A 107582-nucleotide genomic window follows, 5' to 3' on the forward strand; every position below is an offset into this window, starting at 1 on the left:
TTGAAAATAAAAGATTTTGCTCGTCATGTAACTTTTCCTTGTAAGAAAATTATGGCACACATTGCCCATCTGGCAGTGCTTAGATTTAGAGCAGCAATGTAATGTTTGCAAGAGTTTTATAAGCTTCTGTCGGGATCAAATTTGAAAGTAATTAAACACAGATGGGTTACAAAATGAAGGGAAACCTACAGTGGGTACGGAAAGTTTTCAGACCCCCTTAAATTTTTCACTCTTTGTTATAGTGCAGCCATTTGTTAAAATCATGTAAATTCATTTTTCCTCATTAATGTACACACAGCACCCCATGTTGACAGAAAAAAACAGAATTGTTGAAATATTTGCTGATTTATTAAAAAAGAAAAACTGAAATATCACAGCCATAAGTATTCAGACCCTCTGCTGTGACACTCATATATTTAACTCAGGTGCTGTCCATTTCTTCTGGTCATCCTTAAAATGGTTAGGTGTAGGTTTGGAGTCCAGCTGTGTTTGATTATACTGATTGGACTTCATTAGGAAAGCCACACACCTGTCTATATAAGACCATGCAGCTCACAGTGCATGTCACAGCAAATGAGAATCATGAGGTCAAAGGAACTGCCTGAAGAGCTCAGAGACAGAATTGTGGCAAGGCACAGATCTGGCCATGGTTACAAAAAAAAATTCTGCTGCACTTAAGGTTCCTAAGAGCACAGTGCCTTCCATAATCCTGAAATGGAAGAGGTTTGGGACGATCAGGACCCTTCCTAGAGTTGGCCGTCCAGCCAAACTGAGTAATTAGTTGTCATGAGTGCTTTGCAGGGTTGACGTGTTGGAGTCTAGCAGCTGCATCATCCTAATTACGCCTGACTACTCTTAAGACCCTGTGGGACTCCAATTTGTCGCTCTATGTCGAGTTCGTAGCCTAGCTACCTTGTCCACCTTTTGCTTCCCGAAGACCTCGTCATTTTATCTCAAACCCATTCTTGGTCTTTGTCCCCAGTCTGCCATCAATCACAGCCTTCATGACGTCGCCCACGTCGGCTGCAGCTGATGGTAGAATGTAAAAAAAATAACTGTAGTTTCCTAACGCCCGATCTTATTTTAAATTAGTAGAGTTAGGATATGCTTCCATTCCTCTTTTGCTGTGGCTCAACTCAACATTTAGATAACCTTTATGAGAGTTCATGGCTTAGTCACAGACTTTCCAAAAAGTGTTATATTTATCTTTCATAAATGTGGGAATTTAATTGCACTGAAATGTACCAAACAGTGAACTTTATGTTGCCTGGCCGCGAGCTCAGCAACCCTAAACTTCTGATCCTATAATCACCCCTGATCTCCACAATTGAGTACTCCATAGTTCTGAGTCTTAAGTATCTATATAGAGTACAGTACCTACGAGTCATTATACCTCACAGTTCTGAGGTTCAGGGTTTAAATCTTGACTCCAGGCCCCCAAGTGTGAAGTTTGCCTGTCCATGAAGTTTGCCTTTTTCTGGGTAGGACTACTTTGGTTTCCTCCTACATTCCCAAAACATACCTTACTTAAACTGAAGACTCCAATTTGTTCATGAGTGTGAATGGAACGTGAGTGTGATTGACTCTGTGTCCATATGTGCTGTGTGACTGCCTGGTGGCCAGTTCAGGGTGAACCAAAGTCAGCATGGATAGTTCCAGGTCTAAGGAGGACAAGCAGTATCGAACATAGATGTACATATACAAGCATGTAGTTTTAATACAAAACCCAAACATATCTAAAGTTTGTGCTTTCTAATATGGACCACATTATTAGGTAAACCTGCAGACGTTAAATAGACCCAATACAACTATAGAATAATAAAGGCCTTATTTATATAAGACTGTCATAGAGATGAATTAAACAATATACAGATGTGTTCAATATTCATTTCTAATATGCTGACTGAATGAATCCATGGATGGCGTTTTAGAGGTTTTGATTGGAGACTCACGCCTGTAGATGGCAACCATACCTCATCAACTATTTCTTCACACGCGCGCGCGCACAGGCTTTGTGCGTTAATGCCATTGATCCCTGATAATTGACGACCGCTGTGTGATTTAAATGACCAGATGGACGCGCAGGCAAAGCGGTCCAAGTTAAAGTGGTCCCTGGGCGAGGCGCACACTTCCAGTCTGCTTGTCCGGCTCACGTAACTCCCCACGCGCGCTTCCAAAAGCCGTGCTCGTGGTTGCGCGCACACGCCCCCCTCCCCTTCCCTCCCCAAATGTGGCCACATTTGTCCTGTCCCAGCCGTGATGCTTGCAGTGGGGATTTTGCGAGGTTTTCCCCTCCCTTCCGAACCTTGCTCTGCTCCCATCAGCAATGCCTTCAAGAGTTCATTGTCACATTTGTCTGCTAAACCAGTAAAGTGCGGGGGTGATTAGAGGAAACGGACAAAACCTAAATACTCCAATTTTTGTTCGTGTGTATGTGGGTTTGCGCATGTATCGTCTTTTTTTCCCCCCCCAACGAGGAACCTGCCAGTGGGAGTCCGTTTTGGGCTTGACTGGGTAACAAGAGCGCCATCACAGACTCGATGCCCCCCACACCATCATCTGAAACTCTGCAGGATCTCTTCCCCCCCCCCCCCCCCCCCACCCCCCCCCCCTCTTAGTCCAGATCGGAATATCTTCAGGTCGTCGTCCCGCTGACAGTGCTGGTGCCGATCCATAGACGGGCTCATCACCATTCAAGGGAACGAGTGGGGTGGCGTGCATCGTAGATTCACGCAACTCCCCCCCCCCCCCCCCCCCCTCCCACACACACCCGCCAATGTTTGGCATTTTTCACAGGCGAGCATTCTGACTTGTGATCGAGAGGGAGACTCGGACTGCCGCAGCTCCCCCCAAAAAAAGCTTCTCTCACATGGAGATTTGCGCCTCGTTCGCACTGCACAGCTTCCAAAACGGGGACCAGGGCCCTGCCGGTTTTCCCCTCAACGCTCCCACTTTGTATTCACTCGATAAAATGCGTAAGTATTTGATTGCATTCTCTGAGATTCACCCCACGTCCGGTGTGTTCCGCACGGATCGTGTCATGTCTCCGGTTGCAATGCGGAAAACGGGGCACTTCAACCTAATACTTGAATGTATGGTAATATACTTCTTCTTTTTTTTTTTTTTTTTTTTTTTGGGACGCCTTGCTACGTCCATTTTCATCCCCGTGTGCTTTTATGATATCTGCCGCATCCGCTAGTGCGTGCGTATGCGTGCATGTGTACGTGTATGTGAATGTGTGTCGTTCGGACGTATAGATTATGCTCGCTGTAGATACAATGTAGATATGATCGGTGCGGTGGGGAGCTATGCAACAAATTGCTGGTTTGAGCGCTTGCTGGAGGCAGTACGGACGTGTGAGACTCCTTGTTGCCAACAGGACATCAGTGCTCGAAGAGACGTACGTCATATGGTAATTCAAATTCTGTTCAGGTATTCTCAGCATACACGTTTGCAGCACAAAAAAAAAAAAAAAAAATAGCGCAGGGTTTTGGCCAGACGCGAAAGCGCTCTGGAACTGGAGTGTGACATCTTGTAAAAGCTTAAAATCAAGCTTTATTTTCACTGAATCTACACGTGCAAACCTGTGTGCACAGTATTTCTTTTGCCCCCCTATGTATCCTGTTTTCCCCCAGCATGCCGTCTCGATGTGGTGGTGCAACTCAAGCAGAAATGAAGCTCCCATCTTTCTTAACACTCCAACACAGGGTGGATGTTAGAAATACTCAGCGTTAGTTGGGCCAATCGGCTTAAAGAATGGATAGGAACAATTTGTCAGTAAGAAACAAAATACTGAAAAGGCTTGTTTGTAGGTTGGTGTGAAGGGGCTTCATTAGGAATAAACATCACACAATAAACCTGCACGACTTTGTCCTCAAGTGTACACTTCTGAATCCACAGCCTGCGCATTAAGTCTACGATCCAGAAAACAATGTGCATTCCACGTACTCTACACATTTACACAATACAGGAGCTGCTCGGTTTATGACAGTTTCAAACCTACGGTGGCAACGAAACCCAAATTAGTAGGCAAATCAGAACGTGGCGTACTCTATCACTAACCTACGCTAACACAATAGCGAAGTCATAAAAGTAGTAAATATTAGTATGAAAAACACTTCCACACCATACATAAAAAAACCCAATTAATTAAAAAGCATTACAGCAGTAAGTGAGTGTGCCTTTTTGTGTCACGCCATGACATATTCTCACGCTGCTGCTATCGCAACGGCATTCAATGTACAGTACTCCAATATCTTCGAGGCTTCATTCACCGGATCACATTCTCATTCTCCCAATGATACCATGGAGAGAAATTAAGATAATTTACACACTGATGACACAGCATCAGGGGAAACAGGGGCTTTTGTATGTCTATATGACTGAGGATGACGCCAGCCAGCCATGTCCATTACTAGATGTCCTCTACCCATCATATTTTCCGATTATTTTCGATGTTCGTCCAGCAACGGGATATCAGTCGTAATCGACATTTTAACATTTTGACCAAGAAAAAGGGATGACATACTCTTTTTATACATAAATTTAAACTGGCTCATTTGGCTTCAGAAATGAAGACTGAAAAAGTCAGAAATTAATCAGATAGAATTTTAGCACATAAACAAATTTTTTTCATTTAGTAATATAAGTAAATATAATTTGGCATCTCGATAGTGAAATAATAATGTGCTTTACTGTTTATTTTTTTGTAAAACAATACATAGGAAAATTATCATCATTTCGGCATTCAAAGCATTACTTGCAAATAAAAGAGTGTCAGGCATCCGTTGTATACTGTCAAACAAATAGCTGGCTTCCTTATTGAGTAACTGTACTTAAGAGGAGCAAAATATTAGAATTATTTCTCTGTACATTGAAGTGCGGTTTTATATCGCTGCAGCTTACAACTACATTAATAAACATATCGTTAAAATAATATTGAGGTGTTACAATTAATTGATTAATCGACAACTAATAGATCATCAAATTAATCAACTTTTTTGATAATCAAATCATTGTTGAGAGCCATTGTTTAACTTTGTCCAAATCCTCTGATTTCAGCCCCTCAACAGTAAATATTCTCTGATTTCTGTCATCCTTCATGAAAACAGACTGATTACCTTTTGCGTTTCAAGGTCAGAGGTTTTCTTGATAACTCGAAAACCCCTTTACAAACCACTTCTCCTATTTCAAAGGGATTATACAGCAGATACACAGCAGTTAAATCGATAAATATGATGCAGAATGCGCCTTCTGCTTTTTGCATCCAGCGCCTTCCGGTCTTCGGCTCTATCCAGCGCTGTGACGTAACACGAGCCAAACAGCCTGTTCATTCGACGTTGTGTGCTATTGTTCCATGCTGTTGTTCCCGTCCTTGTATGATTTAACAATGTCACGATGGTTTATTGAGTGGCATTTGGTCGTACAAATGGTTCAAGGCAGTGGCAAGAGTTTTTTTTTTATGGCTTTCCAAGTGAAAAAAGAATACGTTACCAGTGGATAGCCAAAGTCACTCGACAGGGGAAGAAACGTGGTCAGCTATGGGTGCCTAGCAAGCATTCCAAACTGTGCCGATCACTTTGAACCGGCATGTTTTGAGAAAGACTTAGCAGAAAGCATTGGATACAGAGGTAGAGGCTGAAACCAGCTGCGGTACCAACTATTTTTCCTACGGTCATCGGGACCTCAACCGCCAGCAAGAGAACTAAATCTCGCAGCCGTCTCGGTGCTGCGGCAAAGCGGTGCAGACAAGAGGTGAGGATTTCCTTGTATATACCTACGACACTATTATGGTTTCTATGCACTGGGCAGTAGGAAAAAAAAGACCCACGCAATACGTTTTAGTACTATCGTCTGTACGTTTGCCTAGATGACAAGCCAACAGACACAGCAAAGATTTTCTGTGCGGCATGTTATAACGCTACTCGAGGCACACAATATTTAGGAATACTGCATACTATGTAAAAGCTTGTGCCGTGTCACTGAAACATATTAATATATAATACGTATAGTCGTGCTAAAAAATATTGGCACCCCTAGGGTGCCATTATTTCAAGCCATGACTGTATAAAAAGACATGCCTTTGACATACCGTCACATGGAGCCAGTGGCCACTCTCCTTTTCTGTTGTACAGCTGCTACTTGGCTGCTCGTCTTCGTCACTGTCAGGTTCCGACCTCCTGATCGACTCAAACATGTACGGTTTGACGATGCCAAGTTCAGTTAGGTGCTCCTGTACGTCGAAATCCTCCTCCTCCTCCTATTCCAACACGTTGCTCGCCATTGCGTATAGAGTGTAGTGCGCTGTGTTTGTCAATTGCAACGTCACTTCTGGTAGCCCTTGTGGTGGATAGAGTAACCACACCGCGGTGTCTTGAGCTTCGGGGATGTTCGGGGAGGACTCAATATGCGCCATAAAAACAACATTGTTAGCTAAACAATGGTTGAAAACTTGCTGGAAGTTATGTGCATGTATTACATAACATATAAACAATGCAAATATCAATTTTAACTGACCCCATAACATCTTTGTCATCTGACCTTTACTCAAAATAAGACATTTTCGAACATCATTCCACTTTGGAAAACAATGAACATTTTTCTTTAGTGTCTGACATGTTATGGACCAAACCAATAACTCAATCATAATCAATTCATGGGAAAAATAATAGTCAGTTTAGTCTATTATGGAAATAATCATTATTTGCAGTTGTAATATGAATAGCGTGCAATTGACATGTCGATGAGCTGGAGCAGCCTCAGAAGTGTATATCAAACTAGTAGCCCTTCACATTGATCAGTACCCAAAAAGTAGCTCACAATTGCAAAAAGGTTGGTGATTAAAACATCCCTCCCTCTCATGTCATATTTCTCAATCTTTCTTCATTTGGTTTTGTTCAATCATTAAACAATACAAGATACAAGCGGATACAAACGGCCGAAATGAGTTTCCTCCGCATGGTGTCCGGGCTCTCCCTTAGAGATATGGTGAGAAGCTCGGTCATCCGGGAGGATCTCAGAGTAAAGCCGCTGCTCATTCACATTGAGAGGAGCCAGATGAGGTGGCTGTGGCATCTGATTCGGATGCCTCCCGGACGCCTCCCTGGTGGGGTGTTCCGGGCACGTACCACCGCGAGGAGACCCCGGGGACGACCCAGGACACGCTGGAGAGACTACATCTTTCGGCTGGCCTGGGAACGCCTCGGGATCCCCCCGGAAGAGATGGATGAAGTTGCTGGCGAGAGGGAAGTCTGGGCGTCCTTGCTAAAGCTACTGCCCCCGCGACCCGACCTCGGATAAGCGGTAGAAAATGGATGGATGGATGGATTAAACAATACCAAATAAACAACAATAATCCTAAATAGTAATCAGAAAAACATATTTTAAAATAAAATAATGCAAAATAATGTTGTATTTGTTCCTTCAATTAATTGATGGAATAATCGACAGACCAATCAATTCTAAAAATATTTGATAGTGATCAATATACTGCTAACATTGCCAATGAATTCTTATTTATTTCTTATTGTTGTATTCATTATTATCACTGTCATTTTCAGTAATTCATTGAAGGGGTGGGGCATAGGCTAATGCCACACAGAATTTTGGTAATTGGACATTGTAGGTTTTGGCATTTACCTACCCGTTAAGGGATCGAAAAGCTGCAAAGCACGGCAGGACCAGTGACTACATCAGCTTTGACAGAATTCACCATGGGAAACAAGGTCCTGGGCAAAACTATATCTCTTCATGCATGGCATGCATGAAGTCAACCACTGACTCACCTCGATGAAAAGTGACTCATTCAGTATCCAAAGCTTTTCCTTCCCTAGTTTTTGTTCTTGCACAACCCACTGGGTAGAAAGGCAAAAAATGACGTCTAATCGTGGCTTGATGGGACACAGTTCCTCTTTTGCTTGAAAAATTTCTGGTGACGGGTTGTCCTCTTAAACTTAGACATTTATGGTGAACTCAACAATAGAGTAAAGCGCTATTTATATATTCCCTAGTGATTGTGTCTGTCTACCATTGTTCTCTGTCATCATTGCCACCCACCTAATCCACATTCTTCAATCATCCAACATTATAGGTTGAATGCTGCAAATTGCAGCAGCAGCAGCAAAATGAAACACAACAGTCTGCCTTTTATTGAACCCATAGGTTCCTTGTTCGAACCACAGGAAATAAAATAATGAGAGGGGCCGTACCCAACCTTTTTTTTTTTTTTTTTTTAAACACAACACTAAGCATGGTGGGATGCTAATCACTGAGCAATTTCAAGGACCACTGGTACTAGGGAAAATAAGTGTTTCCTCTTGTCTTCTCAAATAACCTGCAAGGTGAATTCTGATCCTTAATTATCAGTAGCTTGGAGTGATGTACATGGCATTTTACTGTAGATGAGACGACATTAGAAAATGTATGTTGTGTGGGTTTTTACATATATACTATTGGATTAAAAATCATTTTTAGTTTTTAATTATCTGACTTCAATATACTTTATATCACCGTTACAGGTATTTAGAAAGGATATAAAGGTCTTCACATCCCTGTTCAAAGGACAGGTTTTTGTGATATATAATAAATAATAGACCGAGTAAATAATTTAAAAAAAACCTTCCCACCATTAATCTGACCTATAACATATATATATGGGAGATTGTTGTCACATGTACTAAACATCCAGTGCTTGCCAGAAATTCCTGCAGTTCCTACAATGTTGCTGTCGCTTGGCAGCCTCCCTGACCAGTTTTCATCTCGTTTTATCATTAAGTTTGGATGGCTGTCCAGCTCTCTGTAATGTCACTATTGTGCTGTATTATCTCCACTTGATGATTACTCTCTTCCATGGTAGTATATTTATAGTATAGTATATTTATCTGCCTTAGAAATTCTTTGGTACCCTTCTCCTGACTGATACATTTAAGAAATGAGATCCCTCTGCTATGGAAGCTCTCTACAAACCATGGCTTGTGCTGTAAGATGTGGCGACTAAAATGTCAGGAAAAACATACTAGAACAGCCACATTTTATTTGGGGTTAATCTAAAAACCTGGAGGTGGGGTTCGAAGGTGATTGCCTGGTGGCCGGGCCTGCACCCATGGGGCCCGGCCGGGCACAGCCATAAAGGGTAACATGGGTCCACCTTCCCATGGGCTCACCCCCTGTGGGAGGGGCCATAGGGGTCAGGTGCAGTGTGAGCTGGGTGGTGGCAGAAGGGAGGGACCTTGGCGATCAGATCCCCGTCTACAGAAGCTGGCTAAGGCGATGTGGAACATCACCTCTCTGGCAGGGAAGGAGCCCGAGCTGGTGTGTGAGGTTGAGAAGTTCCGACTACATATAGTCGGACTCGCCTCCACACACAGCTTGGGCTCTGGTACCAGTCCTCTCGAGAGCGGTTGGACTTTCTTCCACTCTGGAGTTGCCCAAGGTGAGAGGTGCTGAGTAGGTGTGGGTATACTTATTGCCCCCCGGCTTGGTGCCTGTTCATTAGGGTTCACCCCGGTGGATAAGAGGGTAGCCTCCCTTCGCCTTCGAGTGGGGGGGACGGGTCCTGACTGTTATTTGTGGCGATACATCAAACAGCAGTTCAGAGTACCCACCCTTTTGGAGTCTTTGGAGGGGGTCTGGAGAGTGCTGCCGCTGGGGACTTCATTGTTCTGCTGGGGGACTTCAAGGCTCACGTGGGCAATGACAGTGAGACCTGGAAGAACGTGATTGGGAGGAACGCTGGCAGTAAGTCGGATTAGTTTCCGGTGAGGGTTGTAGTCCACCAATGCTGCCAATGTCACCGATTCTGTTCATAACTTTTATGGACAGAATTTCTAGGCGCAGCTGATGTGTAGAGGGGATCCGGTTTGGTGGCCTCAGTATTGCATCTCTGCTTTTTGCAGAAGATGTGGTTCTGTTGGCTTCATCAAGACGTGATCTCAAACTCTCACTGGAGTGGTTAGCAGCTGAGTATGAAGCAGTTGGGATGAAAATCAGCACCTCCAAATCTGAGACCAAGGTCCTCAGTCGGAAAAGGGTGGTGTGCCCTCTCCAGGTCAGGGATGAGAACCTGCCCCCTGTCTTGTTCACGAGCTACTGCCTCCGCGACCCGACCTCGGCTCGGCGGATGAAAATTGATGGATGGTTCATCTAAAATTCTAATTCTAATTGTAAATGGTGTCATGTGTGTACTGACTCCAATTTAACAATTTGAACAATTCTGAACACAGCCACATCACCAGTTATAAGAGGGTATTCACACTTGTACAACCACAGTATCCAAGTTGTTTCGTTTCTCTTCCCCTCGTGAAAAAATATATATATTTTTTAATTCAATTGAGTTATACAGGTTGTAGGTAACACTAATGGTTAAAAAAAATGGTTATCCATTTGTCTCATTTTTGTACATCACAAAAAGCTGGCATATGAGGTGGTGTGTCTTGATTTATATATATTTTATTTTACACAAACAAAAAAAACATGTAAAAACATATGTCAGGCTGGTTGGCCATCACCAGTTTGTCAGTCTGCATCTGGAAGTCCTACAGGATCTTTCCCTGGTTGTTTTCAACCACCTTCTGTGGCGTCTGCTTAGTGTTTTTGTTTTTCTTAATCAGAAATACATCTTTGTTCATCCATCTATGTCAGTGTTATTTAGTGATAGGCAGAACAATTAAATGTTCTTCCATTCCATACATACATACATACACACACACCTACAATTACATCTTAATTTATTATGAATTAATCCATCTATCCATTTTCTGTCCCACTTATCCTCACTCGGGTCGACTAAATTTCAACCTCTCAACAACTAAAAATTCATTTTCTAAACACCCTGCTGCATCTCGCTTTTGATGGCAGCATCTTTGTAGGCTTTGCATTATAAAATGGCAGTTTTGTTTCCTCCGTTGTTATTGTCATATTGGCCGTCTGCATCTTTTTTTCTGTGATATTAAGATTGGTGATAGGAGTGGTGATAATTGATGTCTGCGGCTCTGTCCGAATAAAGTGGAAAGACACCATCCCTCCAGGCATGTGTGTTTTAACCCTTTTAAAACCACGGGGATCACTGGTGACACCGCGGCGGATGTGTATTTCAAATTACCGTAACTCCTCGCTACTTCGAGCAATTTTAATCATTCAATAGACAAAAAAAAAGACCTGGTGTTTTAATAAATACATCTATTATTATGGTGCTAAAAGGGTTAAGTAATACAAAAAAGTGTGTATTTGTGTATGAAGCTATAAGGTATGTTTCTGGGTGACATAGATAAGTGAGTGGGATGCAATTTGAGTTTAGCTTGACTTGAAGCCAACTCTTCTTTGAGCAACAATTCCTTGAAACTTTCCACCAGTGCTTATGAACGTGTTTTTCTCAAGTCGAGAGACACTCCATTTCGATGATTTGGGCTGCTTTGGTAAGAAATACAGTAAATCCAATATATTTCAGCCTGGAGAGACTTAGTGTACAATGTTGCATATTAAGTTACGTCTTTGTGCACCAGAAAGGGGATTATTCAGCGAATCCTGCTCTGTGTCATTCGTGAGTAGGCATTTCCAAACCAACTAATGTTGATGTGGTGATGACTAGAAAAGGCGGTTCCCTTGACTGTTCATTCACTGTACAAACCAGTGTGTCTTACTTAGAGTGGCACTGTTAATGTCATGATGACACATCCGCTGCTTTGACTGAAGGCCTCTCAGTCCTTTTTTTCTCTCTCTCATCACAAGTAAGGGCCTGTGATAGGAAGGCTACGGTCAGGCTTTTAGGTACACTGATGCTTGTGCCTCTTCAGCAGCCAACCACTTTTTGTGAATGCTTTAACTAGAGTCCTTGACAAATTCACTACAATTATACATTTTGGCAATAAGGCTCAAGTCAACTGATTATAAGCATGCATGGACTGTTTTCTGAAGTATAGCTGAATGCCACACACTACTACTCTGAACAATGCACAATCGCAACAAAATGTTCTGCTGTGAAGGCAATTATACAGCGGGTACGGAAAGTAGTCAGACCCCCTTAAATTTTTATATTGTAGCCATTTGCTAAAATCATTTAAGTATTTCTTTTCCACGGTAATGTACACACGCGACACGGTGATCGACTGGTTAGAGCGTCTACCTCACAGTTCTGAGGACCGGGGTTCAATCCCCGGCCCCGCCTGTGTGGAGTTCACACGTACTCCCCGTGACTGCGTGCGGTTTCCTCCCACATCCCAAAAACATGCATGGTAGGTTGATTGACAACTCTAAATTGCCTGTAGGTGTGAATGTGAGTGCAAATGGTTGTTTGTTTGTATGTGCTCTGCAATTGGCTGGCAACCAGTTCAGGGTGTACCCCGCCTTCTGCCCGATGATAGCTGGGATAGGCTCCAGCATGCCCGCGACCCTTGTGAGGAGAAGCGGCTCAGAAAATGGATGGATAGATAATGTACACACAGCACCCCGTATTAACAGAAAAAAAACAGAATTGTTGAAATTTTTGCAGATTTATTAAAGAAAACTGAAATATCACACAGCGCTAAGTATTCACACCCTTTGCTCAGTATTTAGTAGATGCACCCTTTTGAGCTAATACAGCCATGAGTCTTTTTGGGAATTGTGCAACACGTTTTTCACACCTGGATTTGGGGATCATCTGCCATTCCTCCTTGCAGATCCTCTACAGTTCTTGTCAGGTTGGATGGTGAACGTTTTCAGGTCTTTCCAGAGATTCTCAATTGGGTTTAAGTCAGGGCTCTGGCTGGGCAATTCAAAAACAGTCACAGAGTTGTTCTGAAACCACTCCTTCTGTATTTTAGCTGTGCGCTTGGGGTCATTGTCTTGTTGGAAGGTGAACCTTCCGCCCAGTCTAAGGTCCTGTGCACTCTGGAGAAGGTTTTCGTCCAGGATATTCCTGTACTTGGCCGCATTCATCTTTTCTTCGATTGCAACCAGTCGTCCTGTCCCTGCAGCTGAAAAACACACACACAGCATGATGCTGCCACCACCATGCTTCACTGTTGGGATTTTATTCGACAGGTGATGAGCAGTGCCTGGTTTATCCTCACATGCCACTTAGAATTAAGGCCAACAATTTCTATCTTGGTCTCATCAGAACAGAGACTCTTCTTTCTCACCATCTTGGAGTCTTTCAGGTGTTTTTTAGCTAACACCATGCGGGCTTTCATGTGTCTTGCACTAAGGAGAGGTTTCCGTCGGGCCACTCTGCCATAACTCTTTCTCCCATCTCCCGACTGCATGTCAGTAGCTCTTTGGGTTCTTCTTTACCTCTCTCACTAAGGCTCTTCTCCCCCATTTGCTCAGTTTGCCCGGACGGCCAGCTCTAGGAAGGGTTCTGATCGTCCCAAACCTCTTCCATTTCAGGATTATGGAGGCCACTGTGCTCTTAGGAACCTTAAGTGCAGCATAATTTTTTTTTTTTTTAACCTTGCCCAGATCTGTGCCTTGCCACAATTCTGTCTCTGAGCTTTTCAGTCAGTTCCTATGATCTCATGATTCTCATTTGCTCTGACATGCACTGTGAGCTGTAAGGTCTTATATAGACAGCGGTGTGGCTTTCCTAATCAAGTCCAATCAGCATAATCAAACACAGCTGGAGTCCAATGAAAGTGTAGAACCATTTTAAGGATGATCAGAAGAAAAGGACAGCACCCGAGTTAAATATATGAGTGTCACAGCAAAGGGTCTGAATACTTACGGCTGTGTGATATTTAAGTTTTTCTTTTTTTAATAAATCAGCAAAAATGCTAACAATTCCCACTGTATGATGTATGTCAGAGTCAGCTGTAAAGTTAAAATCAATCGTACAGTTAACAGTTACTGGTTTAAAAATTTGCTTCAAAAATAGTTAATAATCAGATGTAGTTATGATAAGATTCATCCATCCATTTTCAACACCGCTTATCCTGGTTAGGGTCCCTCGACGCTGGAGCCTATCCCAGCTGACTTCGGGCGAAAGGCGGACTACACCCTGAACTGGTCGCCAGTCAGTCGCAGGGCACATATGGACGCAGACAACCATTCGCACTCACATTCTGAACCCACGCTGCCTGCACCAAAGTCAGGCGAGTGTACCACTACACCATCAGTGACTTGATAAGATTTAAGTACAAAATAAATACAGACCCTTTTAGAGAAATATAAAAAAGTATGTGTCAGGAGTGTAGGAGACCTTGACTGGAATTATATTTGGCATTATTTGGCAAAAGGGCTTCATGATTTACAGTAAACATTTACTTTTATTGAATTTTTTCACTCGTTGCATAACATGCAATTTCACATTGAAACTCATTTTAAATTTCATGGTTCTTTATTTGAAAAATGTCCTAAATATATGCTGTGAAATGTACTATTGATTTACTGTGCACCAACATAAAGATTATCAAGAAACCAGAAAATACATTAGAGGCAATGAAAATGTATTCTTCGAAGTTAACTTTCCATACTTCAGTATTCTTGGAAATAAGACCTTGTTCCCACATGGCTACTTTAAGGTGGAATTCAGAGCTCTCGGATATGGATTCAAAAAACAAGTTGCAGCTGAAGAGGGTCAAAGCATGGAAAGCACTCAAGCAGCTTGTTGATATCTATTCACCAATACAGTCAATAGGTCCTTGGCCATTTAATAAATGTTTGGAACACATTCAGAAAGTAGGCAGTGAAGTGTGGAATTCACACAGCAGGAGAGGTTTGGAAAGTTTGAGGATTATTTCATTTATGCCCACATCAAAGAAACATAAGGGAGACAATTTTACAGTGTCTTACGCTTGTTCCAAATCTTTGACGAGTGGTTAGTAAGTCTGCCTCACAGTTCTGAGATTTGAGGTTTGAATATCTGCTTCCTGTGTGGGGTTTGCATGTTTTCCTTGAGCTTGCATGGCTTTTCTCCGGGTACTCCGGCTTCCTCCCAGATTTCAAAATTATTAATAATAATGAGTCAGCTGGGATGAACTCCAGCACGCCCGCGACCCTAGTAAGGATAAGCGGTACAGAAAATGGATGAATAATAATTGTAGACTCCAAATTGGCCTTATGCGACCAGTCCATGGTATATACCTCATCTCGCCCAAAGTCATTTTTTTCAGAAGCGCATTTGTGAGGGTACACACTAATTTTGGACGAGAAGGCCTTGCTTTCCGCTCTAACTCATCCAAAAGTGTTCTATAGGGTTTAGGTCAGGATTGTGCAGGCCAGTCAAGTTCATCCACATCAAACTCTCTCATCCATGCCTTTATTAACCTTAATTTGTGCACAGCCACAAAGTTGGAAATGTTCAACGTATTAACCCCTGAAATCCACTGAAATGAACCATGAATGCTTTAGAATACCAAGAGATTTTGTACAGTCGGACAGTTAGGGCATTACCACTTCCTGTTCCAACATGTCTGTGCAGCAGTGCACAAATCAAGGTCCATAAAGACATGGATGAGAGAATTTGGTATGCATGAACTTGACTAGCCTACACAGAGTCCTGCCCTCAACCCGAGAACACCTTTGGGATGAAGTAGAGCGGAGACTGAGAGCCAGGCCTTCTCATCCAACATCAGTGTGTGACCTCAAAGATATGCTCCAGGAAGAATGGGCAAAAAATCCCATAAACTCACTCCTAAACTTTGCAGAAAGCCTTCCCAAAGGAGTTGAGGCTGCTACAGCTGCAAAGGGTAGACCATATGGATTTAGACTGGGATATCACTTAAAATCGTACATGAGTCAAGGCAGGTGAGCGAATACTTTTGGCAATATAGTATATATGTCATGTACTGTCATTTGTGTCCAGGGACAGTGCCAGGGATTTTGGACCCTATGAAAAGAAATCTTACCAGGAAGCCCCCACCCCAACACCTGGCCACTCAGGGCAGTGGAACATTTTGATACTGTTTTACATAACACATAACACGCATTTTAATGATGTTTTTGACTATTCCCATAATTGTGAAAATAAAAATACGACAGTTACTTTGTGGACTAAGCACTGAAAATATAATGTATTATATTCTAATAATAGTAATAGTTTTATTCTTAAATTTTTTTTTTTCTCATTAATAATCAGTGTTCACCTCATTCCTCATTGGATACTTGGGCTTGTTCAGGTGGGGCGGGGGGACTGACAGACAGACAGCTGCTTTTCTTCTTGACATGTCTGTTCACAACATGCGTCATTTTTGACTGACTGAAGACGAGCAGAGGAGCTTTCTAACAAATACCCTGCATTGATTATTTAACTAAAACAACAGTGGAACATATAAATCTAGAGTTTTCTCCAGATATATGGACAATATGGGAAGAATAGTGTGATAGCTTATAAAGAATGAACAATGTTAGGAAAACACAACAGGTTACAGGTTTTCCACCACGTGAACGACTAACAGATCCATTTTTCCAATGGATAAAAATGGGTGACATATAGTAGTGTCAAGCTGTCTCTTCTTTCTCCTGGCTTCTTTTCTTTTCTTTCTTGACTCGTCCACTTTTGTGGCATTGTGGCGTCTCCGCCTTCACTCGCTGTCAGTGAAAAATGTGCACTTTGCAGGGTGGAGCAGGTAGACAGAATCATTTTTGCGAAAATAGAGAAGGGTAGATGTTTTGCGATATTTCCAAAACAAATACACGTAGTGCATTGTAAATAAAAAATGCAGTTGCTGTAATTGTACGAGTATTACAGAGTGTCATATTATTTTGTCAGGATTATAATTTTATGCGGGGTCTCTCTGGGCCCCTGTCAATCATGGGCCCTTAGAATCCCTCTCCTGTTTCTCCCATTTTCAGCGCCCCTGTTTGTGTCTGCCTAAAATTTTGGCATTGCAGCCTAAAGGAACTCTACTTGGAACTTGAGAAACATACAAAAGGCTTTCTCGTCTGTGTTTACAAAATGTAATGCTCTGTGGAATGAAACCAGAAGGTCGACCACAGCACGTGAAAGCGAATTGCAGTTTGTCCGAGCCAATCAGACCCATTTGAGCTCTCTGTTCCTCACTGTAGAAAGGGTTGTGGGCAATGAAAAGCAGGAGGGAGAAAACAATCCTCAATGTATTCACAACAAAGATGTAATTTGGCAGAAATCAAATTGTTTTTGCGGACTGAAACAGATTTTACCATTGCTGATAAATGTGGCTAAATCCACCTATTGAAGTTCAATGTAATCAGTTATCTGGTAATGCCGGAAATTTTTTAAATTTAAATTTTTTGACAATTGTGCAAAAAAAGATGCAGACTCCTTTAGCACTTAGAGCAGTTCGAATGACTAATATTGCAATAGTCCGGTGCAATGACCATTGTGCAAAGGGCGCCGAGACTTCAAGCGAGTAGTGCGATAATCTGGGACAATGTAGATTGTGCAAATGTTGCAGATACTCCTCAGTCAGTGTGCAAATGGAGCAGATGCTACTTTGGCATGAGTGGCCAGTATTGGTCAACAACAGATATGCAAATAGTGCAGCGTGGCGAGACTACTACAGTGAGTGCACGAGTAATATATCATTGGCCCGACAGAAATGTGACAACAAACTCAAGACAAAAAAATTGGCAGCATGTTGCAATGGAATTATAGGTTAGGTGTTTAAGGAGTTGATTGCAAGAGGGAAGAAGCTGTTGGAATGTCTGCTAGTTCTCGTTTGCATTGATCGGTAGCGCCTACCTGAGGTAAGGAACTGGAAGAGCTGGTCACCGGGATGTGGAGGGTCCGAGAGGATTTTGCACGCTCTTGTCTTAGTTCTGGCAGGGTGCAAGTCCTCAAGGGTGGGTTTAACTTGATGTGCACCCATGGGCGATATAAGCGAGCAACAGCAACAACTTGTATCTTCATTGTAGCCGACTAGTCACTAGCCACAAAGCCGAAAGTGAAAATTCTTGATGCACAGGGGAGGGAATTTGGACTAATAATGATTTGAGAGGCGGCACGGTGGACGACTGGTTAGCACATCTGCCTCACAGATGACTGAGGACTGGGGTTCAAATCCCAGCCCTGCCTGTGTGGAGTTTGCATGTTCTCCCCGTGCCTGCGTGGGTTTTCTCCGGGTACTCCGGTTTCCTCCCACATCCCAAAAACATGCGTGGTAGGTTGATTGAAGACTAAATTGCCCGTAGGTGTGAATGTGAGTGCGAATGGTTGTTTGTTTATATGTGCCCTGCGATTGGCTGGCGACCAGTTCAGGGTGTACCCCGCCTCCCGCCCGCAGAAAGCTGGAATAGGCTCTAGCACGCCCGCGACCCAAGTGAGGATAAGCGGAATGATTTGAAAGTCTCAACTAGGAATTTCCAATCTATGAGTTAGCAGTTGTTACTTTATAATGGCAGCACACTTCAAAAAATATAGAAAACAAATTATAAATAGTACTTTTAATGACTGCTTATAATTTTTACATTTCGTAATTACAACAACATATAGCATACATTATATACACAAATATTATATATATATATATATATATATATTTCACAATTTTGAATATATATATATATATATATATATATTTCACAATTTTGAATATATATATATATATATATATATTTCACAATTTTGAAATATATAAAATAAATATAGAAATATAGATAAATAAATATATGAAATATAGAAATATATATATTTTATATATATATATATATATATATATATATATATATATATATATATACACACACACACACACAGACACACGTTAATAATTTATGTAAATACATACATTAATATGAAACGCAAATGAGGTAATTGGCATGTTTCTCACATGGCCCATTTGGAAAGTAAATTGCTCAACCGTGATCGAGACGAGTGATTCCCAACCATTGTGCCGGGGCACATTAGTGTGCCGTGAGCTCTCTTCGGGTGTGCCGTGGGAAATTATAAAATTTTATTTAGTTGCTCAAAAAAGTATTTATTTACAAGAAATAATGTATCTTTGTTCATCCATTTATGCCAGTGAGGCATAGTGACAGACAGAACACATAAATGGTCTTCTATTAGATGGCAGGAAGTACATACAGTAATTGATATATCCACTTTTTGTGACATTTTTGTTTGTTGGTGTGCCGTGAGATTTTTCAGTTGTAAAATATGGGCCTTGGCTCCAGAAAGTTTGGAAATCACTGATCTAGACAATGCATTCTCATTAGAATTTAGTCGGAAATGTAAGAGTACTGAACTTGAACCTTACTTTTTTCGAGCGGCATGAGTGTTACTGCATTTGTGTAAGCTCTGCACACACAAACAACCAGTGACACTTTCCATTTTCCATACCACTTCTCCTCACTTGGGTCGTGGGCGAGCTGGGGCCTATCCGAGCTGACTCTGGGCGAAAGGCGGGGTCCCAGTCGTCAGTCAATCGCAGGACACATACAATTCACACTCTCATTCATACCTATGGGCAATTGAGAGTTTACAATGAACCTACCATGCAGGTTTTGGGGATGTAGGAAGAAACCGGAGTACTCTGAGAAAACCCACTCAGGCATAGGGAGAACATGCCAACTCCACAGAGGTGAGGCCAGATTTTAACCCGGGTCCTCAGAACTGTGAGGCAGATGTGCTAACACATCTTTCACCATGCCGCCATTGTATTTTTATACATATATATATATTTTCATTCAATTCAGTAAAAATAAATAAAAATATGAAAGTTTTTGAAGCCACAACAACAACAACAACTATCAGCTCTCGTACAAATCCCTATTAAATTAAGTTGGGAACAGACCCTATAGTGAATATTCCAAGAAAGTTGTCTCTCCATATCTTTTCTCTTAGTATGATCTGAAGTACGGTAAGTCTGAATACTAACTCTTACTTTAACTTACTTTACTAAACTTAACATGCTTGTCAATGTGAGGCTAAAAAGTGACCCCACCTTCATGACACCAAAATTCCGAGGTTGAATCCAAAGTTACCTCATTAATTCTCAAATCTTTCTGCATGATACAAACCCTAGGATAACAAAAGATCTGAAAGAAACGCCAGAAACTAAAAGGCAGCACACAACAAAAGATAGGTGGCAGTCGGGGAGCCAACTGGCTGGGAAATAAAAGTGAACACGGGTGGGGGGAACAAGGACTGCCAAGCAGCACACAGGTACAAATTATCAACAGGTAGCAGTAATCAACCTGGTATCCAACAAGAGAATGGTCATATGATAAAAGACGATGAAAGTTAGAAGCCACTAGTCACAAATCAAAATAACAGATGTACCCATCCTCACAAGGGTCGCGGGAGTGCTGGAGCCTATCCCAGCTGTCTTCGGGCAGGAGGCGTGGTACACCCTGAACTGGTCGCCAGCCAATCGCAGGGCACACATAAACAAACAACCATTCGCACTCACATTCACACCTACAGGCAATTTAGTGTCTTCAATGAACCTACCATGCATGTTTTTGGGATGTGGGAAGAAACCGGAGTACCCGGAGAAAACCCACCCAGGCACGGGGAGAACATGCAAACTTCACATAGGCGGGGCCGGGTACTGAACCCCGGTCCTCAGAACTGAGAGGCAGACGCTCTAACCAGTCGCCCACTGTGCCGCCCAGATGTACCCTATATAACCAAATATAATCCCTTGTCTAAAACAAACAGATTAGTTAAAATGGTGTGGGGGTTGAAGATGAGTCATCTTTAATCAACGGTCTTACTGATCAACCATATCAATTTCCACAGGGAACTATTGTGCATTCAAAATCAAAATAAAAAACTGAAAGGGTATTAATCTTACACAACCAAACCACAGAAAGAACAATAACCATTTGCTACAATAAGTCAGAACTCTGACCAGATCATCACTTCAAACTGCACAATCAAGACCAACGTCCAGCAAAGTCAGCCTTTTTATTTTCATTTGATGTGTCAAGTTTGAACCCAGTTGAGGTGAAAGCGATTCATTGGAAGGGCTTTTCCTCAAAGCTCCAGCAAATCACATTGTCTGCTATCAGCCTCAAATTTACTCTGCCTTACTGAGATATTCCCTCAGAGAATTTGGGATAATAGCTGAAGTGATGACTGTCATGATGAGACCTTCAATATTATTCAATGCCACTCCTCCCGCTTTTATTTTGTGCCTTCCTCTGTCTTAGCTTCCCTGCTAGTATTCCAGTTCTCACATAACTATTATACATGTTATCTCGAGAAAGTTAATTTAAAGAAGAGGTCATTAATGACAGTGTGCTATTTGTATTTAGTGGCATACAGCATGGCCATTCATGTTGTGTTGCAGCATATTACAATGAAGGCAGTAACTGAATCACTCTAAGAAAACTACTGTACAGTATGCTAACTGAGATATTAATGCTTTGCACCAATTGTAGCTGGCAGAGTGCAAAATATTGTCTTATTTGGCAGAAATAGAACTTCAGTAACAGGCCCCAAGTCAAACAGTACTGAACCAAAAAGGGAATCTTATATGCCTGACAAGATTGCCTCAATAGTGTGTGGCTCTACATTGCCTCTCCTACGTTTCCCGCCTTTTATGACAACAGCTTTCTTCAAACTAGTGTTTTCTGTGACTGAACAAGGTTGTTAGAACATGTTGTTCCCTTGTTGCCATGTACTAATACATTATTGGTGAAACTCGTTGCTGTTTGCCACAAAAGGATTTTGTCAAAACCAGAAATAAGTCCTCTGTGATCCAATTCGTTTTGTCTTGTATCATCAATAATGGAGAAAAGTGGCTTTTTTTGTGGTGAGATGTTTTAGGCTACATTCTCCTGTGTGCGTAAGTCAGAAAAGACGTGCAGCTGTCCACTTTTCTGGCTGCGAGCATTCTTCTGTCCACTCAAATCTGTCATTTACACACCCTCGAGCCAGATACACACCTTAAAATATGGCCGTTCCCTGTCAGATCTACAGTAGCCCTGCGAAAATGTTACACACGTTCTCCCGTGGACTTAAAGCACTGTACCTCTTCTGCACTCCAGAAGCTGTAGAAAGTCCAGCGTCTCGTGAAGGTTAAACGTCATATTGCATGTTTGATTCAGTTAACTGTCCGCCGACACGTTATGATGAATCCCATTCTAGGAGTGCCCATGTTTTTACTCGCTGGGGGTCCTGCACTATTGTTTTTTGTTTTTATCAAATCTTATTTTTATACATACCCCAAACTGCTTCTGCGAACAGTTTTGTCCTTCTTTCATATGCCAGGAACGATTTTACATTTCATTAATAGGATGTTTAAAATAAAGTATTATTTCCCCTCTACGATTGGCCGGCGACCAGTTCAGGGTGCACCCCGACTCTCGCCCGAAGATAGCTGGGATAGGCTCCAGCACGCCCGTGACACTAGTGAGGATAAGCGGAACGGAAGATGAATGAATGAATATTATTTCCCCTTTAAATCATCAGAATTTCAAAATGTAAGTCAACAGCACGTGCTTTGAAATACGGATTAGTGTTCGGATTAATAACTGCTGACACTTTCCAAACACGGTAGTATCAGTATTTTAAAGAACACAGTCGCGTTAAAGCAGTTTGCACTGCAGTAAATAAAGAATTGAAGCCCTCATCTTTAGTTTGAAAATTGTTGGCATGGGCAGTTGTGTGTCAATAAGAATAAAACAAGTTCACAATTAATCTTTCAATGCCCAATTTATCTTTCAATGCCTAAGAATCTATAAACAGAATTCCAGCTTTCTGTGTTCACCACCATATACAGTACATGTTTATCTATTTTAATATTATTTACATTTTCTGTATGAAAACGTGAGCATCACGGTGTTCCAGGGAACATGTCTGCCTCACAGTTCTAAGTTTTGGTGTTTGAATCTTGGCCCTTTCTCCCGGTACTCTGGCTTTACTCCCACATCCCCAAAACACGCATGTGATCTTAAATCAAGACTAAATTGTGCATAGCTGTGATCAGTGTGGATGAATGGGTGTCCCTCTGTGCCCTGCGACTTGCTGGTGACCACTTCATAGTGTACCCCGCAACTTGCCCAAAAAGGCGCCAGCTGACCCTTAACCGTAATGAGGACAAGCGCGATAGAAAATGGATGCATGTATGTGGAGGCGTGAAAGATTATACCTCATTCTATGCAGATTTTGATACACAAGTTATCGTTTCTTTTGCTCTTCATATGCCAGTGGTAAATCCTCCAGTCTTAATTATTTCTTACACTGCTTACATTTGTTACACTCAGTAAACATTGTGCATTTCACTCTAATGGCTCCGTGGATGCACCGCTTAAGTTGAATTTTGAAAGGCCTTCTAAATAACACCTGTTGTTTGGACTTTAATTATCCAAGCAGGGAATAACAGTACAAACTCTGGGGGAGTCCCTGATCTTTATGTCATTTAAACCATGGTAATGAAAATGAACATCATTACTGGTTTGTTAAGAACAGTAGCTCTGCTTGACTAACCTACTGTAGCTACTGTGCAATCTTTTTGGATTTCTTTCCAGTAAGCACTGTCTGCTGATTGAATATGTATGAATCATTGTCCAAAATACTGTACACTTACATACTGTACATACATCTTGAACGCTGTGTCCGATCATAAAGTTATAATTCATAGTTTTTGTTTAGAGCAATGTGTAGTCATATATCCGTATCTGGATCCTAATGTTAATTAGAATAGTGTCTCTGTCCTTCAGCGCTTTGTTACTGTTTTAGAAAATACTGTATTTTAATTGGCTTGACTTTTTTAGTTTCTGACCATGCTTTTGTCAGGTAACAAATGCAAGTTTTTCAATGTTTATTGCTAATTACTACAGTGGCTTGAAAATTTATTACATCTGTAGGCGTTGCTTGTGAGCGAAAAATAAAATTGTACCGATTAAAGCGAACATGAGAATTTGCATTGACTTTTAATGGAGACAGTGGGTCTTTGACACGAAGAGAAATGCAGAAAAAAAACAATGAACTTGAGCTAAAAAGCAAATTGAGCAAATTTGGACACTGGTGGGCCAGGATGAACTAAACATGACAGGTTTTGTCACTCGTCTAGTGATTATTTATAGACTGTGTTTTATTAACCATAATATAACTTTGCAAAGTGATGCTTCTTGTTATGTTGGAAAAAATCCTTCTGTGGTAGCTCTGGAGCTCCACAATTCATTATTGCTCACACTGTTTGTCTTGTAATATGTCAATCAGATTTTGGTGCGAGAGAATTATGGTTGTCACAAAGAAAACAGTGTTTTTCAATGCATACCTGTGTTGATGTGAAATGCAGAAAAAAGAGACAAAGCAGGCGAGGGAAGATACGCTTAACTATCCTGGGTGACAAAAGTCGTCATATTCACACTTTCTTTTTTTTTTTTTTATGGACGATTTGTTCCAACACCAACATTATACCCAGGCTGTCTGTGATTGGCTAAATAAAGCAGAGAAAATGTTGCAGCAGAGCACAGCTGACAACGGACTGTGTGTGTCTACTGTTGATTACGGCGAGAGCCTGTCGTTCCATTTATTTCATATTCATGAGCCAAATGGTGCACGTTGTAATATTCATGAACAAATTAGACGTTCAAAATACCATTGTGAGTCGGGTTGTATGCAGAATACATTGGGTTTACAAGTAGTTTCTTGAAACCCAATTTTCCTGGCTTAACATCCATCCATTTTCTATAACAATTGTCCTCGATAGGCTCACAGGTGAGCTGGAGCCAATCGCAGCTGGACTGGTCGACAGCCAATCGCAGGGCCTGGTTTAAAATGTGCCTTAAATGTTTCTTCCCATAACTGATCTCTTTTGTTATAAGTTAGCGAAGCCTAATAAGTGCTTTTATTTACAATGACATATGGGGCTCTATTTTTGCAGACAACACATCTGCGGCGGACCGCAAATACCGGCGTATTCTGATTTTTGTGTAAGCACAAGCCCCGATGCGCGTGTTTGCCAATTTGGAAGACTGGTCTGTGCCAAGCTGGGTGTTCTGTGGCAGCAAGGGTGTGTCCTTGGAGATGTGCCAGGTGGAGTGACATTTGGTAGCAGAAAGTTAGTAAAAATATACGCCGGCTCAGACCACGTCTAAATACTGCTGAAAGGTAGACTGCTGGTCTAACACAATTTTGGTGACATAGGCAGACAGATACTCAGGTCTGCTGACATATTTAAGTCACCAGTGGTTATCACTAGCTCATTCTGTATTGACAGTAAAAAGGGCACCCACTCACATTGTCTGTTGCCACACCGGTCAAGAGCAGTAAGCAGTAAGCTCCATTAATGCACGTATCGCAGCGATTACGCATTGTCCTCTTCTGCACAGAGATGTCTCTGTGAAGACGGTCGTTGCACCACATTTAAAAGGAATGAGAGCCACTTTGATTGGTGAAGATTGAGCATGGCTATTAAAAACACACCCACAGTGGCGCAGCCCGCCCACTCTCATATCCGCCGGGCTGCGCTGGTCTACCAACACCAGTCTCACATGCCCCTGGCCCACAGTTGGGCCTCCCACGACCGGTCACAGTCTTCATAAGGGAGTGCCCTTCCTTAAGCTTTCATTATTTGAAATAACTTGAACAGTTGATTCAAGGCAATTTTAAATGAAAATGTATTAAAATATATTAAGTCCATTCGTTGTCCTTTCCCAAGAAGACAAACAAACTAAAGAGCCTTGTCAACTACTGGCCCTCTTCTTTTTACTTTTTTGTACTTTGTTGTGAGCTGCATGTAATGACAGTTCACTGGTTTTCCCAGAGACGTGTTTGTTCGTTCATTCTTAAAAGCGGTCAGACGAGAGGAAAAACAAGTGTGTCCAATCAAACTGAGCTCTTGTTTCAAAGAACCCTTTAGATCTCACCAAATAACACATTTAAAAGCTACAATTGAGGTGAGGAGTGTGGTCACCTTTTGAGCCCTGAAGCTCATCTATCTTGTTTGAGCACTACAAGCAGGTCCCATCAGTCACCTACAGTTTACATCTGCCTGCATTGTGATCATGCATGATTTTTGTCCACGGCAATATCTATGTGAGGTCAACAGAGAGATGGCAAAATACACAGTACATACTTTCAAATGAATTATGATAGCACATGCAAATTAACATCAGAATCAATCAACAATCAAATTAATATTCACCTTATTTATATTCAGCAAAGCCACATCGACAGTACTTTTGAGACTGCAGTGCAGTTGTTCAATCCCTGTAATGGTGTAGATTTAATAGTCCATTTTGCCCATTAGATGATAAAAGTGTTTTATAACCTAGTGGGTCTCATCTATTAATCCTCTAATCGAATAGATCACAGTTCCTCTCGACCGAAATATAACAACTTTGATGTACTGTATATTTCTCTGAAAATGAACCCAATAAATGTGTCTCCCCTGAGAAATGTAAAAGTCAAAACAAAAGCGAGTAATATTGAATGTTGTAGAAGTGTCATAAAAAAACATGCTCAAACGTAAACCTAAAAATGACATTAATGTTAAATTGATGTACTGTAGATACTGAGTCAGTATCCCTGTAGCCATTGTGGTTTTAGTTGTTATACTGCAGTGGTTGCTTTCCACAGAGTTAATTCGTTTCAGCATGCATGCCTAGCTGCAGTTTTGCCTGTAAGCATTATTACAGGCAGGCCAATAAGCATTATTTTGATATCAGTAATTATTTGTCAAGAAATTTAAAGTTCAGTCAGTGAATGATTGCTATCTCTCTGTATCGATCTTTGTTTCTGAATACCAAAAGACTGTGAGTTAGTGACCTCTGTTTTAAACGATGTTGCAACAATCGAGTGAGCCAGAGTGAGCTGTTTAGCTCTAGCACACTAGCTTGTTAGCTTGCAAGCTAGCAAGCGTAATAAGTAGTTAACTTTCCCTAAAATGTCCCAGTTGTTTGCATCTATGGAGCCAAAGCCATTCCGCCAGCACCTCGCTGCTTCGTGAGCAGTGCGTCGGGTGTTACCACAACAATGAAAAGTTATCGAGTCCGGAGAAAAACTCTTGTGTCCATTGTATTTATGAATACAATCCATGTCTGTGCATGTATGATCTTAGACCAGCTGACAAGGAATAAGACAAATAGTCTTTGTTCTACTACAAGTTTTGGAAGTGTTCAGTTTATTCAAACTACAATGAAGAAACCTCAAGAGAGAAAAATATTTCCTTCATCTCCCTTCACCTCAAACCTACTCTGTTTGGGTACATGATGACGATCCATTTTACTCTTGTTCCTCTCCGGCCACAGTTGTTTGTTTTTCACCGACTTCAGTCAAAGTTTTGACACTTATAGATCATCACACAGGCCATATGTCACACAGTGACTCCAATGAGCAAAAAGCACACTGTATGTACCATTATGGTTGCATTATACTGTCGTTGTCACGAAAAAAAAAAAGACAAGTCACATACTCGACAATTAAGAGACACTCCGCAGCTCGCAGCGCTAACGTTATGTTAGTGAAGTAGACAAACGTTAAGCTCACTGATTTGCGCTAACTTCAACTCTGTCTCTCGGGTCCCGCGACGCAGCATCACACTCGGCGGAGAGAAAGGTCCGAGGTTACAACAAACGGGTGCTCGCCTTTCATTTCACTATGAAATGCTACCACACTTTCGCCATTTGTCTTTTTTCTCTCTCTCTTCTCAATACAGCGTCGCGTCTTGCAACGGCTGTCTTCCTGCCCCTCAATCGAACGCTTCACGTCCGCGTCCACGCATCGGTGACTGTAAGCGCGTTGTGTCCCATACGCCACTGCCTGCCTCCGTCTTCGCGACCATCTCCGCGGTAAACCGATTTGCAGTTTTGCTGTTCAATGTGTTTTCTGATGTGCAAAATGTGAATTTTGACCCGCAAAATGCGATTTGACATCGCTTAATTCGAGCCTTGCACACATACGTAGGTAAGCAATGTTATGCGTCAGTGGACGTTTTGCATCCCTGATAATTTTTGTGCATCTAGGACGCGGGATGCACATAAAACAAGATCCCTGTGTGCGTGTAGGTGTGTGTGTGTGTATACACACATACCCACTATGTGTGTATACACACATAGTGGGTACGGAAAGTTTTCAGACCCACTTAAATTCTTCACTCTTTGTTATATTGCAGGCGGCACGGTGACCGACTGGTTAGAGCGTCTGCCTCACAGCTCTGAGGAGCGGGGTTCAATCCCCGGCCCCGCCTGTGTGGAGTTTGCATGTTCTCCCCGTGCCTGCGTGGGTTTTCTCCGGGCACTGCGGTTTCTTCTCACATCCCAAAAACATGCATTCATTGGATGTTATATTGCAGGCATTTGTTAAAATGATTTAAGTTCATTTTTTTCCTCATTAATGTACACACAGCACCCCATATTGACAGAAAAAAAACTGTTGAAATTTGTGCTGATTTATTAAAAAAGAAAAACTGAAATATCACACAGCAATAAAAATTCTGACCGTTTGCTGTGACACTCGTATATTTAACTCGGATGCTATCCATTTCTTCTGATCATCCTTGAGATGGTTCGACACCTTCATTGGAGTCCAGCTGTGTTTGATTATACTGATTGGACTTGTTTAGGAAAGCCACACACCTGTCTATATAAGACCTTACAGTGCAGTCAGAGCAAATGAGAATCATGAGGTCAAAGGAACTGCCTGAAGAGCTCAGAGAAAGAATTTTGGCAAGGTACAGATCTGGCCAAGGTTACAAAAAACATTCTGCTGCACTTAAGGTTCCTAAGAGCACAGTGGTCTCCATAATCCTGACATGGAAGACGTTGACATGGAACCAAATTGAGCATCTCTGGAAAGACCTGAAAATGGCTGCCCACCACCGTTCACCATCCAACCTGACAGAACTGGAGAGGATCCGCAAGGAGGAATGGCAGAGGATCCCCAAATCCAGGTGTGAAAAACTTGTTGCATCGTTCCCAAAAAGACTCGTGGCTATATTAGCTCAAAAGGGTGCTTCTACTAAATACTGAGCAATGGGTCTGAATACTTATGGCTGTGTGATATTTCCGTTTTTCTTTTTTAATAAATCTGCAGGCGGCACGGTCGAGGACTGGTTGGCACATCAGCCTCACAGTTCTGAGGACCGGGGTTCAATCCCTGGCCCCGCCTGTGTGGAGTTTGCATGTTCTCCCCATGCCTGCGTGGGTTTTCTCCGGATACTCCGGTTTCCTCCCACATCCCAAAAACATGCATGGTCGGTTAATTGAAGACTCTAAATTGCCCGTAGGTGTGAATGTGAGTGCGAATGGTTGTTTGTTTATATGTGCCCTGCGATTGGCTGGAGACCAGTTCAGGGTGTACCCCGCCTCTCGCCCGAAGATAGCTGGGATAGGCTCCAGCACGCCCGCGACCCTAGTGAGGAGAAGCGGAACGGAAGATGAAGAATGAATAAATCTGCAAAAGTTTCAACAATTCATTTTTTTTTTGTCAATATGGGGTGCTGTGTGTACATTAATGTGGAGAAGATGAACTTAAATGATTTTAGCAAATGGCTGCAATATAAAAAAGTGAAAAATGTAAGGGGGTCTGAATACTTTCCGTACCCACTGTATATATACAGTATATACACAGTGGCGGCACAGTGGACGACTGGTTAGCATATATGCCTCACAGTTCTGAGGACCAGGGTTCAAATCCCGGCCCCGCCTGTGTGGAGTTTGCATGTTCTCGCCGTGCCTGCGTGGTTTTTCTCCGGGCACTCCGGTTTCCTCCTACATCCCAAAAACATACGTGGTAGGTTGATTTAAGACTCTAAATTGCCCGTAGGTGTGAATGTGAGTGCAAATGGTTGTTTGTTTGTATGTGCCCTACTATTGGCTGGCAACCAGTTCAGGGTGTACCCCGCCTCCTGCCCTAAGATAGCTGGGATAGGCTCCAGCACTCCTCGCGGCCCTAGTGAGGATAAGCGGCTCAGAAAATGGATGGATGGATATTTTTTTTAGTCTCAGTGCTTGCAAAGAAGTTGCCATTAGGCCTAGTATCACCAGGGCCATTTGACAAAGCTCTACTGCATTTGCATTGACACACCTGTATTGGACTTCTTCCAAACCAGCCACCTTAACAACTCATGATGAACAGAAATGCACCTCCCCCTCCCCAACCTCGCTCTACAGAGAAAAAAATCTCATTGGGTCGACTCTTAAACTGTCGAAGTTTTAGGAGTTCTACAGGCATGCATTCGAGTGTGTTGGCACAATACTTCTACTGGCCAACATCAATAAAATCCTTCACATATGATAATTTAGTATCACACATCTTCATGGCTTGACTACAGAATTTAAAGTTTAACTATAGTTTAGTATGACAGAACAGAACTCAATGTGTCATGACGTTAAATACAGTTTCAACCTGCAGCTATACCCTGATAATTAAATGTGCAATGAAAGACGTTGATTTAATTTGCATCTGACAAAGTCGTTGTTTCAGTTTCATTTTGTAATTAATTTCTGACCTGAAGGTCTGAAATATTTTTTTAATGCTGCCTTTTTGGCAAATAGTCATGTGATATTCACAAGTTTAAACAACAATATTAACAACCATTAATGTGTCCCGGCGGCACGGTGGCCGACTGGTTAGAGCGTCAGCCTCACAGTTCTGAGGACCGGGGTTCAAACCCCGGCCCCGCCTGTGTGGAGTTTGCATGTTCTCCCCGTGCCTGCGTGGGTTTGCTCCGGGCACTCCGGTTTCCTCCCACATCCCAAAAACATGCATTCATTGGAGACTCTAAATTGCCCATAGGTGTGACTGTGAGTGCGAAAGGTTGTTTGTTTGTATGTGCCCTGCGATTGGCTGGCAACCAATTTAGGGTGTGTACCCCGCCTCCTGCCCGATGATAGCTGGGATAGGCTCCAGCACGCCCGCTGGATAATGTGTGTCCATTCAGGGTAGTCAAATGTTAATGCTCCTTTACTGTATATCGAACACGGAACTTAATGAATGTAGAGGGCTGCACACTGACGAACACCCCAAGCAGTGCTCAGTGCCTTGCTTGACAGCACCTCAGTTGTGCTCAGGAAGCAAACTAGCAGCTCTCCAGTGACCAGTCCCAATTTCCATACTTGGGTCCACAGTGGGACTTGATCCGAACACTGTCTGCTCAACAACCAATTGTTCGTAATCTGAGCTACTGCCGCTGTTGTGGAGATTGTACTGACCTTGTGTTGTGATTGAGTGTTGTAACTTGGAACAGAAAAACACTGTGCCACTGACAGTCACAAATAAGCCACACAATGAATAAAATATAATGCATCAACAGATTGTCTGTGACACAATGCAATATTTTAATTAGAGTTAGACTTTATCTGAACTGGTGCTGTATGATTTGCCGGTTTCATTCTACATGATCTGGTTTATGGCCGAAGAAACAGGCCCACCTCATGATCCATTTCGTGCACATAATGCGACTGAGATGGTGATACTCCATTAGTCTTCATTAAGCTATTGCTTAGGCTGAATATGACCTCTTCTGGTTGAAGGTATAAGAAAACACTCTACAAGGTAGCGTCTTATTCAGAGTAACAACTTCAGCGTATCTTAATAGAAGTGGCAATCAGAAACCTTATTGAGAGCTTGCAGATTGCTTAATATATTGAGGTACATTTTGCTGACTGATGCAAGGTGTATCCTTTTCAGCTTTCTATTCAATGCCATCTGTACACCTAATCTAATTTGATATATACGATGTATGCAATTTGCAGCCATTGTAAGGACATGTCAGCCTCTGTTAAAATCTACGAATCAGCATTCTGTAGCATTTTCTCTCCTCTCATATTAGCTGTTCATTTGGATTGGCTGAGTTAGTTCACTGTTGTTTCTCAACTCAAACTAAGACTGTGAGTTCTGCCAGTGTTGTTTTGATAACAGTTGAGGTTTGTGAAATAAATTAAAATGTTCTTAATTCTTAAAGTACAAATGTAACTGTAGTAAATGTGTATGGTATTTTATGCATGGACATCTTTGAAATATTTTTTGACATGTATTTACTTTCATGTCCCAAAGAAAGATGTTTAATTTAATTTAATTTAATAAGTAGAAATTGTGATCTCCATTTCCTCTACTTTTTCATATGATGCGTTTGGTCAATTCTTACAAGTTACACTAAGGAAATGACCAGTGGAGACACTACCTTGATATAAGGTGACTGTTTGCTCAAGCAGTATTTTTCCTTTCACAAAGTCTTCACTGCAGACATCCTTAGGGAACCTTGAAAGTAGGCTTTACACGATCAGGATCACCGATCAGTGAATTAAAAAAAAAAACGATAACTGCTCCGATCACAAGATGGAGCAATGTGTCTCTTTAAATGACATGTTCATTTACTTAATTGCTAAAAAAATATATTTACAAGAATTATATATTTGTTAATCTATATAGACCAGTAAAGGCATAGTGACAGACAGAACAAATAAATGCTCTTCTATTAGATGGCAGGAAGTACACACAGTTATTAATGCATCCACCTTTAGTGACATGTTTGTTTGTTGGTGTGCCATGAGATTTTTCAATTGTAACATGTGCCTTGGCTCCATAAAGGTTGGAAATCACTGCTCTAGTCAGGTCATGTATTCTAATAATTCAGGTCAAACCAAGATTACAACATGACAGAAATAATGGGTGCTAACTTACTGAAATTAAATTACTTTATTACTTCACACACATCGGAACTTTAGAGCATGATTCGACAGAACGCCGGTACAACCGTTAGTGCTAGCACTAGCTTGCTAGGCTACATTGTAAGTGTTTGAGTTGACAAGATAAAGCCCAGTGATCATAAAAAACGGGATGCGGTGGTATCGGAATACAAGATTTTATTGCAGTAGTCTGACATAGTGCAATCGTGAAAGAGCAAATTTGTCTTGTCGTCTGATCCGGGCATTGCGTCTGTCTCAGATGTGTTGTCTGCCCCACACCGCCGACATTTTTTTTTTTATAACTTTATTGGTGGTCAGATATTTATAGTACTATGTCAAAAGACACGCGACAAGGCTAAAAATAAACTACCTTTTGGATTCAAATATACTGTACACAATGGCGACGCGGAGTAAATGTCTTTTGCGGATTGGCGAATTATGACATTAAACCGATCAGCATAAAATGCTAATTATCGGCCGATACCGATCAGGCCGATAAGATCCGTGTAAAGTCTACTTGAAAGACACACTCTGATTTTCTACACAGGTTACTGCTTGTCCCCTCGTATCATTGACATCACAGCAAATAGGAAAACAAATGCAACGACGAGAACAATGTGTTGCAACAACGAGAACAGTGTGTGAGTTAAATGTAATATGAAATGTCCTCTGCACCCTATCCTTAGTCTCCTAACTGTGGGTTAACAAAAGGTGTTTGGCATTTGCAAGGCTCTGAAGATTGATGCGCCATTGCAGACACCAGCATGTTAGCGTGTCGCAGCCATTTAGAGGATTGCTCGTGTAATGCCATCTGTATTCAGGGGCTGAGCATCCACTTTTACAGCAGGGCAGAGAAAGAGAGACAGAGAGAGAGAGAGAGAGAGAGATGATAGACGGCAGCCAAAATCTGTCGCTTCCCCTTTATCATCCTTTCAGTCATCTGCCAGTCACTTTCATCCATTTAGTATCATGCCACAAGCCTGTAAATGTTAATTGAGGAAACAATTCACTATGACAGGAAATCTGTAAGATAAAATCCTTTGTTAACATCTGGCACAAACTCTATCATACACATTTGCCTGAGGTATGAAAAAACAGATCCATAAAAATAGATGGGTTGAGCTGTGTAATACAGTAATATATCTATCCATACTCAATGCAGTGTATTGTTTAATTGTACATACATTTAGTGGCACTGGTTGAAACTCGGGGTGGTCCCGATCCGTTCTTTAAAATCTGATTGGTCCGTTGTCGGCAAAAAGAGTATCAGAATATATCGGACTGGATCTAAAATCTCTGATTTTACCAGTCTTATACAAGCAGTCCATTCCATGCAACGCTCCAGCACTTCTCTCCAGCAGTGCCCGGATGGCATGCAGAGCCCACATGATCAGAACAACAGGTTGCTAAGGTGCTACCATAGTAGCAAGGAGTAAGAGTGAATGTTGCTTGCTTTATGTCGTTTATTGGCACTCCAGTTGAAGTTTAATGTAAAACTGACCACACATAACAAAAGAATTACACCAATTTAATTTTCAAATACATCACAGACTTTGTTAGAGACTGTTCACAAAAATCGATTGACAAGCTAACAAAAATTAGCATCGAACAAGCGGCACTTGTATCTCTCTCAAAATAATGAATATTGGAATAGAAATGCTCTATAAACACATACAAACAGGCAATATGGAAATTACTAACTCTGCATATATTCTTCAAACTCAATAAAAAAACGAGTTGTAATAACAATATTCGATCGTGACAACTTCTACTTTTTTTATTACTGCAAGTGTTTACATCATTGCGTGTATCACACTGCCCCTCAAAGGCCAAGAAGTGCACAGTCGGAAGGGCGATCCCAACAAAGCACACAGAGACAGCTAAGCACCTCGAGCTTAGCACATTTTGAGAAAGCAAATGTTGTTCCCACCATATATTGACAGTAAAAAAATTAACTGAATTGAACTTGAATTGTTATTTTGTACTTTAAAAGTATAATTTGGATTCTTTTTTGTAAGGTTATTTTTCATGGTCTTCCAATTTATATATATTTTTTATTTAATCTATTCAATTGTAGAATATGCTTATGTTTAAGTTAAGCAGTGCTGATGTATATTCTTTGTCATTATTGGTTTTATTGAAGTTATTTTTCAGCAATTTCTAATATATTTTTTTATTTTATTCAATTTAGTACATTTATGTTTAAAGTCACTTTACGTAACCCATTTTTTAATAATAAATGCGTCAGTTTTTCTCTTACCTACTTTTGCTGATTAATGTTCTCTGTTTGAGTAATATCACTTGATCAAGTCTTTTCTAACTTTCCATACTACACAATAAGTAAAGTATACTGTATGTATATTGCTTATATCGGATCGGATCAATATCGGTATAGGCCAAAACTCAAGGCGGCAATCTCGGTATCGCAATGGAAGTGAAAAAGTCGGATCGGGACATCCCTCGTTGAAACCATTTCATCTAACTGCCAGCTACTTAGCATTTGTTATTTCTTAGAGATTCCATTTCCAAATTAGTCAGTATGGCCAATGTGCTTGTGATTGAAAGGCCTAAAGGTTTCCGGATTTAGGGCCATATTCTGCTGTTCATCTTTTTTTTATGCGCCTGGCTTTTGCACCTTTTCCTATGTGGATTCTCCTGCGCAGACTACTGATGCACCCATCAAGCGTAACCAGGGAATTTGTGCGCAACCACCAAAGAAGTGTGACTCACTGAAGTCAGAGGTCGGTTGTAAATCACAATCATCATCATCATTGTTTTCTTGAGACCTGTGAATGTCAAGCAAATCCATTTGAAAAATATAGCAGCCTTTAAATATAAAAATACCCTACGTACTGTAGCAGATGTGTCATCGCCAGTGGGATGTGCACGCCGCTACATCTAACACAACACACTTTGAAGGAAAGCATGTGTTTTTTAAAATTCTGTATGAAATAAATCCAATAAAATAATTTAATCTGCATACTGTCCTTATGACTGAATGCAAGTTTGTAGGTTCATCAATAAAAATGGGGCGTGCCTGCCGTACAGATAACCGGTGCCCAAACTTCTTTGCCCCACTGATCAGGCGAATCACTTTAACTTATTTGACAACTGACATAGAAGCAAATAAAAACAAATGATTCAATATCTAACTCATTTTTGCAACATTACGATGATTGTAGTTATAATAGTGGGAGCCCTGGCTTTAAAAAAAAAAAAACCTCCAGCAAGTTTGAACTTAATCTAATCGCAGAGGTGGAAAAAAGTACACTGACACGGATATTTTATCGTAAGTAATAAGATAGCTTAATAGCCTATAATATGTCGACATTCATCCGTCAGCATAATTTGATAAGGACACATTATGTCCAATGGTCAGTCAGTGAGCGCCGCTGAGGGTAGGGGAGCATTATGGGCCAGGTGTGTCCATCACATTCAAAAAAACTTGCAATATAGTTTTTTAGCTTTACATGGCGCTGGACTTTTTACAGCCTGTGAAGTTTGAAAGAGGAAACGTGTTTAAGTCCACAGGATAATGTGCGAAGAAGGTGCGCAAGGCTACATTAGCGAGGAAGGATTTTAGGGTTTCCCACCCAGAGTGCATATCTTGCTTGAGGATGCCTAAATCAGTGATTCCCAACCAGTGTGCCGTGGCACATTAGTGTGCCGTGAGAGCTTTTCAGGTGTGCCGTGGGAAATTATCAAATTTTGCTTAATTGCTCAAAAAAATATTTATTTACAAGAAATAATGTATCTTTGTTAATCTATTTATGCCAGTGAGGCATAGTGACGGACAGAACAAATAAATGCTCTTCTATTAGATGGCAGGAAGTACATACAACAAATAATGTATCCACTTTTTGTGAAATTTTTTTTGTTGGTCTGCCGTGAAATTTTTCAATTGTAAAATGTGTGCCTTGGCTCCATAAAGGTTGGAAATCACTGGCCTAAACGACAGATTTGAGCGGAATACTGTGGCTCTAAAAGGTGTTTCTATTGCATTAAAAAAAAAGTGTTTGCTAATTGCTAATTCTAGAAGCAAAGTCGAGTTTTGGATTAATGTTCTCTTTGCGTCTGGTCTGAACGTAGCATAAGAGGTAGTGGCTTGCCTCGGGTATTGTCTTATGTATGTAAGTATTGTCTTATATATTCAGTGCTTCGGACATGAAAGAGACCCCCAGCTGGTCTCTAGACGGCGTCTGGACACAGCTATGTGGTCCCAGGAACCACTTTTAACAATCCGAAATGAGAGGTATCGTGGTTTTAAACCATCACAATTGTCCATCAATCAATTTTTTTATACTGTTTGTCCTCATTAGAGGTGAGCTGGGGCCTATCCAAGCTGACGCTGGTCGAGAGGTGGGATACCTTCGACTGGTTCGCAGTCATCTCAGACAAACAACTACTCACACTCACAATGGTCAATTTAGAGTCTTCATTTAACCTTAAAAGCATGTTTTTGGTATGTGGGAGGGAACCTGGAGTAGCCAGAGAAAATCCACACAGGCAAACTAAGCTACTTCATTCAAACTCCAGACAGCGGGGTCAGAGCTGAGATTCAAACTTGAAAGCTCTTGGTTGCGAGGCAGGCGTGCTAACCACTAGCTGACAGTGCTGCCTAGTCACAAATCTGGCATTGAAAAATGCTGAACTTCAAATGAGTTGGTGAGTCCTGTGTTGCAGCTGACAAACCAATATATGACTACTGTCATTGTTGTACCTGAACGAGTTAAATGAACAAAAGTTCATGAAGTAGTTCATATTTTGTGCGAACGTGAACTGAACTTAGTTCATTTCTGCCTGATGAACATAATTGAGAGCGCACTCATTCTGGCGTCAAAGAACGGTTTTCAAACGAAGGTTCATTTTCATTCAAGAATGCCAGGTTTTTGTTAGGGACTTCCAGGAAAAAAACATCTGAACACACTATATATGAGCCTTTATAAATTGGCAGAGAAATGCTGTATTTGGCAACTGATTCAGTGCGGCCATAGCCGCCATTCATGGCAGGCACGTCGCAGCTGCATGTGAGTTCAGGGACACTGCATAAATGGGAGTAAAAGTCTTCTTCGTTGGTTCTTTCGTAGTGCAGTACTTAATTGTAAAAAATGATTAGGCCTACTAGGAAAATTATTATTTGTATCAAAATGATTTAGTTAATATTCTGTAAGATCACACTGTGATAATATGGAATTTATTATTTTGTAATATAGGAATAGATAAAAAAATAAATAAATCTTAATATAGTCAGCCAGAACTGCAAGGAATGCAAAGTTGTCAATGTCCTTTCACCATCGTTCCTGTCATACTGTATTGCATGTTTTTGTTTGCACATTAAGGACAAAAGTCCTGTTTGGTTTTAATTCCTCATTTAAAAAAAAAAAAACATTCAATCAACACGTTTTCCCTCATGTTTTTGAGATTTTAGGGTGAAAGCTGCAGCTGGCTACTAGTGTGGGCTGAATGAGTGGTAACAATAGGAAAATGAAATGCCAGTATCTTGAGGGTAATAGCCCGTCAGCAACATATTGAGAAAAAACAAAAAATAACTTGGTTCTTGTTCATTTTTTGAAATGGTGAACATAGTTCAAAATTTTGCATTAAGAACTGTGAACGGAAACTAGTTCATTTTTGGAACGGTGAGCTAAACTTTGAACTTGTTCGCTTAGAAAATGAAAATTTGACTGACAACCATATTTTTTCTATAATACTTTGGGAAACCGACGTCACCTGGATTAGGATGGGTTAGGCTCCACCCCAAAGCCCAGGGATAAGATTATACAGAAAATGAACTGATTTATTTTCCAGTAAAAATTTTTTTTTCTTTTTTAAAATCTTAAACTATACTTCTGCTTAAAAATTATACTTTATGCATGTGTATCACATAAATTGTGCAGTATGTCAAGAGGTTTCAAGGAAACTGGTAACATATGAATGTCTGGGACAAAGTTTCAATCACACGGCTGAGGTGTTGAGCAAGAAAGCTTTTTCTGGTGAGCGTTTATACAGTTTGTTTAAAAATATAAAGGTGAGGTAAATTCAGTGTCAATGATGGTGTAGTGGTACATTTGCCTGACTTCGGTGCAGGCAGCATGGTTCAGTTCCCACTCAGTGACAGTGTGAATGTGAGTGTGAATGGTTGTCTGTCTCTATACGTGCCCTGTGATTGACTGGCAAGCAGTCCAGAGTGTAGTCTGCTTTTTGCCTGAAGTCAGTCACGATAGGCTGCAGCTCACCGTGACCCTGTACAGGATAAGCAGTATTGAAAATGGATGGATGGAAGGTTAACACAAATGATGATGATGTAATATGATGTTAATGCAAATTCCTTGTGTGTTTTTTGGACATACTTGGCAAATAAACATGATTCTGATTCTGATGCCAAACGGAATATTTGTGTCCTCTATTTGTATGTAGGGTGTCGTTCTTGTGGAACAATTAAAAGTCAGCTGCATTTGAGGTCTGATAAATATACCATTAAACAAATTAATTCATGTGGGAAACGTAAGCCCACCTCTCGTTGATACAAATCTCCGACATCAAGCTTTTCAAATTCTTAAATGAACGGGAAACTGAGAAGTTATATGCAGATGCATGCAGAGGGTCGTCAACGTAAACTGTTGGGTTCGTGAGTCGAGCCAAATGAAAATTAAGAGTCTTTAAATTGTTATTGACTTCTCACTACATGACACAGTGCTTTGTCCAAAATTACAAGGACTACCCTGCTTTATTATCACAATGCACAGAATGCCATTATGTTAACTCATAATGACATAAATCAACTTATTGCAGATAGGTTCTGTGTATATTATTATTTAATATCAAATATTTTGCATGTCATTCCTAATAAAAGGTTGCATGACTTCAAAATTGTCTTATTCTAAACATACAAAAAGATGATTTTTTTTTTGTGTAATTGTATTTTAGGAATGCATTATTTTGCTGAAATTAAATTAATTATAAATGTTTAACCTTTTTAAAATAAAAAAAAACTATGAAAGCTAAGTACCAAGTCAATCTGAGTGTAGCATATATTATCACTTAGTGAGAAAAATGTTGACGTGTTAAATACATATTTCAGTCGCTGTATACACAACTAGTCAATTTTTACCTTCCGCTGCAATTTGTTTTTGAGCCGCATGCAAATCAGGTTGCACGTGATTCAGTATAAAATCCATCAATTTTCTGTATAGCTTATCCTGTCACGGCCTATCCCTGCTGACCTTTGGGTGAGATGAAGACCACAGCCTGGATTGGTCGCTAGTCAATCTCAGGGCGCAATAGAAAATATTCACTTTTATAAATGCCAAACACACTGGAGTTTTGGTTGTGAGTGTGTCAAATTAACATGGGCAGAATTCCATCCATCCATTGTCAACACCGCTTATCCTGGTTAGAGTCGCGGTCCACTGGAGCCTATCCCAGCTGACTTCGGGTGAAAGGTGGCCTATACCCTGAACTGGTCGCCAGTTAGTCACAGGGCACATATTGACATGGACAACCATTCGTACTCACATTCACACCGTCACTGAGTGGGAACTGAGCCCACGCTGCCCGCACCAAAGACAGGCGAGTGTACCACCACACCATCAGTGACGTTGGGCAGATTTTCATTCGAGGCAATAATGCTTTGTCCAGTCATCCTTGTGGTTGAATAGTTTTCACTGATTGCTAATTGTTGTTGAGATAAAAAGATAAATAACAAAAATACCCTCTGTATTGCCTCTGGTACAAAACAGAGGAAAGTCAGCTTTAGTTATATAGTGCATTTCATACACAATGTAAATTAATGTGCTTTACATGAAAAGTATTTAAAGTACAACATTTAAAAGAATTGAAAAACAAAGAGTTGGCCTTTATTTTTGATTATACTTTTTTATCTTTATCTGTATCTGTTATCTATTTTATATACCACTAATCCTCACTAGGGTTATGGGTAAAATGGACCCTATCCCATCTGAATTTGGTTTCTGATCATCAGCCAATCATAGTGCGCATATAACGAACAATCATTCACATTAAGGACAATTTTGAGTATTCAATTAACCTATGAACCATGTTTTTTGAATGCACAAAAAAGCCAAAGTACCTGGATAAAACCTGCTCTGTGCTTGCCTGGGCTCTCTAGTTAATAAAGATGACGAGCAAAAATAGAGATCTCCCATGGTCAGCGTGGCAGCTTCGCTTGATTATTACAGACGCTCTCTGCCATGACAAGCATGTCCCCCGCATACACGCCTGATGTCTTTCAGCCGTAACCTATCAACACAAGATAAATCACCCTGTATTTTACAGCATACAAATGTGATCACTTTGCTGCATGGGACAAAATTCCAGTGTTGGTACACTGGTACGCATGTGTTTTACAGCAAATAGAAATGAAAACAGTCGTGAGATTAAAACATACAAAAAAAGCTTACTGTGAGTAGATTTTTTTTTTCGATATGCAATCGAGCTGAACTAGACAGGAATAAATGTGTGCATCACAGACACACAAATGTACTTTCTAAACAATATATTTCTGATATAAATGAGCTCAGGAAGAATCAAAACAGCAATGTGATCGTTTCTTTTACTTAATATTTTACAGACAAAATATATTAATGTACTGTATGTTGTGACAAATTCCAACTTCATTGTTGTTTTGTAATTAATTACTTGGTTTATATAACATGATTCATAGACAAAATGTATTAATTATTCATAGGTCAGTGCACATTTGCATTTTCTCTCGCTAAGACGTCAGCCTTTGTAGCCACTGCACCAGAAGAGTTCAGCAAGGTCCATCCTTGCAACACACAAACATGATTCACAAAATCCTAAAGCCCTTTTAAAATATTGTACATGGAAAACCTGTCTGTAATAGCTCCTTCCATTTTGGAGAAAGCCCTGATTTTAATTACTATACATGGTGAATTAGCTAGTGAATAATGAATGGATTTCTCACACGAAGTGCTCTGACTGCAAATGCTCTTGCACTTCTCCCACTCTGCAACCTCTTCACACACTACCAATGTCGCATTCTGATCCTGCCTTTTTCCCCCCTCAGTAACACCCGCTCCCTCCCTAACCCTGCCACACGCACGCACACACAATTTCATCCCATCTTTGCTTTTCTCACTCAGATTTGATTAGATTTTCCTCCGTGAGGAATTATTTAGTGATGAGAGGAGAGGATTAGACAGAGACAGAGCAAGGCTCCAGGATAGGAAGGGACAGATAGTGTTTCCCAAGGGAATGAGAAAGCAGAATGGTGCTTCGAGGAAAGTCAGTGAAAAAAACTTACGGATTAAGGTGCTGTTGGAGCTGTAGACACAGGTAACTAACTTCAAATTCCATTCAAACAGATAAGAATTGTCACCGTTGTACAATTATAGGACCATACATGTCATAGTGATACAACTAGAAGGCTTCGGAGGGTTGAAACACATCAAGCCAAGAAAGTCTCCATGGAGTTTGTGTCCTTTCCTTATCTCTGTCTTTTTCTTTTTTTCCCCCCTTCACTGCCACTCCAGTTTTTCTCTGTTTTCCAGAGACAGGCATGACAAGTAAAGTGGAGACTAAAGTGCCTGTAGGTGTGAATGTGTTTGTCTGTCGATATGTGTTCGCACTGACTGCCGACCCGACAGGTCAGGCTCTCACTCGTGCATACAAGGTGACCAAAGCTCTCAATAAACCTCACAACAATATCAGCGTACCAGCCACTCGAGAGTTTTGCCTCAGGGTAACTGGGATTCAATTAAATAGAAACGGTGTCAGACATGAAAAGATAACCCAGGGTACTGTTAGCCCGGGATTAAGTTTAACAGTGTGGACAATTAATGTAGCATGATGTCTACTGTGGTTGGAACTGCAGCACTGTGTCAAAGTTCATTATCATCTAGACTAGAGTACAGTCGTGTAAAGATGTCACCCTCGTTATCCTCATAATGTTATAGTAGCTACCTACAATAAGGACTCACAACGGCCCTCATTAGATTGCAGACCTTCAACAAGGCACAACACTGCACTTCTTCATAGAATAAAACTAAATGTCATCATTAAGATTATTGCAATGTCCGCTTAAAATGTAAGAAAATTAAATATCTCACAATGCCAACAGTTCAGCAGAATTTCAGTATCCACACTTATTTGGAGCCAAAATGTAATGGTGCCTTCTTTGTTCCCCATGCCCTACCCTTCACAAAGTTTCATATAATTTTTTTGGTCAGGTGGGGAGTAATTAGACTACATTTTCAACATCTCCGGAAAGATTTTACTTTCTGGCATGTGTAAAGTCACTTATCACACTCACACAACCCTCCGTACAGTATTGCATATAAGGGTGTCCATCCATCCATCCATCCATCCATTTTTCAAACCGCTTATCCTCACTTGGGTCGCCCGCTTGCTGATGCCAATCTCAGCTAACTCTGGGCAAGAGGCGGGGTACACCCTGAACTGGTCGCCAGCCAATTGCAGGGCACATATAAACAAACAACCGTACACACTCACATTCACGCCTACTGGCAATTTAGAGTCTTCTATTATCCTACCATGCATGTTTTTGGTATGTGGAAGGAAACCAGAGTACCCAGAAAAAAACCCACCCGGGCAAGGGGAGAACATGCAAACTCCACACAGGTGAGGCCGGGATTTGAACCCGGATCAACATAATACATACCCCATTTGAACGCCACTACCCCCAACAGTGGTAATATAGCCCGATAAAGAATGGTACACTAGTGCAAAAAGGTCATGAAGAATTAGGTTTGTTTATGATGATGTTTGAAACAGTTCGACCTAAATCCGTGACCAATTTTTGTATGAATATGACAAATCATCAGGCAACAAAACACCCAGTTTAATCAGTTTCCTTACATAACATCCATCCATCCATTTTCTGTACCGCTTTATCCTCACAAGCGTCGCTGGTGTGCTGGAGCCTATCCCAGCTATCTTCGGGCGAGAGGCGGGGTACACCCTAAACTGGTCGCCAGCCAATTGCAGGGCACATATAAACAACCATTCGCGCACACATTCACACCTAAGGGCAATTTAGAGTCTCCAATCAACCTACCTTGCATGTTTTTGGGATGTGGGAGGAAACCGGAGTGCCCGGAGAAAATCCACGCAGGCACGTGGAGAACATGTCATGGTCTCTGTGTTGTGGTTTGGGTTGTGTTTAGTTTTGTTCCGTGTTTTCCTGTGTTCCATGTTTGTCGTGTGCTCATTAGGTTGTTGTGTCCACCTGTTCTCGTCTACTTTGTGTCGACCAATCAGCTCTCTCCAGCCACTCGTGTCTTGTCCAGGTGTTCCTCGTTGTCTCGTCAATTTGTTTGTATTTAGTTCCCTGGTTTCTTTCAGTTCTTGTCGGTTCATTGTCATTGTCACATGTCTTTGCCATGTCATAGTCGCCAGTTGTGTTTAACATTGTGGTATGTCATTGTCAGGTGTCATTTTCCTTTTTTGAAGATTAAATATTATTATTTTGAGACTCCCGCACTCCTGCCTTGCCTCCCTGCTTCCCTGCAATTGGGTCCACCATGTTCTCGCCTTGCGTTACTCGCCCTCGCCCTAACCACGTACGTGACAGAACATGCAAACTCCACACAGGCGGGGCCGGGTTTCGAACCCCGGTCCCCAGAACTGTGAGGCAGATGTGCTAACCAGTTGTCTACTGTGCCGCCCGTTACATAACATTCAGTATAAAATGGGAAACAAATGCATTGCAATGACACATTAAGGACGGACTGACAGGGATGCATATTTTGGCACACCACCAGCCTTTAACAGCTTATTAGCATGCCAGCTGAGGCTACCATGAAGGAATAATGAAAGAGAAAACATGATGGACTGCCTACCGTAGGCTGTCAATACTGGCTACACACAATCAATCATCCATCAGCAGCAACAAAATTCACATATAACAACCAACAAGACTGCGCAGTGTCTGCCGTCATAGATAAGAATATACTTCAGCGATAAAACAAACAGCATAACATTCCTGCCTCCATTGTTATCGCCATAAGTGCGATAGTGCAAAAGTTAAGAATGCATGTAATGTTCGTAGGGCAAAAGTACTGCAATAACAACAAAAAATGCAGGTGTCGCAAATGACCTTGTGAAGGCAGAACAATAATCTGGCTCATGGTGATGATTTGTGAGCCACTTGGTAGCTCCCAGCCTTTTTGAGACACTGTGTATGCAGCTTACATCCATCTTTTGCAAAATAGTTTACTGCCACTTGAGCAATTGCATTTCCCCTGCTTTGACTTTAAGATACTCTACCACCAAGCGCCGTGCATCCTCGGCCGGATGATCAAAGCAGCTTAACAGAGAGAAAAGAATAGAGTACGTTGTTGAGGTGGGGGGAGAAAAATAAAAATGCCGTAGTGAGAAAATGCCCACTCCCCCCCATTATTGAGTCCAAATATATTTGATGATGGTTATTTTTAAACAGACCTTAATCCTCTGCTCCTCCTTCATTGTGAGTTAGATAATTATAGTAATCTGGTCGGAGAGAATTTAATTTTCCCAGCGATAAATTATTGCAGTGGGATGGACTTGTTGGCTTATGTAAGGAAATGTTCACTGTCCTCGAAATGTAAGCTTTCAGTGAGAGCTCAACATTATAACATTGTTCAAAAGCTACTTTTGGAACTTTAAGTCGCTAATTAGCACAAGTGTCACCAGGAAACCTTATGATATGATGGCAAGGATATATTTCAGATGAATAGTTATCATTGTAGTGTACTTTTTGTTCCGAGCACGAAAACAAATTACATTTAGGCTAAAGTTAGTACTTTAAGCTTCACTTCTACAAAACTCTACAGTATGTCTGGATGGGTTTCATCTTGGATCAAATATTTTCCTTTGAATTAGGATGTTTCCAACAAAGTACTATATGTAATGTTCTTCCACTGCCCTTGAGCAACAACGTGGTTCCCAGCTGACTCTTGGCCAGGATCGCTGGGAGTAAAGATGCCCCTCTGTGACCTCCCTTGAGAGAGCGAGTGTAAAGAGAATTCCTCCGCAGGGATCAATAAACAAACTACATCTTCACCACCTCACTGAGCTGGTTGCAGAACTGAAAAAAAGAAAGGTTTGCTTGCATTCACCCTTTGACCAAAGTATGCAATTTCCGCGATGACTTTTCTCTATTCATTTTGTGTTTATGTGAGAATGTTAATGAATTACCCACAGGCTGATGAGTCAAATTAAGCTTTTGCTGAATAATAAAAAAGGAAGAAGTTCTTCTTTTCGTTTCGGCTTCTCCCGTTAGGGGTTGCCACAACGCGTCATTCTTTTCCATGTAAGCCTCCTGCATCCTCCTCTTGAACACCAACTGCCCTCATGTCTTCCCTCATGACATCCATCAACCTTCTCTTTGTTCTTCCTCTAGCTCTCTTGCCTGGCAGCTCCATCCTCATCATCCTTCTACCAATATACTCACTATTTCTCCTCTGGACGTGTCCAAACCATTTAAGTCTTCTCTCTCTAACTTTGTCTCCAAAACATCTAACCTTGGCTGTCCCTCTGATGAGCTCATTTCGAATTTCACTCCGAGAGCGAACCTCAACATCTTCATTTCCGCCACCTCCAGCTCTGCTTCCTGATGTCTCTTCAGTGCCACTGTCTCTAATCTGTACATCATGGCTGGCCTCACTATATAAACTTTATAAACTTTGCCCTTCATCCGAGCAGAGACTCTTCTGTCACATAACACACCCGACACCTTCCAACCTGCTTGGACCCATTTCTTCATTTCCTGACAACACTCACCATTGCTCTGGACTGTTGACCCCAAGTATTTAAAGTCCTCCACCCTTGTTATCTCTTCTCCATGTAGCCTCACTCTTACCCCTCCACCCCTATTATTCATGCACATATATTCTGTTTTATTTCAGTTAATCTTCATTCCTCTCCTTTCCAGTGCATGCTTCCATCTTTCTAACTGTTCCCCCACCTGCTCCCTGCTTTCACCGCAGATCACAATGTCATCTGGAAACATCATGGTCCACGGGGATTCCAGACTAACCTCATCTGTCAGCCTATCCATCACCACTGCAAACAGGAAGGGGCTCAGGGCTGATTTCTGATGGAGTCCCACCTCGACCTAAAATTCCTCTGTCACACCTACAGCACACCTCACCGCTGTTCTGCTGCCCTCGTACATGTCCTGTATTATTCTAACATACTTCTCTGCCACTCCAGTCTTCCGCATGCAGTACCACAGTTCCTCTCTTGGTACTCATCATAGGCTTTCTCCAGATCCACAAAGACACAATGTAGCTCCTTCTGATATTCTCTGTACTTCCCCATCAACACCCGCAAGGGAAATAATGCATCTGTGGCACTCTTTCGAGGCATGAAACTATACTGTTGTTCGCAAATACTCACTTCTGTCCTGTGTCTAGGCTCCACTACTCTTTCCCATAACTTCATCGTGTGGCTCATCAACTTTATTCCGCTATAGTTCCCACAGCTCTGTACATCACCCTTGTTCTTAAAAATGGGAACCAGCACACTTCCTCTATTCCTCAGGCATCTTCTCACCTGCTAAAATTCTGTTGAACAAGCTGGTCAAAACCTCCACAGCCACCTCTCCTAGATGCTTCCATACCTCCACAGGGATGTCATCAGGACCAACAGCCTTTCCATTTTTCATCCTCTTGAGTGCCTTTCTAACTTCCCCCTTACTAATCATTGCTACTTCCTGGTCCACCACATTTGTCTCTTTTGCTGTTCCTTCTCTCTAATTTTCCTCATTCATCAACTCCTCAAAGTATTCTTTCCATCTATCCAGCACACTACTGGCATCAGTCAACACATTTCCATCTCTATCCTTAATCACCCTAACATGCTCCACATCCTTCCAATCTCTATCCCTCTGTCTGGCCAACTTGTATAGATCCTTTTATCCTTCTTTAGTGTCCAACCTGGCATACGTGTCATCATATGCCTCTTTTCTGGCTTTTGCCACCTCTACCTTTGCCCTACATCGCATCTCAATGTATTGCTTTTGCTTCTCCTCGGTCCTCTCAGTGTCCCACTTCTTCTTAGCTAGCCTCTTTCCTTGTATGATTTCCTGTACTGTGAGGTCCACCACCAAGTCTCCTTCTCTCCGTTCCTGCCAAAAGATACACCAAGTACTCTCCTGCCTGTCTCTCTGATCACCTCGGCTGTAGTGGTCCAGTCTCTCTGGAAGCTCCTCCTGTCCACCGAGAGCCTGTTTCACCTCTTCCCAAAAAACCGCACAGCACTCTTTGTTTCTCATCTTCCACCAGATAGTTCTCTGCTCTGCCTTTGTCTCCTTAATCTTCCGCCCCACCACCAGAGTCATCTTACACACCACCATCCTATGCTGTCTAGCCAGACTCTCCCATACCACTACCTTACAGTCGGTAACCTCCTTCAGATTACATCATCTGGACAAAATGTATTCCACCTGCGTGCTTCTACCTCCACTCTTGTAGGTCACCCTATGTTCCTGCCTCTTCTGGGGAAAAAAAAGTGTTCACTACAGCCATTTGCATCCTTTTTGCAAAGTCTACCACCATCTGTCCCTCCAAATTCCTTTCCTGGATGCTGTACTTACGCATCACTTCTTCATCACCCCTGTTTCCTTCACCAACATGTCCATTAGAATCTGCACTAATCACGACACTCTCTCTGTCTGGGATGCTTAGAACTACTTCGTCTAGCTCCTTCCAGAATTTCTCTTTCACCTCCAGGTCACATCCTACCTGTGGGGCATAGCCGCTAATCACATTATACATAACACCCTCAATTTCAACTTTCAGCCTCATCACTCGATCTGATACTCTTTTCACCTCCATGACATTCTTAGCTAATTATTGCTTTAAAATCACCCCAACTCCATTTCTCTTCCCATCTACACCATGTTAAAATAATTTAAACCCTGCCCCTAAACTTCTAGCCGTACTGCCTTTACACCTGGTCTCCTGGACACACAAAAGATCAACATTTCACTAAATCATGTCAACCAACTCCCAAGATTTTCCTGTCATAGTCCCAACATTCAAACTCCCCACATTCAATTATAGGCTCTGTGCTTTCCTCTTCTCTTTCTGCCTAAGAACCCGCTTTCCACCTCTCATTCGTCTTCGACCCACAGTAGCTGAATTTCCACCGGCGCCCTGCAGGTTAACGGCGTCGGGTGCGGACGTTGTTAACCCGGGCCATGACTGATCCGGTATGGAATTCTTTAGATGAACGCGCAATAGTTGTTTGGCGAAGTTTTAAGCCAGATGCCCTTCCTGACGCAACCCTTTGCATTTATCTGAGGTTGGGACCGGCCTACAGTCTACACTGACTTGTGCCCCCCATAGGGCTGCATATTTTGCTGAGTAAAACTGAAACTGGGATATTCCAGATGACCATGTGTTTTAAATTATTACAATTTCAACTACCTGATCAGATATTATCAGCCCTGACAAATCTGACATTAAAGCAGCACTAATTGGACAGCATTTAAAATCTAATTCTTTCACACTTTTTTTCTCATGACTTCAGTAGCTCTTTAAATCCAGTCCCAGCTTTTTTGGAACGTGTTGCAGCTATAAAATTCTAAGTTAATGATTATTTGCTAAAAACAATCAAGTTTATCAGTTTGAACATTAAATATCTTGTCTTTATAGTGTATTCAATTAAATATAGGTCGAACATGATTTGCAAATCATTGTATTCTGTTTTTATTTATCTTTAACACAACATCCCAACTTCATTGGAATTGGGGTTGTACGTTGAGGAACATTGTCCTGAAACTTGTCGGACCACCGAACACTTTTCCACTTTTCATCAGTCCATCTTAGATGAGCTCGGGCCCAGAGAAGCCGGCGGAGTTTCTGGGTGTTGTTAATAAATGGCTTTTGATTTGCATAGTAGAGTTTGAAGTTGCACTTACGGATGTAGCGCTGAATTGTATTTACTGACATTGGTTTTCTGAAGTGTTCCTGAGCCCATGTGGTGATATCCTTTACACATTGATGTCGGTTTTTGATGCAGTGCCGCCTGAGGGATCGAAGGTCACGGGCATTCAATGTTGGTTTTCGGCCTTGCCGCTTACATGCAGTGATTTCTCCAGATTCTCTGAAACTTTTGATGATATTATCAGAATCAGAATCATCTTTATTTGCCAAGTATGTCCAAAACACACAAGGAATTTGTCTCCGGTAGTTGGAGCCGCTCTAGTACAACATACAGTCAATTTACAGAACACTTTGGAGACATAAAGACATTGACAAAAAACAATTGTGCAAAAAGATGCAGAGTCCTCTCGCACTTAGAGCAGTTCGAATGACAAATATTGCAATAGTCCGGTGCAATGACCATTGTGCAAAGGGCGCTGAGACTTCAAGGAGTGTATGTGGTTTAAAGTGACGAGTCGTGCGATAATCTGGGACAATGTTGGTTGTGCAAATGTTACAGATACTCCTCAATCAGTGTGCAAATGGAGCAGATGCTACTCTGGCATAAGTGGCCAGTATATGCAAATAGTGCAGCATGGCGAGACAACTACAGTGAGTGCACGAGTAATACATAATTGGCCCCACAGAAATGTGACAACGAACTCAAGTCAAAAAATTGCCAGCTTGTTGTCATGGAATTATAGGTTAGGTGTTTAAGAAGTTGATCGCAAGAGGGAAGAAGCTGTTGGAATGTCTACTAGTTCTAGTTTGCATTGATCGGTAGCGCCTATCTGAGGGAAGGAGATGGAAGAGCTGGTGACCGGGGTGCGGAGGGTCCGAGAGGATTTTGCACGCCCTTGTCTTAGTTCTGGCAGCGTGCAAATCCTCAATGGTGGGTAGGGGGGTACCAACAATCCTTTCAGCAGTTTTGATTGTCCGTTGCAGTCGGAGTTTGTCCTTTTTTGTAGCAGCACCAAACCAGACTGTGATGGAAGAACACAGGACTGATTCGATGACCGCTGTGTAGAACTGTCTCACCAGCTCCGGTGGCAGGCCGTGCTTTCTCAGAAGCCGCAGGAAGTACGTCCTCTGCTGGGCCTTTTTGAGGACGGAGTTGATGTTGGTCCCCCACTTCAGGTCCTGAGAGATTGTAATTCCCAGGAACTTGAAGGTCTCAACGGTTGACACAAGGCAGCTGGACAGCGTGAGGGGCAGCTGCGGCGAAGGATGCCTCCTGAAGTCCACGATCATCTCTACAGTCTTGAGCGTGTTCAGCTCCAGGTTGTGTCGGCCGCACCACAGCTCCAGCCGCTCCGCTTCCTGTCGATATGCAGACTCGTCACCGTCCTTGATGAGGCCCATGACAGTGGTGTCATCTGCAAACTTCTGGAATTTGACAGTCGGGTTCGCTGAGGTGCAGTCGTTTGTGTAGAGAGAGAAGAACATCGAAGAGAGGACACAACCTTGGGGTGCCCCAGTGTTGATGCTGCATGTGGATGAGGTGGCCTCCCCCAGCCTGACCTGCTGTGTCCTGCCCGTCAGAAAGTTGTAAATCCACTGGCAGATGGCAGGTGAGACGCTGAGCTGGAGAAGCTTGGATGAAAGGAGTTCAGGGATGATGGTGTTGAACGCTGAGCTGAAGTCCACGAACAGGATCCTTGGGTAGGTCCCTGCACTGTCGAGGTGTTCTAGGATGAAGTCCAGTCCCATGTTGACTGCATCATCCGCAGACCTGTTCGCTTGGTAGGCAAACTGCAGGGGGTCCAGCAGGGGACCTGTGACACTCTTAAGGTGGTCCAGGACGAGACATTCAAAGGACTTCATGACCGCAGATGTCAAAGCGACAGGCCTGTAGTCATTCAGACCAGAGATTGCAGGTTTCTTGGGGACTGGAATGATGGTGGAGTGTTTGAAACAGGATGGAACTTCGCACATTTCCAGAGATCTATTGAAGATCTGAGTGAAGACTGGATTGAGCTGGTCCGCGCAGACTTTGAGGCAGGATGGGGACACATGGTCCGGGCCTGCCGCTTTGTTAATCTTTTGTTGTTTGAAGATGCGTCTCACATCCTGTTCATGGATGGTTAACGCAGAAGTCAGAGGTGTGATTGTGGTCGCGGGTGCGGACGGGTGGGTGTGTGGTGTGAAACTGTCCTTTTCAAATCTGCAGTAGAAGGTATTCAAGTCGTTGGCTAGTGTGCTATTGTTCTCATCTTGGGGGGATCGTCGCTTGTAATTAGTCAGCGATTGGAATGCATGCCAGACTGATTTAGAGTCGTTTGCACTCAGCTGTTTTTCCAACTTTGCTGCATAGTTCCTCTTTGCAATGTTAATTTCTTTAGTCAGCTGGTTTCTAGCTCGATTATACAGGGCCCTGTCCCCGCTCTGATATGCGTCCTCCTTAGCTTGGCAAAGCTGCTTAAGTTTAGCAGTGAACCACGGCTTGTTGTTGTTGAATGTGCGAAATAATTTTGTTGGTACACACACATCTTCACAGAAACTGATATAGGATGTAACAGTGTCCGTATATTCATCCAGGCTGCCAGCTGAATTTTCAAAGACACTCCAGTCTGTGCAGTCTAAACAGCTTTGAAGTTCCATCTTGGCTTCATTGGTCCACGTTTTCATTGTTTTCACTGTAGGCTTCGCGCATTTAAGTTCTTGCCTGTTCGTCGGTATTAAGTAAATTATGCAGTGATCAGACGAGCCCAGGGCTGCACGAGGTATAGCACGGTATGCGTTTTTTACCGTAGTGTAGCAGTGGTCTGAAGTATTATTTTCCCTGGTAGGACAGTCGATGTGCTGCTTGTATTTAGGGAGTTTGTGGTTGAGTTTAGCTTTGTTAAAGTCCCTGAGAATAATGAGGGGTGAGTCCGGGTGTTTTTTTTCAATTTCGTTGACTTGTTCGGCGAGTGTTAGCAGTGTGGCGTTCGTGTTAGCTTGAGGTGACATGTAGACTCCAGCCAGTATGAATGATGCGAACTCACGTGGCAAGTAGAATGGTTTACAGTTTAAAAATAGCGACTCCAAATGCGGGCTGCAGTGTGTGCTGAGCACCGTGACGTCCGTAAAGCATTTTTCGTTGATATAGAGGCATATCCCGCTGCCCTTTGTTTTCCCCGATGATTCCAAGTCGCGGTCCGCTCGATGAATGTGGAAGCCGGGAAGCATGACGGCGCCATCGTGTACAGCGTCGCAAAGCCAGGTCTCCGTGAAGCACATGGCCGCGGAACGTCCGAAGTCTTTACTGGTCTTTAACAGAAGATGAAGCTCGTCCATTTTGTTGGGTCGGGAGCGTACATTCGCGAGGTGGATCGACGGGAATGCCAATCTGTGTCCTCTGTTGCGGAGTTTCACCTGAATGCCGGCCCGTTTCCCTCTGTGGCGCCGCTTCCGTCTCCATGCGCCGAAAACCGCGGACGCCGCTCCGGTGAGTAACTCGGGGAAAAAACTGAGCGGATTTGTGAAAGTTGGTGACAGAAAGTCCGGAGTAGCCTCCTTGATGGTTAGCAGGTCTCCCCTTGTGTAAGTGAGTCGTGTAATGTCTCCAAAGACGGACGAAAAACACAAAAACAAAAACAATAGTAGAGAGCGCTTTACCGAGGCGACTGGTAGGCGCCATTTTAGATGGAACGTAGATGATGAAATCCCTAAATTCCCTGCAATTGCGTTGAGGAACATTGTCCTTAAACTGTTCGACTATTTTCATTTTTATTTTTTTTGTTGACAATTGTGCAAAAAGATGTAGAGTCCTCTAACACTTAGAGTAGTTCGAGTGACTAATATTGCAATATTGCAATCCGGTGGAATGACCATTGTGCAAAGGGCGCCGAGACGTCAAGCGAGTAGTACGATAATTTGGAACAATGTTGATTGTGCAAATGTTGCAGATACTCCTCAGTCAGTGTGCAAATGGAGCAGATGCTACACTGGCATGAGTGGCCAGTATTGGTCAACAACAGATATTTAAATATTGCAGCGTGATGAGACTACTCCAGTGAGTGCACGAGTAGAAATGTGACGACAAAAAGACAAAAAATTGCCAGCATGTTGCAATGAAATTGTCGGTTAGGTGTTTAAGAAGTTGATTGCAAGAGGGAAGAATTTGTTGGAATGTCTGCTAGTTCTAGTTTGCATTGATCGGTCGCACATACCTGAGGGAAGGAGCTGGAAGAGCTGGTGACCGGGATGTGGAGGGTCCAAGAGGATTTTGTACACTTTTGTCTTAGTTCTGGCAGCGTGCAAGTCCTCAAGGGTGCGCTGTCTGGGCTTTCTGTACATCATAGTCTGGTTTGGTCAGTCTTTTACGCTATTTCTTTTGTTATTCACTTTATTTAACTATCGATCAGCACATTGCTAGCATCTATTCGACAGGTAACTACATTCTTCTTCATGTCCTTTTCTTCACCTCTTTTTGATGTAATGTTTTTACACCATGCCCTCTAGTGTTCCGACTGAGATACCACAGTTGGATAAAATTGTACCTTTATAACAAGATGGGAAACTTTTGGTCCTCTTTTTTTAAAATTAATTCCTTATGTTTTTGATACAAGAAATGCTAAGTTTAAACTGAAATCTATTTATATTTGTGTTTGAAATGACCTCACTAGAAAACTAAGTCATAGTGTTGCATTTTCATAGAATAACTGAAAACCTACTATCAATTGGTTTTGAAGGTGCAAACATTTTGATCATTTTATTTATCAAATTTGTTTTGATAAATAAATATGTATTTTAAAAATGTATTAAATATATAAATGCAGTATATAATATAAACATATAATTAAATATACATATATTTATTAAAATATATTTTTGTTTTGTTAGTAAATTGACTCGAAAGGACTCGAAACTCAAGGTGTAGGACTTGCGACCTGACTCGAGACGTGCCTGTCTCGACCTGGGACTAGACTCGGGCCTTGAAGGCAAAGACTTGAGACTTACTTGTGACTTGCAAAGCAATGACTTGGTCCCACCTCTGCCATTCTCTTCACCCTTTATCCTGTTCAGGGTCTCAAGGAACTCGAGGTTATCCCAGCCATCTTCCGGGACAGGACTGCATTCTGGACTGGTCACCAGTCAATCACAGGGTACCATTATAAAGAAAGAAAACAATTATTCACACTCGCATTTACATTGTCAATGAGTGGGAACTGCAAAGAAGTCAGGCAAAGGAACCACTACACCAACAGTGACTTGCGTGGAAACCCATTGCATTACAGCGTGCACTACAAAATAGCCTTCTTGAGTCTTGTGGAGTAGGCTCAGAGGCTCTGGTATCTTCTCCCCGAAAGAAGGACACTGAAGTGGTAGTGTGAGGGGTGGTACGTGTCACCAGCAATGCTGATAGGCCTCTCGAGGAATGCTGATGGGTTTGCAGGTGTTAAAATGTCAGGGAGGGTAGAACAGCACTGGTGATCATGCTCCATGTATTCACTGTGCAGTCTTTCAGGAGGAGCCAGTGCAGCTTCCGTACAATAATAGGATGCAGCCAGCGATGACACTCTCCATGGTGCCCAGGTAGATGGAGTACATTATGGGGAAGGGTGGCCTGCTCTCCACAACAACCCGAAACCTTTACGTAATCTATCAGAACTACAGAAGAGAGAATGTTATTGGTAGTAGCTGGAGAGCAGTCACAGTTGCCTGTACAGTATGTGTATATTTGTGTTTTAATATGCACCACTCAAACTGCTGAACTTTAAGACCTTTGCATTAAATACTAAAGTACATAGAGACATATTGTACTCTACAAAAACCCTCATGTAAATAAATACATTCGTATCAAAAATACAGTTGACCCAAGCACATTCGTGGTTCGGCAATCACGAATTCACCCTCAGATGGATTTATTTATTTTTTCTCCTGGAACACAACCCCTCTTTATCAGCAGAAAAACGCGACTACTCGAGATTTTCTATGACGTAAAAAAAGCCAGAAAATATATACTTTTTTGTTTTGATGGCAAAATACTGTTTACAGTGCGTATGTACTTTGGGAGAACAGCTCTGAAGTTGTTAAAATGTCCTGTTATGTTGTGCACAGCCGTCACAATGGGTGGGCCAAAGGGGGTCGTGCCCACCCACCAAGATGCTTGTGCCCCTCCACTTGAAACACAGCTCTGTAACCCCCCCAGAGAAATTATTTGTATTTTATTTGATCATAGTAGGTATTAGTTTGTGTTAAGAAATACTAACGTTGAGTTCTTTATCACTAAGACATTAAATATCTGAACAAACAATATTATATAGTATTTGTTGATTTGTTAATTGTCATTTTATCCTGGTAAACGGCTGCACCCTGGTTCCCCCCAAAAGATGGAAAATGGACAATAGCTAACATAGCACATTCAAATGTGCACTGCAAGCTGTGCTACACAGTTGTTACAGGCTGCAACATTGCCCCAACTTTAGGAGCTTCCACATTAATGTGTGAAAACGCTTTTTCATCTGTGCAGTCAGCGCAGTAAGCTGCCCAGACGCAAGGCCCATGTGATTCAGCTTGCTTTTGAAAACGACCTCACTCAAAATCTTCAATCATCAATCAGGATGCGTTGATGAGGAGGTTCAACATGGAGAGATTGCTAGATTGACATACAACTCAAAGTAGACTCATGTGCGCGCGCGTTGTGTGTGTTCGCAGTGCATATGTTCCTCTGTTGAGCCCCTAAACCGCACTTGCTGTGGTGCTTTTTCATTTTGAGAGGTTCTTCTCTGTTACATCTCATCAGTTGAACAGTCTTTTGCGGATATTGATACCTTAAAGTATGAGGACTGGTGTTGTTGCTGTTCATACTTGCTGTTGGTTAGGTTTAACATGATGATTATGTGGTGTCAGTGCTTCGCTAATAGAGTAGGCTATACCATTATCAAAAATATGTACTGTCTGTAGGATAATAATAATTGGGCCCCCGCCCCACCCTACACACACACAAATTTTATGTGCCCCCCTTAAGACTGAGGTCTGGCGACAGGTCTACCGTTGGCAGTGTTGGGAAAGTTCATTTTCTACGCAAACTAGTTCAAAGTTCAGTCCACCATTCCAAAAATGAAGTACTTCAGTTCATTGTTCATAATTTGAAAGTATGAACTAAGTTCACGAAGCGGCATGGTGGCCTGGCACGCTTAAATGAAAATGAACTTTCATTCGAAAACTGTTCTTTGACGCCAGAATGAGCGGGTTCTCAATTACGTTCATCAGGCAGAAATTAAGCAAGTTCAGTATATTTTGTTCATTAAACTTCTTCAGGTACAACACTGGCCGGTGGGTATAGTCTCCTTTTTATCTATGAGGTCATGTAGTGAGTGCCAGTACAGTGGTACTCTATCGTAGGCCTCTGTGGGATGTAAAGCCAGCTTGAACACAGAAACTGAACTAATTTGCTGGATTGAACAATGTCAGCACTTTTACCTTTAGCAATTCAATATCCATCCAGCAGTGTTCATCCATCATTTGAATAAGATATCTGCCCACCAACTGTTCTTAAAGCTTACTGTATATCATCCAACTTGTTGGCGTACCGGCACTGGCAACAGGCGAGATGGCTAGTTAACCGATCACTGGGTGCAGAGGCTACTTGACTACATGGCGATAGCAAAGCACACGCCTGCAAGAGATGTATGATTTGCTGGAAGCTGTTTCCTGTACTGTACAGTACTGCATTTTTAAGAGTGACAGCAAGATTTAAAGATGTTTGTACGTCTATATAGTGTTTTGGGATTATAGTTTGTGGTATATTTTTGTCTAACTATTAGTGTAGTTTTATTAGTATTGAATCACTTTTAGGGGTGTATCATGTGGAAATACGCTAATCGCAGTCTGGCTATCTCGCTATCCCCCCACGTGTCAATGTCTCTGTCCATATATACCATGCGTTCCTGCTTCCACATCTGTCCTGAATGTCTTCCCGCTTCTTACCCACAATTCCACACTGCTTCGAACTAGACCTGGGTCATGTGACCGTACACCATCACAATAAAATGTCTTCGCAAAGGTTTTTATACAACAAAACCATTTTGTATGGCACATTTGACAAGTCATTTATAAGAAACTCGTTTAAGTCTCATTTATTGTCTTATATTTACATTTGTATTTAGTAACCTTTTTTTAGTTACATCATGAAATCAAATCTATTTTGTATTTTGAAACGTGAAACAAATTTCCATATATAATGAAATCTGAATTTCTGACAGTTACAAGCATGTTAAAAACAGAAACCTCAGAGAGTTTTCATCTGAATAAATATCTGGACTGGTTTTATGGGCCACTCCAATGAGATATCAGCTGGTGTCCAGGTGGACTACTTACAGTGTGGCACTGTAAAATGTAGAAAAGTATTAGAAACAATTTGTTTGGTTCAATTACAGTATAATAAAACACTGTTAATACAAAGCATGACAATTTTTTATTGGGTTGACAGTGCAGAGCATTGGCATAAATTGCTTATCTTTGGTCAGCACAGTGATAGAGTGGACAGCTTGCCTGCCTCACAGTACTGAGGCTTGGGCTTTGAAGCTCGGCTCAGCTGTGTGGAGCTTGCGTGTTTTTTCCCCAGGTACTGCGGCTTCCTCCCAAATTCCCCAAAATGTGCATGTGAGATGAAATGAAGAATCTAAATTCTCCATGGGTGTGAATATGAGTGCTAATGGTTGTTTTTATCTATATGTGCCCTGCAATTGGCAGGGGATGAATCCTGGCTGAACACCACCTCTCGCCCATTTTTAGCTGGAATAGGCTCTAGCTCACCTGCAACCCTAATGAGGGCAAAATGGAAGGTTGGATGGATGTTAATGTTTGAGCTAAATTACTCCCAGTACGTTGGCTTATATTTAATTCAAAATCAACAAAGTTCTTGCTGACAGAATACTTTAGATTGGAGGAACATGTTTATTAACAAAAGTATTGAGACAGAGTGAATCATTGTGGGCGGCACTGTAGCCGACTGGTTAGCACATCTGCCTCACAGATGGCCTCGCCTGTGTGGAGTTTTCATGTTCTCCCCGTACCTGCGTGGGTTTTCTCCAGGTACTCCGGTTTTCTCCCACATCCAAAAACATGCGTGGTAGATTGATTGAAGACTCTAAATTGCCCGTAGGTGTGAATGTGAGTGCGAATGGTTGTTTGTTTATATGTGCTCTGCGATTGGCTGGCAACATGTTCAGGGTGTACCGTGCCTCTCGCCCAAAGATAGCTGGGATAGGCTCCAGCACGCCCTAGTGAGGGTAAGCAATAGAGAAAATGGATGGATGAATGAATCGTTGGAATCACCTGTAACACCCATTTGGTCAGATGTCTTTGAAAAAGAATCGTGTTCCTAATTTGATATGACAATCGTGGCAATCGTTGACATGTCGAAGACCCATTGAATATTGTACCTGACAAGGCTCCTAATTTTATTTCCCAATATAAAAACCTCCCAGCACAGAACAATGGAAAACTTGACAAAAAAAATGAATAAATTGTCAAATTAGTGTCCTGTGAACCTCAGTTTGTCGTGGGGCATACATTGCAGACCCACCTGTGATAGATCATATACTGTAAAGAAACATGTAAAAATGCAAAGATGAGTGAGGAGACTGACTGGTGTGCTCGGCGGCAAAAGTCACCCGATGGGACTTTCAAAAAAACAAAGATAATTTGCATAGTGGAGGCGAGACTCAGGGCAGAAGTGAGTATTTGCGAGCAACAGTATGGTTTCATGCCTAGAAAGAGTACCATAGATGCATTATTTGCCTTGAGGATGTTGATGGAAAAGTAAAGAGAAGGCCAGAAGGAGCTACATTGCGTCTTTGTAGATTGAGAGAAAGCCTATAACAGAGTACCCAGAGAGGAACTGTGGTACTGCATGCGTTAGTCTGGAGTGGCAGAGAAGTATGTTAGAATAATACAGGTACATACATGTACGAGGGAAGCAGAACAGCGGTGAGGTGTGCTGTAGGTGCGACAGACGAATTTAAGGTGGAGGTGGGACTGCATCAGGGCTCAGCCCTGAGCCCTTTCCTTTTTGCAGTGGTGATGGATAGGCTGACAGATGAGGTTAGACTGGAATCCCCGTGGACCATGATGTTTGCAGATGACATTGTGATCTGCAGTGAAAGCAGGGAGCAGCTGGAGGAACAGTTAGAAAGATGAAGGCATGCACTGGAAAGAAGAGGAATGAAGATTAGCCGAAGTAAGACAGAATATATGTGCCTGAATGAGAGGGGTGGCCGGGGAAGAGTGAGGCTACAGGGAGAAGAGATAGCAAGGGTGGAGGAAGATGTTGAGGTTCGCTCTCGGAGTGACCAGGTTGGATAAAATTAGAAATGAGCTCATCAGAGGGACAGCCAAGGTTCGATGTTTTGGAGACAAAGTTAGAGAGAGCAGACTTTGATGGTTTGGACACATTCAGAGGAGAAATACTGAGTATATTGGTAGAAGGATGGTGAGGATGGAGCTGCCAGGCAAGAGAGCTCGAGGAAGACCGAAGAGAAGGTTGATGGATGTCGTAAGGGAAGACATGAGGGCAGTTGGTGTTAGAGAAGAGGATGGAGTAGATAGGCTTACATGGAAAAGGATGACGCGCTGTGGTGACCCCTAAAGGGACAAGCCGAAAGGAAAAGAAGAAGAAGAAGAAAAGTGTGATTAATCTGATATTTTTAAAAAATATATTGATTGACAGCCCGAATATCTAAACATTTTGAACCAAAAGCATAACATTTCATTGAACGAACGTCCAGTACCTTAATGCTGTCATATAATGCAAAACACCATCGACAGGAAAACATTAATTAGCATAGATGTTACAGTAACTATAAACGTTCAAACAACAACTGCTTTAACATACACTGAGCAGGAACACATACAAGCATATTATACATTACCCACAGGCATATATTCTCTTTGCGCTGTGGGAACAATGCTTACTGGAGTTTAGATGGGGACCTACTCTGCCTCTTCCTCCTCTTGCTCTTCTTCTATTGCCCTCCATGTCTTCCATGTCTTCCATCAGTGCTGCCTGGCATGTTGCAGCACAACGCAGTACTAGATTGGGCATGCAAGGTGAAATCTAGACTTGACTGTTTACTGTAAAAACCCATGAAAAAAAAAAGATTGCTTAAAAATCTGTCATATTGTGGAGGTGAAAATGAGGAAACATGATATAACGGGGGATCTCTGTATATTGAATAATTGCCCGAGGAGTTAAAGTCATCAACTTAAATGTACGTGTGCTAATGTAGCTGCACACGATTTTAATCCTTGTTGCAGAACTAATGTTATTTTATAGTAAACAACCCATCTCCCTGGGGTAAAATATCAAATTTACTGAGGCAGTTAAGCTTTTAAGGTTTTTAAATGTATTTATTTTTATTTATGTTAACAATTACAGTGATTATCCCTAAACACTGTACTTATAGTCTCAAAGGTGCATGCTCCAAGCCTTTTGTGGGAGCAGAAAGGAGAAATGGATGGTGTGGGATTTTTACCTTATATATCGGTGGATCCTTACAGTTAAGTGCAGAAGATTTTCCTTAGATATTTAATAATGGATGTATTTTTGAGAGTGTCCACATAATTGTGTAAAAATGAGAAAATTGTGATTTTCTTGAGAAAATACTGAATTTACCCCACAGGTCCAACTTCGATAAAATGCCTATATCAGATGTTTTGGAGGGTGAACGGTGACTAATTTGCCTGAGACAGAATCGTCACTCCAAAACCAAGTAATTTCAAGTGGAGTGTCGCAAGTGGATGTCCACTGTAATTGTACCATATCATATTTAATTATATATATGATTTCACTGCATTTTAGATTTAAAGCTGGTGTTTTAAAAAAATATATATATTTGTGTTGTTTGGGCAGATGCAGGTGTCTATACATCACCGATCGGTGTATTTCAATGACGTCAGGCTGACAGGGTATATCTCATCTGCTCATTTCCTCTTGGGTCACACTGGCAGATTTCCGATACATATTGGATTTTTATCCACATTTGGACAAGGCCGGATTCCAATCTGAGGATATCTGATTTACGCCATGGCACATCAGAATTATGCCTCTTGAGAGCAAAAAAATGGAATCGTGCCACTTGAACCATGCATTGTGAAAAACAAACTGATGAATTGCAGTTTGTATTAACTGCTACACTCCTTTTACCTTGTAAGGTGGAGAATCGACTTGAACACCTTATCTTTTAAGTGTTTACAGTGGTATTTTGAAGTTTGAACACATCCACTGACGTAAAGTACAATTTGGAGTCCAAATTAATGTCATGAGCTGATGACAGCTACACCTTTTGTTATCAAATAATGTTACCACAACATGTGTTTGGCTTTTTCCTTTGTATTTTTGCGGCATTTATTCTGAAAGGATGACAGTCATAAGGATAAAGAGAAGGACATCCACATCCACCGTGAGGCAGGCTCACATTCTAAGCAGAAACCACTCTGGTTGTGTCCGAGTGTCTCATGTTAGTGAGTATTCCAGTGTCATTATATCCAAAGATTATCACCAGGAGCCATGTTGATGACAGAACAGAAGTGTTGCTTTCTGTTCGAGATGTTTGGCACTTTTGTTGTATTTTGTTAGGTCATTAGTTTTGTTTTATTGCCGATGGCTTGATCGCACTCTCTGTCAACATATGAGTAGCTTTTTGTAAACAAAGGACTTGATGTGCATATGAGTCATCTGATGTTTGACAAGAAGGAGCACTGAGTGAAGATAAAGACCTCCACGTTAACTTATTGTGCTAGCCTCATCCAAGATAGATGTAGACTGATTAACGCCTGGCATTTGTGAAGAGGTAGTGTTTCATCTGTGTTATCTGTTATGTTGTAATGTTTTACGTTACATTAGTGGTTGATTTCTTGTTATACTTGTGTGACAGTTGATTTTGAGAATGAGTTGTGTGAAGTGCACTAATGCACTCCTCATTACTTATTAAAGTTGGAAAAAGAGAAGTGAATAGTGTTTTTAACATAATCATATCATATTAGCCTTGTTGGTGTCTGCTTGTACTTGTATGACAATTCATAATATGAAAGTGATATATTGTCTTTACAGTAAATATAGGTTTAATGATGACAGTTTGGATAATTCCGAAAGACAAACAAATGGACTTTGACCACCTTCACAGAAAAGACTGCGGCCATACTTAAACCGCTGAATATTATCATCATTCCAAGTGTGTCGGCAGCAAAATGACAAGTGCAAAAGACTGAAGCACATGCTATATAGTAACATCGTTTGTCAGTATTCTTTCACCCCAATGTGCACACCAACGGCCCAGAGAGCATCCTCTTCCATTCAGTCAATTTGCAAACTAGAATAGCTTGACAAGTATAGCTGTGACTGAGCAGTGCGAGCCCTCGGCAGTTTGCATGGAGAGGCGCTCGGCCAAGACCGGCCATTGACGCTTCATGGGTATAGTGTCACATTTACTGTATCAGTAGGAGTAATATTCGCAGTACTAGTAGCAGGAGTAGTAATAACATTTTAAGACAAAGAACCATATTTGGTAACTTAAACATGCATCAGCCAAGGTGGGGAAGAAATAATCCATTCTTATTTACATGCAGATTTAAACGATTCTGAATCAATCAATACAATTTAATAATTAATGATTAAATAAAGTAATGGAGACAGAACGAAAAAAGAGAAATGTAGAAATGCATCGCCGACCAAACAACCAATACGGTGTAGGCCTACTAACAGAATGCTGTATTTTACGCGATCCAAAACTGTAACATCAGAACATTGACTATTCCTTATGAGAATGGAATACACAAAATTTAAACAGTACTGTTGGCTTTTTGCAATGCTGCGAAACATTTGTTGGAAAATGCTGCACCATTTTGTGTTAATAAAAGATAATGGAAGTAAATGTATTTTAATCAAGTACATATGTGCAATTATATAGCTTCTTTTTAAAGTGTGCCAATATGTAGTAAAACACTTTAAAACAATAGATTCAGAGCATGAATGGAGCAAATTACATAAATATCAAGTCGTGAACCTTGGTCAAATACATAGCAAATAATTGCTATGCTACTGTAGAGTCAATGTTGTGCTACGTATATCATCCAGATTTTCTTAATGGCGTCTCAGTCATGGTAAATTCACGTTAAATAATTAGTGAAAGGAGTTATCTGGTTAACACTTGTAGAATGGCAGCTCATGAGGGCTCGTGTACTCCGTCAGACCTGCACACTCACCCAAACTTAGGTTCCCACCCATTTTGATGCACCATAGCAAGAAGGGAATGTGCTAGATTGTTTTCCTTCATCCCCAAAGCGAGTAAGTGCAGTGAGCCTGTAAATCCATGTTTGTGTGACCATTTACCAAGACTTTCTCCGCTGCCATGATGCCTTGTGTATACCTACATTCGAAGAGGTGGGCTAAACAAGTGACATGAATACAAAGTGTGCCCTTATCTTCAACCAGGCGGGGATCCTGTCTTAATCCCTCTGCAGAGAGCATGCAATGCCTCAGCAGAGTGCATCCCAACATGAAAGTCCCAGAACAATTATTTAGCCCATGCAATTATCATAATGGAGGCACCATAAGGTAATATCTGATTAGGAATAGAATTATCACTTGATGGGTGTCACTAAACCATTCAATTACGTTCCCTCTTTCCCTGTATCAGAATCAGAATCAGAATCATCTTTATTTGCCAAGTATGTCCAAAACACACAAGGAATTTGTCTCCGGTAGTTGGAGCCGCTCTAGTACAACAAACAGTCAATTTACAGAACACTTTGGGGACATAAAGACATTGACAAAAAACAATTGTGCAAAAAGATGCAGAGTCCTCTAGCACTTAGAGCAGTTCGAACGACTAATATTGCAATAGTCCGGTGCAATGACCATTGTGCAAAGGGCGCTGAGACTTCAAGGAGTGTATGCGGTTTAAAGTGACGAGTAGTGCGATCATCTGGGACAATGTCGGTTGTGCAAATGTTACAGATACTCCTCAATCAGTGTGCAAATGGAGCAGATGCTACTCTGGAATGAGTGGCCAGTATATGCAAATAGTGCAGCATGGCGAGACAACTACAGTGAGTGCACAAGTAATACATAATTGGCCCCACAGAAATGTGACAACGAACTCAAGTCAAAAAATTGCCAGCTTGTTGTAATGGAATTATAGGTTAGGTGTTTAAGAAGTTGATCGCAAGAGGGAAGAAGCTGTTGGAATGTCTACTAGTTCTAGTTTGCGTTGATCGGTAGCGCCTACCTGAGGGAAGGAGCTGGAAGAGCTGGTGACCGGGGTGCAGACGGTCCGAGAGGATTTTGCACGCCCTTGTCTTAGTTCTGGCAGCGTGCAAGTCCTCAATGGTGGGTAGGGGGGTACCGACAATCCTTTCAGCAGTTTTGATTGTCCGTTGCAGTCGGAGTTTGTCCTTTTTTGTAGCAGCACCAAACCAGACTGTGATGGAAGAACACAGGACCGATTCGATGACCGCTGTGTAGAACTGTCTCAGCAGCTCCGGTGGCAGGCCGTGCTTTCTCAGAAGCCGCAGGAAGTACATCCTCTGCTGGGCCTTTTTGAGGACGGAGTTGATGTTGTTCGCCCACTTCAGGTCCTGAGAGATTGTAATTCCCAGGAACTTGAAGGTCTCGACGGTTGACACAAGGCAGCTGGACAACGTGAGGGGCAGCTGTGGCGAAGGATGCCTCCTGAAGTCCACGATCATCTCTACCGTCTTGAGCATGTTCAGCTCCAGGTTGTGTCGCCCGCACCACAGCTCCAGCCGCTCCGCTTCCTGTCGATATGCAGACTCGTCACCGTCCTTGATGAGGCCGATGACAGTGGTGTCATCTGCAAACTTCAGGAGCTTGACAGTCGGGTTCGCTGAGGTGCAGTCGTTCGTGTAGAGAGAGAAGAGCAGCGGAGAGAGGACACAACCTTGGGGCGCCCCAGTGCTGATGCTGCGTGTGGATGAGGTGGCCTCCCCCAGCCTGACCTGCTGTGTCCTGCCCGTCAGAAAGCTGTAAATCCACTGGCAGATGGCAGGTGAGACGCTGAGCTGGAGAAGCTTGGTTGAAAGGAGTTCAGGGATGATGGTGTTGAACGCTGAGCTGAAGTCCACGAACAGGATCCTCGCGTAGGTCCCTGCACTGTCGAGGTGTTCTAGGATGAAGTGCAGTCCCATGTTGACTGCATCATCCGCAGACCTGTTCGCTTGGTAGGCAAACTGCAGGGGGTCCAGCAGGGGACCTGTGACACTCTTGAGGTGGTCCAGCACGAGACATTCTGTATTGATAAAAGATACCAACGCTCCCCAACATCCATCAAATGTTGGCACATTCCGTATTGTGATCTAGAGAAAATACCACATTAATAAAGGTCAATATCATCTAACCAAAGGATTACAGGTCAGTGAGATGCAATGCAATTTAAGAAACTAAAACCACAAAAATACATGTTAAAATAATGTCTCTCCGACAGTGTTAAACAAAACTGTGCATTACTATCTTTGTACAGCCACATTTTTACCACATCACTTATATTGGATGCATTAAAATGTGCATGTTTCTGTACTCATGAAATATTAATAGAACTAAATAGCTGTGTTCTATAATTAGTAAATAACCCACATTTTTGAGGTCATGATCAAGCTTGCACGCATTCATTAAGAATAAAAAAAAATACACCAACCAGTGTGCACTAACCTTTACTGTGCCCAAACAATGTTAAAATATTTAAATTAATCTTTCAAGAACCTTTTATTTTCATACACTTAAAGAACAATGGGCCTCATTCACTCATGAATGTGTAGAAATCTTCTGACTCTGCGCATTGGTTGAGCATATACACAAAATCACTGCCAGATTCATGACACATGCGTACTGGCCAATTTTCTTTGTAATAATGACAGTTTGGTGCTCACGCTGCTCTAATTTGCATAAAACGTGCCCCCTTTTCCCAATAAATGCGCGAAAGTTGAAAGTTGTGAGACATGGCCCCAAAACATTCATAACTTTTTAAAAGTTTTGACTATTTTCAAAAGCTTTGCAATCATTGGAAAACTTGCTAAACACAGAAACTCGCAACATATAATATTGATGTTAATCATTTTTAATTAATTCCAAAGTTAAATTAGAGAATGCTGCACACAAAACACTGAGAGAGAAAAAATAGATTAAGAGCCAAGAATGAAGAAACAGTACACAAGTTAAAATAGATAGTAAGGGATAAATAAAGCACAACAAAAAGGCATTTGTAGTTGATAAAATTCATGACATTAAGCAAAAGAAAATATATAATCCATGCCATTCAGAGTTATGGAATGAGCATATGTGCCTCTGATCGTTTTGACGGTCGTTTGTCAACTGTACATTACGGAAAATGTTCAGAAACAGATTCGTAGCGTGCATGTGTATGTGATCGATATGAAAACTCTGGGGCGTTGGATTAATGCGAGCAGTTTGATGGCTTTTGCGCGTGCTCAATCAAAGCATGAACTTGCGCAATCTGCTCGTTGCGTGACAAAATGCAAAAACACAGACAGCGGCGGATACACGTACACACAGCACTTACAAGCACTTGAACGGAACAAAGGTAAAAGTGATGATGTGTCCTTTTCACTGTTATTTAGGACACTAGTGAACTCATTAGCAAATTCCCGATATAGGTTATTATCATTACAATTATTATTAGTTTTATGAATGACTGTACTATCAATACATTATGCATCCTGGGTAAAAGATGTGTGTTTGACATTTTTTTCAAACGCTGATCCTTAATTTTTTGTGCTTACGCACTGTCTGAGGATGTTCTAAGAGTACGAACAAAACGAAGTACGACCATTTTGGTAAATCACAGATTTGTGCATCAAACACATGAATTAAGCACAAATCTGTTAGTAAATGAGGCCTATTAAGAGTGTGTGTCATGGCAAATCCAAAACTATTTCAGTCAACCTCGAAGAAACAGGCTGAAATAGGTCAATTTGATCAGTGCATTGGTCAAATGCCACTTCAATTTATTTTACACTTTGCCTTAATATGTAGTACAGTGACTGGTAGCAAATTAGTAGTGTTTTTTTTGGGGAGTTTTTTTTGTCTTTGTAGAAATTGTCAGTTTGACCATAATTCCAGATGGCAGCCTGATTTAATTTAATATCTTCTGTCACATAGTCACACAGAGGAGAAAATGAACTGTGATCATTTTCAATGATATGATCGTACCATCTGGGAAAGCATTTGCCCTTAAGGGATAGCAGAGGTAAAACTGAGGTCAGAAGATCAACTGTAAACCCTCATTGTGGATAGTTCACCATGAAAAGACATCTGTTTCCTTTTCTCTCTGCAAACAAGCTTGTTCACTAACTGTCATTTATCAGAACAATTGTAACATTATACCTCATAAATTAGCAGAGGCATTTTTCCCCAGCCCCCTGAGCCCATGCACATGATAAATGGTTTGGAATCCATGAAATTGGCCTATTCGGAGTGTAAAGTATGCCATTGTTTTTCACTGGAAACCATATATCTATTATTTTGTACAATTGAGGACATCAGGCATACGTCATATTGACACTTTAAAGCTAAGGCTTACGGTCCAAAACCATTTCCAACCAAAATTCAGACAACATAGGCATTGAATGTATATAAATGTAATGAATCCATAATGTGTTAAATGAATAAGCTAATTTGCATTCAGCTCAGCGGGAGGTCTCTAAATGGTGCCATGAGGAGACACGCGTCACATTTCATATCACTTCAGTGATTTAACACTGACTTCTGCTGCAAATGCTTCTCTGACTAATAATACCTTCACTAACTACAGGCCACAATTTAAATAGGTCCTTCACAATATTTGACTAATTTACCTCAAATGTAGGTAATTTACTAGAAGATCTGAAATTACAAAGCAAAATCTAGTCAAAACAATTTTTTTGTAAACTTCCAAAGATTTGCTTTTAAAGGCAGAGGAGGCAACCATGTTCCTGAATGTATTGTAAGCTGATTAGGTATCCAGGTTATGTTTCTTTTCATCGAGAGACATTTAAAATGCTGTACAGTACTGTGTCAAGCAGAACAGAAAACATTGAGAATTAAAAACTAACTAAAATGGTTCAAGTTAAACTAAAATATTAACTTTGCTCTCAGATTTTTTGTTACCTTTTTAATTAAGGGCCTTGCCAGACTTTGGCATAATATTGATTATCAACTCTCAAAACTCATCTCCTTTTGTTGTTGGCACACCCATAAATATTGTACTACAAAAGTGACCGGAGTCAGAAAAGATAGTAGCCTTGGGATCCCACTTAGCTATTGCTTGTAAGAGCATAACTGTGGAGACAGGCTTGAGTAGTGACACATGGAATGTAGGGTGAATTTTTAGAGATTGTCTTTTAGAGGTGTCTTTGACCAGGCTGGGCCACCAGAAATGTTTCTGGATGAAATTGATGGTGCGGGTGATGCCGGGATGACAGGTGAGCTTGGAGTTGTGGGCCCACTGAAGGCCATCACAGCGTGTGGAATCGGGTACGAATAGTCGGTTCAGAGGTCTGGTCTTGGGATCAGGGTGAGTCTCTTGAGTGTGTTTGACAATCTGTGGCTGCCCCAACGAAGCAGGAGGAGGGGAGGATAGTTTTGTGTTCTGCAGGGTTGGAAGGAGAGGCTGAAATTAAATCGGCTTCAAGAAAAGGGCCCAGCGAGCTTGTCGGGGTTAAGGTATTCGGCAGAACAGAGGTAGGCAAGATTCTTGTGATCAGTTCAAATAATGAACGGTAATTCAGTCCCCTCCAGCCAGTGCCTCCACTCTTCTAATGCCCAGATGATGGCCAACAGCTCTCGGTAGGCGACAGGAAAAGAAAGCACAGGTATAAAGTTTTTGGGGAGAGGGGTCCCGCTGTGAGAGAACGCCCCTGTCAACCTCCACCACGAACTGGAGGGAGGGGTCGGGATGTCGGAGGATGGGAGCACTGGTGAAAATAGTCTTGAGTTGGTCGAAGGCTTGGGATCCTGCCAGGGTCCATTGACACGTAGAGCTGGTGGATGTAAGGCTAGTGAGAGGGATTGCAACTTTACTATAATTTCGGATGAAGCGACGGTAGAAGTTGGCAAATCCAAGGAAACGTAGTTCTTTGCGGTTGGTGGGAGTGGGGCAGTTAACGAAATGGCCAGGTCTTTGCTGAAAACTGGGGAGAGATCATGATATTTCTCAGGTACCCGCATTCGCATTCACCTGCAAGTATTCTGAATTCCACAGAATATGTGGCAGCGGAACTAGCGCCAAGAGTGAGTGTAAGGAGACGGCGGATGGCTTCTCTGTCCTGGACGGGGTGATCGAAAACCTTCTTTAATTTGGCGAAAAAGGAGTGGAATGACATGAGTACCGGGGAAGAGTTATGCCATAGCGCGGTTGCCCACTAAGCTGCTTTGCCGCGTAAAAGGTTGGTGACGAAACCAACTTTGGATTGTTCGATGGGATAGCTTAACAGTTATAAGTTGAAGACCAGAGAGCAATTTAGGAGGAATTGGTTGCAAGGTTCTATGTCCCCTGAGTAGGGTTCGGGCGGAGGAACGTGAGGCTCTTTGTATGGGAAGTGGGATGGCTCGCCGGGTGTGGGCTCGGAAGGAGGACTTATGGGAGGGCGGTCGGACTGCATTCTTGAGGAAAGGAGGGAAACTTGCTGCGTGAGGGAGTGTAACATTCCATGATCTCTTGAATAATTTTAACCTGTTTACCTATGTGGGCGCCTTGGAGGGTGAGTGCTTGAGCACCTCCGGGGTTCCTGAGTCCATGGTGGCCAGAGTATTCTGAACACGTTAAGGTTTAAACTGGACCCAGAAGCAAACAGAGGCTGAGAGAGTTGCGGTGAAAGGTTTATTGAAGAGGATATCAAGGTGGATCCCTGGGGCGTATTGGCAGTTTCGTCGGAACAGGGAAAGCGCAGCAGGCGGTGGCGTGAGCAGGTGGATGGCTTGGCGGAGGAGGTCAGCATGGCGGGGAACACCGAAGGGTACTGAGGACAAGGAAGAACACGGAGGTCAGAGGTATAGCAAAGACTGCCGTAGCTTACGTGCAGGTTTGAGAGCCGTAGTAGCACAGGAGAACATTAATACTCTGGCAGTGGATCTTGGATCTGGCAGGCTTTTATGCAGGTGGTGATGAAGGCTGATTGCTGAGAGGTGGTGCTGATTACTTGGAAGAGAGAGAGGGATGGAGGGAGGGAGGGAGAGACGGCGAGATGGGCGCACAGCGCCACCCAAGCTCCAACAAAAGAGCTTCAGGGCACAGCTCATGACAGAACCACTTTTAAACAAAATTGCAGTGTCTTTGCAACAAATGTATAAAACTTCAGTTATCATAGCATTACATCATTTGCAGAGGTACCAAGTCAGAATTAGGCAAATAGTCATTATCTTTTCTTTCTTTCATCATTGAAAAGTATAACTAGTATTCAAAGTATTTTTTTTGCTAACAAGGAAAGTGACTTAACTCTTAAACTCGTAACATGGTGTATACTACAATACTATATTATACTAGTCTACACTTATTTCCATAGTTTGGGAGAAAAAAAATGTTCACGCACCCACAACACATTGCCAAACAACAAGCTACACGATGAAACAACATTTACTGTTGGTTTTTGTTTATGGACATCAGTATTTCTACTTTTGTCAACGTTGAACAGGGCAACTACAACACTTTTGTGTCAGGCTTGAAATTAATCTATAAATCTCAAAATCTCAGTAACATCAGAAATTTATTTTTTAGCTTGTGTGCCACAAGCTAAAAAATAAATTTCGGTGTATGTTTATGTTGAGCCCGGGATTTTAGATGTGAATGGCAAACTACTTTCAGAGGCTCTAAATAGATTTTGAGCTGTCTAGATTCAATTATGAGAAAATGTTGGATTGGATCTATTTGTTTTTTTCCCTATTCTCTTTATGTGCAAAGGGATTGCCCTGTTACACTCTAAGCAGATAGAAAAAATATATATAGGAAAAGGGCATATGTCCAAGTCTACTGTATAATTGCTGCCTGGGAACAAAACAATCATCACTTAATTCACACTTTTCACATAAACATTGCAGTAAAATGGAACCAGCGACATTTCATTGACAAATCATTCTTGTGTGTTTGCTATGTTTAACAATTACTCTGTTTAGGTGGTAGTGCAGAGTGTTTGTGATTCCAGGCAGATAAAATGAGCCCTTGTCAGTGGGAGGCCTTATTCCATCCCACTCTCTCCAACACTTGTCCCTCTGCAGCCTCCCAATGCTGCAGTAGCATTGCAGCCTACCTGGGGAGAAAACAAGCTACTCTCTTCTATACTACTCTTCTATAGCACTTTTCTGTGAGTTGATGGAAGGAGAGGATTAACAGACAAGTTAGGATGCGGGGTAGAAAAACACAACAACACTAAAACCGAAAACACGATTGGATTCTAAAAAAATTGGTGGCTGTAATGATGGCCCGTGACCTATTTTACTGTATCTGCTCGGCATATTGTGTGTGAGATGCGTGGTATACTGAGTCGTGTGTCGATACATGCGTACCGGTAGGTTGCTTGGAGGGCACTACACAATAAGGCGTGATAACACATCAGTCATGCTGTATGAGTTACATAGTAGGTGCAGGATGTTGTACATAATATGTTATCTAAATGTCTTGGTCTATTTCTGGTGCTCGGCAAGCAAAAAAAATCCTAAACACTGACACCCTGGATAAATTTACGCAATCGAATGCAATCTAAAGAAGTCGGGAGATGATGATACAGTGCAGTGTAATGCAAACTTAAAAGCAGAGATCTAGGCTAGTGACGTAGATAAGCTCAAGAAATTCGAATGACCTGATTTCAGGGTTCTCAGCAAAAAAACATATGTAACTCAGTAATACGTGGATGATTTTAATTCATATTTCACATTTACTGAGGAACCATAGAGACAATATTACATCCCAAATGCTCGAAAAAGTTGGTTTGGCAAAATATGTCCCCTTTAAATTATAATTATTAAAAGCATTAGTTTTGTATTTAGCTTCCAGTTCTTTTACTGGATCTTTATGAGCATGAAGGGGTAGCCAATGACGTTTTTGCATAATTTGCATTTTTGTCATGCCACAATTCATTCATAATTTTCTTGATGTATGGAGAAATTATGTTACCAGTATCTACAGAGGAGAACACAAGCATGACAGCCATGCTCCAGGGTGCAAAAAATGTAATGTGCTACTTTAGCAGGTGCATCATGCATGTGTTATGTGTATAGGTCCTTTACAACTAGATAAATATTTATGCTCTATTACTCTTGTAAGGGAAATGAAGGTCAATCCGCCATGCCTGTGCTAAAGCTCCTCCACAGCAGTGCAAGCCCAAATATCCATGCAACAACTTTTTCTAACTCTTCCAAAAGCCGATTTGTGCTTCTCACTAAGTTCTTTTTCTTTTTCTTTTTGTGTTTTCAGAAAACCCAAACAGCAGATGAACTATGAATGCTGAACAAAATGATCTCCTCCCTCCAGCGCCAGACAATGAGAAGTCGTAGGCTAAAGGGGGCGCTGTCCAACCCCCTCTTTGTGCTGCTCTTGGCCCTTCAGATCTTGGTGGTGGCCGGGCTAGTTCGAGCACAGACCTGTCCTTCTGTCTGCTCTTGCAGTAACCAGTTCAGCAAGGTCATATGCACCCGTCGCAGTCTACGGGACGTGCCAGATGGTATCTCGACCAACACCCGTTACTTAAACCTCCAGGACAACCTCATACAGGTTATCAAAGTGGACAGTTTCAAACACCTGCGCCACCTGGAGATTCTGCAGCTGAGCAAGAATCATATTCGCAGCATCGAAATAGGCGCCTTTAACGGACTCGCTAGCCTAAACACCTTGGAGCTCTTTGATAATCGACTTACGACAATCCCCAATGGAGCATTTGAGTATTTGTCCAAGCTAAAGGAATTGTGGCTTCGGAACAACCCTATTGAAAGTATACCATCCTATGCCTTCAACCGAGTCCGCTCGCTTCGAAGGTTGGACCTAGGTGAGCTGAAACGTCTCTCCTTTATTTCCGATGGAGCCTTCAAGGACTTGAGCAATCTGCGCTATTTGAATTTGGGAATGTGCAACCTCAAGGAGATCCCTAACATCTTACCACTGGTAAGACTGGAAGAACTGGAAATGTCTGGAAATCAGCTTTCCATTGTCAAGCCTAGTTCATTTACGGGATTAGTGAACCTCCAGAAGCTGTGGATGATGCATGCCCATATCCAAACAATTGAGAGGAATTCCTTTGATGACTTGCAGTCATTAGTGGAGCTTAACCTTGCTCACAATAACCTTACCTTTCTTCCGCATGACCTTTTCACACCTCTTCATCGGATGGAACGAGTCCACCTTCATCACAATCCTTGGAATTGCAACTGTGATATCTTGTGGCTCAGTTGGTGGCTGAAGGAGTCTGTACCCGCCAATACGAGTTGCTGCGCCCGTTGCCATACTCCGACACTCTTTAAAGGTCGCTACATTGGGGAATTGGACCACAGCTACTTTCAGTGTGACGTTCCTGTCATAGTGGAGCCACCCTCTGACTTAAACGTGACAGAGGGCATGGGTGCAGAGCTCAAATGTCGGACAAGCTCCTTGACATCAATCAGCTGGCTCACACCAAATGGCTCCCTGGTGACACACGGGGCTTATAAAGTGCGACTGTCTGTACTCAATGATGGGACACTTAACTTTACCAGCGTCACAATGCAAGACACTGGGACGTACACCTGTATGGTCAGCAACACAGCGGGCAACATCTCCGCCTCGGCTGTACTCAATGTCACATCTGTGGAAAACAGCGGGGTGACCTACTTTACAACAGTCACAGTGGAGACCACTGAGACCCCAGGTGATGACAGCCACACGGCACTCCCCCCGTTCGGTTGGGTGTCATCCTCGACGACAAAAACGACTCCGGTATCAACGAGGACCACAGAGAGGACTTACACCATTCCGGTTCTTGATTTGGACGGTGAGGGAGCCCTCAACGGCCTGGATGAGGTGATGAAAACCACCAAGATTATCATTGGCTGCTTTGTGGCCATCACACTTATGGCTGCTGTTCTACTTGTTATTTTCTACAAAATGAGGAAGCAGCATAACCAACAGGATCCTGATGGCCCAGCCTCCTCTATGGAAGTCATTACCGTTGAAGAAGAGCTTGCAGGTGTTGCTGCTATTGACAGACACCTATCGCTGCCCCCACTGGAGCACTACAACCACTACAACAGCTACAAGAGCACTTATCATCATCCCTCTATGCTCAGTACCATACACAGCTCTACCACACAGGAACATTTACTGATTCAAGCCTGTTCAAAAGACAATGTACAAGAGACCCAAATCTGAGCCTAAAATTCAACTGGAACAGTTTTAGGAGTACAATGGACACCACAAAGAAGATGGAATACTGCAATATTACATTAACACAGTTAATGTCAATGACGGCGCTAAATCAACATTTGGCAAAGGAACCACAAAAGCTACTTTATTAAGTGTCTTTACAAAAACAAAGATTATTTATTTAAAAAGTATGTCTTGTGACTAAATGACAAACACTAATTGTGATAGCTTTTTAGCTTGTTTTGCTTTCTCTTTTTCCTCTCTCACTCCCTCTCTCTGTAATATTGCACAAGGAAAAGAATGGTTTGGCAAATGTGAATATGGAATGTCTAATACTGAAATGAATACAAGGTCATTGAATTAAGTGTTTGGTCGAAGCTGGCATTATTTTAGGGTTTATAAGCATTCATTTGATGGTCGTTCAGTATGAGTCCACATTGAGGCAGCTGTCGATATGATTCCCAGCATACAGTAAGATGAGTTAATTTTCCTAATCATGCGGTTCTAGCTGCCATTCAGGAGAATCTTTTGATGGAAAAGCTCTTGATGTTATCATAGGGAAGCCTGCGTGTCTGAGTACGAAATCAGTCAAATTAGTATGTGCATTTCTCCCTGTGGCTCCTTAAAGCAGCCACATATCATTCATTTTAATTAAGATGAGTAACGCCGCCATTTACCTATTATTTACACTTTAGTTCTTTCTTAATTGTTTTTTCCTGTTCATTTTCTCATGTCTATCAAGCCTCCTGTCTCCTCTCTCTCCTTCTCCTTTTCTCAGTGTCCTCATGCTTGTCCTTTGATTGTCACTGCTGCTTAATTCAGGGACGTTCCCCACCCCTTGCCATGTCTCATTTGTCTCGCGTTAGCCGTCGGCATGTGCCGCACGACGGCAGAATATTGCTTGAGAAAATGAAGGGGAGCATAAGGCTGTAGTCAGTAGCCTCCTTTTTAACCCAGTTATGATGTATGTCCATGCAGTGTCACGTTACCTCGCCATCACCCTTGGGTCACACGAGCTCATGTGCTGATCGTCCATCTGTTGGTACAGATAAAGAGGCAAATGAGGCAGCTTTGTAATGTAGTGTGACCCTGTCAGACCAATCCAAATAGGGCTAACGGACTCAGTGAAGCGGCGAGGGACCTGGCACAAAAAAAGGGAAGCTGGGTTATGTCTCATTAAACTGAATCAGCAGTTCATTTGCAGACCAACAGCGGAAAACTGATAACCCAACAGCGTTAAGACTTTTTCATCATCCATATACCGAGCATCTATCAGGGGTCGAGAACTTTGATATGGAACCAAACCCTGCTCGGTGTCATCGTTGTCAGATGAAAAAAAAAAAAAAAAAAAAAAAAAAAGGATACACTTTGATGCTGCATCATTTATAATCCATCAGAACATTGTCTCTGTAGTCAGCTTTTTTTTTTTTAATTCAGTCTTTCGGATAGCTAAAAGGAAGAACAGTAGGTGTGTGGAGGAAGGAGAGATCCACAACGGTCATGAGGGGTCTTCAAACTGAAATATGGAAGATATGAAGGAAGCGGAATAAAAAATTTATAAGGCATAAGGAGGCAAAACTAGCCATCAGACTGTCTCCATGGAAACAGTGACCTTGTGCCGAAAGTAAGATGTGGTAGATATGCCTGCTCGTCTGTTCAACAAGCTTATTTTGATTTCCCAGTGATGATTACACAGATGGCAGTGATTATTTATAAAGTTGAAAATTTTTAATTGTCATTTACAGATGGAGTAATCGAATTAGAGCAACATATGACATCATCATTGCAGAGATCTGCAGCCTCATGTTTTTAAATGAAATACATTGGTGCATGATTTGAAACTGTGACCAGTTTATTTTTACAATGCTCCTTCCTTCATTGACTTTAAATTCAGTAAGGGCTGCAACCGTGGAGGAGGAATATAATAAAGGCCCATCACTCACAGACGCATCTGCGTCTGATCAGTTAGTCACCCACATTTTTTTTCATTAGTTCTCAATTACAAATTTGATGGAAGCAAAGTATATATGAGAAGACCAATGTGTGAGTGCACACTGGAGAAATGGATTTGAAAATGCCGGCCTTTCTGGTGGTGTTATGAATGATGTGGGCATCAATAATAACATTCACTTGTGTGAACCATTCTTTCCCTTTTCTACTCTTTTCTGTCTTGGTGCCCTCAGTTTATTTTCAATGCTTTTGGTGAGTTATTGATTCAGTGTTGATGCTGGCTATAATTAAAACAGTTGGGATTTTATATACGAATATATATTTCGGAATGAGGGTTGAGATGTTTTTTGTTTTTTTTTCAGATTGATTGAATTTCTTTTCTGGATTGCTAGTGTTATGTACATGAGGAAACTGTCCCAATGTGAGGGGCTGTTTGGCGACAAGACTGAGAAAGATGTGTAGAATGTTGGAAATGAAATACCAGCAGAGTGAACTTGATTTTTGTGCAAAACCCAAGCCAAGGTCACACAATTCTTGTGAGTTATTCTGCCAATGGTGTATGTATGGGGATGGTTACTGTCTGTAGGAATATGCTCTCTTATTTTTTGGAGAGAACAACCATCAAATGGTTAAATTTCTACAAAAAAATAAATAAATAAATTAAAAATAAAACAGTTCCAAAAAAAATTGCAAAAAAAATATTAAGCTAATAATTTTACATGTGCTTCAATTGTTTAAAAAAATGCAGAATAAAAACAAGAAAAAAAGAACAGCAAGAGACTGTGCTTGTACAAGTCCAGCTAATTTCTCTGCGGATGAAGTCCACTTATTGATACCTGAGATTGTAGTTCTTTCTGTACATGAATATGAATAAAATGCTTTTTTTTTTTCCTAATAGCTTTCATGGAGCATATCGTCATGATGTTGTCAGTATTTTGTTCTCTTTATTCCATTTTGTAATGAATACATGGGTATAAATATTCAAGCAAGAAAAAATCTTCTAGCATGCAGACTACATAATTTAGAGGAATACACTTTGAAGAGATGTACTATAGCTTTCACAATTATATCAAGTAGATCTTTTTCTGCAAGGCAAAGAAAGTGTAATTTCTCCTGTCACATAATGGTAGACACATTGTTTCATCTTCGATGAATCTCTACCTTGGAAAGCGTCATTTGCATCTACAGTACCTAGCAAATCACAGCTTGATGCAAAATAAACCAAATTCCATTTGCTCATAAATACTGCTAAGATAACCTTAAACAACATTGCTGGAGTAAAAATAAATTCAGCACTACATACACAGTATTGCACAGAAAAGAACATTTGTATAGTTAATTTTCTAGTTCCCTCCAGTGACAGCAATGCAGGCTACAATCAACCAGACATCAATACAGGTGTGAATAAGAGGAGTTGATTCAAACAGAAAGAAGCCCAGTGACGAGGTCAGTGTGTGCATGGCTGATGTTGGAAAAATGACTTTCAATTGTTTATAAAGCAAGATATTGGAAAGTCCTTTCTCCTGACGTTAAATCTATACTGGTTGTTATACAATCATGACCTGTTTTAGACCTACACACAATCTCACTCAAGATTTTAAAATTGCATGAATTATTAATATCAAGTATCACAAAATGATTGATCTTGTTTCTAACCTGTAATTATGGGACCAAGAAGTGCCTTCCCTCATCAGACTTCAACTCAATCAATTTTAAAAATGTGTTGCTCCGTTTGGACTGTTACGCTTGTAAAATAAGCCTAACTAATGGTTTTTAATCATCTGATCAGATGGCTCTGATGTCATCCCTATGCTGGAACAGTGCCAAGGATGGAGATAACTCTAATTATACTCTGATTAATTTAATGCAGCCCTATGGGGGGCACAAGCCAGTGCAAACTGTAGGCCGGTCTCAAGCCCGGATAAATGCAGAGGGTTGCGTCGGGAAGGGCATCCGGCTTAAAACTTTGCCAAACAAATATGAGCTTCATCCAAAGAATTCTATATGAGATCGGTCGTGGCCCGGGTTAAGAACGTCCACCACCGGCGCCGTCAACCTGCAGGGCACCGGTGGAAATTAGAAATAATGTGGGTCAAAGACAAAGACGAGGTGGAAAGGGGGTTCTTAGGCAGAAAGAGAAGAGGAAATCACAGAGCCTAGAACTGAATGTGGGGACTTTGAATGTTGGGACTATGACAGGAAAATCTCAGGAGTTGGTTGACATGATGATTAGGAGAAAGGTTGATATATTGTGTGTCCAGGAGACCAGGTGCAAAGGCAGTAAGGCTAGAAGTTTAGGGGCAGGGTTTAAATTATTTTACCATGGTGTAGATGGGAAGAGAAATGGAGTCGGGGTAATTTTAAAAGAAGAGTTGGCTAAGAATGTCTTGGAGTTGAAAAGAGTATCAGATCGAGTGATGAGGCTAAAACTTGAACTTGAGGGTGTTATGTATAATGTGATTAGTGGCTATGCCCCACAGGTAGGATGTGACCTAGAGGAGAAAGAGAAATTGTAGAAGGAGCTAAACAAAGTAGTTCTGAGTATCTCAGACAGAGAGAGAGTCGTGATTGGTGCAGATTGTAATGGACATGTTGGTGAAGGAAATAGGGGTGATGAAGAAGTGATTGGTAAGTACAGCATCCAGGAAAGGAATTTGGAGGGACAGGTGGTGGTAGACTTTGCAAAAAGGATGTAAATGGCTGTAGTGAACACCTTTTTCCAAAAGAGGCAGGAACATAGGGTGACCTACAAGAGAGGAGGTAGAAGCACGCAGGTGGATTACATCTTGTGCAGACGATGTAATCTGAAGGAGGTTACTGACTGTAAGGTAGTGGTAGGGGAGAGTGTGGCTAGACAGCATAGGATGGTGGTGTGTAAAATGACTGCGGTGGTGGGGAGGAAGATTAAGAAGACAAAGACACATCAGAGAACCATGTGGTGGAAGCTGAGCGAGGACGAGTGTTGTGGAGCTTTTCGGGAAGAGGTGAGACAGGCTCTCGGTGGACAGGAGGAGCTTCTGGACTGGACCACTACAGCCAAGGTGAGCAGAGAGGCAGGCAGGAGAGTACTTGGTGTTTCTTCTGGGAGGAAAGGAGAGAAGGAGACTTGGTGGTGGAACCTCACAGTACAGGAAAAAGGTTAGCTAAGAAGAAGTGGGACACCGAGAGGACCGAGGAGAGGCGAAAGAAATACATTGAGATGTGACATAGGGCAAAGGTATAGGTGGCAAAGGCCAAACAAGAGGCATATGATGACATATATGGCAGCTTGGACACTAAAGAAGGAGAAAAGGATCTATACAGTTTGGCCAGACAGAGGGATAGAGATGGGAAGGATGTGCTGCAGGTTAGGGTGATTAAGGAAATATGTTGACTGGTGCCAGTCGTGTGCTAGATAGATGGAAAGAATACTTTGAGAAGTCGATGAATGAGGAAAATGAGAGAGAAGGGAGAGTAGAAGAGGCAAGTGTGGTGGACCAGGAAGTGGCAATAATTAGTAAGGGGGAATTTAGAAAGACGTTAAAGAGGACGAAAAATGGAAAGGCAGTGGGTCCTGATGACATTCCTGTGGAGGTATGGAAGCATCTAGGAGAGGTGGCTGTGGAGTTTTTGACCAGCTTGTTCAATAGAATTCTAGTGTGTGAGAAGATACATGAGGAATGGAGGAAAAGTGTGCTGGTGCCCATTTTTAAGAACAAGGGTGATGTGCATAGCTGTGGGAACTATAGAGAAATAAAGTTGATGAGGCACACAATGAAGTTATGGGAAATAGTAGTGGAGGCTTGACTCAGGACACAAGTGAGTATTTGCGAGCAACAGTATGGTTTCATGCCTAGAAAGAGTCCCACAGATGCATTATTTGCCTTGAGGATGTTGATGGGAAAAGTACAGAGAAGGTCAGAAGGAGCTACATTGTGTCTTTGTAGATCTAGAGAAAGCCTATGACAGAGTACCAGCGAGGAACTGCGGTACTGCATGCAGAGGTCTGGAGTGACAGAGAAGTATGTTAGAATAATACAGGACATGTACGAGGGCAGCAGAACAGTGGTGAGGTGTGCTGTAGGTGTGACAGGCAAATGTAAGGTGGAGGTGGGACTGCATCAGGGATCAGCCCTGAGCCCCTTCCTTTTTGCAGTGGTGATGGATAGGTTGACAGATGAGGTTAGACTGGAATCCCCGTGGACCATGATGTTTGCAGATGACATTGTGATCTGCAGTGAAAGCAGGGAGCAGCTGGAGGAACAGTTAGAAAGATGGAGGCATGCACTGGAAAGCAGAGGAATGAAGATTAGCCGAAGTAAAACAGAATATATGTGCATGAATGAGTGGGGTGGTGGGGGAAGAGTGAGGCTACAGGGAGAAGATATAGCAAGGGTGGAGGACTTTAGATACTTGGGGTCAACCGTCCAGGGCAATGGTGAGTGTGGTCAGGAAGTGAAGAAACGAGTCCAAGCAGGTTGGAACAGGTGGAGGAAGGTATCAGGTGTGTTATGTGACAGAAGAGTCTCTGCTAAGATGAAGGGCAAAGTTTATAAAACAGTGTTGAGGGCAGCCATGATGTACGGATTAGAGACAGTGGCACTGAAGAGAGAACAGGAAGGAGAGCTGGAGGTGGCGGAAAGGAAGATGTTGAGGTTCGCTCTCGGAGTGACCAGGTTGGATAAAATTAGAAATGAGCTCGTCAGAGGGACAGCCATGGTTCGATGTTTTGGAGACAAAGTTAGAGAGAGCAGACTTCGATGGTTTGGACACGTCCAGAGGAGAAATACTGAGTATATTGGTCGAAGGATGGTGAGGATGGAGCTGTCAGGCAAGAGAGCTAGAGGAAGACCAAAGAGAAGGTTGATGGATGTCGTGAGGGAAGACATGAGGGCAGTAAGTGTTCGAGAGGAGGATGCAGGAGATAGGCTTACATGGAAAAGGATGACGCGTTGTGGTGACCCCTAAAGGGACAAGCCGAAAGGAAAAGAAAATACTCTGATCTATTTTCATCTTTTCATTTCTGAAATTGGCATCCCTCAGCATCCACACACAATTTTCATGGGAACTGCTATCCTTAGTTTCTGTGGTTCTTATTATTTTGCATCTGATTTGGTGCAATTCTAATCATTCTACAGATAGGTTTAGCCCTCTTCTAACAGGTTCTGACAGATGCTATTTTCTAGTCCATGGAGCTCTACCACATTGGATAAAAGTGAAATAAATGAATCAAAATTCAAAAATAAAAACACTAATTGCATGTCATTATTAGTGCAAACATGCTCTTTCAGAAAGTCTCTGCTCAGCGGAGCTTCGTTCTAAAAGGAGACCGCCAGGTTGAACGGATCATCGGCAAGCTGTGAAACAGATGGTTTGCCACGTGACAATTGTTGTCCATAATCAAGGTTCTAATAACACCTGTTACACATGAAAGGTGGCGCGAGAGACAGCTTGCAATGTGACGGGGAATCTTAAAATATCAAACCTCGGGCTTGCGATCAAATGGGCCATTTTCTAAGGAAATTCGTACCACAGTAAATGGAAGTGTGGCAGCCTCATTTGAGTTGGGTGATTACTCGAATCTTAATTGAGCTCTTACTGTGTTGTAATCATCCATCCACCCATTTTCTTTACCACTTACTCTAATTAGGACCGCCGGTGAGCTAGAGACTATTACCACTGACTGTGGCCGAGAGACGGGTTACACTTTGGACTGTTCGGCAGTCAATTTCAGGGTACATACTGGACAGACAAACAAGCATACACACTCACATTTAAGTGACTTGTTTATCATTAAGTTTTAATGAGGAGAATTTGACTGGAACGCAAAAGATAAAATGTGCATAGATTTTTGTACCGTGGAGAATGTTTTGTGGTTGTGGAGGGAAGGGTGTGTCGGTAGAGGGGTTGGGGACTAACCCAGCTGACTTAGGTGGAACATAACCTGGAATGATCACCGGTCAATCATGAATTTTGAGAATACAAGGAATGTATTGGTCATACCAACAGACATTCACATATAATATGGCACGAAATATGAGACCCGAGGCCCCTGATTAGCCCAAATAAGTCCAGTATATATATAAATATATTTGTAGATTTATAAATTTATAAATATAAATAAAACGAGAGAATGAGGTAATAAAATGGGTTATGGGTGTGTGCAAAAAATACAAATGCAATAGGCTTCAATTGCACATGATATTTACATGGTCATTTGTAATTGAAAGGATAAGCGTGAATGGTAATGACCGGTATTCAATCCCATACATGAAAGTCAGCTATGTCAACCATTACATTACTAAATTTTTATCCCATTATCCTATTATATATATTTTTATTGGCACTCGTAATTTTAAGGAAAATTACAATTCTACTTACTCTCACTCTACTCTTAGGTTATATTAACATCCTAATAATGCATGATGTCATGTAAGAAAAGAGTTGTTCGCCACAAAAGAACATCCGCGGAGGCTAAATTACTTGAAGTGGAGTCCAGGTCTCACAATTTCACAGTTGTTGCCTTACTTCTTCATGAATTCTCCTCTTCTCCTGACCACATCATGTTTTCAACAGAGGTGGTTAGGAAAAAAACATGTTTTTGATAATTCAAGCACAGGCTTAAACTATGCTGGTGGGTCAATTGCCAAAGGCACAAAGCATGTGACTCCATCATGTTAGTCACATTTTCGTGTAACACTTATGTTGTCCATAAATTACTCCAAAACGGGAAATGTTTTCATAGCATGCTGCTCAGTTTTTCAAGGTCTTATTGTACTGTAATAGTGTCAGATTAAACCAGGTTTTGTTTTCCTTTTGCATGACCCATTATCTGTAGAACTTGAATTGGCAGACAGATGGTCTTCAGAATCAGAATCAGAATCATCTTTATTTGCCAAGTATGTCCAAAACACACAAGGAATTTGTCTACGGTAGTTGGAGCCGCTCTAGTACAACAGACAGTCAATTTACAGAACACTTTGGGGACATCAAGACATTGACAAAAAACAATTGTGCAAAAAGATGCAGAGTCCTCTAGCACTTCGAGCAGTTCGAACGACTAATATTGCAATAGTCCGGTGCAATGACCATTGTGCAAAGGGCGCTGAGACTTCAAGGAGTGTATGCGGTTTAAAGTGACGAGTAGTGCGATCATCTGGGACAATGTTGGTTGTGCAAATGTTACAGATACTCCTCAATCAGTGTGCAAATGGAGCAGATGCTACTCTGGCATGAGTGGCCAGTATATGCAAATAGTGCAGCATGGCGAGACAACTACAGTGAGTGCACGAGTAATACATAATTGCCCCCACAGAAATGTGACAACGAACTCAAGTCAAAAAATTGCCAGCTTGTTGTAATGGAATTATAGGTTAGGTGTTTAAGAAGTTGATCGCAAGAGGGAAGAAGCTGTTGGAATGTCTACTAGTTCTAGTTTGCGTTGATCGGTAGCGCCTACCTGAGGGAATGAGCTGGAAGAGCTGGTGACCGGGGTGTTAAGTTCTATTGTCTCAATACACAGTGGAACTTCGATTTAACAGACCCCGAATCAACAGATATCGGAAGTAACTGACTGTCTGGACAGTACATGTGTCCAAAAATAGTCCAGTTGTCGCTTAAACTGCCGTTGACAAAGTCCATTAGTTCCACAATTGCCCACTGTTGTTTACTGGTGCTTTAGTGTAATATAGGCTGAGACTGGGATACGCGTATTTCCGGGTCACAGATATACTATATGACGAGATTCACGAACAGACACGCCCGGGCCTATGTGGCGGCTATGTTGAATGCGGCGAAATTCCCAACAAAGGGAAAGCATTGATATGTGGTGGCCATCTTGAATGTGGCAACATTTCCAGGCTATCCATTGACGTCTTGGCCATAATGGCATAGACCTTTGCGCAGAGAGAGTGCAAATGAAGGCGGTGTTAACTTTAAGAGAAATACAACACACACGTTTCCGGAGTCTGGAACATGCTATTTTTGGTACAGATACAGTATTTTCGTCAAGCTGTTCGTCTATGGCATCGACGACAAGCACACCATCGTGATACGTTGGGACAAAATGTAAAACGTCAAACATTTTAAAGCTTTTTTATATCTATTTACAATAATTTTGTACTGTACTTGGCATTTAAGCCCTCAAAAAAAGTACAAAACAATAATTTGGTACTGTACAGTAATATGAAAAAGAAGTGCTTCAATGTAACGGACAATCGGCTGTAACGGACAAATTTTATTTGAAAATCTATTACTGTTTTTGGCATATTCCTATTTCATATTTTCTCTATTTGACATTCATGCAATATTTAAAACTAAATAATTCAGGAATTACTCACCAGTTAATACTTGAGTGGTAATCTTTTTCACTACTTAGTTACGGTTACTCAAGTAACTATTTAAAGTCCTACCCACCCCTGCCTGTGGACAATTTAGAGTCTTAAATTAACCTAACATGCAAGTGTTTGGAATGTAACAGGAAGCTGAGTACCCGGAGAAAACCCAGGCAAGCATGAGGAGAACTGCAAGCTCCACACAGGAATGCCAGAGCCCTGAATCTCAGAACTATGAGGCAGATGTGCCAAACATTAGACTGTCTCATATGACTATGTGTGGGTCAGATTTTGATTTTGATTTTTTTGAAAGTGTTGAAGGTAAAAGCTTAACACAATCAGCCATAAACCAATCTTAGCCACAGCTGAGTGCTGTACCATATTGCACAAGGGCAGAATACACTTAACTACAGACCGTCCAGAACAAGACACCAATATACAGGTACCGTACAGTTACATAATATATACACAATGCAAGTCGCCTTGACACCAAGTGAGGCAGTAAGTGCCGACTGAAAGACGTACACGCTGTACAGTAATAGACCAATATGTCAAACGTGGACATAATGGACACAGCAGCTCCAGAACGCTGTTCATACAATAGATGGTGCTTAAAAGCAACATGCTGATGCCAGCCAATGTTGCCCTGTCGGCGAGAGGAGGGTTCAACTGCTTTACTACCTCTGTGATGGTCTGTGTAGTTGGTAAACAAGAAACACAAACAGTCCAAATCATGTCAACTGACTTCATGAACAAATAAAACGCAATCATTTCCACTCTATTAACAGTAAGACCTAATTTTATATGACTCAATATTTCCAATTTGTTTGATTAACAATGTTATTCTCTGTGCTGGAACAGTGACACACGGTTTGTGCATTTCCCTCACAGCCAGCGGTCCGGTGTCGGTACCAGATGTGATCAGGCTGCAAGATTGGATCGGCGTCCTTCGGTGGCTTACGCGCCTGCCGATGACATCACACTATGGCAGATCCACTCGGATCTCTACTACATTACGCAAGTCAGATGTGTTTGAGTTAAAAAACCCTCGAGATTTGGGTTTCTTTTTTTCCATTTGTTATTTCAATTCAACTCGAACATTTGTGTTCACATAAAAAGTACAGAGAATTACAACTATAATGTAATTTTATGGTAGGTTAAAGTATACTGAATATGTTAACTTTTCTGAATGGAAAAAGATGGGATAAAAGGATGTACTTTATCAAGAGATATCTTAACGTATCCTGCTTCTATATTTTTAGGTTTGTTATTTAGTTTTTGAGCATTTCAGTCTAGGGTCCCCAGTAGCCGTAGGTGCAGGCTCTCGCTTCATGGCTGCACCAGGGGCTCCATCTTGGTGGCCTGTGGACGGCTCCATGAGATATGCTGTTTCCTCACCTTCATGCTCTGTACTCAGCCTCAGGTTAGGCTCACTACGGTATCCTTTTTAACCTGTGTGTGTGTGTCCTATGGACAAGCGGCAGGCAGGTTTGTTTTGATTTCATATTTGAATTAATGTAATGCACTTCGTGTTGCATTTCTTTGTATGACAAGCACTTAGAAATATAGTTTGATTGATTGGTATAGATAATTTTATTTATTTATGTTGTGCAGTATGGGCTTACATATTTGTTGGACCAAATATCAGTTCCAATATTAATATTTAAAAATGAATCTTCCTATTGATACAAATATTAATCAAAGGCAGTGACCTCCTACCAAAAAGTCGAAACATTTAATATTATACACCACAGTATATAATTTAAGAACCTCATTTCAAGTTAACTTTACTAGCTATGGTAGCAAATTTCACATTTTCATTTTAAAATGTTGACTGCATTCACAAATCAATTAATCAAAAAAAAAAAAAAAAGTGCATATTTTTCTCAGTTCAAATTTTATTTACATAAAACACACATGAGCAAAAGAGCTGGTACAAATGTCACAGAGGATCCAGTGTCTGCTCCTCTTGACAGCCAGGATGAGATTCTGGAGATGTAGGAAAAGGAGTGACAACATTCATAAGTGTAATGTCTTTTTTACATTTGTAATGGACACATACATGCCCTGTTAAAGATTTTTAATAATTATGAAAAAAAAACCTATGATCAAGAAATAAAAGGTAAAATAAACTAATGAACATACTTTTATTGTAAAGCTCTTCTAATAAATAAGTCAATTATTTTTTCATACCTTCAACCTCCTGAACATATTTCAACAAGCTAATTTAGTCTAATTGTGTGTGTAAAACCTGTTTACCTCTTGCATTTGACTGCCGAAGTGACCGCACAGTATCCTGGATGAGGGTCGTCAGTGTACATAGCCTGCTGTACTCGCCTTTTCCCTGTCACAACATATGCTGAAAATGAAATAATAATGAAATAAACAATAAAAATCCTACTGACCAATGACAAATGACTACATGCCATGTGAGCTAAGATCAAGTGTAGTATGTCTATATGACTAGTTATGACACCACACATCGATACTGTGTGTAATTAGTTTATATAATCAAGATTATCCAGTGCAAGATGTATACCAGGTCTGCTGCTTTTATAAAACCTTCCACATTCACGGCAGGTTCCAACACTGTACATAGCATAGAAAGTCTTTTGGTATGATGCAGAAAACCTGCTACATGTAGCAAAACCTGTAGGAAAACAAATTGTGAACCCCAAAAAAAAAAAAAAAATTCCATAGAGATGGTGGACATATGCATAGGCAACTTAGCACTATAAACACTACCAATTGGAGCTTGCCCTGATAGCTGGAATACAATTGCTTATCTAATGTAGCAGGAAAATACAAACATGCATTTAGAGTGTATGTGTGATTTCTGGTTACATTTTGAATAAATGCAGCTCCAGAAACGCAATGGCATTCATGTGTTGAAAATATGAATTGAAAAAGAGTCATAAATGTAACGTTAAGTCAAAAAGTAACTTTTGATTGTGTAACATTTTGATGCCTTGCGAATGGTTAAATTCGGCTCTTGGGTCATGAAGGCAGTAGTCTGACTGTCGTGAGTCCCTTTCGATAAGTAATGATAGACTTCATCGTAAAATTCCTCCATTCTTCTTCTTTTCCTTTCGGCTTGTCCCGTTAGGGGTCGCCACAGCGCGTCATCCTTTTCCATGTAAGCCTATCGCCTGCATCCTCCTCTCGAACACCAACTGCCATCATGTCTTCCCTAACGACATCCATCAACCTTCTCTTTGGTCTTCCTCGAGCTCTCTTGCCTGGCAGCTCCATCCTCATCATCCTTCTTCCAATATACTCACTATTTCTCCTCTGGACGTGTCCAAACCATTGAAGTCTGCGCTCTCTAACTTTGTCTCCAAAACATCGAACCTTGGCTGTCCCTCTGATGAGCTCATTTCTAATTTTATCCAACCTGGTCACTCCAAGAGCGAACCTCAACATCTTCATTTCCGCCACCTCCAGCTCTGCTTCCTGTTGTCTCTTCAGTGCCACTGTCTCTAATCCGCACATCATCGCTGGCCTCACTACTGTTTTATAAACTTTGCCCTTCATCCTAGCAGAGACTCTTCTGTCACATAACACACCTGACACCTTCCTCCACCCGTTCCAACCTGCTTTGACCCGTTTCTTCACTTCCTGACCACACTCACCATTGCTCTGGACGGTTGACCCCAAGTATTTAAAGTCCTCCACCCTTGCTATCGCTTCTCCCTGTAGCCTCATTCTTCCCCCACCAGCCCTCTCATTCATGCACATATATTCTGTTTTACTTCGGCTAATCTTCATTCCTCTTCTTTCCAGTGCATGCCTCCATCTTTCTAACTGTTCCTCCAGCTGCTCCCTGCTTTCACTGCAGATCACAATGTCATCTGCAAACATCATGGTCCACGGGGATTCCAGTCTAACCTCATCTGTCAGCCTATCCATCACCACTGCAAAAAGGAAGGGGCTCAGGGCTGATCCCTGATGCAGTCCCACGTCCACCTTAAATTCTTCTGTCACACCTACAGCACACCTCACCGCTGTTCTGCTGCCCTCGTACATGTCCTGTATTATTCTAACATACTTCTCTGCCACTCCAGACTTCCGCATGCAGTACCACAGTTCTTCTCTGGGTACTCTGTCATAGGCTTTCTCTAGATCTACAAAGACACAATGTAGCTCCTTCTGACCTTCTCTGTACTTTTCCATCAACATCCTCAAGGCAAATAATGCATCTGTGGTACTCTTTCTAGGCATGAAACCATACTGTTGCTCGCAAATACTCACTTGTGTCCTGAGTCAAGCCTCCACTACTCTTTCCCATAACTTCATTGTGTGCCTCATCAACTTTATTCCTCTATAGTTGCCACAGCTCTGCACATCACCTTTGTTCTTAAAAATGGGCACCAGTACACATTTCCTCCATTCCTCAGGCATCTTCTCACGCACTAGAATTCTATTGAACAAGCTGGTCAAAAACTTCACAGCCACCTCTCCTAGATGCTTCCATACTTCCACAGGAATGTCATCAGGACCAACTGCCTTTCCATTTTTCATCCTCTTTAATGCCTTTCTAACTTCCCCCTTACTAATCATTGCCACTTCCTGGTCCACCACACTTACCTCTTCTACTCTCCCTTCTCTATCATTTTCCTCATTCATCAACTCCTCGAAGTATTCTTTCCATCTAGCAAGCACACTGCTGGCACCAGTCAACATATTTCCATCTCTATCCTTAATCACCCTAACCTGCTGCACATCCTTCCCATCTCTGTCCCTCTGTCTGGCCAGCCTGTATAGATCCTTTTCTCCTTCTTTAGTGTCCAACCTGCCATACATGTCATCATATGCCTCTTGTTTTGCCTTTGCCACCTCTACCTTTGCCCTGTGTCGCATCTCAATGTATTCCTTTCGCCTCTCCTCGGTCCTCTCAGTGTCCCACTTCTTCTTAGCTAACCTCTTTCCTTGTACGATTTCCTGTACTGTGAGGTTCCACCACCAAGTCTCCTTCTCTCCTTTCCTGCCAGAAGATACACCAAGTACTCTCCTGCCTGCTTCTCTGATCACCTTGGCTGCAGTGGTCCAGTCTTCTGGAAGCTCCTGCCGTCCACCGAGAGCCTGTATCACCTCTTCCCGAAAAGCTGCACAACACTCGTCCTGTCTCAGCTTCCACCACATGGTTCTCTTCTCTGCCTTTGTCTTCCTAATTTTCCTCCCCACCACCAGAGTCATCTTACACACCACCATCCTATGCTGTCTAGCCACACTCTCCCCTACCACTACCTTACAGTTGGTAACCTCCTTCAGATTACATCGTCTGCACAAGATGTAATCCACCTGTGTGCTTCTACCTCCGCTCTTGTAGGTCACCCTATGTTCGTGCCTCTTCTGGAAAAAAGTGTTCACTACAGCCATTTGCATCCTTGTTGCAAAGTCTACCACCATCTGTCCCTCCAAGTTCCTTTCCTGGATGCCGTATTTACCCATCACTTCTTCATCACCCCTATTACCTTCACCAACATGTCCATTACAATCTGCACCAATTACGACTCTCTCTCTGACTGGGATGCTAAGAACTACATCATCTAGCTCCTTCCAGAATTTCTCTTTCACCTCTAGGTCACATCCTACCTGTGGGGCATAGCCACTAATCACATTACACATAACACCCTCAATTTCAAATTTCAGCCTCATCACTCGATCTGATACTCTTTTCACCTCCAAGACATTCTTAGCCAACTCTTCTTTTAAAATAACCCCGACTCCATTTCTCTTCCCATCGACTCCATGGTAAAATAATTTAAACCCTGCCCCTAAACTTCTAGCCTTACTGCCTTTCCACCTGGTCTCCTGGACACACAATATATCAACATTTCTCCTCATCATCATGTCAACCAACTCCCGAGATTTTCCTGTCATAGTCCCAACATTCAAAGTCCCCACATTCAGTTCTAGGCTCTGTGTTTTCCTCTTCTCTTTCTGCCGAAGAACCCGCTTTCCACCTCCTCTTCTTCTTTGACTTCGACCCACAGTAGCTGAATTTCCAACGGCGCCCCGCAGGTTGACGGCGCCGGTGGCGGACGTTGTTAACCCGGGCCACGACCGATCCGGTATGGAATTCTTTGGATGAACGCTCATATTTGTTTGGCAAGGTTTTAAGCCGGATGCCCTTCCTGACGCAACCCTCTGCATTTATCCGGGCTTGAGACCGGCCTACAGTTTGCACTGACTTGTGCCACCCATAGGGCTGCATTGTAAAATTCCTCCATGTTTTCTCATAAAAAGTACTAATTCCCATCCCGTGAAATGGAACCCCCACAGTATTTAACATCATCCTGCCAAGTTCCAGCCAATCATATACTGGGACGTCATAAACAGGTGAAGGTAAAATAAAAATAGGTAAATAAAATATTAATGTGTACTTTCAGCTATTGCTATAAATAATCACTTAATCAAAAGCATATTGAATTAAATATTTATAAAATAACACATGACAAATAAAATATTCCTAAAATACATAAATAAAGGCAAATTCAAATTATACTATTTCGTTGCCACTTTGTCAAAAATCCTGTAAAGTGAATTCAATAATGTGTTTCTAAATACCTAATACAGTCCATGTTTGAAGACTATTGCTGAAAACGTGCAAAGACTGATAAGTGAAAGTGATAAGCAACTGTGCGCAAGGCGTGGTTTAGACCAGTGTTGGTAATTTCATAGACTGCGCAGGCCCGCGAGTCCAAGAGCAGGCGGGCTGCACCACTGTGGGTGTGTTTCATTCACCGGCCTCTCTCATTCCCTTTAAATGTGACGCAATGAGAGTCTCAGCAGCGACATCTCTGAGCGGAAGAGGACGATGCATAATCGAAGCTATCTGTGCGTAACTGGAGCGTTGTCACTGCTCTTATCTGGTGTGACAATAGATAGTGGGTCGCATTTGCTATTAAATGCGTAGAAATGTTCTTACTCTGTGCACAAGTTGAGCATATATGCAAAATCAACATCAGATTCATGACACGTGCATATAGGCCAATTTTATCACACTACTGTGAGTACGTTAACGAATCAGAATTCATGATATTTTAAGGGCTTGTGCTCATGAGCTGCAATCTCCCTATTCCCCTATAAAAGGACGTCCGTCTGACACATCTCAGCCAATGCACGGAGGGTGAAGTCACAAGAGACGGCTGATTCAAAACTTTAAGAACTTTCTTAGTCTTTATCCTATATCCAAAACGCTAGTGTCATCGGAAAGCTTGCTAAACACAGAAATTGACAACATATAGCCTAATAACAATGTTAATCATTTTTAGTTGATTCTGAATTTAAATTAGAGAATATGGAACAAAACAACCAATACAAAAACTATATAACAGCCGAGAATGTGCAAGCACTGCATTCGTTGTTAAAATACATAGTAAGGAAAACAGAAACACAGAAAATAGGCATTTGTAGTTGATAAAATTCATGAAATTAGCGTTGGAAGCGAAAGAAAATACATGAGTCATATATGCCCACCGGAGTACGTCACAATTCAACCATATTTGTGTACCGTGAATTGATACATTTACATCACATTTGTACATGTAAAATCGCAGAAAAATGTATAAATCAGATTATCGTAGGGATTTGAAAGAACACTGAAGCATTGAAAGAACCAGGACACGGGAGCAGTCTGATCGCACTTTTTCGATGAGTGTCAATGTCGGCCGCACACACCTAGGGAGGGACACATAAATGCGCATATCCTACTGTACAAGGCACGCTTGAACGGGACGAGGGTAAAAGTGTTGAGAAGTGTCCTTTTCATTGTTATTTAGGACAGTATAACCCATTAGTAAATTCCTTGTTTGAGTTGTTATCACCAAAGTAGTTCCAATACGTATGTTTGACATACAGTATATTCAATAGATGATCTTCATTATTTGTGCGTACACATTGTTTGAGGATGTTCGGCGTGTAAGAATAAAAACATGTAGAAACCTATTGATAAATCACAGGTTCGTGTGTCAAACGTGTGTATGATTTAAACACAAACCTCTGGTGACCTGCAATTGACTGGGTGTAACCCACCTCAGCTGAAAGACAGCTGGGATGGGCTCCAGCTCACCTGCGGCCCTCAACATCTTCCACCATTTTGTAGAACAGAAAATAAAATCCCCCAATTTGTCCCTGCAAAGTCAAAAACAAAATGTGATGAATTGTCTGGAAAAACTGAGAAGGGGGTGCCTCTTGAGACCTCACAGTATAAGCTAAATAATTTGCACTCTACTATGGCATTACTATATTGTGCAAACAACATGGATTAACTTGTTGTTTGATACTGAACTAACAAGAACAAGAGTAGAATATGTTACAAATTATGTGCAAAGAAGTCAATGCAATCCATAAAAAAATGGAAATCAGTCGGTGTTGGCAAAGTCTCAATCAGACTAGTGCTATAGATGTACAGTATTCTGAGCCATACACAGCTTGCAGGAGTGCAGCTTTGCTGCAGTGATAGCTCCTGTGAGCTCAGGTGCACCAGAAGTGTCTTTTGCTAAACAGGTGGCTACCTGCGTCGGCAGCCATGCTTGGCAGTGGCAGCAGTCTCCTCTGCCCTTTTCTTTGCTTTGATGAGTCGGCAGGCAAGGAACTGCAACAGCAGTAATAGACTGGGCTATCTCATTGAAGAGCTGCAGTTTTTGAAGCAATGATTATCAGATGATCTTGATTGTTTATATCATCATGACGACAAAGCATCATTGAATTATCAATCCAATCATCACTACTGCACTTGCATGCATGATGAATGCATAAGAATTAGCAAAGTAAAACTGGATCATTGTAATGTATGGAGGGTTAGAAAGAGGGTGACTGAAATTGTGAAGCTGTGACCAACTCCAATCATATTCTTGTGTTTGTGTATATATATATATATATATATCCATCCATCCATCCATTTTCTGTCAATCAACCTACCATGCGTGTTTTTGGGATGTGGGAGGAAACCGGAGTGCCCGGAGAAAACCCACACAGGCACGGGGAGAACATGCAAACTCCACACAGGCGGGGCCGGGAATTGAATATATACACACAGGTTTCTGAGCGAGCCAGCCAGCTGGCAACCACCACCGAGCCATGCAAATACAGTATATAAAAGCATACATGTGTTGTTTTTACAACAAAACTTCACTATATATTTTTAACTATATTAAATTAAGAATTACCGTGAGAAAGGCAAACTAACGTGGCTAGTTGTCGATAAGCTATATGTCGACGGTCAACTGTTTCGGGATGCCAACGTCACGCCCTGGCTCTTCTAGATAAGTACTTTTGATCTGTTGTCGTTATTAATTGTCAAAAGCGTATTGTATTTTGTTTCATTCTTTCCACTTTAGCTAAGACAAAATCATGCATGCCACCAGCCTGAAATCTGTCTGCTTTCCTGCTCTGCTTGTTTCCACCCACACTAAACAAACAAGTCGCTCAAAACTCTTATTGAGCACGACAAACAACCACCACACACCATATTATCCCCTTGTCACTAATGTTTGTTTGTTCAGTGTTTGTTCGTTACCCTTCTCTGTACCCTGGCTTTGCTGTACTTAAATATAGCATCTCTATCACCCTCTCTAAATAACATTTGTCAGCACAATATCAAAAAATCTCTCGAAAACTGTCAAAAAAACAACAACAAAGAATACATAGTACCCAATCTGTTTAAAATTACTATACACGCACCCATTAGATCATCGGGCAGGAGGCGGGGTACACCCTGAAGTGGTTGCCAGCCAATCGCAGGGCACATTCAACACATTCACACCTACAGGCAGTTTAGAGTTGTCAATTAACCTACCATCAAACCCCCCCCCCCCCCCCCGCCTCACTTGTCCACGTGGATTTTAATGCATCACACACACTCATCCCCATGTGTCTTTTAATGTACCACATACACCTATCTCTGGGGGACAGTGGGCCTTGGGTGGGGGGGATTTGACTGTTAGGCAGCAGTGCTTGGCAGCCCTGCCCGCCCCTCCGGCTCACTGGCCTCTCCAGATTTTAATGCAACACACCACTCGGGGGGGGGAGGGCACTGATACACAGGGTAGGGCCAATGACTACCAGTCGGGGACCTGGCAGTCATAATGGGGGGGGTTGGGTTCTCACTAAGCTTCGTGGCGGTGCTCCTGAGGCCGGGCCCCCGCGGCTGGATGACTGCTTGGCGTTGGGGCTCCCTCTCATGCTCCACAGCTGCTCCCCATCCCCCCCTCCCCCCGCCCCTTATCGTTCCCTTGTCGGGTGCCCCTATCCGGCCTCCTTTTCTACAAACAAGGGACACCCTTCCACCCTCAGGCTGGGCAGGGACTGGCTGCATAATGGGCCTTGCAGGTTGGGGGGGCGTCCCCGCCTCTCGATTGATTGGGTGGGGTCCTCAGCCTCAGCGGTTCAGGCACAGCAATCATGGGACACTTCTGTCAGTCATGCGAAACGGTGTCAATTCACTTGCATGTGTCCACAGGCGCACAACCCTGGGACTTTTTTGCTGGGTGTGGGGCCACTCACTTACTGCGACAAATAACTCATGAATATGCAAATTGCTTGGGTATCCCCTCACTCACACTCACCTTCTATAGACTTTTATAATTTACATAGTCACTCCCACCACACTTCAGTTGTACAGCCGGGTTCACGAGCCTTGTCCTGCATGCTTCTTCTCCTGTCCTATCTTGTCCTCTCCTTCCCTCACAGGGTGTAGCACTACTGCCCCATACAACACTCATCTAATGTTCCATTGTTCTAAATATGTAATGATTGACTTTTCTCATCTTGTTTACAATTAGTGCTTTGGCTTTTGTCTTCGTCTCTCACTCCCCTCTAGAAACTTTGTTTTGTTCGACTGATCAACTCTGATTCTCAATAAATATCAATTATAATACGAAGAAACCACATCTTAAAAACTCCACTGTGACACAGTAAAACTATTCCGGTATAAAAAGGAAACAGATCATCCATTTTGTTTGACCTAACAGCCGAACAGGACAAATATATATATCTATATCTATCTATCTCTATATATATATATATATATATATATACATACATACAAATAAATAATCAGGGGTGTACATAACAATTTCTTGCTTGGTGCTCATTTTTTTTCATGACCCACCAACCTCACTGTCCTTTTGTAGCTATACGTCCTATTCGTTACTTTCTGTACAATTAAATTAATACAACTTTATTGTTTGTAAACGAATCACTCATCGTACTAGTACATCGCTCCTCAACAAACGAATCTCTGGTGTCTAACGGATCGTGAACGATAATTTCAATGAACGAATCACTCTTCAGTTCTTCAGTACACCAGTACTGCAGTTCACTGAACGAATCACTCAGTTCTCTTAAGTTCCTCCCCTGCCTGCACGGCGCTGCCTGACGCTCGCTGCTCAAAGATTCAGAAGTGAGTGACAGAATGCTTCAGCAGTTGCGTTTCCGCTCCCAGTTGACTCGCTTGCCTCACAGTGGTGGGCGGCGGCCAAGCTAAAAGAACGAATCATTTCATTAACTGATTCAGTTCAGTTCGTTCACTGAAAAGATTAATTCTTCGGAATGAAACATTCACACACATAACAACACTAGTTCACAGCTGGTAAACATCCTGTACATACAGAGAAACAGACATTCATTGTGCCCCCTATGTATATTATTTCATACCGTGCATTCTTTATGTATTTGTAATTATAGAGATATATTTAGTTTAAAATTCCATGAGGAAATAAATGTTCATCTTATTTCTAATTTATGGTAAAAGGGGATAGCTGTGGTTGTGCCAGCCCCCACACTGCCATTAGCAATGATGATAATGAGGAAGCTGATTTGTCATCGGTGGGTCTCGCACATGCTGCCATTCAAGCGAGTACCGCCACTGACTTCAGGTGATTTAGCGCACTTCTCTAGGTCAGCAGTCCCAAATCTTTTTCGCACCATGGCCCAGTTTAACATAAAGACATACTTTGCTGGACCATATAGCAAATCAGAGACTCCCGGATACCTCACAGTGCCCGCCGCAGCGGCACCTCGTTGTCGGCCCCTGCCTCCTCAGAAATGGCCGTCGGCTTCAGCGAGTGCCGTTGTTTGCGAGGAACAAGAAAATGCTAGGTAGTGCACAAAAGCGCACTGATACAATCGAATCGAGTTAACATTTTGAGTACGCATGAGCTCCTGCACACCACTTACACCATGTGCACTTCTGTTTACAAAGTTGAAAGTAACTGCGGTCACTGTCACCAATATCTGTGCAACAGATGAACAGTGCAAGCCAGTTACATTAGAGTGATTGAATAGGACCCGCTTTCAAAATATCCTGCTCTCCTTCAGTTCACCCACGTCCCCTCTTATTTTGGTTTGTGAGACAACAAAATTTGGGGAATTCTGCTTCGCGATGACAGTAAGACCCCCATCAAATCACATTGAATGAAATGAACGCAAGGTTGCAACGAATGTTTGGCCCGGCCGCCGAGATATTGCCATGAAACCAACGGCCAATTGGATGCGAAGCAGTTTTCCATATTTACACTAAGAAGAGCGGCACGGTGGCCGACTGGTTAGAGCGTCAGCCTCACAGTTCTGAGGTTCAATCCCCGGCCCCGCCTGTGTGGAGTTTGCATGTTCTCCCCGTGCCTGAGTGGGTTTCCTCCCACATCCCCAAAACATGCATTAATTGGAGATTCTAAATTGCCCGTGGGTGTGAATGTGACTGTGAATGGTTGTTTGTTTGTTTGTGCCCTGCGATTAGCTGGCAATCAGTTCAGGGTGTACCCCGCCTCCTGCCCGATGATAGCTGGGATAGGCTCCAGCACGCCCGCGACCCGAGTAAGGAGAAGCGGCTCAGAAAATGGATGGATGGATGGACATTGAGAAGATGAGCAATCCAATCTGAGCAAAGATTATTTACATCGTATATTAATACTGTCTCAACTGCGAGGCAAAAAATACCAACTAGAATAGCTTGAAAAAGGACTTTTTAGGCATTTTCAACCCAGATTATCTCGCAAACTTGATGAAAGAACCACCTTGTGATAGACGGGGATTGCGTGCCTCAGTAAACCTAATGCCTAGATCAGACTACAGGATTTTAGCCCCAATATTGGCCCAATTACCTATCGCAGCCGATTTCCTAGATCGGGCCTGACATACCTTGTTGCTAATGACAAAATTTATTGTAGTGTGACATCATCCACGATGAACGATTTGGCCCTACAATAGCCCTACGACGCCAAAATGAAGTCTAGCATGTTTGATTTTTTTGGGATATCTTCCGTATAGTGTGACATATCAACAACAACTCTCCGACAGCGCACCTTAACGTCGACCCATAGTATCGCGTATTGTGACCGGAGCATCGCATCCCGTGCTTGTTGTTGTTAACATACTTGGTCACCATTGTCAACATTTATTCATGCCCACAAACCAATGTTTACTGAAGCTTTAGCGCAGGGGTGTCAAACTCGTTTTTGTTGCGGGCCACATTGTAGTTGTGGTTTCCCTCAGAGGGCCATTATGATTTTGAATCCGCATTAATGTATAATCGCGTCATATTAGTAGATTTGAAATCAGAAGTCAGTAAAAATTGTTCAAATATTATTCAGTTTATTTTAAAAAGGGCATTGTTAAAAATGCTTGCGATATCTCAATGATATAAAGGCAATTAGCAATTTTGATATTTTTGGAAGAAACATGAAGTCGACGTACATGATTTGTTTTCACTGGCCACATGAAATGATTTCACGGGCCAGATCTGGCCCCCGGGTCTTGGGTTTGACACCTGTGCTTTAGAGCATGAATCGACAGAATGCCGGCTTGTTTACGTACAACTGTTAATGCTAGCCCTAGCTTGCTAGGCTGCATAACATTTTGTTGCCAGCTTGCGAGCCGTATCATATTAAAAGTACGTGAACATACCTCAAGCAGTCCTTGAATGAACGTCCTCTTCTGAGCATCACACGTTTTTCCTCATTTTGTTCTTTTTTTCACTCGACACAATACATTAGTGCGGCACATTGTTGTTGTCACAATGGTAACGAGTGTAACCGGTCGCGTTGACTGGTCACACGGTTTCTGGTTCCGCCTCTCCGACAGTGTTTGATTTGACAGGATATAGCCCAGTGATCATAAAAGACAGGTTGCGGTGTTATCACAATACATGTCGTGTAGTGTTGCCACTGTTTGACCGAGATACAACAAGATTTCATGGCAGTAGTCTGACATAGTGCCATTGGGAAACCCCAATTTGTCTTGTAGTCTGATCCAGGCATCAGAGTGAATCCAGCAGGAGTTCTGTCTTCAGGTGGGACACCCAAAATGGACAGGTCTCACGGTAGAGGCTTGACAAAGTGAAATCCATTTCTCAGGGGCTTGACACCAAATTGTAAAAACAAATTTTGGAGAGTGGTGAACATAATGAATACAAATAACATCTAAAATGTACTTGATGATATGAGATAGTAAAGGAACTATAAAATAAAGGGTAAATTATACCTACTTTACCTATTTGACAACAGTAACAAGTGTTAGCAAGGAACAATTAGTAAATTCTACCAAAAAGATATGGGTCCTACACGCTTCAACACGTGATGCTGCAGTTATTGAATGATACATCATCTGGTCATCAGTGCAGCATGGCACAAATGATAGCATGGCTGCAATTGTATGTGTGTTGCAGTAAAGGAGATCACTTCTCAAAAAACCCCGCACGCTTGGATTTATTTGCGTCCATGTGTGCGACAGTTGCACTACATTGACTGTTTAAATTCTATTGGTTTTTCTTTCTTCAGTGTACTAACAACTAAATACCACAAAGAAAATACTGTATCAACAACAACAAATGCTGGCGCATGGTGTGTACGCATGATCCCACTTTCACATTTCTGCCAGCTCCCTCATATATGCATGCCTAGAACTAGCCCTGGCCTTGACATTACTCATGGTCTCCATAAGCTAGAAGAAAGTTATACAGAGAAACAACAGTGACATGAGACCACACAGGACGAGTGCATTGTCATAATCTTTGCATTTTCAAGGATTCAATTATTTTATTGTTACGACCTGGGAATGTAATCTTTAAAATCAGCTCAAAACTTGCTGGTACCTGCACAAACGTTAATGTATAATGTGGAATGGTAAAATTATGTATTTAGCGTGAATTCTTTCATTTTAAGTAGCGCCATAGCAGGTGGGATGATGAACAGAGGATTCAAGAAGACAAGATTAAATAAACCTCATTGGAAGTTGTTCAGTGAAAAGCAGGATTCATATTTGCTGTGGTGCTTGGCTGTTAAAAAACTAATTGGCAGAGACAGCTTTTTAACTAAATCTGCTGTAGCTTCTCATGTCAACTGAGATTTGGTTTAAAACCTAGACATGACCTATGTTATATGGTCGGAAGCAGAATAGTAAAAAAAACGAAGATTGTTTGTACGTGAATATTGATATTCGAATTCAGAAATGAGCTGTTGCCTAGCAACACCTGCTGTAAGTGGAGGAAGACAGAGTAGTGAGAGAACAGCTGTTGGACAGATTTATATGGAAGGAATCCATACAATATCCAGCAAACGATGTATCTCTTAAATAGAAATAGTTTTTACCCAGTCGACTACAGTGGTTTTATTTCAGAAAAGGATAAAAATAGTGTCAATTAAGGAGCAGGAAAAGTCATCTGAAGTCTGAAGTGCATTAGTCAGTAGTCCTGAGGGCAAGTTCACCATGTTTACAAGGGTAGTCACAGATTCGGATAGCAACCATAATAATAAGCAATGGGTAACATGTTATAAGGGAAAGGGACCATTATTCAAAGGAACATTTTCACAAATCTCTTAATCTGTGCATACTAATATATTAAAGTATACAGGTATAAAATTATTAACATTATTATAACAACAACAGTATGGAATGCTGGAATAACCCCTACTGTATCTATCTATCTAATAACAAAACAACATTTGCTAAAACTCAATCCGTCCATCAGTGCACTGTATTATTTTGAATTCTCCATTTCTCAAGGGAAGCCACACAAGCCCACATCTGTGCACCACAAATTCAGATGCCCTGGTCTATTTGAATGGGATAGCTGTTATTAGAGTGGAAATACATCGTCATGGATAGGCTGAGTGAGGATTTGTAGTCACCTTAAGATGCGTTTGTTCTTAATTACACCCTCTGCCCCCTCGACACCCTTGGCAACGTGCTTTAAAGTGTGCTGGCATTAAGTAAAATGGAACATGCCACTGAGGATGTACTGTACAGTGTTGCAAATCCATACTGATACCAAGATAATCCTCTACATGGGGCAGATAGAAGGAGAGGGAGTACACCAGAAAGCCACAGTAAGGGAGGAGGAGAGGGATCAGAACTCAGCATTCAACTCCAGAACTTGAAGTAAGCACTTTCCTTGCTTTAGATTCTGGTGTCCTGCCAAACTCTAGCCAAAGACCTTCTCACCTATTAAAAGGATTACATGCCTTGACATTTTGACATTTGGATTCATGAAAAAAATGACATCTCCGTTACTTTCTTAGTGAATTTGCTCTCTGGCAAGTGAGATGCTATCTGATACTTTACGAAGATCACCAACTTACTCACAGCACTACCCTTACATCTGGGCCAAGCCTAGAAGCAAAATATTATCTGCGCAGCCATTAAAGTTTCTTAAAATAGAACCTGGCCACATGTTTCCATTACTGTATGGGGGTAACAGCTTGCTCATTTGATTTCCTTTGGTGGTTGAAATGTTTTTAGGTCTCTTCGAATGTATTTTATTTGTTTGCAATTTCTCTGAAATGCGGGAAATTGAGGCCATGTGCTTGAAACAAAGCAGGCTCTGTTTGTTGTGGATGATTCTGCCACTTAAGTCTTACATATGGGGCTTCAAACCCTCCCCCCAACCAATCAGATATTCTGATCTCCTACACAGCAAAGGTGTGTTGCTCTCTGGTGATGCCCCTCAACGAAAACCAATCGTCGACGATGGGGTGGGGGTGCTGACGGATTTATGCCGTACAAAACACATTAATCAATGCGTGGAGGGGGGCGCATTGATGAATGTGCGTTTGGATTAAACTCCTCGGAGTTGGATGCCCGGGGATGTTCCTACGCCCCCCAAGCACCACCCCTTGCATGCCACTGCCTGCATAGGATAGCCAGAGGAATGTGACATTTGACTTACAGTTTTTCTCCATTCAGGTTGGCTCATTTATTGAAACTGAGATTACATTTTCAGAACTCAAAGAACATGTGGTGAAACAGCAATGCTCACTTGAAAAATCTCCCATCTCTTCCAAAACATCCAAAACAGTATGTCAGAACTAAATTCCTCGCTCATCTAAATGGCATTTCTACTTTAGCAAAGCAAATGTTTCCTCCAAAGTTTGACAACACACATTGCACTTATAGTCTCATACTGCCTTGGAAATTATATAACCACTTTTATTCAAACACATACATATTGGTATATAATATGTATATATGTAGATACAGTATGTATAAATATGTATATTTATGATCGGCGGTGTCAGTCAAATTCCCGGCATCTCCAAAACTATCACTTTTGAGCAAAACAAAACCGAAGCATTTCTGGAGCCATAACAGTAACATTGCATCGTCAGGAGAACAAGCCATTTTCAACACTTGTCATTGGTCAATAATTTGTAAAAATATCAGACCTACTAAGGGACCGACCAATAATATCGATCCATTAAAAAAAAAAAAAAAAAAAAAAAAAAGAAAGAATAGGAAAGAAATTGTACAGGTCAATATCTACTGTAGATTTATATATGTTTGGCAGCATTCACAATCATGGACAACTAACTACACATACTGTGTGACTGGCTTCTGAGATGTGTGAAATTCCTCCCTTGTTAGTCAAGTTCTGACTGGCACATGTGTCATTTAATCATACTATGTTCTTGATAAATTTTGACAATTGAACAGACTATTGTGCATGTGATGACTTTAACAAGTATATGATGCTGACATGTTTTGGAGAGAACAACCATTATCCTGAGAAAGACCATTGAGATCAACAGGATCTAGTCACTTGGAAATTGTGCTAAATGTAGGCTAACTGTGTGAACTGTAGGCTGTCTGAACTTAAACATTTGCAAATATGTACTAAGACATTGAAACATGTACTACAACATCAGAAATTTTATGAAAGAATGACAAATTAATTTCTGTTGTGAATAATTGCAAGTTGGTTTGGAGATTAGTCTTTGTTGTTTTAGGAATGTAATCTCAGTTTTAAAAAAATAGCCAAACCAATGGAGGAAAAACTATAACTACTTGTAAATTGTCAAGTTTATTTGTATAGCCCTTAATCACAAAAGAGTCTCAAAGGTCTTCACAGGCCATGACTGACAACATCCCCTAACGTAAACCCCCCAGTCGGGCAAGGAAAAACTCAAAACTCCATTAGGGGAAAAAAGAAACCTTAAGAAGGGACCGCAAATTGGGGGTCCCCGTTTCAGGATGACCAGACTGCAATGGATGTCGAGTGGGCAACATTTATCACATAGTATGGTGCTGTACAATGTTCATTAAGTTGGCATAAGAGTCCATTTAAAGCGAAAAGGTGCCACAGATCGACAAATTCGGAAAAGTGGTTCTCCCTCAGGATCTGGCCCGGTCGGTTGGAGCAGAATCCTCCATGGCAACGATTCCGGGGGAAATGCTCCACCTCAGACCTTGTCCCAGTTGGTCGGTGCAAAACCCAAACAGAAAAAGCCTCAGATTCGGTCAATGTTACCAAGCCCTTTCTCCGAGCAGGAGAGGAGGGGGGAGGAGATAGGACAAGCAGCAGTAACACAGGCCTACATGTACTTTAAAAAAAATGCCAAAGAGTAGAATAAGTCCTAAATCGGGATTGAGGTAGCAGCTCTAATATCCGTGGGTAGGATTTTTCAGAATACTGGAGTCCGTACAGAAAATGCACGAGAGCCTGCGGACTTCTTTCTGGCTCTCGGAGTCACCAAAAGACCAATGTCTTGTGACCATAGGTATACAGCTAAGTCAGCGAGGTAAGAGGGTGCTAATGTTTTATTTTATAAGTAACAGGACCTTAAAATCACATCTCAAGTGGTTTGAGTCTGGCGGACTCAGCTGAGACATCACCGTTTTGCACACGTTAGTATATTGCAAAAATGATTGTATTGTGTGTGTGTGTGTAAGGGTGTGTGTGTGTGTGTGTGTGTGTATGAGGGTGTGTAGTTGTGGTGTAATGCATGTAGACAGTAGATGATGATGGATAGGGATTCATCAGTTAACATAAGACACGTCGCGAATACAATAGATTACAATACAATAGATTTAAACATTAGTTTGGTCAACGGTTCTTATCCAGTTGTTATTGGATGTCATGTTATTGGATGTCAGAGGCAAAAGGAGTGATGTGCTGAATGATTTTGTGGTGCTAATTTTCTCAAAAATGATGGTGAAAATAATGGAGTTGAAAGCATTGTTGATAAGATAATTATTTCTTAGCACACTGCACACAAGAGGGGTAATATCATTCACAGGCCCACAGGCCTATCACACAATAGGGGTAATATCATTGAGGTAACTAAAACTATCTCACGTGCTGTTTTACTGCTGATGTGCGAAGAATTGAAATAATAAAACTGTAGACATGGATAATTACATTTTCGTGCCAGCAGCATAAGTGCCAAGTAGGTTTTATTTATTTTAGTTCTAATAATTGTTGTTTTTGTACTGTTTGTGGCCATTAATGAATAAATTTAAGTATGTATTCCCTTTAGGCCTTCATAATTAAGTGCATATAAATTGAAAGACTTGAATAGCAGTGAATGAAATCTCCTTGTCCAGATTAGATTTTTTTTAATGACTTTCAAATGAGGAAAGACAAAGGAATACAGCGAGTTCAAACCCTTTCATGAGAACCAAAATATAACTGGATTAAGAACTCAACATGGAATCTACAACTGATGATCTTGTCATATTGTCTACTTTACTAAAATATCTGTTCATTTTGTGCTATACTCTACAATACAACCTATAATTTAAAAAAGATGCTGTAAATCAAATAAAGCTGTGGTATTGTTATTTGTATTTTCTTTACTGACTCCTAAACACCCATCACGTGTACTTATTCAGATTGTACGTCCCCGTTTGCTCTCCAACAAGAACTAAACAAGTTCCACCGGGGCATCTCAGTAAATAAACATGTTCTATTACATGTTTTATGCTTTATTGACTTTGCTTATGTGCGTGATAAAAACAAGATGTCCAGATGTGTTTGTCAAACAGTCATTTACTGCTTTATTTACTGTTGCAAGAACATCATCTGTAAATCTTTAACTGCACGGAAGTAATGCATTCTTGATACTTTTATTTTTGTTGCATTAAATAATACCCAGAGGTTTGTTGAAATTTATTGGATGTGGCACAGTCCTATAAAACTATCCGCCAGACTCTGCAGAGTAGTATTCTATTTATTGTGCTCTCTGTTCCACACACACCATGAACTTGTGAGACACTGAAATGCAGTGATGAAACATTTTTACAAATAATAAATGGAATTCACCCTGAATAACTGTGGAGAATGTAAATTAAAGTAACCCTATTGCAGTTGTTTACCTGGATGGAAAGGTCATAAGTACTGTAATTTCTCGTGTATAATGCGCACCCATGTATCATACGCACCCCAAAGTTGACCTCAAAATTCTGGAAAACCCTTCTACCTATGTATAATGCATTTTTACAAAGCATGATTTTGCTTCTACCAATATGATCAAAATATGAAGTATTATCTCTGTTTTGTTATTTTTTTTTACAAATTATTCTTAAGTTAAGCACTTTATTTAAACACATAATACTTTTCTTTTTATTTACTTGCTCTTATTTTGGAAATTCACAGCCCTACTTTTTAGTAAATGAGAAAACACAGTTGTGCGCATATGTTTGATTACCCAGGCAGAATTTGTAAGATGGGTACAATTCTTTAAAGAAAACATGAAGGGCCAGGCGAAACACATTTAATTTAATTTTAATGGGATTCGAATTAAACTGTCAAGCATCTGTCATGGGTGTGTGTTCTGGTTTTTGTCTTCCCCCTGTTTCATACACACCTGCTCCTGAGAGCATCTTCACCACCTGTGCCTCGTTCACCCTAATTACCCCTTGCATTTAACCTCGTGTCTCATTCTCTCTCATCGCCAGTTCGTTGTACCTTGTCGTTGCGTTCCAGCATTCCTTGTTTCCACATCCAAGCCTCACAGTCAGACTAGACCCTGTTCCGATTATCGACCTCACCTTTTTGCCTCACGTTTTTGGATACTGTTGCCTTTTTTGGATTGCCTGCCTCTGTACCGACCTCTGCCCGTATATTAAACTTCTCTTTTTGAAACTGTCGTTTTGTTTTGGAGTCGTGCATTTTTGGGTCCTATCCTCTGTTCTTTTTATGACAGAACGGACTGGCCATAACATGGACCCAGCAGACTCAGACCCGGTGCGCAAAGCCCTTCAAGCGCAGGGTCAACGCCTCTCGAAGCAGGATGAGCAGCTTGCTGCCCTCCACCTTCATCTAGAGGGACTGTCAGAGCATCAGGACAATATGATGAGACAAGGTGGCCTCACAGTTTGAAGTTCTTATGAAAATGATTCAAAAGAAGGAAGCAGTTGGCACAACACCCGATACTGCCACAGTACCAACGTTTCCATGTGAAGCCACCTGCCACCTCCACTGCTGTCTGCCCACAGCTCTCCCGAGAGGTTCACTGGGGATTCTGGGAACATTAAGCCGTTCATCACTCAGTGCGAACTCCACTTTGAGCTGCAGGCACCTGCCTTCCCCACCGAGCGAGCAAAAATCGCGTTCGTCATTTCCCACCTGACTGGTCGTGCGGAGGCGTGGGCTACTGCTGAATGGAGCCGCAATTCCACTGCGTGTCATTCTTGGGCTTTTTTTGTAAAGACTATGGAGCAACTTTTTCAGTTTTCCACACCAGATCGTGAGGCAGCTCGCTCCGTTGTCACCTTACACCAAAGGAAGCGCAGGGTTTCAGATTACGCGATTGAGTTTCGCATTCTCGCAGCTGAGAGTCCGTGGAATAACAGGGCACTGCTCGGTGCATTTTTTCAAGGACTATCCCCCGCCGTCAAGGATCATTTGGTCCCGCTAGACCTGCCGACCGACTTGAACAATCTCATCGCTCTCGCCATAAAAATCGACAAGAGGCTCTTGGATCGCGAGCTGGATGGAGTTCGGCAGAGGGCTGCGTCAACGCGCACTTGGAGAACGAGCCTCGGTAACCAGCCAAACCAAGGCAGATCCCCTGTTTCCGGTCTCAGTCCATTGGCTGGCGTCACCACGGATGAACCCATGCAACTGGGCAGGTTCGGTCTCTTCCCTGAGGAACGTCAACGGCGGCTGAGGGAAGGGCGGTGCATCTACTGCGGGCAGTTGGATCATTCCGTGAGCAACTATTACGTCAAGGTTGCCGGTGCTGGTAGCAAGGGCACGGGAGCGGTGAGTCTGAATTTCATGAAGGAAGACCCTACCCGGGTTCTTCCTAAAGTGACACTATGCTCTCCTGATCAAGAAATTCATACATCTGTATTAATTGACTCTGATTGGAACAGGTACCCTCTTC

At 41.8% G+C, this 107582-nt stretch overlaps 1 protein-coding gene across 1 annotated transcript; it reads left to right on the forward strand.

Moving 5' to 3' along the window:
- The first annotated feature begins 2828 nt into the window (after nt 1-2828).
- Nucleotides 2829-77498, forward strand: LOC133416038 (leucine-rich repeat-containing protein 4C-like). Its single transcript, XM_061702666.1, has 2 exons — nt 2829-2975; nt 72797-77498. Exon 2 carries the CDS (start codon nt 72824-72826, stop codon nt 74717-74719), a length of 1896 nt encoding a protein of 631 aa, XP_061558650.1. The 5' UTR covers nt 2829-2975; nt 72797-72823; the 3' UTR covers nt 74720-77498.
- Nucleotides 77499-107582: the final 30084 nt, after the last annotated feature.

The sequence above is a fragment of the Phycodurus eques genome, chromosome 2 (assembly GCF_024500275.1).
Source record: "Phycodurus eques isolate BA_2022a chromosome 2, UOR_Pequ_1.1, whole genome shotgun sequence".
In the NCBI taxonomy this organism is placed as follows: domain Eukaryota; kingdom Metazoa; phylum Chordata; class Actinopteri; order Syngnathiformes; family Syngnathidae; genus Phycodurus; species Phycodurus eques.

Bases quoted from the DNA above. Each gene is read 5' to 3' on its own strand.
- LOC133416038 (XM_061702666.1), top strand. From the start codon at position 72,824: ATGCTGAACAAAATGATCTCCTCCCTCCAGCGCCAGACAATGAGAAGT.